The 128,841-nt window shown below is 31.6% G+C and overlaps 10 protein-coding genes across 12 annotated transcripts in view; 3 read left to right on the forward strand and 7 right to left on the reverse strand.

The window, feature by feature from the left end:
- The first annotated feature begins 2,867 nt into the window (after positions 1-2,867).
- LOC130967513 (aspartate carbamoyltransferase 3, chloroplastic-like) lies at positions 2,868-7,558 on the forward strand. 2 transcript variants are annotated; one of them, XM_057892404.1, is made up of 7 exons: positions 2,868-3,092; positions 3,862-4,031; positions 4,991-5,549; positions 5,627-5,766; positions 6,646-6,819; positions 6,922-7,158; positions 7,265-7,558. In XM_057892404.1, exons 3-7 carry the CDS (start codon positions 5,009-5,011, stop codon positions 7,370-7,372), a joined length of 1,200 nt encoding a protein of 399 aa, XP_057748387.1. In that variant the 5' UTR covers positions 2,868-3,092; positions 3,862-4,031; positions 4,991-5,008; the 3' UTR covers positions 7,373-7,558. The 2 variants fall into 2 exon arrangements, with proteins under 2 accessions (XP_057748387.1, XP_057748388.1); XM_057892405.1 differs by having other exon boundaries at positions 2,901-3,132.
- Positions 7,559-11,099: 3,541 nt separating this feature from the next.
- On the forward strand, positions 11,100-23,643 carry LOC130969013 (protein CHROMATIN REMODELING 4). 2 transcript variants are annotated; one of them, XM_057894561.1, is made up of 12 exons: positions 11,100-11,335; positions 12,099-12,172; positions 12,437-12,738; positions 14,443-14,544; positions 14,682-15,443; positions 15,936-16,043; positions 16,164-18,932; positions 19,489-19,646; positions 19,973-20,087; positions 20,239-20,321; positions 20,687-21,350; positions 21,446-23,643. In XM_057894561.1, the coding sequence occupies exons 3-12, from the start codon at positions 12,451-12,453 to the stop codon at positions 23,453-23,455; spliced, it is 7,059 nt and encodes a 2,352-aa protein (XP_057750544.1). In that variant the 5' UTR covers positions 11,100-11,335; positions 12,099-12,172; positions 12,437-12,450; the 3' UTR covers positions 23,456-23,643. The 2 variants fall into 2 exon arrangements, with proteins under 2 accessions (XP_057750544.1, XP_057750545.1); XM_057894562.1 differs by lacking the exon at positions 12,099-12,172 and having other exon boundaries at positions 11,141-11,335.
- A 39,746-nt stretch (positions 23,644-63,389) lies between these two features.
- Positions 63,390-69,983, reverse strand: LOC130969209 (potassium transporter 10-like). Its single transcript, XM_057894850.1, has 9 exons — positions 69,578-69,983; positions 68,953-69,237; positions 68,270-68,495; positions 67,218-67,463; positions 66,077-66,127; positions 65,720-65,980; positions 65,476-65,643; positions 64,939-65,193; positions 63,390-64,505 (listed from the first exon to the last, which is right to left on the reverse strand). Exons 2-9 carry the CDS (start codon positions 69,076-69,078, stop codon positions 63,469-63,471), a joined length of 2,370 nt encoding a protein of 789 aa, XP_057750833.1. The 5' UTR covers positions 69,079-69,237; positions 69,578-69,983; the 3' UTR covers positions 63,390-63,468.
- Positions 69,984-77,402: 7,419 nt separating this feature from the next.
- Positions 77,403-79,929, reverse strand: LOC130969838 (pentatricopeptide repeat-containing protein At2g41080-like). Its single transcript, XM_057895735.1, has one exon. It carries the CDS (start codon positions 79,738-79,740, stop codon positions 77,710-77,712), a length of 2,031 nt encoding a protein of 676 aa, XP_057751718.1. The 5' UTR covers positions 79,741-79,929; the 3' UTR covers positions 77,403-77,709.
- Positions 79,930-82,288: 2,359 nt separating this feature from the next.
- Positions 82,289-85,556, reverse strand: LOC130968432 (ATP-dependent zinc metalloprotease FTSH 2, chloroplastic-like). The gene is made up of 5 exons (XM_057893702.1): positions 85,397-85,556; positions 83,846-85,054; positions 83,456-83,769; positions 83,089-83,329; positions 82,289-82,825 (listed from the first exon to the last, which is right to left on the reverse strand). The coding sequence occupies exons 2-5, from the start codon at positions 85,052-85,054 to the stop codon at positions 82,484-82,486; spliced, it is 2,106 nt and encodes a 701-aa protein (XP_057749685.1). The 5' UTR covers positions 85,397-85,556; the 3' UTR covers positions 82,289-82,483.
- A 5,277-nt stretch (positions 85,557-90,833) lies between these two features.
- On the forward strand, positions 90,834-94,085 carry LOC130969939 (eukaryotic initiation factor 4A-3-like). The gene is made up of 8 exons (XM_057895860.1): positions 90,834-91,226; positions 91,311-91,551; positions 91,661-91,741; positions 92,354-92,461; positions 92,542-92,661; positions 92,771-92,938; positions 93,398-93,484; positions 93,701-94,085. Exons 1-8 carry the CDS (start codon positions 90,907-90,909, stop codon positions 93,812-93,814), a joined length of 1,239 nt encoding a protein of 412 aa, XP_057751843.1. The 5' UTR covers positions 90,834-90,906; the 3' UTR covers positions 93,815-94,085.
- Positions 94,086-94,687: 602 nt separating this feature from the next.
- On the reverse strand, positions 94,688-101,100 carry LOC130967554 (UDP-N-acetylglucosamine diphosphorylase 1-like). Its single transcript, XM_057892463.1, has 15 exons — positions 100,752-101,100; positions 100,485-100,539; positions 100,227-100,378; positions 98,769-98,808; positions 97,882-97,971; positions 97,693-97,805; positions 97,524-97,598; positions 96,991-97,030; positions 96,733-96,815; positions 96,544-96,621; positions 96,268-96,411; positions 95,564-95,631; positions 95,311-95,425; positions 95,050-95,206; positions 94,688-94,951 (listed from the first exon to the last, which is right to left on the reverse strand). The coding sequence occupies exons 1-15, from the start codon at positions 100,920-100,922 to the stop codon at positions 94,854-94,856; spliced, it is 1,479 nt and encodes a 492-aa protein (XP_057748446.1). The 5' UTR covers positions 100,923-101,100; the 3' UTR covers positions 94,688-94,853.
- A 1,066-nt stretch (positions 101,101-102,166) lies between these two features.
- LOC130967555 (SAL1 phosphatase) lies at positions 102,167-105,879 on the reverse strand. Its single transcript, XM_057892464.1, has 8 exons — positions 105,567-105,879; positions 105,190-105,265; positions 104,392-104,465; positions 104,098-104,303; positions 103,271-103,478; positions 103,082-103,180; positions 102,823-102,976; positions 102,167-102,539 (listed from the first exon to the last, which is right to left on the reverse strand). Exons 1-8 carry the CDS (start codon positions 105,843-105,845, stop codon positions 102,376-102,378), a joined length of 1,260 nt encoding a protein of 419 aa, XP_057748447.1. The 5' UTR covers positions 105,846-105,879; the 3' UTR covers positions 102,167-102,375.
- A 7,832-nt stretch (positions 105,880-113,711) lies between these two features.
- LOC130966721 (protein RGF1 INDUCIBLE TRANSCRIPTION FACTOR 1-like) lies at positions 113,712-116,985 on the reverse strand. Its single transcript, XM_057891544.1, has 5 exons — positions 116,758-116,985; positions 116,221-116,295; positions 115,261-115,407; positions 113,842-114,030; positions 113,712-113,799 (listed from the first exon to the last, which is right to left on the reverse strand). Exons 1-5 carry the CDS (start codon positions 116,983-116,985, stop codon positions 113,719-113,721), a joined length of 720 nt encoding a protein of 239 aa, XP_057747527.1. The 3' UTR covers positions 113,712-113,718.
- Positions 116,986-127,475: 10,490 nt separating this feature from the next.
- Positions 127,476-128,841, reverse strand: part of LOC130967453 (60S ribosomal protein L35a-1-like) — a 1,662-nt gene continuing 296 nt past the window's right edge. The window contains exons 2-5 of the mRNA XM_057892310.1: positions 128,359-128,394; positions 128,048-128,276; positions 127,925-127,967; positions 127,476-127,658 (exon numbers count right to left, since the gene is read on the reverse strand). Coding sequence (XP_057748293.1) covers positions 127,926-127,967; positions 128,048-128,276; positions 128,359-128,394 — 307 coding nt within the window. The 3' untranslated portion in view covers positions 127,476-127,658; position 127,925. The remainder of the gene's footprint in view (positions 127,659-127,924; positions 127,968-128,047; positions 128,277-128,358; positions 128,395-128,841) is intronic.

Raw genomic sequence — 128,841 nt, forward strand, 5'->3', positions numbered from 1 at the left:
GCTTGGAATGAATGAAGCATTGGTACTTTATTGTGCCAGCTTTCAAAGTTTAAGAGATCAGAGGGCCAACTCAATACTTAACCTAAAAAAAAATAATTTTACACTATTAGATATAATTTTACATCATTAGAAACACTAATGATAATTAATTAATGGTTATAATCTGTTAATTTTTTAGGATTTTGATTCTCTAAAGTTTGAATTTGATTTTAGAGAGTAAAGTGTGATCTCTCACCATTGATTTCATAGGTAGAACCAAGAATAAATATGAAAGAGAAACTATTCAAAGGTAGAAGATCACACTTTACTATCTAAAGTGAAATTCAAACTTTAGAAGATCCAAATCCTAAAAAATTAACAGATTGTAACCATTAATTAATTATCATTAGTGTTTCTAATGATGTAAAATTATATCTAATAGTGTAAAATTATTCATTATTATGTGGCACATGTTTCGGAAACTATCTTCATATATATACATCGACCACTTGTATCAAGGTCATTTGTTCTGAAAAAAAACTGTTCATTTTTTTTTATTTTCACATACGATTTGTTAAGAAATGGGAAATGTACCGAGGATAGCACATTCTGTTTAGAATATTCGTATTCTAATAGTTTTAGCGGTTGATTTTAATTAAAAAAATATATTTAATATATATTAATTAAAATTAATAGAATATTGATGTTTTAATGTTGTGTTTCGTTTTGAATAAGTATTTTAATTTGGTATTTGCTGACAAAAGAACAGACAAGAGAATTATAACTAACAATGCTATAAAAAAATTTTTGTTACCATTTGCTTTTGTTTAACCAGAAATATACTTGGACACTGTTTAATGGTTAAAGTATTTAAATATGGACCTCGTTGTGCTGAAATCCATTAATATGGATCTAATTTGTGATATTCTCAACTATGACAGCCAAAATAAGAAAACATAAAAAAGGAGGAGGCAAATTGTAATAACACAACACGGAACGGAAGAATTGTAAGTTTTAATTTTTCTTGAATCAATTTGGCAAGGGCAAAAGGTGTGCTGGCCATGGCATATTGTGTTTGATCATAATTATGTAGAGTGAAATAGTGAATACCCAACTCTGAAATTTTTTTTGAAGGATTACGAGACATTCAATTAAAAAAATATTTATTTTGGTTCTTATATTTAATTTTGGGAATAAATACTATTTTGGTTCTTAAAGTTTAGGGTTAAAATCGAATTTGTCTTTAATCTTATTTTTAATTCGAAATCATCCTCAACGTTTCATTCGGTATTAAAATCATCCTTTTGATTTTTTAAGAACAAAAATGTCCTTATGTTTGTTCTGACTCCAAATTTATCGTCCATCGTCACCACCCCCTTATTTCCACTAAATACCAACCATCAAATTCAAGAACACAATATTTAAGAACAATACTTCAGTATTTAATTTAAATGATTATCAATTTCATCCATCACTAATAATATCACATCATTTAAATTCAACAATAACAATATCAAATTCAGTAACAAAAATAAAACACAACATTCTTTTTTTTTAAGAAAAAATTGGGACAGAGAGAGGAGAGAGATGGAATCATGGGGAAGAAGAATAAGAAAAAAGAAAGAAAAAGAGGAGAAGGGTAGCACGGCGCCTGCTGCTTCCGGAGGAGTCATTGCCGCAAAAAACAAGAGAACGAGAGAGGAAAAAAAGACAGAAAAAAACCGTTCGCTTTCTCTTTCTTTTTTTTGGTGGCCTTAGTGATGATGCCGATCGTTTAAAAAGTGTTACCTTTGAACTATACTACAACGGCGGCGACGAAAGCAATTTAGGTCGTCGTAATTTTTGCGCTCCATGACGACATATAGCGCATTTGCCATTATATCCGTCATCGACTTGTACTTCACCGGCAACCCGCTTCTAACCATGCGGGTGAAAGCATCCGATGGATAAAGTTGATGAGTTTATTGGCCAACTGCGCCGATGAGATGGCATGAGTCATGGGGAATTGAATGGTTGAATAAAAAATTGCGGAAAGAAGAGAGAACAATGTGAGTGTTGAAAAGAGAGAAAGAGAGATTAAAATCCTAGTTCCACTACCAATAATAATCGAGAGAGATATTTTTGTCTGAAAAAATATTAAAAGGACAATTTTAATATTAAATAAAATATTGGAGAAGATTTTAAATAAAATTTAAGGTTAGAGACGATTTTAATTTTGATTTTAAGTTTTAGGGAGTAAAACAGTATTTATCCCTTTAATTTTGTGAGATTGGTTAATTTTTCTGTTAATAATCTCTTTTCAATTTATGTGACATATTAATCACTAATGTATTTTCTATTTAATTTCTATAAGTAAAAACAATTTAAAAATGACTAATTTTTTTAATTTTACATAGCAAATTTAATCAATATATTTAAAAAAGGCAACCAAAAAATAAATAACTAAACGGTTATTGATAATTACTTCTAAAAGACAACGAGACTCTTAACAAAAAAAATTTGTCAATCATAGTTAGTTTTTAATAAAAAAATTAACATTTTAACATGTCATCTAGTCTTATTATGTTAATACAAAAAAATATTAACGAAAGAACTAACTAATTTCATATAAATAAAAATTAAAAGCAGAAAAAAATAATTTTTTATTAAAAACTTCGTTATTTTTTAAAATAATGTTCAAAACCATTTAAGTGTTTTTTTTTTTTTTTTCTAACCGTGTATACCGTTCATTTTCACCTAATAAAATCATAAAAAAATATAAATATAAAGGACTAACGACAAACGAGTAACGAAATTGCATTATTCATGATTATTACAGAAAGGAGTATGGGTGGTGGGTGGAATTAAATAGCGTAAAAATGACGAAGGATTAAGCTGGCTTGCGTAATAACCTATAAATATTTGGAAGGATTTCATTATTGTGTAATAGAGATTAGAGAGTGACACTCATGTCATTAGGGTTTTCGTCTCTTTCACCATTTTGGGAATGGCGGTGAAGAAACCGAAATCAACAACAATAGTTCAACAATGCCAGTAGAAAGGCATCGGAATCAAGAATTGTTGCTTCAAGATTCAAGGTTGAAGAAGGAACCTCGAGAGGTGCTGCTGTTGAAGTAAGTTCAGCATGTTCAAATCATGAATATTAAAACAAGGGTAACATTCTTGTTATTTTCTCAAGTTTAGAATTATTTAATCATGAAAAAGTTTGTTGTTACTCTTTTCCTATCAAATGAAAAATCAATTATTTTCACAATATTATTGATTTTGACTTTATACCCAACACATAAAAATAGGTTTATGGAGGCAAGTTAACGGCTAAACTTCTTGCTTATTGTGCCTGCTCCTAAATATATCAGTTTCTGTAATTCTGTGTCTTGGTGTCTTTAAATACTTGAAAGTTTTTTTTTTTGGTGACTTAATACTTGTTAAAGTTATTTACTATAAAAGCTATTTTTTTTTATAAATTTAGCTATTATATTTTAAAATTTAATGTTGTTACTAATAAACATTTTTAAATTTCTATTTTAATAAATATACAATAAATGTATTACAAAATTTTTAATTAATAATTTTAGTTTGTATCTTTAAAACACAGATTAATTAATTTTTTTATTTATACAACAATTTAAAATCTTTAGTGTTTTGAAAAAAAAAAGACATTTAACATCTTAATAAAAATATACACATAAAGTAGAATCCTAAATATATTAATCAATTACATCAATTTATTGATCTAATTCAATTTGTAAATTCACAATTAATTTAATGGTTAGAATATAATTAGTATAATAAAAACATAATATCTTATAATAAATATTTAGATATATTAAATAATATTAATTAATTTAATTGATTCTAATTATTCTCTCTCAATAATCATAGCCATTTTCCTTTAACAAACGTGAGAAAGTGTAAAGCTGCCCAGCGTAGGCGCCACCGAAAACTGGTCTGTGGGTTCATCCACTCTCATCCTCAGTTCTTCCTCAGAAAGATCGTTCCTTTCTCTGCGTTGTTTTCTCTCCCTCCACTACAACATTGCCACTGAACCGGAGGTAAACACACAACTTCTAGTTTTAATGCTTCTTTTGTGCATATAGGTTTTGAAGTTTTGAATTTTCATGGTGGGTATTCTGTTGGAGGTTTGGTTTTTATGTGTTGCATGGATCTGCTTAGCTGGGAGCCTTTGCTTTGTGTTCATTGATGATATTTTTCCCTGCGTGGATTCTTTATTGTTCTATTTTAATTTAGTTTTTTATATTCTATTTCCTGGATTTCAAGCTTTTATGTTTAGTTTTGATACATCATGTGTGCAGGTTTTGCAAACGGAGTATTTGCAAATTTTGTATTCTCTTTGTTTATCATTTTAGCTTTTTTTTTTTTGGTGTGTTATATAACACTACTCTGAGTGATTAGTTTCTTTACGTCTATTCACTCTATTGGTTGATCGTTTTCACTGTATATTTCTGGTTTTAGGAGAATACAACCACCAAGCATGTATGGTGTTCCAATTCAAATAGTTTACTATCTATGATTGTGATATGGCTGGTATTTAAGGTTGGGAATATAGTGGGTTGGTATATAACTATGTTATGAGCTGATATAGTTTGCTAGGGTCATTGTGTGAACAATATTGAATCATGGCTGAATATTTTAAGCATGTTTAGGTATATTTAATGTTTTAAAAGTGGAGGTAAATGAGAGAAAGTCTTTGTGCACATGTGACTATTTGGTAATTTATGTGTGGAAAAAGTTTTGTTGTTGTTACATCATAACTGGAAAGGAATACTGGAGGATTACCAGATAAAAATATATGTGGCAGTGTCAATTTTATGCAGTGGTATCATTCTCTGATTCTGCACTGGTTGGAATTTTGAATACGTCCATTACGCTTCCTTCTCTGCTTGACTTTTAGACAAGAAGTTGCAAAAAACGTCAAGGTTTCAACTTTCAATTGAATGGTATGGTGAACAATATTTTTCATCCAACTAACGATTTTTTAATCCATTTATAGGGGTTGGTTTAATTTGCAATGGCTGCTACTTCTCTTTTCTCCTGCTCAATGCATACAGAAATGCTTGCTCCAAAGACATTAAAAGGCTCAGATGTTTTATGCTGTCATATCAAAAGCTCCTATATGGAACCTGGTTATTTAAAATCAACATGCTGTCCAAAATCGAATTTTTTAAGTATGAAGAAGTCATCAAAATTGGAACAAATGAAAACAATCTTGCAAACGGATGGAATTCATTCCAATGCTTTGAAAGTTGAACGTGCACCTTACTTTTCAGTGGGACAAAAATTTCAACTCGATGATGTTATTGAAGCTCAACAGTTTGATAGAGACATTCTAAATGCCATTTTTGAAGTTGCACAAGAGATGGAGAGTATTGAAAAGAATTCTCCTGGTAGCCAAATTTTAAAAGGTTATCTTATGGCCACCTTATTCTATGAGCCCTCTACCAGAACTAGACTTTCATTTGAGTCTGCCATGAAAAGACTCGGTGGAGAGGTTTTAACAACTGAAAATGCAAGAGAATTTTCATCAGCTGCCAAAGGAGAGACACTCGAAGGTCAGTTATCTTAGTTTCTGTATTCAAGTTTTTGGTTTGCTTTTCCTATGAAGAGTCTCATGGAGATTTGCTTGCAGATACAATACGAACAGTTGAGGGTTACTCTGATATAATTGTGATGCGGCACTTTGAAAGTGGTGCTGCCAGAAGAGCAGCTGTTACAGCTGGCATTCCAATAATCAATGCAGGGGATGGTCCTGGACAGCATCCTACCCAGGTATGCATGAAATTTCTGCAGCAATATTTGTTGCATCAAGTTATGTTTCCATAGAGAATGTCAAACAGACTGAATTTGATAGAATATTCTGCTGAATGAATCTGATTTAGGCTATCATTCTCAAAGCTAGTTAAAATCTCCATACTATTACATATGTTAAGGTGCTTATTTTGTGTCTACAATAAATGTTCTTAAATAGGTATTAAGAATGATAAATAGTGATCTCAATTTGTTGTCTCTTTTAAGAGAAAAAATTAAAAGTATCCAAATTTTCTACTGTTGGGTCATCTTTATGTAATAAAGAATGCTACCAAATGAAAATATTTACAGAGAACACGATATTGGTTTCTGCCATTCTTGGCTTTTTGCTTCTGTCCTCTTTAATATACTATTCAATGATAGTGAAACCACAATGGCTGCAATTCCAGTCACATTTACCATTATTAGATATAGTCGTGTGGGTAACGGTGATATTTCCAGTAACATAATTAGAGGGGCAGGTGCTATTAATTAACTCATCCATTGGGGTGGGAAATATTGGGAAAAAGTCGGTTTGGAGTGTCATATTCTTGGTCCCTGAGGAGAGATGAATATAATGTGCCCTATTTTTAATGTAGAGGTTTAGATATTAGCTCCGACATTTCTGCAGTAGATCTTAACTTTATGTACTTTCCATATACAAGTGCTTTTCCGCACTTTTTTTGTATGGTTGATGGTTCAATAGATTCCCATTTTCCTTCTTTGTTCTATCTTTTTCTTGTTATCTTTGTAAAGCTGGAAAGATTGATGCAAGATCATGTATGTGATAGAATGCGTAATTGAAGTACCACTTTTATACGAAGTTGCATTCATAGCTTTACTACTTCTCAAACTACTCAGGCACTTTTAGATGTCTACACTATTCAAAGAGAGATTGGGAAGCTTGACAGTATAAAAGTTGGGCTTGTGGGAGACCTTGCTAATGGGAGGACAGTTCGTTCATTGGCATACTTGCTTGCCAAGTACAAGGACGTGAAAATCTATTTTGTAGCACCTGATGTGGTTAAAATGAAGGTGACTGCAGCATACTAATTCTTCGCTCATAATGACAAAATACCATGTTTGAGTCTTTTTGAGATTTCGTAATTTGGTCTAACTTTATATTTAACTGTGTAGGATGATATAAAAGAGTATTTGACATCAAAGGGAGTGAAGTGGGAAGAAAGCGCTGATTTAATGGAAGTGGCGTCAGAGTGTGATGTGGTTTATCAAACTCGTATTCAAAAAGAACGATTTGGTGAAAGAGTTGACCTTTATGAAAAGGCTAGAGGCAAGTACATTGTGAATAAGGATGTTCTAAAGGTGATGCAGACTCATGCTGTGGTCATGCACCCTCTTCCTAGGCTTGATGAAGTAAGCATGCATGCTTATATTAAATGTTGTGAGGATGCTCTTTAGGAATTTAAGCAAGCATTGAGTTTATAAAATTTGATTCATGAATCGATTTGGTTTCGTGCAGATCACAGTGGATGTTGATGCTGATCCAAGGGCTGCTTACTTTAGGCAGGCCAAAAATGGTCTATATATTCGGATGGCACTTCTGAAACTCTTGCTTGTTGGTTGGTAAACCTGCATATTCATCCTCAAAGTGCATGGAAGAAAGATACTGAAAGATCATTACTTCTTTTGCTTTTATTTCTATTGTCCTTGCTTAAAACTTTCTCTCTGTTTTTTATATTGTAGTTTCTTATCTCATGAGGTATTGGAATGAGAAAGAGGAGAGCTTCCATTAGGCAAAAGTATTTACATTTCATCTTCTTGACAGCTTACTACTGATTTTACTTTTCATATATCCACTAATCCACTGTATAATTGATTGTCCTCAACTTATTAGTTACTTCAATGATTGCGAAAGAGAAATATTATTTTACAGGATGGTATAAAATCTTCTAATAAGCTATAGTACCACTCTAGTTTGTGGCCAAGAAAAGAGGGAAATGATCAATTATAACACATATATTATAGTTATTATTTTAAAATGTTCCATAGATGTATTTAGTGTTTAAATTGTTTATTTTTCATAATTATGTATTTTTACTCTTCAAGAGCATCATATACAATATGTTCTAAATGTGGTAGGATAATTGATATTGGAAAGACCTATTTTTCTTTTAAGATACCCTGCATATTAGCTTATCTCCCTACTTCACCCATCTAATTTTGAAACCCTGAAATATTTATTGTAAAATAAAAGACAATAAAAGAAAGCACAAGGTAAAATCTCAAGACTCCCTAATGCATAGTCCTTGTCTCAAGGGGTAAGAAGTTGAGCAATTTGCTTATGATGATGGCTATTGACAATTCTTTCTGTCATCCAACATTGACTAAGGAACTAAGATTGAAAAAAGAATAAAGTTGTATCATCTGTGATGAAGTGATGGATCAGTATGAACAGCATGATCCCTGAGCAACCATGTGAAAAATGAGACGGATACTGAAATGGACACAAAGGTGGGGTTTGTGAACAATGAGCTTTTTCCTTACATTTGGTTTTAGAATTAGAAACACATTACATTCCATATTCAATAATCGCCTATCACTCTTATGTTCATCAATCTTCAATCAAACACTTTTATGTAAGCTATTATGTTCATCACTCAGATAGGGTCGCTACCTTAGAAAATAAAAATAATGTATGTAATAAAGTGTTGTTCATGATTTTCGGTTAGTTAGTTTGATGGCATTACTAATAATAATAAAGGCAAAGATGCTCATTTCAGAACAGGACACTTGCTATGGAATCTAGACAGAGATGAGGTTAAGAGAAGAGTGGTTGACTATGAGAGACAAACACACACACCCTATCTAATCTTATTCTTATATTAAAATTCAAGAGTTTTCATATAATGATTTTCATTTTTATTGATGTGTTCTGTTTGCAACTTGATTTTAATTAGTTCTATTTCTAGAACATATAATGTAATGGCTAATCTATCTCATAAGACAATTAAGAATTAACATAGAATGTCGTATTTGGCCAAAAAGATCCTCTGACTAACTCATGCATTTGTTATTAATAACTTAAACTTCATGCAAACCAAATTGTGTTGGTCTAGTAGTTAGTTCACTAATTTGCTTAAGTAAGTGTTGGGTGTTTGAATTCCGTTTTGTGCATGCAGTAACCAATTGGCCAGCGACAAAACCCTTAAATGAAGTTTTGATCCACGACAAATTAGTTATTAGCCTGCCGAGCAAGGGGATACCGCGGGAAAAAAAACTTCATGCATGGCTTGTGCTTCTTCAACAAATTCAAAGACCACACTTTCTTACTTCGCACGACTGATCAAAAGCATGCACATTTTATGCCTCACCATGCCAAATTTGTGATTAAGTCCGTCTAGCACGTTTAATCATTTACATATACTTTTATAAAAAAAAAATTTGGGGCAAAAGAAAAGTTTCAATAATCAATCCAACATGTCTATTCATCAATTTACAATAAGATTTTGCTGTTGATACAATCATTTTGAAAAGTGTTTATTCAAATCATAATGTATATATTCATCAAAAGTATATTAAACTCGATCTAAAATATATCTTATTTAAGGTGGGTTTAAAAAAAATCTATAATCGTATTTTTTCATAGATAAGATAACCATAACGCACTATATTTATATCTATATCTATATCTATATCTGAATGACTATATAGTTGAATACCTGTATCGAAGTTAATGGGAAATCTTATTCTGATGACGTATTTTAAATAGCAGTTAATAACATATTGCAATATTTAATCAAAAGGAGGGATAATTGAGAGCCTTAATTCATTATCCTATTTTTTCAAATTTTAAATAAGTAAAAAATTTGAATATATATGTTGTTTTTAAAAAACAAAAAAAAAAGACAAAAAAATCAATATTTTCTTTATTTAAAAATGAAAAACACAATTAAAAAGATGAAATAAAATTTCAAACACTGTTCAACTGAAAAGAGTAAAACCCAGCATAATTAATAAAAAAAAAATCCTAGTTTTGAAAATCTTAAATGATACAATCAATGAAATAACTATTGATCTCCAATACGCTATTTTCAACAATATAATACCAATTAATAAAATAACTATTTTTCTTCGATAATATTAATCACCCAAATTAAATAAAAAATATCTTATTTAGATAATCTTACAGTATAGCAATTAATAAAATGCAACTTTTGAAATATTTTTCAAATGCCATTAGATAGAAAATAGTTAATTCATGGATTCATAATAAATGATCTTTACAAAAATAAGGCGGAAAATGACAAAAGAAGGAAATTTTGTTTTCCAAAATTTTATGCAAGTCAATTTGTATTTATTCAAAAGTAGTATAGAATTAAACTCTCTGCAAGAAAGAAGTGTTATAAGAAAGAAACTTGATTTGAAATTCACAACTGTATTCATCCAACCAAACTAAAAAGGGGAATTCTATATAAACAAGTGCATAATAGCAATTAACAAAATTGCAGATTTTCTAATAAATATTTACTTTATATGTCATGAAATAATGCTACTCAGTATTTATCAAAAGAAGGTAACTTCTGACTTCCTTTTATGAACTCTGAGAAAATCACAAACATAAATTTTTAGAGGCATGATATTAGTAATAGTAGTAGAATCTATTAGCAGTGGCCAAAAAAATCTAAAAACAAATAAGGCATTGTGATTTATGAAGGGAAAAAAAATATCATCCTTATAGAAGATATAGAACTAGATTGAAAATTAAAGGGGCAAAGTCCAATTTCTAAGAAAAGAAAAAGCTGACAAATGAGAAAAAGTTAAAGGGCATTAACAAACAATTATTATTATTTATTACTTAAAAAATGTAACAAAGCCATTAAAGTAATACACATGCAGAAACCTAAGCTATTGATGTGCGTTGATCATTCTAAAAATTTTCAGATATTCAAAAAATGATTGGAAACCAAAAACACAGAACACTGGTTAGAGAGCATAAATCATTCATCAAACAAAGAGAATAGCGTGTGAGGGAGAATTAGAGAGCGCAAAGAGAAGGAGAAAAAAAGAACAACATTAGGGGGCAATGACTCGTGGTGGTGCCACGTGGCAGTGTGAGAGTGGAAGAGTGGCTTTTTGGGGTTGAACAAACAAGAATAAGAACAGCAACAACATCAACATTCAACAACTCTTTCTCTCTCTCTCTCTAAAAAAATTTAATTTATAAAAAAAGATTCAATTTTTATCTTCTCTCTCTTCTGCCATGTCAGAGGGTAACCCCGTCCTATGACCCCGGCGAATCCGTATTTGTGTGTGTCTTTCTCTCTCTAAAATACACACACCAAAAAACACACACACTCTCTCTCTCTACAAAGACAACATCAACAAACAACAACAACAGCTATCTATCTTTCTCTCTCTATCTATTTATTCATTTGTCTGCCCCCATTCTCTCTCTCTCTTTCTCTCGCCTCGTATCTCTCATCTTCCTTGCTTCCCATGCCCTAATACCCCCTTTTCTGCACACCCACTTCTCTCCTTCAATCTCATGCAAATCGTGTCCCTATTGCTATTTGATCCGTCATCCAGATTGGTACGCTTCTTAATTTCTATTGTTTCTGCTCCTTTTTTTTCTTATTCTGTGGCTTCTTGCTGGGAATTTTGGGTTCTTGGGGTTTTGTGGGTATGTGTTGTTTGCTTGTTCCAATTTGGTGCGGTTTGTATGTGTTGTTCCCTTGATGCTTGGGCCCATTTGGTCTGTGATTGTGATTCTTGCTGCAAAGTTTGTAAATTTCGTGCGTTTTGACACTTGGGTCTTGAACTGGTTTCTGAGCTCACTTGTTTCTTGAATGGGGATTCTGGGTCTTGGTTTGAGCTGAATGTGCATAATGCTTGACTGGTTGGAAGTAGATTGCTGAAATTTGAGTTTGTTCATTGTGATTTTGTGGTATGCTGAAATGTGCTGTGGCTTCTTGTTCTATGTGTATGCTTTGTTAGATTCAGCACAATAATTCTTGTAAATGACACTGTCCTTTTTGGTTGCGCGTTATGGATAATCTGATCTTGCTTAGACTCTCAAATGAATGTGGCTTGTGGTTCTGTATATATGCTTCACGAAATTCAACGCATTCAATGGCTGTATGTAACGGTGTACTATTTGATTGTATATCTATGCTGGTATGGATAATCTGATCCTGCTTTGTCAATCTGTAGTATCCGAACTAATTTACCACCTGTTGTACCTGTTGTTTCCATATTCATTTATTGGGAACATTGTAAGTCTTATTATGTCATATTCTTTGAAGTGTTATTCATTTATCATGCTGTGGCCTAACATTTGAAATTGGATCATGTAGGCAATCAATTCCTTGTTTCTTAAGAGAATGCAACGCTATTATTCATTTTAAACTCTTCTGCAATACTGACCTAGGTAATGCTATTCAAGTTCTTTCTTGAATCAAATTTGTTTGCTTCCATGTTAGGGAGATTTGATGCTTTTGGCTTTAGTATGTTTAACAGATAATGAGGAATACTTAATCTTGGAATAATGGAACCATGTATACTCTGAATAAGTTATGAGAATGCTTCATTAGTTTGGCAAACTTCTATTATTTTCTTGTAATGGTTAGTTAAACTTTACTCACATCTGTTGAGAGAAATATGCTTATGGTCAATGTTTTGATTGTTTATGTAGGAGGCATATGAATAATGAAGGAAAACAATTCATCAGCACCGACAATGATTAACAGTAAATGGGTTTTAAAGCGTAAGCGGAGAAAGCTCCCTTTAGGACAGGATCAATCCTCTGGTAAAGATGAATCCAATGGTAAAGAGCAGCCCAATTGTAAAGAGCAATCCAACGGTAAAGAACAATCAAATGGTAAAGATGACAATTCAGCCACATCTGAATCATCTAGGAGTGCTTCGGTCAAACGCATGCTAAAGACTGAAGTAGCGACTGATCAATCTTCGTCCAAGAAGAAAGGACATGACGGGGTGAGTTACTTTTTTATATATGCCTGATTTGGTGTCAATGAGTTTACTTTAAGTTAGCCCTTCACTAAGATAAGTGCTATGAGTGAGATTATTTATAATAATCAGAATACTTCACTTCTAATGTCAAGTTTTGCAAACCCAACCAGTAAAGAGCAAAGGGGAAGCATGCATATTGTTATGTAAATACATCATGGCCGTCAGGGCCATTTAATTATGTTCACATGTGCAAAATCATTTATATATTTTTTTATAATCGGAAATATGATTGATGAGGATGGAAGAATACAAGAGACAGGGCAAGATATCCTCTGAATGGAGTCAATGGACAACAAAAGGAAAGGGCAACTTGGTGCAAAGCATCCCACATTACATAGGGTCTAAGAAAGGGCTTGGGGTGCAATGTAATCAACCTAATCTGATGCAAGCATCAATGTTTTGAATCTGTGATGTCCTTGAGATCACATAGAGAAAACTCAACCATGCTCCAAGGCTCCCCCCTTTGGACAAAAGAAAAAAAAGGAATAACAAAAGATTTATAAACGAAGGAATAAGGAAAGCATAGATAATTTTTAACCCTTACAGTGTGTCTGCCAATGGAGAACCTACATCCACTTAACTGTTGAAATCACAAGCTTGTCATGAAAACAATGAGTTTGTCCCTAAAACCCCTGGCATCCCTATCCAACAGTAGGACCTGAATGATAGCTAATATATTACCTGGCCAAGGGGTCTTCTTGCCATTTTTCCTCTGAAAATCTCTGAAATGAAATGTGAGGAAGTTCTCCAAACTTCCTTCCTTTTACGGAATACATGCCGTACATTCCTCAATAATATCTAGGAGTCTTTATGCAAATATCTGGAAGCTTGATAGTATAATGAATGCCGTCTCCTTCTGCCAATCGGAAAGGTGAAAACACATAGTTTTGTATTGGGATTTAGATAGTTGGAGGAAACTGATTGTGGGAAGGAAAAATGTACGTGATTAGTGAGGCTATATTCAGCACATCATGTTATTACTTGTTTCCTTTTCTATTTTGGTTTAGGATTGAATGGGATCATGCTAATTTATTGTTGGCATCTTTTACTTTGGGAGCTGGATTTTGCTTATTTACTAGTATAGATACTGACTGACTAGTTATAGGAAGTTGATTATGTTAACTTTAGTATTTTCTAGCATTTCTTTTATTATGTGTTGGCTGTTTGTATCTTTTACTCAAATACAATTGTTGCTAGATTTTTTCTCACTTCCGCTACATTGGTATGGAAATATGATGTGTTATACACTGTCGAAACAATAAATATCATGATAATGGTAACTTAGTGATTAGGCTGCAGCTTAGTTACATATTACCTCGTTCATTGATTGTAATTGCACAAACACAATTGAGCATTCTCTCTGTTTTCTATATGACACCTAACTGGGTGCCTTCCTTTATTACCTATCTTTGCACTATTTCACTGCCGAGTCCATGAAAACCTAGAACTCTTCTTCCATGGTGTCTGTCTCAATTTCCTGCCTTGTTGGCTTTTACTATTTTTGTCACTCTTGAATACTTTTTAATTTTCTGGTTGGTGTTTGCCTACTTTCCCTACCTGCATATTGTATGCGCTGTTTAATGGCTCTGTTTTTTCCTGTTATTTTTTTATTAAATTCTATTTTTTACTCGCTGTTCTAACTGCCATATGATAAAACTTCTGGTCCAGTATTACTATGAATGCGTGGTCTGTGATCTTGGTGGCAACTTGTTGTGCTGTGATAGCTGTCCTCGCACCTATCATTTGCAGTGTCTTAGTCCACCTCTTAAGGTATGCTCATTTGAGCTGGTTTTGTGCTGAGTTCTTTCTAATTTTTTTAATTATTATAATTTGTATTACTAATTATGAATTATCATTCTCATTATTTGACTCTGTATCTGATAATCTGATAATGTTATCTCCTGAAGCGCATCCCCACGGGGAAGTGGCAATGTCCAAGCTGCTTTGAAGAAAATGATCACCTAAAGCCTATGGACCATTTGGAGTCAATTTCAAAACGAGCAAGGACCAAGATAGCTAAGGACAAGCCACAAGTTGGAGTCAACTCACTTTGCCTTGAGAAAGTTTCCCGAATTTTCGGAAATAAACATGTTTCCAAGAAAAGGTCATCAAGCAAGGCAAAGCCTATTTCAAGTTTGGGGGTGAAATTCTTTGATAAGAAACCATTTTCTTCCTTAGTGGATGCAAACAAACCATGTGACCCATCTGTTGGGAGTTCCATAGAAGGAACTTCATCGTGTGCCGATGTTGATGACAAAAAATCAAGTGCTTCCCCAACAGTTTTCCTTGTGGATGAGAGGGCATCTTCACCTGCAACGGAAATTGTTTCTCCTTCTAAAGATACTAATTTAGAGTCAACTGATGAACAGTTGGAAGGAAAGCCTGATTTATCTTGTAATCAAATGCCTGTGAAAAAGACAGTTGTTCTTGCAATTGGTGTTGGTGGAGAGGAGGGGAGAAAAAGGAAGCATAAAGATGTTAATAATAATACTAGTCAAAAGAAGCGTAGGACTGAAAAGGGGAAAACTTTTGTCAATACATCTGTAAAGTGTAAGTCTGCTAATAATAAAACACCAAAGAAGCAGAAATCTGTAACTTATAGCATTTCTGCATCTGGATCAAAAGAGAAATTTGGAAAGAAAGATTCTGAAGTCCAGAAGAAAGATCAGGTAAATCTTGCTGCACTTGTTTTGTCATTAGATTTTACTGTTGGTAGGTAATTATTTTGTAGAAAGTTATTTTTTTTGCAGAGATAACACGTTTATATATTTATTACTTAATATATTTTAATGTTTATGTATTTGTCATAATTTATATTTTGATTAGATATTTATGTATTTTAATATCAAGTTATCAATATTACCACTATTGACTTGTTTATTCATGGAGCTAAAATCTTTATATATTTATTACTGAATTACTGAATATCCTTTCCAATTATATGTATTTTCTTAGTTTCTGCGCATTTGGTTAGATTTAGGAATGCCAAATTCTGTGGTTTATATAAGTACAGAAAATGTATAGTGTATATCATACTTACGATCTGGTCTTGGATTTACATCAATATACTGGCTGAAATCTGGTACATGTTCACCATTGTTGTTGAGATGCTATTGCATGTGTTTATTCTTAGTCTGTGATTGTTGTTTACTTGGATGCAGATGATCTCTCGGCTAATAAAAGACACATCAAATGAGCCGGATATAGCAGGAAGGCATGTGGATGGAACTTTGATGCGTGATGATAGTGCTGTTGTTGAATCTTTGCAGGTAACCATAAGGAAGGGCTTATTATTAGATGGTTTGCATCTATTTGCTAAAGAAATTGCTTTCCTTGGTATGCTCTATGTGAATATCATGGCTTATTTTTTACTCGTATCTGACTTTCAGGTTGATCGGGTTTTAGGGTGTCGAATTCAGGGTGAGAATGCAAACACAATACAACATGGATCTTTGACCATTTCAAATGACTCACCTGGTGATCAGGCAATCTCAGAAAACCAGAATAGACTAGTGGAGGATAATTCCACCGATGATAATGATTTGGATGCTGAAACAGTTGAAAATGTTGTTGATGATCCACAAAATGATATCAAAAGTTCTGGTAAAGAAGAAACATTGACAAACTCCAATAGAGTGGAAACAATTAATGTATACAGAAGATCTACAACAAAGGAAAGTAAGAAGGGAAATTCCGCAGATTCATTGAGTAAACCTACTGATGATTTAGATTCCTGTCCCAGGGATAGTAATGATCAGGATGATTCTACCGTTTCTGCTGAAAATTTGGAAAAAGCAAGTGACAAGATGGAGGTGGAGGAGAGTATCACTGTTGCTTTAAGAAGCAATGATAACAGTGGGCTTCCAGAAAACTGTGAAATGCCGGCCACTCTTGAGACAAAACTGAAAGAAGTGGATATGGAGAAGGGAGTGAGTACCGATGTGATTGAGAATAAAGTTCTGGTTGCTAATGTGGCTGAATCTTCTTGTCTAGATGGAAAGAAAGTCTCCTATGAATTTTTAGTTAAGTGGGTAGGAAAATCTAATATTCATAATAGTTGGATTTCTGAATCCCGGTTGAAAGTTCTTGCCAAGAGAAAACTAGAAAATTACAAGGCGAAGTATGGGGTATCAATAATAAATATTTGTGAGGAGCGTTGGAGACAGCCACAGCGAGTTCTTGCACTCCGCACTTCCAAAAATGGAGCATCTGAAGCATTTGTAAAATGGACTGGACTACCTTATGATGAATGCACTTGGGAAAGTTTAGATGAACCTGTGCTTCAAAAGTCTTCTCATCTGGTTACACTTTTTCATAAGCATGAAGCCCTAACTCTTGAAAGGGATGCATCAAAGGAAAATTCAGCAAGGAAAAGCAATGAACATCGGCATGATATATTTAATCTTACGGAGCAACCTAAGGAGCTGAAAGGAGGTGCCTTGTTTCCTCATCAACTTGAGGCTCTCAACTGGTTACGTAAATGCTGGTATAAGTCCAAAAATGTGATACTTGCAGATGAGATGGGACTTGGGAAAACAGTCTCTGCTTGTGCTTTTATTTCATCATTGTATTTTGAATTCAAAGCTAAACTTCCTTGCTTGGTCTTGGTACCCCTTTCCACAATGCCTAATTGGCTTGCTGAATTTGCGCTGTGGGCTCCGGATGTGAATGTTGTGGAATATCATGGCTGCGCAAAAGCAAGAGCCATGATTCGCCAATATGAATGGCATGCTAATGATCCAAGTGGGTTGAATAAGAAAACAGAAGCCTTTAAATTCAATGTGCTTTTAACTACATATGAAATGATTCTGGCTGATTCTTCTCATTTGCGCGGAGTTCCTTGGGAAGTTCTTGTTGTTGATGAGGGACATCGACTGAAAAATTCTGGAAGTAAGCTTTTCAGTTTGTTGAATACCTTCTCTTTTCAACATCGTGTACTGTTGACAGGTACCCCTCTCCAGAACAACATTGGTGAGATGTACAACTTGCTCAATTTCTTACAACCGGCATCATTTCCTTCTCTGTCTTCATTTGAGGAGAAGTTTAATGATCTTACAACTGCAGAAAAGGTTGATGAATTGAAAAAACTTGTGGCTCCTCATATGCTTCGTAGGCTTAAAAAGGATGCAATGCAGAATATTCCTCCCAAGACAGAAAGAATGGTTCCTGTTGAGTTGTCATCCATCCAAGCTGAATATTACCGTGCAATGCTTACAAAGAATTATCAAATATTGCGGAATATTGGAAAAGGGGTTGCTCAACAATCTATGCTGAACATTGTTATGCAACTGAGGAAGGTCTGCAATCATCCATATCTCATACCAGGAACTGAGCCTGATTCTGGGTCTGTTGAATTTCTTCATGAAATGAGAATAAAGGCTTCAGCTAAGCTTACTCTCCTGCACTCTATGCTAAAGGTTTTACACAAGGAAGGACACAGAGTTCTTATTTTCTCGCAAATGACCAAGCTGCTCGACATCCTTGAGGACTATTTGACCATAGAGTTTGGGCCTAAAACATATGAGAGGGTGGATGGCTCTGTTGCTGTTGCTGATCGTCAGACTGCAATTGCACGCTTTAACCAAGACAAGAGTCGATTTGTTTTCTTGTTATCTACCCGTTCCTGTGGACTTGGGATAAATTTGGCGACTGCTGACACTGTCATCATCTATGACTCCGATTTCAACCCTCATGCTGATATCCAAGCCATGAATCGAGCACACAGAATTGGTCAGTCAAAGAGACTTTTGGTATACCGGCTTGTGGTTCGTGCTAGTGTTGAAGAGCGCATCTTACAACTTGCCAAGAAGAAACTGATGCTTGATCAGCTTTTTGTAAATAAGTCTGGGTCTCAAAAAGAAATAGAAGATATTTTGAAATGGGGAACTGAAGAACTCTTTAATGATTCTCCTGGCCTGAACACAACTGAAAATAACAATAGTAGCAAAGATGAGACGATAATAGATGTAGCACACAAGCAACGGAAGAGGACTGGTGGTCTGGGAGATGTTTACAAAGACAAGTGCACGGATAGCAGCAGCAAGATTGTGTGGGATGAAAATGCAATTTCTAAATTGCTTGATCGATCTGACCTTCAAGATGGTTCAACAGATATTGCTGAAGGGGATACCGAGAATGATATGCTTGGCTCAGTGAAGGTAAAATAATTCACTTGCGTCTGATACAGTCTTCTATCATTTCTTTAAATTCTGGGTAGAATTGTACTGGTAAGTTATATGATGTGTGGTGTGAATACATGAATCTTGTTTTGCATGTATATGTTTGGACGAGGACCCTCTCCCATTCTTCCACTGTAGTTTAAGTTCTTACACGATGATATTTATTTTTCTGTCGAGTAATCTTAAGAGCTTATGCAATGGCTTTACTATACTGTAGTAAATGGTTGTACTTGGTTCTAGAGGAGCTGTTTCAAAGCTTCATTTGTGATTAATGTGTAGAGTATCTAAAGTTCTAAACAGAGTTTGTTGATGCTTATGTTCCCTTTGCGCTAATATTCAGCAAATTAATTCCATTTCATCCTAGTGTGATGGGAAGTTTCTCTCTCCTACAAATGTTTTGTTCTGCATCAATTGACTGGTTAATTTCTCTTTTATTTTGATTTTTTTTCTTTGAAATATTCCACTTTGCTTACATACTGTTAGATATATAAAGACAACGATGCCCCTAATCGTGATTGTAATTTTTTTTATCCAGGCGGTCGAGTGGAATGATGAGCCAACTGAAGAGCATGGAGTGGATGAATCTCCTCCTCACGGAACTGATGATTTGTCTACTCAAAATTCTGAAAAGAAAGATGATATTGTTATGATTGCCAATGAAGAAAATGAATGGGACAGACTACTGCGTGTGAGGCAAGGAGCTTTTACTTGCTTGTATCCTCTATTTCTGTAACATTTTACCTAAATCAAGTTGTGTGAATGTTTACTTATGCACCTAATTACCTATTTAAAAAGAATAGAATTATCATTTTAGCTCTAAACCATATAATGGTAAAGGTGCTACAGTTATGAGATAATGGCTTTTGAAAAATCAGAACCTTTTAAATGAAACCTGGGATAGGTTATATCTCTAGAAATGATGGTTGTACAATTATCATCATCATCATCATTATTATTTGGCAGCACAATTAGCTATCTAGTGTTCTGAATGTTTCTTCTGCGTATAATCTGGTTTGTAGGTGGGAGAAATATCAAAGTGAGGAGGAAGCAGCTCTTGGTCGAGGGAAGCGCCAGAGGAAAGCTGTTTCTTATAGGGAAGCATATGCTCCGCACCCAACTGAAACAATGAGTGAGGTAATTTGGTTTCTTTCTGATTTTAAGTAAACCTACTTTTAAACAAGCTTTAGAAGACAAATGAAAAGGGTTCGCTCCTTTGGTAACATCTCAGTATCCTGAACGTTGTTTTCTTGATGTTAATGTTTTATTGATGTGCTTTTTCTACCAGAGTGGCGGTGAGGAGGAAAAAGAGCCAGAGCCAGAACCCGAACGTGAGTATACACCAGCAGGACGGGCTCTGAAGACGAAATAGTATGTTTTCTGCCTTTGAAATTTCCGAGTTTCTCTGCAGTTACTAAATATGAGTATAAGAGATAAATTTGTCCTTTATGGAGCATTTATAAAGTCCTACTTGCTGTCTGCTAAATTGTTCATGGTAGTTTGAATTCTCATACATTAATTTCAGCTAAACAAACTGGTTATATATGGTATATTGATACCTCCTTCTTGGTACTGTTTAGATTATTTCTATATTGGTCTGAATTATTCACTGTAATACTAATTCTCAAGCTAGTATTTATGTTGTGCACTCGTAATTGGTACTGTTTTCCGGAATGGTATAAGCTTCATAATTAAATGTGCTCTCAATGCTGAAAACACTTTCTATTATTGGACAGTGCTAAGCTCCGTGCTCGGCAGAAGGAGCGAATTGCTCGGAAGAAAGAAGCAGCATCACGTCCTCCTGAGGAAATCCCAGGAGTTGAGCCACTCCCACAATTTCCAACTAATACTAAGGGTGGGGACATAGGAGCTGGAGCAATGCATCCCGTTCAAGAGGTGCCTTCCGTCAACTTAGTGGACAGCAAATCTAATCAACTTGCAGAAGCACAAGTTCAGAACAGCAACAACACAGATACCATTTCAAGGATCGACAGGCTTTCGAAACATAAAATGAGCAACCATTTTGATGCTCATTTGAATAATCCAAGCCGTACTCTACCTGACATTTTTGTCCCAAATCACCATAGTAAGGGCGGACCAAGTACCTCAAACTCTATGCCCCCCAACAATTTGTTGCCTGTCCTGGGACTTTGTGCTCCTAATGCTAACCAGATGGAATCATCAGAAAGTAATGTTCCCAAGTTAAATTGGAGACAAAATAGACATGGAGTCAGACAAGAATTTCCATTCAATCTTGCCTCTTGCTCTGGGACATCCATGGATGCAGAGGTCAGAAGTCAGGAAATGGCACCAAATACCAAAATACCAGATGCCTCGACTGAAAATGTTAAACATAGTTTCAAAAATAGCATCCCTGATAGCAATCTCCCCTTTGTTCCGGTATGCTCACTTAGTATGATGAGTTTGGACTTAATTTTGGGTTGCCATTGGCTTTATGTGTGTGGTTTTAATTCATATCCATTTGCTTTTTGCAGTTCCCACCTTCTGTTAAAGGAAAGGAATCCAATGCATTTGAAAAATCAGGTGCTAGATTCTCTGCTTTCCAGGAGAAGATGGCCCTGCCAAATCTGCCATTTGATGAAAGGTTACTGGCACGATTTCCGCTTACAACGAAGAGCATGGCAAATTCACATCTGGACCTCTTACCTAATTTGTCATTAGGAGGCAGGTTTGAACCTCTGAATGGATCTGGGCAAGACCTTCCAACAATGCCAGCACTACCTACTTTCAAAAATCCCCCTGAAGACTTGTTCAGATATAATCAGCAAGACAGGGATGTTCCTCCCACCTTGGGTTTGGGACAAAGACCAACCCCATTCCCATCTTTCCCAGAAAACCATAGGAAGGTGCTTGAAAACATAATGATGCGAACCGGCTCTGGATCAAGTAGCTCGTTAAAAAAGAAGTCAAAATCAGATGGATGGTCTGAAGATGAGCTCGATTCCCTCTGGATTGGTGTCCGTAGGCATGGAAGGGGTAATTGGGATGTCATGCTCAGAGATCCCAAGTTAAAGTTTTCAAGGTATAAGACGCCTGATGATTTATCAGGGAGGTGGGAAGAGGAACAAGTAAAGGTCTTTCAGGGGCCAGCTTTTCCTGTGCCAAGATCTTCCAAGATGACAAAGTCTACCAAAGCTGCACATTTTCCAATCTCTGATGGAATGATGGAAAGAGCTTTACAAGGGAGCAAATTCATCTTGCCTCCGAAATTTCAAAACCATTTGACCGACATGAAATTAGGGATAGGTGAGTCTGTGTCTGGTCTGCCACATTTTAGGACATTGGATCGACCTAGTTTGCAAAATGATCAGTTTGTGCCAGTACCATCTTGGAGTTCTGACAAACACAGAGCAAAACTACCTGAAGATGGTTCTGCTGAAGCATCTGATAGGCCTGGGACTTCTAATGTTCTTTCTGAGCACCCATTTATGCTCAATTCTTTTGGAGCCAGTTCCTTGGGTTCTTTAGGTTTGAATTGCTCAGGTGGCCTTGATATACGGCAGAAGGAAGATGAACAAGGAAACAGGAAGCGAGGAAAGTTGCCAGAACTTCTGGATGGATCGTCCAACTATTTGCGCGATAATCGTGCAAATGTGGGAAATGGTGAATCAATGGGCTCAGGATTGGCATCTAACGCCATTAGACCTGATCTTTCACACTCAAAAGGAGATGATGTAGCTGGAAGTAGTACTTCAAAAGACAAGCTTCCACACTGGTTGCGAGAAGCCGTGAGTCCCCCTGCCAAGCATCCTGATCCTGAACTGCCACCTACAGTATCAGCAATTGCTCAATCAGTTCGCATGTTATATGGAGAAGATAAGTCAACAATTCCTCCATTTGTGATTCCTGGACCACCTCCATCCTTGCCAAAGGATCCCAGGTGTATCCTCAAGAAGAGGAAGAGGAGAAGGTCGCCTAAGTTTGATCGGGGTCTTGCAGATTTTGCAGGATCCAGCAGGGACTTCCCCAGCAACCGCGATGCTGATAATGGTGCTTCAAGCTCAACTCCATCGGGGCCACCATTTCCTCTACTTTCTCACACAGCAACTCGAGGACAGGTCGAATCCAACCTCAGCTTGCCTCTTCTAAATTTAAAAGATTCAAGTCCATCACTCTCATCCGGACTGTCTCCTTCCCCTGAAGTGCTTCAATTGGTTGCATCTTGTGTTGCTCCTGGGCCTCATCTTCCGCCAGTTTCGGGTGCTTCAAGCTTTCTTGAGGGCAAGCTCCCATTGCCAAGGCCTGTTGCCAGAGCCAAATTCAAGGACTCTGAAGGTGCCTTTGAAAACAAGAAAGCGCATCAGGTTTCACCAAAAACTTGGTGTCCACCTGAAGACGATATAGTAGAACTCCCTGACAGCGGAGATTCCAGCAAGACTCAATCGGATCCTTCCCGGGTCGAACGACCCGATGAGGTTGAGGAGGTATCATCCGAGGGAACAGTCTCGGATCATGTGGTGGGAGATCAGGAAACACAAGTGTAGTTTCTTGAATTATAAATAAAAACCATATTCTTTTCTTGCTGCTTAGAGCCTTCTCACCAAGATGCTAGAATTTTTGTAGGTATGACAATGAGTGAAACTAGCAAATATAGGATTGTTGAGAACATGTGAAGGTTTTTGTCTCCAAGTGAAAATGAAATATAGTATTGCTTGCTGGGTATTTTGTTTTATTCCATGGCATTTTTTCAGTTGGAACAAGATACATAGTGCCATGAAGCATTTGGAAACATTTGTGCTGCAGTAACAGTACATAAACATTACTACTGCAGTGACATGTTCAATTCTATCATTCTGCCTAGGAGAAAGGGTAAAGTTTCATAACTTAATGTTCTGAAGAATTTTGAAATATATTGTATTCTGGATTTTAATGATATATACAAGCTGTTTATGTATATAACTCTTTCAATTGGATGGGACCGAAATTTTTTAATTTTTTGGCTATTTCCTAGGCAAAGTGAAATTGCCCAAAGCCAAATTTAAATAGTGAATAACTACATTTCAAATATATTTTCAAATGCCTGATGGATGTGTTAATTGAAATGTAGACATTTATTTCAATGTCTAAGGAATTATAACTCATAAATCATATATAAAAAGTGAAGATTTTATCTAAATATGGAATTGTCTTATACTTGAATTAACAATTAACATGTGTTATTTGATCCAATTTTATAATTTTATACTTCGCATGTCAATTTGGAGCTATTTAATTTTTCTAAAGTATTTAAAATTGGATTGACTAAATTCCCAAAGTGGTTCTCCAGACTTGGACTGTACACCAATTTGGCTCCTGAGATTCTAATTGCACTATTTTGGACCCCAAGATTGCACTCCGGGCTACATACTGGCCTTTCACGCCAATTCCGACATGAGTCAGCAACTGGTTTGCTGATGTGACACAGTCACTGCCACCTAGGATGAGCATAACGACTAGATGGCACGGATAGGAGTGTACAATTCCCCAATTTAGTCCCTGTTCCTTTATAAACCCTAAAGCTTCTTCTTCCTCCTCTCATTCTGGTTCTCTCCATCCACCTCCTATTATTCATCTTCTGTCAATAGAAATAATCGTCGCCCGTGATAGGCACTGGGAGCCACATTGCAGGAAGCTCGAACCGGTCATTCATCATAATAGTCTCTAAGTTTACTGCTCATTCACCATAATAATCCTTCTCATTTACCATCATGTATCTAAATTAGTCCTAGCATCAAACATTACAATAGTTTTATACCAATCATGTCCAGATTAACGTGAAATGAAGTGAAGTTACAGGAGTACTTTTTGCATATCAGAAATGAAGTTCCATCCATATGTCTTATAGTCACTAAGATCTACATGTAGCAACACTAGGAACCACTTCTAGTTATCCTTATTCTCCACTTCCATAATCGCCCATGCAATAACGTATATATGGTGGTTAGCATCCTGTCCAATAGCCGATAGGATTTATCTTGCTTGACTCAAGTTTTCACTTTCTTACTTACTTATGGATAAAATGGAATATATCTTACCCTACTTCATATGAATAGGAATAGAGGAGAGGGATGTTCTAACTCGACCCATAAGAGGAAGGGTAGAGATAGATTAGGGGAGGAAGCCAGTATAAGTCTTTGTACTTGTATCATTGCCCTCCGAACACAATCTTCAAGAAGGCACCATCAAATCCAATTAGTGGATGACACTCAACCTTAAAATCATTCTTGCATCCACTCAAACAAGCGTACATCTTCTAAAAAATTACCTCACCACTTGGCAAAAGCTTTGTGCATATCTGAATTATGGAACCTGGGTTGGTCTTCAGCAGAGTTTCACCATAATTCCTCGTCAAGGCATATTACGCCTTCGCATTACCATAAACTACATTCCTAGCATAATAAAGTGCCTGTGAGATTGAATTTCTATTAAGTGAAAAATTGTATTTCATCTTATAGAATGTTGTAGCCTTACGATGCCAAATTGAGATATTTTTTCACTTTTTTCACCAACTTACTAGCCACCCAATTTTTATTTGCTGCCCTATTCTTATCCTCTCTTGGACAGGTATGATCATTTAAGAAGGTCTTAACTTGCCAACAACTGTCCTCATGGTCCCTCGAATTATAGACTACCCACTTGCATTCTTTCACTTTACATATTTCCCTAACCCTTTTACTATTATTCTTCTTGAACCTAATATGCCTTCGTTCTTGTATAGTAAACTCCCTTACTGCCTCTTTAAAATTTCACTTAGTGTTGAACTTTATGCCTACTTCCAAGTGCAATTTACCAAACCTAGCACTATGCCTAAACATTGAAAAAACTTCCTCTGATTTGCCTCTTCATCCAGCTCATCCTCTAAATTCGGTAGGATTTTCATCTCCAAAGAATGACATAAATCTGCACTATCGAATTCTAAAACCCGGATCATAGGCATTATAAAGATCAGCCCTGGCACCTCTAACAAATCCAATGTCAACTTCGTCATCTGAAACATCCTCCACAAATGCATCATCGTCAACACAAACCTTCTTCTTCCCTTTTTCCTTTCCACTACCCTACTGAACCTTCTTTCTCAAATTGTATTTTCTTTTTTTATTCTTGGAGGAAGGAATTTCGTCTCCTATGCCAGATTCAGATGAACTATCTTCCAGCAGTACAAACTTATACGGTTTATTGTCAGCACTAGCTGTTATGAGAGTCTGACTCAGAAGAGAGCAATATGGCATCACCTCCATCTAACTTTGATTTTGAAACAGCTTTTTCTAAAGTCGGGGTAAAAGATCTCAAACAGTATCTCCTGATGTTGGTCACTTTCTTTTGTGTAGGTTTCAGAACTGTCTTATGTAACATCTTTACTATCAGAATGTCACACTTCCGGCTGTGCCATTCTAATAACGAGGATATTACGATGACTTCTATATACTTAATAATAAAATAAGAGTCTTTAACTCGAAATTGTATCGCTGTTTTTTTTGAAAAACTAAAAGTTCTTTTTCTTTTTACAAACATGCTTATATAAACATATGAGACTTCGCATACAAGTAACGTACAAATATTATAAACATAAATATTATTACAATTCCTATTTCTCTTTACAAAAATATAATAACTAAGGCGAGGAAAAATTATAACTAATATATAAATATACAACACAATCAGATGCGCAGAAGAAACTCTTTAGCTCCTCATCCGTCCTAAAAAGAAAAATATGTAGGGGGTGAGAATCTAATCATACGGTCTTACTAGAGAAGTTTCAGAATTGTCATAAGAGGATATATAAAAGAAAGTTGTTTTCAACCACAGTGATCATCGTTCGTCTTGTGAATCTTTTCAAAAACTAACACTTATTAAAAACCCAAATTCATATTTCCATTCTAAAATCTTAAAAGTTACTTAAACAGTATGAATGACCAACCTGTTCCAAGCATAAATTCATTAAATCTATGCTGAACCAGTTTGATTTTTCATATTTTACTAAACCTTAAACATAAATCAATCGCGACCTCCAGTCCCATCACATAATTAATCATATGGCCTCTGGCCTAAGCAAAAGCAATCAACACACAACCCACCACAAGTCAATGTGCATGTTAACCTTTACCAACTTACTAAATTACGGCCTTCGGTCCAATTAGTCATGGCCTCCGGTCCAAAATAATTAAATCTCGGTTTTAGGCCCACAACAATATCAACATAAAGAATAAATATGACAAGTAGTACAATTAACAATTAACTAATATGCTAAATAATTATGCACATAGTTATTAGAACTGGACCGAACTGGCCGGTTTGACCGAAAAACCGATTGTCTGATCGGTTCGATTTAGGATGCAGACCGCTTCTGCAATTAACCCGGTCAACGGTGGTCAAATCAGTAGAAAACGGGAACCGATGCAGTTCGGACGCATAAATCGCACATCTCCACGGTGCACTGACGGGCATGCTGAATCACAGTAGAAGCAGTTTGTAAATTAATTCACAAAAACGCATCACCTGGGATTCACAAACCAGGAACCTTGTGCAAAATCTTCAACTCCCTTGCCACTAAGCCAAAGATTTTTCTTTGGTATTTTTAGGCTAATAATGATATATATAATAAGAAAGTTCACATGAGAATGCTTTAAGCTTACAACTATACATTAATTCATATGTCTAAGATTAATTTTATTTATATGTAACTTTTTTTAGATTAGACTCATTAAATTAAAAATTAATAATTTATATAAATTATATATATATCATATTAAAGTAATAAGCTAATAAAATTTGTATATAATTTATTTAAATTTAAATAATATGAAATATTAAACTATAACTTTTATTTTTTAATAAATATTATATTATAATTTTATATATTTTTTTAATTATTATCAGATTAAACGGTTTAATTACTGATCTATCGGTTGAACTACTAATCCAATGACCTAATAATTTCACCGAGTCGATTGCGAGTTCGATTTTGATAACTATGTTACTCAAATCAATACAAACAATTACGTATGCATGGAAGATGCTTAAGCACGAATTTGAAAATCATACCCCTTATGCGAATGCCCTAACTCGCTTCTCTTCTTTCTTCATTATTCCCTCACCCACCCTCATCCTCCATTTCAGTTTTCACCCTTCCACTATCAGCCACCATAACCCACCACCACCGACAAACACCCTCGCTGCCGTCAACCCACCTCCGCAATCCCCTCTCCTTCCTTCTTTTCTTCCCATCCTCACACCACCACAAACGCGAACCACCCCCTGTCCGCGAGCCCAGCACCCTCCTCCATTAACCACCGCCGCGACACCCTCAACGTCGCGGCCAGTATCTTTCTTCCTCTTCCCCATCTGGTGCCATTTTCCATTTCACCTCTCTCTCTCTCTCTCTCTCTCCACGGCAGAACACCAAAACAGAGCAGCCCCCCTGTTTTTCTCTTTCCAGCGCGTCAACTGCTGCCGGCACCACTTCCAGTGGCCGACCACCACTGCTACTGCTCAGTCCAACAACCCTGTACCCCCTACTCTGTCTCTGTTTGCTTTACTTCCAGGTTTTTATATTTTTTATTTTATTTTTTTTCTTTTAATTTCTGTTCATTTTAGTTAATTTTGGTTAGTGAGTTTGATTCGGTTAATTGGTTAGTTAGATTAATTCTCTCTGTTAGTTGATTATAGGTTAGGTTAGGTTACGTTAATTTAGTTAGTTTACTAGTTTCTGATTCTTGGCTCTATGTGTTTGGAATTGTTCTAAGTTGGTGATGTATGGTGGAGATTCACTGTTTTACTACTGTTTTTCTGAGTTTGCTGTTATATTCTGTTGAACCAGTTTGATTGATGTTTTTGTTGGATTAATGGATAATTTGCCGACGAGCTAAATTGGTTACTTGATCTGATTGTCTGAATTCTGTTAATCCATGATATTGATTGCTGGATTCTTTGGTTTTTACTTTATTATTGCTATTTGCCATGCTGTTATGCTATCTTACATGCTGGATATGGTTTAGTGAATATGTATTTATGTGCTGATGAATTGGAACTGCAATTTATTGGTTTGATCATGCCGAATTTCTGAGCTATCTTGTTGCTTTTGTGTTATTAAGGCTGAATTTGATGCATTTGTGTTGCAAAGTTTCCTTATTATTGTTATTTGGTATTGTTTCTGACTTTGCATCCCAATTATTTGCAACATACATCAAAATGCTTTTTATTGAACATTTTGGTCAATTCTTTGACATCATTGCTTATTCTCTTCCTGTTTTACCAATTTGCATTGATGGAGTTTGAATTGGTTTTAAATTGACCAAAATGTTTGCATTTGGTATGTTTGAGGTTCTTTTTGCCTAATTTTACAAGATTGACAAATTTTGGCCTATGTAAATCATTTAATTCATTTCGTTTGTCCTTAATTGGGTTTTGGATTACATTAGGCTTGGAACTTCCCGTTTTTCATATTAATCTTGCGATTTTAGTGTTGGAAAGCATTTTGGTGTTTGAACTTGCTATACTTGCCTTGTTGACCATTATTCTTCTTGATTCATTCATCAATTGCTTATGCTTTATGCCTATATGTCTCATTTATGTTTTGAATTACATGTTGTAGCTACCATGTAATTTGATTCATTATTTCTTGTTTTGGCATTAAGTTGAGAATATTGCTTCTGTGCCCTTTAGTGCTGCTTATGTATACCCCTTGCTTTGTTTGCCGTGTGATTACATTTCACATACACTTTTTTTTTTTATTCTTTTACAGGATGACCGACAGAAAACAAAAGGAAAAGACAAAGGGCATAGAGCCCAGTAAGAGGGGAAGAACCTGACAAATTACTGAATCAGTGGATAAACCACAATTTGAGAGGACGATCAGTAGGAGAGGCCAGATTAATTAGAGAACACCTTCTACTGATCCGTTTAAGTTCTCCAACCTCTACTCAGAGCTCAAGTTTTCCGAATTTCAAAAGAGGAGCCTCCATGTTGAGCGAAAGCTCCAGATCCTTGCTGAGATGAGAAAGTTCACTGATGATTGGATTGATCAGCGGGGATGGGAATGCATCTTGAGTTCGTGAATTCTATACCAACTACTTCATGGGAGCCCTCGATGCAGTTTACCTCATAGACAAGCAGATTTTGGTGACTGACGAAGCCCTCGAGGAGATCCTTCACATCCCGCCTAAGCTTGAAGGCCAGGATGATTATGAGAGGGCGGAGGAGGATTGACTCATTTTGACCTTTGATTGGGACAAGGTCCTGGAGGTGATAGCCCAGTCGGACAGCACATGGATTTATGGTACTCAGAAATGGGGCCCCAAATCTATTGCCATCAAGTACCTGACTATTGAGGCCCGAGTATGGCATCAGATCCTCTCTAACTATTTGATACCAAGTACCTACGAGACCGAGATCACAGCAGATATGGCGGTTTTTATCTGGTGTGTTTTGGAGGGTAAACAGATGTACCTTCCAAGACTCGTCAGGAAGTACATTGGACGAGCTCACATCATGGGCAACCTAGCCTTCCCTTGCTTGAACACTCGGTTAGCTCTGAGGGCCGAGGTTGTCTGGGAGGACGCTGATGAGAGACCTACAGTCGCCGGAAGCAAGAAGATCATACCTGATGGCAACTGGTACAAATCTTAGCTATCCACCAGATGCAGAGGGTGCAGCCAGGCATCCCCTTCAGCACCAGCACCTAAGCAGTCGCAACCAGCAGCAGCACCACCATCACCATCATCACAGCCGATCCATCATCTTGTCCAGAGACTCTTCGAGGAGATAACCCGCTTGGAGCGTCGCAGGAAGTGGCGCTATGGGAATATCAAGCGTCAGAACTGGAATTGGGACCCGATGATCAAGGAATTAGACACCCCCTCAGAGCATTGCGGTGAGAAGGAGCAGAATCCACCAGTTGAAGGTGGAGACGAGTAAAGCTCCAACTTGTTTTGCTTGCACAGAGGACCATGCATATTTTTAAGTGTGGGAAGGTCGAGTGACAAGATCGGCTGTTGGGTGATAATTTTTCCTTCCAAACACTTGTTTTTTTATTTTCATTATACTTTTTGGTTATTTGCTAGTATTTTTATTCTTTGAGTACCTTTTAGTTTATTGCACTTTTTATTTTGATTTGTATATATTTTAAATATCTTTCCGAGTTTTAGCATATTTTACTTCTTGCATATGGTTTGTACATATATATCTTTAGCATTTAGTTATTATTGGATAATGTGATAATTGGATCTAGTTTACTTTTCTATATGCATATGATGATTTGGATCGATAGAGAATAAGAAAAGAACCTAGAATTTTGATTTTTTATCCAATCATACATATATATACATAATAAGTTTAGTCAAAATAATTAATCTTCAAGACATTTATTTAAGGGCATTCCATTGATTTGAGTTAAAAATTTTTATTGAACTTGCTTGAAAAGTATTATGGAACGTAGATGAGTGCTAGAACACACAACCAAGTGATATTTGAGCTTTTATGTGTGGTTGAATTATATTAACTACTATTTTTATTTTTGTGCGTTATTTTCTTTCTATGATTGCAATATTTGACTTGTTTAATTTTTTATGTCAAATATTGTGTATGAATGCATTTACATTATTGAGGCCTTTATTTTATTTAGCTCACTTATCCAAATGGTTTTACCATTTTATCTACCGTTGTTAGTCAATATTGAGCTTATTTAATACCCTTTTGTTTTTAATTTTAGCACAATATTACTCCTAAGTAAAAAACAATAATTGTTCTTAGTTTAGATCTTTGCTTGGATTAGTGAGAGTGTGCATCATCTAAGTGTGGAGAAATTTGAAAATATTGGTTGAGAAAAATGGGTATTTTACATTTTTGTTGAAAATCTTGAAAATTGAATACATACTCATGCATTGAATGTTGAACCATATGCATTAATCTTTTTATATACATTATCTTATTGAAAAAAAGAGAGTTGGAAAAAAAGAAAAAAAAGAAAAAGAAAAAAGGAAAATGAGAAAACAATAAAAAAGGACAAATATTATCCCAAAAAAAGTTTGAGAAATATTTGCATATGTGATGAATTAAAAGAATGCATGAGTGTGAAAAAAAATGAATAATAGGTAGTTAGATTTTGCATTAGAGTTGAATAGGTTGTCATAGGTTAAGTGGGAGTTTAAGTTAATCAAAAATTCAATTTTAAGCCACTTAAGACAAATACAATCTTACCATAACTCTAACCCCATTACAACCATTTAAAAGTACTCATGATATTTGTATGTATGCATTGAATAATTGTTGATTGTTAGATGAAAAATAAGTCTTCGAAAGCAAGATTAGAAAAGAATTGAGTGAATCAATCGTATACACTTGAGCGATTAGAGAGTATACACATCTGGCGAGAGATTTAATTGCTCAATTCTATATTTTTACCTTTTATTATCTATTATCTTGCAAGTTATTATATCTTTTAGAACTTAAATTGATTTATGAGGATTGTATTGATTGCTATATTGAGTTAGCCCTCTATACATATATGTTTTTTTAAAATTGATTTGTTTTGACCAAGTAGATACTAATAGATACAAGTAGATAGATAGATAGACAAATATAGATAGAATAGATATAGATAGCTTGCTTTTAATAAGTGTGAATATCCCTTGATCTTGTCTTTCTTGATGTTTAGCATGAGAACATGTTATTATTTAAGTACAGGGAGGTTGATGAATCCATATTTTATGATGAGTTTTGGGTTGAAAAGAGTAGAATTTATCAACTTATCTTGCATTTATTCATTGAAATTGCATGTTTTTGTGAATTTCTCTTAATTGTGCTTAATTATGAAAAAAAATAATTTATACTTTAAAATTGCTAAATTTAATTCACCTTTATCTTATTTGATGCCTTGATATGTTTGTTTAAGTGATTTAAGGTTTAGAAGGCAAGAATGATTTGAAGAAATGGAAAAAAAACATGTAAAAGTAGAGGAATTATGAAAAATTGAAGTTTTGAAAATCTGTCCAGTTATGCGTATTAGCAGCACATGATTTACTTAAGTAAACACGTGGATCGCGATTTCAGGCCCATTTTTTGTCTAATCCAACTTATTTCTTATGCATATGGAGGCAAGATTCAAGGGGATCAAGCAAGTAGTGTAAGTAGTATAGTAGTAGTTTAGGATGATGTTTTAGGTAGAATTCTAGAGAGAGGCTTCAACTTCTCTCTAGAATTTAGGATTTCTTAGTTTAATTTCTTCCTAGTTTTAGATTTTGATAATTGTTTAGTTAATTTTCTTTATATTTTCATGCTCTAATATTTTAATTCTCTTAGTTTTATTTGTTAGCTTCTCAATTTTGATTAATTTTAGTTATTGAACACTTGTTGAATTTTTGTTTTCTTTAATGTAATTTTGATGTTTTTCATATTATTATAATATTATTGCTTAATTGAGTTATTATTATTACTTTCTTATTTTGGTATTTATAGATTTTATAATTCTTACAATTTACCATATTTTTTTTATTTTTTCCAAGTATTTGTTAAAATTCTTTTCTTAGTTTTAGAGTAAATTTTTATGCCTATTTGACTTTCAACAAGATGCCTTTTAGCATTTAAAATCTGTTTGTTTTTTATTTTCTTGCAATTTAATTTCTTGTCAATTACTTTTAAAACCTCTTTTTCTCATAACCAATGATGTGCACACCTCATTACGATTCTTTTGAGAGACAATTCGAGATTTAAAACTTTCGATTTTTATTGAATTGAATTTGTGACAAACAAACTAAACTCTTGATTTGGATTAGGGGTGGCAATGGGGCGGGTAGGGGCGGATTTTCGCCCTATCCGAACCCGCCCTGCTTCTACCCGTAGGTAGTAAAAAGTTAAATTCTAATCCGCCCTTGCGGGTACCGCCCCGCCCCTACTCGTCCTTATAATTATTAAAATCCAACAAATAAAATAAAATTTTAAAATTTATATAACCATCATTACATACATAATATAAATTAAAGTAAAAATTTAAATACGATACAATATTATTAATCAATTTACTAATTATTTTATATATATTATATATACCGGGGTAGGTCTAACCTAAACCCAACCCCGCCCCGCCCAAGAACCCGCTCCGTTAAAAATCTGTCCCGATGCGGGGCGGGTAGTTACCCTCCTCGAGCGGGTAGGAGTGAGGTGGGTACTCACAGGTTCGGGTAGTGTTGCCACCCCTGGTCATTTGTTAGTTTGAAACTATACTATTAACGAGATTCTTTTTGAAAAATTCTGAACCGACATTTGACCCGTGTCAAACAAGTATGACAAGTAGTACAATTAGTAATTAACAGGATGTCAATTAGGCAAGCCAAATAATTATGCAGACTCAAGCAAATACAAACAAATATAATATGATGCATGCCTGTCTAACCGTGAGCTCACGTGTCAGTTAAATTGTCAGAACTCAACACATCCGGTAACTAACCCGGACATTATCTCTCAATACGAAGGAAATCCTCAACCTTCCAATTAGAGAGAGATTGTGATGTAAAGATAGGAAATCATTAACTTAATTCGTTCATACCACAACCAGAAATTGAATCGGAGGGAATTCTCAACCTTCTCCATTCAATTCCCCGATGTAACAATAAAGAAAATCCTCAACTCCACTTGTCCACTGCAACAAGAGAGAGAATCATCAACCTCAACTTATCTATAGCAGCAAAAAAGAGAATCCTCAACCTCAACTTGCCTATTCGTGAGCGGGACAAAATCACCGTCCTCACAACATCAATCAAATTCTCATTTCAAATCATAATCAATATCAAAGTCAAAACCGCAATTATATATGATCATATTTCAATCAAACCTCATCGTAATCAGAATTCATCATGTTCACATATATAGATGTATAACTAGAGGGAATCTTCAACCTCCCCACCAATTCATTATCAATGTATCATACTTAGATTCATTAACCCCAATTCCTTATTGACTTATCAATTCCATCTTTTCATGAGCATGGTAACACCACCGTCCTCACGGTGAGCGGAAAGAACCACTATTCCCGCAGCAATTTCATCGATTAACCAAGCGTTTATCTGAAAATAATTCGATTTAATTCATTATATTTTTTTCTAGTGTATTCAAAGTTTAATTATTAGTTATTAGACTTCACACAAGGTTAAACATGGGTTTACATGTTGAGAAGATTAAATAGATCAAAAACAGTATTTTGGACAAAATTTAGCTATGCGTACGCATGCCTTGTGCGTACACACGAATTTCAAATCATGTGTATGCATCCATGATGCGTACATGTAAAATCCACCACTTTTTAATTCTATTTTCCATTTCATGCGTATGCATGACCTATGTGAATGTACAAGATTCAGTTATCCTAAAAAATACGACTCTGCATAATTTAGTTTTCACCCCCTTTTTAAATATCAATAATTTTTGCTACAAAATTTTATTTTTATCCATTCTTATATGGTTTTAAAGCTCTCATTATTATCTTTAATTCAAGACAAGTTTCATCAAATTTTAAACTCCAAACGCCAAGTTATTCCCCGTCAAAATTGGTCAAAGGCTCATTTTTACCAAAATCTGCATAATGTCATTTTAACCGAATTCACTAATTTACTTTATTCCAAACTACCACAACCCATCACTAAATACTATCAACACACATTTATCAATACTCAATCACCTTCTAATCATTCAATCTCAATTAACCCAATTCCCTCTCATGTAGCATAAACCATCAAAATGCACATTCACAACAACAATCACAACCAAACTCATTATCTCAACTACAATTAGCCACATGGCACTTATACACTTATCATAACTTACCAAATAAGGAATACTTCACTCTATCACAGTCTTAGTCCCAAACTCTCACATCAATAATCATAATAGACAATTAAATCACATCATTATAATTATGCACACATACATATATATATTCATAGCATAATTCAAGCTACCATCCAATCAATTAATCACTACAACAATCAAATATACCAATTTATGAGACTTACTTAATCACCCAAAAATATAATTTTCATATTGATATCAATTTATAACAATTTTTTGTAATAAAATAGTTTTAAGAAAAACTTCTACTTGTTGACGGTAGTTTCTAACCTTTGAATTTCGTTTACAATCCAACCCAAGTCTCAACTAAAGTTCCACATGCCAAACTAAGTGTTCAAATCCGCACCAAATCAATCTAAGCACTCAAGCAACACTAATTACATCAAATGTATCATTAGAGATACCCTAGCAGCATGAAAATACACAAGCAGAGCATGCGGTGAAACATGGTCAGTCCATCCCCAGGCTCTACCAAGGATGAACTACTCTGATACCATTTGTAACGACCTAACTTCTAGCACGTCATGACTAATGCTAGCCGCCAAGCGTTACTACACGACTTTCCTAAAGACTCTAGACCTTATATTATATATATACATATGAGCCTGTAGAGCTAATCGAGATCGAGTGTCAGAAGGCTCATTTAGTAAAATACTAGAAAATATAGTAATATCATACATGTATGCCCGAAGGCTCATTTAGTACATCATAATTCACACCAAATTACATCGTTGCTTATTCATGAAAATATTTACAGACTCCATATTTATAATAATAGGCCTCGACTCACAAGAGTCACTGTAGTATGGGACCCATTCTAACTTGTTTATATAGGTATTTACAAAAGCACCTAGCCCTCTAAAAGTCTATACAAAGCAAGGGCAAAGACAACTACTACCACTGCTACTATTATAATTAGTGCTGGTCATTGATCCCTGGTAGTTGAAGAAACACGTAAGTGCTATGTGAAAATAAAAGAAGTCGCTCTGACCCTCCGGTAATGCTACTATTACTCGCTAGTCCCAAGACTGAAAACTCAGAAGATCTCGCCGGTTTCCATCTGCGAAATGAAAAAGTAAGGGGTGAGAACCTAAGGTTCCCAGCAGGGTACTTCACAAGAAAACCTTAGGGGTTCTGCAGCCTAAGTCTAAGACTTTGCGCAGTTAGATCGGTAAGTTACACAAACAAGTACAAGCACAAGTATATAGCAGAATAGTAACCAAGCATGGAATACAAGAAGCAGAGACAAAATACAATCACAGGTACAAGTAAGCAATCACAAACATAGAGAATGTAGCCAACAAGTATGATGAATGCTTGGTCCTATGCAGCGCAGGCCATGAGCTCATGTGTCGGTTGACTACCCGCAACCCGACGTTACCTAGGAACTAGTCCTAGATATGGTTTCCCAATTGCGTCCATCCTTGTATACGTGTCGATGAGGTTAAGAATACCACCAGTCCGTGACAACAGGCAATCGTCGCAAAGTTTGACACCATAATATACGCACAAAGGGGAAACATAGTTTCAGCAGTCAGTGGGTATACCCGCCTCCAAACAACCTCTAGCACCTTGGGGTTTACAGTTTTTTTTCGCGGCACATCTCAATAAACTTTATCTCTAAGGTAGCGTTTATTTTCGGAGACAGGACACGGAGACATGGACAGCATATTCTTAAAAAGCGTTTGGAAGCAAAGACATGGACACTGAACATATTGTCTCAGGGACAATTTTTTATACTTTTGTGTCCACTCTTTTACGAAGGACAATGATGGACACATGATTTGGAAGAGGGACACGGACTGTTTTTATGAATTTTTTTCTTTTTTGTCCATGGTGCTATTTTTTATTATTCCACTGTTACCCCTTCTTATTTTTCCTATTTTGCGTTGTTTTCAGAAAGTACTTTTTTTACTCCATGCTCTTTTTCTAATTTCTATCTCTACGTTCTTTTTCTTTATCTTTTTTTCTCAGGTACTCTCTCCTTTTTATAAAAATTTTTATTGGACTGGATAATTTTTTTTTCTTATCATTCTTACTTCAACGTCATTTTAACCTTATATTATATTATTTGATTTGTAATAAAAATAATAACAAAAATAATTAGTCTGGAGACTTTTAAAAGATAAATATTATAAAGGTAAAATTGATATTTTAAAATGCTAAAAAATAATTTATAAATTGTACTTGATTTTATATAATTTAAAGAAAAATTAATTTTTTGAAAAGAAAAATAAAATTTTAGATAAAAAAAATTAATTTTCTAAATAAAAATAGGTTTTTATGTGCAAAAATTAATTTTTTTCCATTTAAAAATGGATTCTTTTTTTAAAATTGATTTTGTATTTAAAATTAATTTGGCTTATTAACCTAAATGAAATTTTTTATTAATCAAACTCAGATTTTTTTTGTTAATATTAACCATATGTATTCCTACATATTAATAATAAATTTAAAAAAAAATAATTACATTTATAAATTTTATTTTAATATAAATACTATTATATAATTTTTTATTAAAATTTTTTACTGCTTCAAATATTTTTTTCAAGTTCCCACTGTCTGTACTCCTATGTACTCTCATTATTTATTAAATTAGTTTATACTAAAAAATTTGGAATCATATGGCTATTTTAGTCATTTTATATAATATTTTAGTCTTGTCCATGTGTATCCAAACATAATACTGGACATTACATTAGTGTCCTATCCATCGTATCCAAACACTATACACAAAACATAATTTTTAATGTCTCTGTCCTATTATCTTTGTCTCAGTGTCCTGTTCTGTCGTGTCTCTACAAACAAACGCTACCTAAGGGACTTCTCTGTCCTTCTTTTTAAATAAAATTTGTGCCCGATCCTTTCTTAAAATTTCTCAGCCTTATTACACATTTTACCATTTTGTTCATGAAATTTTTGTACATTTTCAATTTTACCTTTTTTGTATATAACTTCGTTTTTCTAGTTTTCTTTAAGTTTTTAGTGACGCTTTCACCATTAGGGTTATTACTTGACCATTTTACTCTCATATATATTTTTTTCTAATAGACCTTTTCTCCTTCATTGAGTTAATTAATTATTTTTAATTTGACTTTATGCCTAAAATTACTAATATGCCCCTAAGTACTCTAATTTTACCGTTTAACCATATTTAGCATCAAAATATTATCAAGTTAATCCTAATATTTTTCTATGACCAAATTATTCATATTATTTTTAATTAATATCAATACTACCCTTAGAAACCTAAAAGATTATTTTTTTCTTTATTAATTTATTTATTTATTCTAGTTACCACTTTACCGTTTTTTTAATAACTCATTTTAATTTTTAAAAATTTGAAATTTTACAATTTAGGCTTAAGCTTCAGTTTCGAATTAAAATTGGTAGGCCTTGGTATTATTTCTTTAGCTTGAGGAGTATTAGTCACTGTGGGGTTAGGATCATCAGTTGCTTTGCTCACACTCAACGGAGGAGGCTTCTCAGTAGTAGTTTTGAGAGAAGAATTTTGGATAGTGGTGATATTTGACTTTGTTTACTCTCCAAAATCGCTTATTCGATCATCAAGGTACACTATAACCTCCTGCCCTTTTAATATCTCAGGTGATAAAATTTTATGTTTAATGTACACCAAAAAAATACATCTCCCTCAACTCATTATCAGAGTTTAAACGCCTCAATCCCACTTCCAGACTCCTTTCTGTCACAAGCCACCACACTTTCTTCACTTTATCATAACTTAATTCATTGACGTAATTTCTCATATAGAACACATCTAACATGTCCACATCAACCTCATCCAAAGAGTGCTTGTCAAGAGAATAAGCCAACCTTCCATCATTATTCTTTTCAAAAAATTTTCATGATAAAACATTATATATAAAACTACAGCCATGTGCATCATAACAAAACAAGAAAAAAACTTAAAACACATGCAACTAACAAAAAAAATAAACACACTACACCATCAGAAACAGCTCCTATTTTATTCAACAAAAATAGAGCATTCAAACCCTTTTCGAACATATCAAATTATAAACAACAAAAACTCAACAATATATTATTCCCAACAAATTCTAAATGCAAACGAAAAGAGTAATTAAACAACCCTCAATGGAAGAATGATAAATGAGCCCAAAAAAAAATGACCTTGAAGATAGCTTAAATAGCTTCCCGCTCCAGGAGACTTCCTTCAACTTTCGTGCAAAGAAACGGAAGAAATTGATGACGAAGTAGTGCTGGTCTAATCTATCGCCATTGTCTCTGGCTATGGAGGTGACAAAACGTTGATGTTAGAAAGAACATAAGAAAAAGATGTAATGAATGATCAACCCTTCACCCAAACAACTATTTCATTCCACTAAGACCAAAACGGCGACGTTTTAATTTCAAAACGCTTCAGCCGTAAAATGACGTCGTCCCGCTCATCCTAGGTGGCAGTAAATGTGCCACATCAGCAAGTCAATTGTTAACTCGCACCAAATTAGCATGAAAGGCCAGTATGTAGTCTAGAACATAATTTTGGAGTCTAAAATAGTGTAATTATAATTTTAGAAGCTAAATTAATGTACCGTCTAAATATGAAGAACCATTTTAAAAATTTAATTAAATTTAGTCACTACAATACGAGTGTGACCTCATTGGTTGCAAAAAAAAAAAAAATTGTCAAAACATGGTGGACCATTGGTGCTCCTTAAATACATTTTTTGGTGCGACATAATTTAACCACAAGAAGAAATTGCGCATTATTAGATCATGTAGAACCACATAGTGGTGAACATAAGTACCTATTATTGTTGGTTTATTTTATTTTATACTAGGACGCTTGATATGAACTATAATTATGGCTTTTCCAATGAAAACTCTGTTATAAAGTGAAGGTTTCTTTGGTGGGAAGCGTGCTGATAGATATAGATAGATGGATCTGAATAACTGAGTGACCACGCAGACCCGGTTTTGTGCTTTTAAACCTTTTTGGTCACTTCAACAGTTCAACTATTCTTCCTATTCCTCTTTCAGAATCACACATTTAACCTTATAAAACCATAAAAACAATTTTTGGTGTATCCAAAATCAATTTATCCATTGAAAAATAGTTTTATATTGATGCACATTTTGCGAAATCATCTTCTTATATATATTTTTCAAAGCATGGTTCCCATTATTAATGTAAAAAATAATTATTTTTATTAATATTAGTCACGTTTAACATTTTATGTTATTTTTAAATATTAAAAATAAAAAATATATTTTATTTTTTTCTAAAATAAAATATTAAAAGAAATACCTTGGTTGCAATTTACATATATTTTATAGAATTTATTTTTCATATAGATAGTAAATAAATTTGTATCCTCTAAATTGATGTATTTATCCAATATTAACAATTAAGATATTTTATACATTTGTAGATGAACTAAATACACAGGAAAACATGTAGCATAGCACCCGTAGCGTTTATCATAAGTTGGTCGGAAATGTGAAAGCTCCTAAGCAACACGCGGGAAGTGTGCTACGGCAAAGATCATGTGAAATCGTTCTCATAGTATATGTGTGTTTTTTATTGTATCTTCGTATCTTCTAAGAATTTTTTTTTCGTATAAATATGGCTCGAATAAGTCAGTCACACCCACGATCATACGTCTTACATTTTGCATAAAATGTCTGTGGCTCGAACTCATAAACATTGTAGTCGACCCCTCTAGAGATAGTATAACTTCTAATTACTACGACATTGACTTTCTAGAACTATATTCTATTCTGATCCTTAACTCTCCATCCTCAGGATCAGCAGCACCTACACAAAAAAGAAATAGTCAATCATTGATTCATCCAAAATATAAATTAAGAAAAACGTATTATTCACTACTCACGTACCTATGTTTGTATATTCGAAAAATTCCAGTGCATGCATAGTGTTAAGATCCAAGCTACGCATAAAAGGTGGAACGTTCATCGGTTGGCTGACTGCGGGAGGAAACACTACATTTTCCACCGCTGCCTCACCTCCTATATCGCCATCCTCATCTTCGTTGCTGGCTTCATAAGTAGCTTCGAAGTTCTTTTCGCTATTACTGTTCATTCATTCGTACACTTCAGCTCTATCATCTTCAATATCTGAATCAAGTTGAATCCTATCTTCCTCTATATTTTCAAACTCAACATACAACTCGGTCTTTGGTTGTCACACCTGAGTATGCCGGTTAATATGGAACGTATTCTGCATACTTGCTTTGTCAATGATCAACATAATATCAAACTGTATTAGATCACCAAATACTATAACGGAATTCTGGTACAGAATATTGTTCACTATCCTCAATATATCGTTCTCTATGCTTTGACAGAGATCGTTCTAAAGCTCTATAAACGTTATGGTGCATGAAACCACAAACAAAAACGGATTCTCACATGGAAAGCTCATTCCCTCATGAGTATTTCGTATAATCTCACCTTTGTGATACACCTCCAAATTTGTGGTACCTTCCATTACATCAAAAACATACTCAAACAACTCTCATCTTCGCAATGAAATGGTACCAAACTTTGCCTTATATAGTAAAAGCACTCAACACGCAGACCACGTGTTGCATCACCAACGAATTAGAGTGCAACACATAAGCAGCACGCCTCTCACGTGTTGAGACAACACGCGCCCACATGCTAAGTCAACATGCCTTCCATGTGTTGCAGCTGCCCAAACTGACATGTCCACTGAATTATATACCAAATACCCTCGTTTCTAACAAAAACACCAGTAATATTTTCATATTATCAAAAATAACCTACATCCTACATCTACGAAATAAGGAAATTATATATCTAATAATTAACTTGTTTAGGAAAACATTTACCATAATTATCAATAATACTTTTTTTAAGAATTTTATTCTTTACTTACTCAAAAAAAATGGTTTCAAAAAGTATAAATATTTTAAGTAAAAATAAGACCACGTTTTATCCTATAATAATGTGATAAATTAAAGTAAGTAATTATTTTTAACTATGAAAAATTCAGATACGAATATATAATCCACATCCTCCCAAACATACCTTAACCCACAAACTAAAACAAAATCGAGGACTATGACTAGGAAAAGTGGAAAACTATTTCATGTGCTCCAAAACTAAAATTGGTGAACAAAATAATTAATTTGGATGCTTTTGGATTTTGTTGTCACCTATGTCTGTGTCTGTTAGCATGGAATCATTAGCTAGATATATTCACTCCAAAATTGAATATAGACACAAATTCTTTATGAGCATTATATATATTACCTAATTAATGAAAGCATATGTGTACAATATAATGTTTGGTGTGTTATAATAGAGTTGTTGACCGTTTGTTATAGGACCTATATTATATTACAGAGAAAAGAACTTAACAGCTGTATTATTATACTAGTTAAACCTAAACCATGTGTGTTTGGGGGTTGATTTTGTGAGCATTATTTGCGGAATTTGGTCTCAAAATACAATATATATATATAGGCTTGGAGAAAGGAGTTGACATGCACATGGCTTCTCACTATTCAAGAAGCAGCTTCCTCTATTTCTCACATATACACCCCCTCGGTTTTTAAAAATGTAAAGTAAAAAATTAACTTTAGTCACGTTAATGATATTTCTTTATGTATATACCGCGCACACATTCAACCTAGAATAACGCATCACTATGCTGGACGGTGCTAAGTGCTAACTTTCTCTGTGACCAGATCGATTCATTTTATTTCCATTGCTTCTACCATGTTAATTTAAATAAATTTTAAATTATTAGTTTAATTATTTTTTATTCAAAAAAAAGATAACGCAATACATATCATATTCCACTTTTTATTTTTAATATTGGATTAATAATGGTGTTTTTTTAATTGTGATCAACTGTGATATTTTTTTAAAATGTGGGATGATTTAATATACGGAATACAAATCGGACCGTCCAATTTTTAAAAGATACAGAAATTAGACCATCCGATTTGTGTTGAAAAATTAAAAAAATTTGAAGTACACAAATTAGACGGTCTAATTTGTAGAGGTACAGAAATCGGACCGTCCGATTTGTGTTTAAAAAAAATAAAAAATTTAAGGTACAGAAATCGGGCTCTCAGATTTGTACTTCCATAAATTTAAAAAACACAAAAAATTACAATGTTAAAATATATCACCACTTCTACTTTCATAACAAAAAAAATTAGCCATTCCACTCATATTGTTTAATTATAATACTTTATTCAAAATATTTTTATTTCACCTCAGCATCCACGGTTCATAGATTATTGAATTGAACTCCCAAATACTATACTAAACGTTTAAATACTTAATAATATTAATTAGAGTAAATTTTTAAAGTAATTTTTGAGTATGCGATTATCTAATATAGTATTTGATATCTCAATTTTATTTTTGTAGTCCTCATAGAGTTTCAGATATATCTTAAAACTATAATGGTAAAATTAGGATTTTTAACACCATATTAGATCATTGCATGAATCTCAAGAATCACGGTATATAGAAATTTACTCCATTAATTAACTAAACACCTACATAATTAATAAAGATAAATAATTTTAAAAAGATAATATTTAAAATTATCTTATATAATATAATATTTATAATTATATATATATAATATCTGTAATTATATATTTATTATATATATTTAAAATTATATAATTATTTAATAATAATTAATAAATATTAAATAAAATAATTTTAAATTATTTAACTTATTTTTTGTTGTTTATCAAATATTATTATATATCTAAATGGCACTGGTGACCAACATTATCGTTTGCATGAGTTTATTCCAAACCACCAAAAATAGAATACAGAATTATTAGTTAGTTAACTGAGCCAAGTTTGTTTAAATTAGCGTATGTATCACACGACACGAGGTTCTATGTCTTGGTCGTGCTAGATACTCTATTGTTTTTTGGTTTTGATTATCTGTGGACATTTCAAACACAGTTGAAAAACTGAGGAAGAAGAAATAAATCAACATTTGAAATGGGTTTAGTTAGACTTAGGTTGCTAAAATTTTTATTTTTTCAAAATAGTTTATAAAAGTTAATTTTTAAAAAATAATTATTTAAAAAATGTAATATTTATATTTGATAAATTAAATTAAAAATAATTTTTAATTAACACAAATAGCAATAATTACGTTTGATAAAATAATTTTTAAAATTTAAAAATAGGACAAAACACTATAATAAGCCAAGGAGAAAAAAATTTTACACAAATCAACCAAATAGAAAATTGGTTCGTGAATCCACCAACGCACATTATTATATAGTTGGAATCAATATGTTTCGAACTAGAATTTCATATAAATCGAATTACTCACACATGCAGATACACTATAATTCGAATCAGGTTGATTCGAATTACACTCACACACGCTGCACATAGTAATTCGAATTGGCCAGATTCGAATTACTCATGATTTAATTTTGTCCATTCTTTTATTAAAAAATTAATAATTGATTAAAAAAATTAATAATTAAAAAATTAAAAAATATATATTTTATTTTATGCATTAAAAAAAAGCTAACAAAATATTTAATTACGAGACTTCTTTAAAATATTAATGAGCTATCAATTCGAATTTCATACAATACTCTTTTGCCCATTTTTAATAGCTCATAAAAAAATTTTTAATAAATTTATTTAAATTATACCACAAAAAAATATTTAATTCTATACAAAATAATTTAAAAAATGGCTTAAAAGATGTTAGGAGTACTATAAAAATTTGTAATGTCCTAATGACTTGGGACATTAAAGAAATACTCTACATAGTCAATAATAATTTAAAAATAAAAAAAATACAGTTATAACTAGTATATACCTAAATTACTAGAATATTACAAATTTTTATAGTACTCCTAACATTTTTTAAGCCATTTTTTTAAAATTATTTTGCATAGAATAAAGGGCATTTTAAGCCATTTTAAGTCATTTTTAGCCATTTTATATGTAAAATAATTTAAAAAATGGCTTAAAAAATATTAGGAGTACTATAAAAGTTTGTAATATTCTAGTAATTTAAGTAAATACTGGTTATAACTATATTTTTTTAATTTTTAAATTATTATTAACTATGTAGAGTATTTCTTTAATGTCCCAAGTCATTAGGACATTATAAATTTTTATAGTACTCCTAACATCTTTTAAACCATTTTTTTAAATTATTTTGTATAGAATAAAAAAATTTTTTTGGTATAATTTAAATAAATTTATTAAAAAAATTTTCATGAGCTATTAAAAATGGGCAAAAGAGTAATGTATGAAATTCGAATTGATAGCTCATTAATATTTTAAAGAAGTCTCGTAACTAAATATTATGTTAGCTTTTTTGTAATGCATAAAATAAAATATATATTTTTTATTTTTTAATTATTAATTTTTTAATAAAAAAATGGGCAAAATTAAATTATGAGTAATTCGAATCTGGCCAATTCGAATTACTATGTGCAGCGTGTGTGAGTGTAATTCGAATCAACCTGATTCGAATTACTGTGAGTGTAATTCGAATCAGCTTGATTCGAATTATAGTGTGTCTGTATGTGTGAGTAATTCGAATCATATTGATTCGAATTATATGAAATTCTAGTTCGAAACATATTGATTCGAACTATATAATAATGTGCATTGGTAGATTCATGAACCAATTTTCTATTTGGTTGATTTGTATAAAATTTTCTTCTCCTTGGCTTATTATAGTGTTTTGTCCTTAAAAATACTATAAAATATATAAATTTAAGTATTAAATTAAAAAATTAGTTAATATACGAAGTTACATTAAATTTTTAAATTTTGAAAAGTATAAACCAACTTTAAAAAATTTCACCTAAATTCCTTTCAAAAGTACTCTAACTTTTTAAAAATTATAAATACAAGTATATAATTTTTTTTATTTACCAAACACAAATATTTTTAATTTACTAAACACAAAATAAAAAATTTGTACTTTTAAAAAGTATAAGCCTCTTTTTAAAAAATTTTACCAAACTAAAGTTTGATAAAATTTTTTGAAATAAGTCTACGTGCGTTTTAAAAAGAAAATAAGTAATTTTTTAATTGATAAATTAAAAAAAAATTATGTGTTTGTATTTTTAATTTTAAAAGCTTAGGAGAATTTCAAAAATACACGGAGATCTTTAATTTTTTTTTGTAAATTTTTAAAAGTATAATATAATATTCTTTACTGATAAAGAAAACTGCTATTTAGATGATGTTATTTTAAATTTAGGATTTGTTATTTTTGTTTAGATTATGTTTTGTTTTAAATTTAAATGTAGTTATTTTTAAAAAGACTGATTTTGTTATATGATGTTTCTTGTATTCATTTTTTAAATAAAAATTGACCTCTGCTTAGAAACACAGTATCCATACACAAGTGCAGAGAACAAATTAAGGTTACACCAACTTGCCATTTAATTAATTAATATATGTTAAGCAACATGCTCTTACACATACATTAGATCCCTAAACCTACTTAGTAATACGAAAATCTTTGGATCATACACATATCTCTCATCTCTTTACCGCACTAATCATCATCTCTTTACCGCACTAATCATAATAAAGAGCTGATCCCAACAAACTATAACTCAAATGACATAATATTTTCATTTTCATCTAGAAGCCACAACTTCGAATCTCACTCCTATCTTAAAAAAAAAATAGAGCTGAGTTATTATTTCTCTAACGGGAGTGGATGAGTTGAAGAAATAGTAGTAGCAGTTGTTGTTGATGATGGATTAGCGAGGAAGCGAGAAGAGAAAGCAGAGAACTTGTAACAATCTTGTTCTTCGAAGTTGAGTGAGTAGCTTAATGGATCATAGCGGCATTGGAATGAACTCTGTCTACTTGTTGTTCTTCTTCTGCTCCTGTTAACGCTCTTGACGAGTAGTTTCGTCATGAACTTGGTGACCACACAGCAACAATGGCAGCTGCTGTTCATGGATTTGGTGGGTGTGTTTGCTGAAATGGCGGTGGAAGAAGAAGAATTCATGATGTTTTGATTTGGAGAGGGTAAAGGGCACACTATTATTCTTATTCTTTTGTGTGTCATATATGTATGTAATGTGATGGTGACAGTGATGAGTGATGAGAATTCAGAATATTAATAAGATTCTGGTGTGACTCTGAGATGCACAATTTTGACCACTATATATAAACGCGCCCCCCTCACTCATCATTCATAATTCAATACCCCAAATTTTTGTAATGGTAAAAATATTCGTATAAAATAAAATAAAATCTCTCCCTAGATCTGAGATGAAAGTACAAAAAAAAAAAAGTAATAAAGGAGGGTAAATATAATAATAATAATAATAATAATAATAATAATAAGAAAAAATATAGGTAAATAATAAAAATATTAAATAATGTGAACAATAGATATATTGGATGTTCATTTCACTATATGTACAGATGGTTATTTTAATATTAAAATTTAAGTGGATAATTTAGAGGTATAGTATGTTTTTATTTGATTCGTGATTGTTCATATTGTTTAAAATGGTCATTGTTTATCTAACACTTCCCTAATAATAATCTAATTCTAATATGCTGTTAATGTTTTTAATTATATAATATTATTTTTATTTTTAAAATAGTTATTTTAGTTGATTTGACTAAAATATAATTAATTATTTAAAAAATGTGATTAAACGACAGTAATTATTATTTTTATATGATATATAAATGATATATAAAATTGTATAATATATTAATAGGAATTTAAATTAGTATATTTTATAAGTATGATGTATAACATAAATTATGAGTGTCAATTTATATAATAAAAAAATCGTGATTTATAATTTTATAAATTATAATTCTTTTAAATTAAAATTTTAAAATGATTATTTATGATTTTTAATTATTTTTTATTTAAAATTGTCATTGACGATTATTGATTGCTTTTTTTACTTTTTGTCTTATTTAAAATCATTATTCATAATTTTTTTTATTTTATATATTTTTCATATAATTTTATTACACCAAAATAACATAATATTCACAAAAATCGATTTTTTATATTTTATATTGTAGTACAAGTAGTATTTTTTAATAATTTAAAAATTTAATATATTTTTATTTTATATAAATACTATAAATTTGATGGTCAAATTTGTGATTTTTTTATTTTTTAAAAAAAATTACAAATTTAAAGATCAAATTTATATTCTAACACTAAAAAATCTTTTAAACTTGCAAATTGAATTCGATTTGACTTTTCTAAATTTTTTTTTACCTAAAATCAATCCTATTTTTCTATTTCACCTAAAATTGATCCTCAATTTTTTATGTCTATCTAAATCTGAGACTCATTTTTAATTTTAAAAAAAAATATCTCTTTATCTATAAAAAATATATTAATTCTCTATAATTATGCATAACACACTCTTTCAATCTATTAAAAAAAATTAGCCACAAGCCACAAAAATCATTAATAACATTTCAATATTAAAAAAGGCATTAAAACTATTATGCAAAATATTTTATAACATTAACGTATTAAAATTAAAAAATAATAATATAATATAAGTTGGCTTGATTGAAATGTACAACAGTTAGGCATGTGATGAGTGTAGTAACTGTAGATTAGTATATGATCATGATCACATGAAATTATAATAAGATATGATTTGATAACGAATAATATAATGATGAGGCTGATGTGATGATGGCAGAGCCAGAAGCTTGTCATGTCTAGTGGTTTCTTTTTCATCCAAACGGAAAACTTTTTTCTTTTTCTTTTTTCTTTTCAATACAAATTTACAAGTGTTAAAAATTAGGTTATATTCTGCATTATAGTCTCAGCATTCTTATATGTTCCAACTTGACATTAAATATTATATTAAGCTAAGGTGAGTCCAAATATAAATCCTAATTTTCATATTTTAACACTACAATAATACATGTGTTGTTAGTATCCATCAACTCTTCTATATCATGCGTGCCTTGGACAAAAAAAAGCCAACATTAGGGATAACTAATTTTCAGTTATTTGTTTCTGCATATTTATTTATGAATCATCACTATATCACTACCTACCCTATGGAATAGTACTGTTAAATTAATAGGAATAGGAGTAACCTATGGCTGATTTCTTTTTATATAAAAATTATTGTTGTAAGATTTTTTGTTATATATGGAAAAGTAACGTGTTTTAGTTTAGTATGGATGTAAATCATAAATTAAAGGATTTGATTTGTATTTTAAAAAAATTAAAGTTTATGGATGTAAATCATAAATTAAAAAGTTTGATTTGTATTTTAAAAAATTTAAGTTTATAAATTAAAAGGTCAGATTCATGTAAGTCCATAATTTAAGAGGTTAGTTTTGTGTAAGTTTATAAATTCGAGAGGTAATCATAAATTGAAAAGTTTGATTTGTATTTTAAAAAATTAAAGTTTACAAATCGAAGAATTAGATTTATGCTCTAAAATTTGAATTTTACTTTAGAAGGTAAAGTGTAATCTTCATCATTTATTTTATAGGTAAAACTAAGAGAAAATATAAGAGAAAAATCATTTAAGGGTAAGATATTACATTTTATCCTTTAAAGTAAAAATTCAAAATTTAGAGGATCCAAATTCGATTTCTATAAGTCTACAAATCACGGAGTTGGTTTTGTGTAAGTCTACAAATTAGATGGTTAGTTTTGCATTTTAAAGATTTTAAAAAATTAGTTTACAAATCAAAGAATTAGATTGGTATAAGTTCACAAATTAAAAAGTTGATTTTGTATTTTAAAAATTTTTAAAAATTAAACTTTACAGATTAAAAAATTAGATTTGTAATTTTCATATAAAAAATATCTCAAATTTTACACATTATTAAAAAATATTACTATAAATCTAATATCAAAATTAAAAAGCGATAGCTTATTTCTGTAGCATTAATTTGATTTCCACATATATAACTTGATATTATTCCACCCCTAATTGTGTAAGAGTGGTCTAGTAATTTATTATCTAATCTCTTACTAAAAAAAAGTTAAGTTCAAATCTTATATTAAACATAGAAAGTAATTTGTACCCATTCCATCGAATTACACATAATAAAGATATAGAGACAGGTTGGATTTAAGATAATTAAATTTTACTCGTAAATACATGAATTTAAATCCTAAAAAATTCTGTTAAAGATGAAATATATAATTAACCACTTTAGAAATACTATAAATAAAAAAATAAGAATACTACAGATAAAATTAACTTCTTAAATTTAGTATTTTTATCTAAAATATATATGAGTTATTAAATTAATCATCATAGATTTATATATAATTAATTAATAATTAAGTTTTAATTTATTTTTTAATAATAAGAACAATAATAGAAAGCAAGGGGCTATGTTAAGCAAAGTAAGAAGGAAAGTACGCAAAGGCATAGCATGGTAAGAGGAATATGGGAACCCACTAGGCACAGTAGTCATTGGTCAATGTACAGAAATTATTTGACTGCACTGCACTGCTCTGCCTCGTTTATGCAAAACTAATACTATTTATTCATTATTAACATGCCTGGGTCCCACTCACACTCCTTAACTATCAACTCCAATTTTCTTTTTTCTTATAATATTAAAAAATAATATTATAAATAACAAGTTTTTATCAATTATATACATTAAATATATTGAAGAAATTAATTTTTCCTTTTAATTTTCTTAAACAATATATTCTGAAAACACCTTTTAGCAAAATCCTAATCATATATCTACTAAACTATATGATAGATTTCATTAGCCTAGCTTTTAGGTAGGTCTAACCGTCTAAGATTCAGTATTATTTAAAACTAATATAAAAAATTGGATTGTGGGCCAAGCTTCAGCATTGCCTTTTTCGTGATCAGTATTTTATATATCATTCACCAATGGGCACACAAAAGTTAGTTCGCAAAATATTTATTTCAATTTATTATTTTGTATTTACCAATTTTTAATAAGTTTTTTTATATTTTTAAAATAATCGTACAAATTATAATGAAATTAATTATACTGTAAGCTAAGCAATTATTTATGTACAAATTTATATAAAATAATAATAAAAAATATTAAATAATTTAATATATTTAACTATAATACAATCTCAATTGAAAAATATTGTCAAAGAATTGGCGCAAATTTAAGGATAAATTAAATGAATAAATTGATTGATAATCAATATTATATAGATGTCTTAAATTGAATTGTATTTTATGTTTGTCTCGTTTAGTAGTACTATATATACAAGTTATTTGGGTTTATAAGTCATATAAATTGGACTAAATCACAATTGTTACTCAACGGTTTTCATAGCGTGCTTCACATTCTTTCTCCTCTTCCTTTTCTTTCTTTTTTTCTTTTTTCTTTGTGTTTCTCTTTCTTTTTTTTCGTGTGTTTCATCTCCAATGTTTTTTTATTATTATTGTTATTGTTGCATTTTTTCCCTCTTTCTCTTTTTATTAATTTTGCAACATTATGTATTTTTTTCTTTGTTTGATTTTTTCTCCCAATAAGAATTATAAGAAAACGAAATAAGAAGACTGAGGAAGAAGAAGCGGTAGAAGATGAGGAGGAGGAAGAAGAAGAGTTTTGAATTATGCATAACTTATCAAAATAAAAATATACCCAAATATCTTCGTGCTACACCTAAATTTACTGCAAATACAGAAAAATATTTTCTCAAATGCTGCATATTTCTTCTTCTTTTTTTTATTTCTTTCTTTCTTTTAATTAAAAGAATGTAAGTGCATTCTCTTCCAAATAATTTTTTAGCATTATGTATTTTTTCTTCTTCTTTCTTTGATTTTTTTTTGTTTTTATTCTTGTTAAAAGAGTAAAACAAGAAGAAACTTGAGAATATAAAACAAAAAAGAAAAGATGAATAAGAAAAAAAGAAGAAGAAGATAGTGATGATGATGAAAAGAAAAAAAGAAAAAGCAGTAGAAGATGAGAAAGAGGAAGAGGAAGAGTTTTGAATTATGCGGAACTTATCAGAATAAAAATACACCCAAAAATTCTTAAAATACATCTAAATATCTTCTTCGTGTTACACCCAAATTTACTGCAAATACAGAAAAAATTTTAAATGCAGAACTTTTACATTATATTCAATTCAAACCATAAACGATGAAATATTATTTACCTACAGAATCATAAACTACTAACGAAAATATTAACTAGAAGAAATTCCAATGAAAAAAGAAGGAGGAAGAGGAGGAGGAGGAAGTGGTGGTGTTGATGACGACGATAACGAAAGAAAATAACGTGCAGCAAGAAGAAGAAGAAGAACGTGCAGTGAAGAACGTCTGGTAACGGTTCGAAGCGCGTTAATATAAATGACTTGTAAAGACTTGTATGGGAAAACGCTTGTATGTGGAGAATTATTCATAAAAATTGAATAAATTAAATTCGATTTACACTAAATACATGTAAATCGAATCTAAATATATGTTCTACTAGTGCACTAAATACAAGTAAATCGAATCTAATTGATTCAAATGACTACTCGTGTAATATATAGATGTATATCGAATCTAGTTGATTTAATTTACTATTTGTACATGACTTTTGTTATTTTTAGGTTAATTATATTAACTTTAAAATATAAATGTCAATAAAAAAATACTTTCACTTAGTTTCAAATAAAATATAAAAAATAAAAATGAATAAGAATAGAAATTCAAATTTTATTTTAGTTCAAATTCCAAAAAAATCTACATTTTTACAAATTTATAAATTCAAAAGGAACAATAAACGATTTCTAAAAATCATTAAAAATCATTCATTGACTCATTAACATCTAAAAAATTATTACCAGCACTTTTAATGATAAAAAAATTTAAAGTAAAGGAACTCAACACAACAAGGTAGAGTAAGAAGTACAAAGCAACCAAGAACAAAAAAAAAAGTACAAAGAAACTAAAAAGTAAAAATTAAAATAACTGAATTCATAAGTATTTTTGACATTGTTATCAATAACTATTGGGATCAACTCTAAATATTTTTTGTAGTTCATCAGCGACTGATCAATAACAATCATAACACGTACTTTAGTGTAAATCGAATTTAAAAACAAGACAGACATATAATATAATTCAGTTTATGACATCTTTTCAATCTATTTATCCATGTAATTTATTCCAAATTCAAGGCACATTTTTCTTTTACAGAAAGAAACTAAACGAAAACTAATATTTTAATCAAACAATAGTTAGAAAAGAGAAAAAAAATTAATTGAGTAATTATACTTCGAGAGCTATTGAGACTGAAGCTCAACCAAGTTCTAATTCAACCAAGGAGCATTATATCACGGCTTTGAACACACTCCAACGCTACTGTGTTGGTACTCAAACTTACACAACTTCTTGAGCTAAGACCAAGTCAGCTTAACCCTCAATATTTAGCAAGAAAATTGAAAACACAAGATAACACAATAGAAGGAAAATTTTGGTGAAAATAACACTTTATTACTCAATTATTTGTTACAAATGACTCACACTCAAACTCTAACTCTCACCTCCTGTTTATAGTCATTCACCTTCTTAATGGATGGTTAGGATTAAATCTAATCAACGATCCAGATTAATCATCCAAAACATTCATTACAAATATCTATCCTACTACAACTTTCTAAATACTTCTAGATTATTCCATACTACTCTTCATACTTTTATATACATCAAGACTCTTCTAGAATACTCTATGATCTTCTAGAATCTTTTAGAACTTTTTAAGGCATTTCAGAACCTTCTAGGATATTCTAGAATGTTCTGGAACTATCTAGAACATTCTCAAATACTCCAGAAAACTATACAAATACCGTTAAATCTAACCTTCTAAAATTTACCGTGACATTCTCCCCTACCTAATGTGCAGACATTCTTGTCGCGTTCTGTTTATGATAGTACTCTAGGTGTTCTCGAAATTGCCACAGGTATTCACGAGCTTCCCAGCTAGTTTCGGTTATCGGAAGTCCTTTCCACTTGATCAAGTATTGGATACTTGGTGATACTCTTCTTCGTCGCACGACGCGATTAGTTAAGATCTCTTTGATTTGTTTATCAAAGGATCTAATCACCACAGGCGGAGCATGACTCGAGTCACCTCTACTCAGTTCATCTTGGTCTTCATGATATGGTTTAAGCATACTCACATGGAAGACCGGGTGGATCTTCATTGAGGGAGGGAGTTATACTTTGTATCCCAACACGTCCAATGATCTCAAATGGCCCTTCGTATTTATGGATTAAGACCTTATGAACCTTGCGAAAGGTTTTAAATTGTTGTGAAATAAGTTTAATCATTATATTGTCTCCCACTTGATAGCTTGCATACCTCCTCTTCTTATCTGCTCATTTTTTCATCCTCTTTGCAGCTTTGTCGAGGTAAGAACGAGTGACATTTATTTGTTCTTCCCATGACTTAATCATATGATAAGCTCCAAGGCTCTTCCTTGAGTAAGAGGAAAAAAGAGAGTGTGGTGTAAGCGACTGTTATCTAGTCACAATCTCGAATGGACTCTTCCCTGTGAACTTGCTCTTTTGTAGATTGTATGAAGACTGAGCAAAGTCTAGGAGCTTTGTCCAATTCTTCTTATTAGCACTTACAAAATGCCTCAAGTAACACTCGAGTAAGGCATTCACTCTCTCAGTCTGCCCATCGGTTTAAGGATGGAAGCTTGTTGAAAAATGAAGCTCCGACCCAAGGAGTTTGAGCAGTTCTGTCCATAGTTGTCTTGTAAAGCGTGGATCTCGATCACTAATGATACTCTTAGGTAATCCCCAGTACTTCACCACATTCTTGAAGAATAGTCGTGCTGCTTCCTCTGTAGTGTAGTCAGTAGGGGCAGGTATAAAGGTAGCATATTTCGAAAATCGATCCACTACCACAAGAATATATTCAAACCCCTCGGACTTTGGTAAGGCAGAGATGAAATCTAAAGACACACATTCTCGCGGTCACTCTGGCGGCGACAGAGGTTCCAACAATCCACTTAGTGTCGTGTTTTCAATCTTATATTGTTGGCACACAATACAAGTCTTTGTATAGCTCTCTACTTCATCCCTCATTTGAGGCCAATAATAAGAAGATTTAATAAGTGTCAAGGTCCTTTGTTGGCCTTGATAACCAGCCCATTTGGTGTCGTGTCATTCCTTCACTTGGTGATATCATGACCTCAAATCCAGCTTGTTAAATGCTCGATAGTCGATGCATAGTCTCCACGAATCATCATGCTTCTTTTGGAACAAGACTGGTGCGCCATAAGGTGCCTTCGATGGACGGATGAATCCAGTATCTAACAAATCTTTCAGTTGCTTCTTTAACTCTTCAAGTTCTGGCGGTGCCATCCTATAAGGTGCTGAGGCAGGCGGATTTACTCTTGATTCCAATTCAATTTTGTGGTCCACCTTCCTCCTAAGTGGTAGTTATTTTGGCAACTTGAGAGGCATCACATCCTTATTTTTTTCAAGGACTTCCTTGATTTTGGGAGGAATATCTTCTCTGTCATATGTTGATTCCTCTTGTAATAGAGCCAAATATGTAATCTCTCTCTTCTTGAACCCTTTTTTGAGTTGCATAGCAAAAAGTATCGGTAGTCCTTAAGCTTTAGACACTGTAGGGACCATGCGTGAAGAACCTTTTTTCATGACGCATACTATGTCGTAGTATGGCATAGGTATTATATTTGTCTTCCTTTGCAAATCGAGCCCGCTGACCATTTTAAAATCGTCCATGGGTGCTATTGAGAAATCCACAAGGCCCTTTCAAGAACCAAGAGTCATCTCAACCCCTTTTGCTACTCCTTTAAGGGGTTCACACTCTTGGTATTCACGGGTTTGAACTAGCCATTCTTTTCTGTGATCTTCAACCCAAGCCTCTTTGCTTCATCAAACGTGATGAAGTTGTGTGTAGCACCAGTGTTGATCATAGCCATAACAGATTTTTCATTGATAAAGGCTTTGACATACATCAAGCCTTTCATTTCTGTAGTGCTTGCCTCTTTTCCCTTTACAGCATTCATGAGTTGAATAGATTCAACACACTCAATTACTTGAGATTGAGCCTCTCATTCCTCGGTGATAGATGTCAGAGTCCCTAGTTTAGAACAATCCTTCATTTGGTGTGGTCCCTTGCACAAGAAGCATCCTCTTTTAGGCACGAAAGTCTTCTTCTTTTTCTCGTACTCTTTTTTTGAAGAGTATTTTCCTTCTTTCTTGGTTGAGAAAGTCTTTCCCTTGTCTCCCCCACCTTTAGTAGAACTAGGTTTGGAGGAAGACTTGGGTTTAGAGTCTCCCCTATGATACTCAGTGAGTGATTCGGCTACCACGATGACCTCATTGACATCCTTAACATTCCTTCTTTGTGTTATTGCTTTTCCCAAAGTTGAAATCCATCAATGAAGAATAACAATGCATCCTCTGATGCTAAGTTGGGGATTTGAAGCGTAAGAGTAGTGAACTCCCTTATGTAGTCGCTAATCATACTCTGGTGCTTCAATTCCCTCAACTTCTTCCTTGCTTCATAAATCACATTCTCAAGGAAGAATTATCTTTTCAACTCCCTTTTGAAATCTTTCCATGTGGCTATGTTGCAAGTACATTTTTCCATATCTGCACACTTTTTCCTCCACCACAAAGTAGAATTATCAGAAAGGTAGAGAGCTGTAGGGCGTACCTTTATTGCTTCTTCGACCACCTCTTGGCCTTCAAAGTACCTCTCCATTTGCCATAGGAAGTTTTCCACCTCTCGAGCATCCCTCACGCCCTTAAACTCCTTTGACTTTGGGAGACCAATCTTTGTCGTCTCCTTTATAATGGTTGATCGAGATTTTGCCTCCTCGAACTTTCTCAAATAGCCTCAAGGAATTCTCAAGCTTCTCTTTGATTTGGAGCATGATTTCTTTGAAAGCATCTAGCTCTCCTAACACGTGAGTCTCGAGGGTCTCATTGTCATGTTCTATCCTTTGGAAGCGCTCATCAATAGATGATAGAACATTCTCCAATATAGAAACTCTCTCTTCTAAGAAGTTAGAGTCCTTACCTCGAGGATCACTTGAAAAATGAGCCTTCTTGCCTCCCTATTGAGAAGGAATAACATCCCTTCCCCTTTGAGACTTAACATGCTCCATGGTTACACTAGAAGTCTTACCCACAAACCACTTGTGCTCCCTCTCGAACTTTGCTCTAATACCAAATTATCACGGCCTTGGACACACTTTAACGCTACCGTGCTGGCACTTGGACTTACTTAACCTCTTGACAGTCTAACCCTCAATATTTAGTAAGAAAGTTAAAAAAACAAGAGAACACAAGAGAATGAAAGTTTTGGTGGAAAGAACTCTTTATTACTCAAGTGTTTGTTACAAATGACTCACACACTCAAACTCTAACTCTCACCTCCTATTTATAACTATCTACCTCCTAAATGGATGGTTAGGATTAAATCTAATCAACGGTCTAGATTAATCATCCAGAACTTTCATTACAAATATCTATCCTATCACAACTTTATAAATACTTTTAGATTATTTCATACTACTTTTCATACTTCTATATACATCAAGACTCTTCTAGAATACTTTATGACCTTCTACAGTTTTCTAGAATTTTTTACGGTATTCTGAGACCTTCTAGGACATTTTAGAACATTTTGGAACCATCTAGAATACTCTCAAACACTACAAAAAATTATACAAATATTGTTAAATCTAACCTTCTAAAATTTACCGTGACAATTAGCTTGTAAAGGAGAAAAAAGAAACTAACGACGTTCGATTTCACAGTAGATATGAAGTGTCTATTGTGTAACGGAATTTCGATTTTCAAAATTTCAGTATTCAACTATTTTTTCCTCTGTTTTTTAGAAATATATAAAAAATTAATTATTAAATTATTTATTTTTATAAAATATATATTAAAATATAAAATATATATAAAAAATAAATTAGATAACGTATAAATTTATACACAAATATGTATTAATTTTTTTTATATGTACATAATATATATATATATATATATATATATATATATATATATATATATTTTTTTTTTTTTCTCTCAAAGGATTGCCAAGTTCGATTCCGACAATAAGATCTAGCCGTGGGTATTATTATTATTATTATTATCTAAGTTTTATTATTTATTTTGTGGGTTTAGGATAGTTTAGAGTGTTAATAATTTTTTATAATCTAAAATTATTTTAGAAATATAAAAAAATTATTAAAAATGAATAAATACAATACAATAATAATATACCGACTTGTATTACACGCATATAAAAGTTGACGATGATGGAAGAGATCAATCAGGAAATCTTGAAAAAGCTTTTATTTTATTTATTTATATTTCTTTATTTTCTTTTTATTTATAATTTCGTAACTATAATACCTACCTAAGAATTTTTATTGTTAAAAACATGTATTAATCAAATTAATGTTGACTTGGGTGAATTGAAAGATGTGACTAATAATTGATAGCATGGCTGTAACAAACTGACAATAATCACGACAAGGAAACTGAGCATCCATCCTTGTCTTTTTCCCCGACGTCAAGGTAATTCAATATTAATTAACATTTTTTTAATAGATATTTCATATTTATGAAGATTTTTTTTTAAAAAAAAAATTTAAAAATATCTTAGATCACTTAATAGCAAATCTAAAAATAAATTATAAATATAACAACCCAGCACTTCTCATTTTTTTCAAAGGAAAACATTATGTCAAAAATTTTTTGTTATAAAATCGTTCAATCATATGTTGTTCTAAATAGTAAAAAGAGAAAAACTCTGCGTACAAGCGATTAGGGCTTGTAAGTATTACAAGTCAATTAAACTCTAACCCCCAAAATTCGCTGTAAGTGCTACATCCCTTACACGCGCTACATCCCTTCTTCTTCTCCTTCTTTTTCGATCGTTCTTTTCTCCTCCTTTCTCACTGGTTTGTTCTTCGTCGTTGACGTTAGTTCCTCCACATATTGTTACGGCACGTTTTCATTGCACCTTCTTCTTCTTCTTGCTGCACGTTCTTCTTCCTCTTCCTCTTCTTCTTCTTCTTCTTTTTTTTTGTTTCTTGCCTTCTCTTTCTCCTTCTTCATTTACATGCTTTTCTCTCTGTTTTCTTTTTTTGTTATTCTCGATTTCTATTGTTTTTTGACATCAAGCTCTGAAATCGTTTTTGAAGAAGAAGAAGTAGCAGAAGATGAGGAGGAGAAAGAGAAAGAGTTCTGAATTATGCATGATTTTGGGTGTATTTCTTAAATCCTTTGGGTGTATTTTCTGTAATCTTTTGGGTGTATTTCTATAATCGTTTGGGTGAATTTCTGTAACCGTTTGGGTGTATTTCTGTAATCTCTTGGGTGTATTTTATGTAATCGTTTGGGTGTATTTCTGTAATGCTTGCCATTTTTTCTGAAATGAAAAATACACCCATAGATATCAGTAAGATACACCCATAGATATGAGTCAGATACACCCATAGATATCAGTCAGATATCACTCAAATACACCAAAATGATTATAGAAATACACCCAAAGGATTACAGAAAATACACCCAAACGGTTACAAGAATTCACCCAAACGATTATAGGAATACACCCAAAGGGTTACAGAAAATACACCGAAAGGATTTAAGAAAATACACCCAAAATTCGTTGAAGTACATCTTATGCATAATTCAGAACACTTTCTCTTTCTCCTCCTCATCTTCTGCTGCTTCTTCTTCTTCAAAAACGATTTTACCATGAAAAATCGAAAAAAAAAACGAGAAAACAGAGAGAAAAGACGTAAATGAAGAAGAAGAAGAAGAAGAGGAAAACGAGGAAGAAGAACGTGCAAAAACAAAAGAAAAGGAGAAGAAGAAGAGTAAGAGGAAGAAGAACGTGCAGCAAGAAGAAGAAAAAGAATTTCAAAAACCATGAAAATCGAAAAAAAAAACGAAGAAGAAGAAGAAGAAGAAAAGAAAAGAAGAAGAGAAGAGGAAGAGGAAGAGGAAGAGGAAGAGGAAGAAGAAGAAGAGAAGAAGAAGAAGAAGACGAAGAGGAACCGTTTGAGTGGGGCGCGTGTAGTTACGCTCCATTCAAAATGAGTTAATGCGCGTGTTAATGAAGTTTGGGCTGATAACTTATAAAACTTGTACGGCCTTTTTACTTATATGTGTAGCAGGTCCCTTAAAAAAATTTATTGAATACCAAGTAATAAATATTTAAATAATATCAAATCAGTTATATACACTTGAAAGAAACAAAAAAGAAAAAAAAACCTATTTAATATTCTTTAGGGACATATGCTGTTATCAGATTCAGTTAGTAATTAATTAGGTGAACTATACGGATTTTTTATTTTAATATGAAAGAGTGGAGAGAGTTTTACGTTAATGTTATAAAAAATAGAGTTTTACAGTGTTATGGGGCGCTGCTCTGTGCAAGCACAATACGCAGAATACGTATTGTACTGATAATACGCAGACTGTGTATTTACAATACGCAGACTGTGTATTATAATTTAATATTAAAATAATACAATACGCAGTCTGCGTATTGTAATTTAATATTAAAATAATACAATACGCAGCCTGTGTATTGTCTTTATAAATTAAAAAAACATTAATCTGACAATTCACACTCTGTGAATTTTATAGCCCCCATCATTTTGTAAAACACCATAATTTTCAATATTAAAGAATTACACCAATTTTTATCCAATATCCAAAAAAATTAACCGAACTATATATTACTTTTCAACGTTTTTAGAAAAGAGAATAAAATCATTCATTGAAATAAAAATGTATTATAAAAAAATAATTATCTTATGTATATATTAAAAATTATTATCAATCTATCAGTATATATATAAAAATATATACTCAGTATCTTATAAAAAAATATTTATATTTCTATAAATAAATTTGATCATTAATTTATTATAAATTTAATTATTCTATTATAACAATTTAATTATTTTAGTGACTAATTATTTAATTAAAAATATGTACAATATATATAAATATACATAAAAAAAAGTTTACTTGATTTTTTTTATAATAATTGATCGAAAAGAGCCATTTAGATAAAGACGCTTAAAACATCTTTTTTTAAAGACGTTTTCTAATCATTAAAATTTAACATATATAATCGATTAAATTATATTATTTTTGTTAAAATTAGACCAGACAAATTGATTTGACAAAAGAATCGATAAACCAAACCTTTAACCTATCTAAATTAATATTTTTTTAATAAAAAATGACTATAATACTCTTATTATAAAAAATAATTAAAATATTCTTTTATATATATATATATATATATATATATATATATATATATATATAAGTATTTCAATCATTTTTTATAATAGGGATATTGTAGTCAGGGACGGACATAAGGGGGGGCGAGTGGCGGCCTCGGCCCCCCAACTTTTTTTAATTGTAATAAGTTATTATGTATAATTTAATTTTTTAAAAAAATTATTTAATATTTAGTTTAATATAAATAAAAGTCCAGTCTAATTTAAATATTAATTTTTAATATCTAAAAAGTAAGTAACAATATTAAAGAAATCTGAAAAAGATATTATTACTAATATTTTTTAATTAAATAAAATTTTTCAAATCTCATAAAGTGAATTCTTTTTCTTCTTGTGGCCGTCTTTTTTATTCATTTGATATTAATTCTCTCTGTTTCAACTGCTACAATTAAGAAATCTTTTTCAACTATGAATATTGTGAAAAATAACTTAGAAACAAAATAAAAGATGAATTTCTTGTTAATTATCTTTTAATTATATTGAAAAGAAAATTACTGAAAAATTTGACACAAATTCCATTATCGGTAAATTTTATAATACGAAAAATCGACCACTTCGTTAGTAAAAAGTATACACATATTTTTTTACTTTAAAATATATTCTCTGTCGATATATTTTTGTAATACATCTTATATTATATAATTTTTTACATAATTTTTAATATTATATGCGTTATTGGCCCCCCCACAATATTATTTCTGGATCCGTCCCTGATTGTAGTCATATTTTATTAAAAGAAAAGTATTAATTTAGATTAGTTTAAAATTTGGTTTACCAATTTTTTAGTCAAATCGATTTGTCTGGTCTAATTTTAACAAAATAATACGATTTAATCGATTACATGTATTAAATTTTAATTATTAAAAATTATCTTTAAAAAAAATGTTTTAAGTGTCTTTGTATGAGTGACTTCTTTGATCGAAAGCTCCCTCCAACAACCATTTTGAGCATTTCCGGTGAAGCAACAGCATTGCAAACAATTTATGACCGAATTACTACTTCCTGTAATCATTAATCAACACTATTTTCCATGCAATTAAAAAAAAAAAAGTTTTTAAATTTGACTCTTGTTTATATGGTTCTATTTATAAGTTATAACAATCAGTTAACCCGCTAAACCACCTATGTCATGTATTATGCACGTTAAAAGAACATTTATATATTCTACTAAACCTTTAATTTCTATAGTTTAGATCCAAATATTTAGACAGCATGAAATCAAAGAGAAGCAACCTAAATTCATGAAAAGAAACTAGCCAACTTATTTCAACATGATTGCCAGCCAAAAAAACAAAAAAGTCAGAGTGACTTGCTTTAAAATTGCATCATAGGTTATACCTTGATATGATAGAGTAAGCAATGTTGGGGCTATACATAGAAAATCTGACCCACATTTAAGAGACTTTCATGGGGAACATTGAAGATCACACTATTTTCCCTGCATATCTTCCTAAGGAATGCATATATATAATCAACTGCTATTTTCTTGTAGAACCTTGAATCTCTCCTTGCCCTCACCACAGTGTTCCCTAGTATGTGAACCACCCCAGCATCCCTGTTGTTATTCAAGAACTCGAGTTCATCGACCTCGGTTTGGCTGCTTGTTTGACCGGAGGATTTCACATGCGGTGGAGATTTAGCCGGTTCTATTGAATCTAGTGAGGAAACTGATATATCCATATTGGATGATGCAGTTCTTGTGTTTCCATTGTTACTCAACATGCCATCCATGGACTGCACTGTTTTCTGTCCACATAAGCTGTATTCGTCCGAATCCGAACACCCTTCCATCATAGATTCGAGCCGAACAAACATGAAAAGGTTATCAAAGAGCTTTTTCTCAAAACTCTCATCTTTCTTATGCAGGTCTTTGTATCCATATCGTGCCACACATCGAAACATGCGGAAATTCTTAGGTCCAATCCTCTTGACAAGGAATCTCTCTTCTTCTGGGACTGTGTAGACAGGAAGATACTTGACGCATACGAAAACTACAACTGAATGGATTGCTGGGAGGTTGGTGATGAAATGAGAAAAGATGTGTGGTACTCCACTTGCAAGCTCTGTGTAGACTAGTCCAATTCCCGGGACTCGAACCAGCCCCAAACTAGGGCCAAGGCCTAGAATCCATGCCATTGAGACCTTACTATGCATTTCAAACTCATAGCGCTTCACCGTGCCATAGTGCCATACATACATGATAACAAGAAATGCTCCGGCAATTACCAAGGGAACCCATCCACCTTGATCAATTTTGAACAGTACAGAGGAAAAATATGTGCATTCGACGATTAACGATAAGCCGGTGAAGATGAGAACAAGAATCCAATGGCAGCGCCACACTAATATCATGATCATAATCATAAGGAATGTTGTAACCAGCATGACTATCACCACTGCAGTACCTGCCATGTCAATAATAATTTTACAATTAAATGCACACTGAAAAGAAGGATGAGCTGATATGTGTTAAAAAATCTATAAGAAGGAAAAAAAAACTAGATTAACTCATGCTCAGCTAAAATGACAAAAAAAAAGCATGATCATAATATAGGATGGATTTCTACATGAGAAACTACACAACTCGTGTGCAAACTCTGAAAAATGTGAGTACAAAATGTATTGATTCATGTATGCAAAACTCCGGTAAATATAGATGCAAACTATATGCTTCTTGTGTGCAAAATCCCTGTAAATATGGAAGCAAATTATTACTGGTCATGTAGCATTGCTCTTTTTACATTTCATGTGACATTTTGTTAATATAATTGAGCATCAGAAATGTCTTCCAATGGCATGAAAAATACTCATAATAGTGAACTAAGGGAAAAAACTTACCATATGCATTACCAATCTGGTTTTGATTTTCAAACCCAGCAGTAACAGAAATGCAAAGAATCATAAGGATCCAATTGATGTCCGGAATATATATCTGGCCAAGGAATGTCTTTGATGTATATACAACTTTAACTCTTGGGAAACATCCATGAGCAAGAGCTTGCTTAATAATTGAAAAGGTTGCTGTTATTGTGGCCTGGCTTGCAACTATAGCCGCTGCGGTTGCAACGACAAACACTGGCCAGTATATTCTATCTGCAGAATTAAAGGATAATCATCTTAAGAAACAAACAATTCCAAGTACTAGGAAAAAGCTACTGTGGAAATTTGGCTAATATATGTACCATAGGAATATGTGTAAGTTGATTCAAGTAGGGAGAAAGGAACAAAAAGTTTGGCACCAAAAAATAGAAGAATACACTATAAACTAAAAATTTGGAAATGAAAAAATTGTTTGAGTCAGTACATAGAGATTTATAATTTGGAAGACAAATCATCTTTCAATTTAATATGATTATGCCAGTATAACAAACGAACCTGGAATAGAACGATAGAAAACATCTTGCGAATGATCCAAGTTATTCATAAGGTAAGCAGCTTGACCGGAATAGGCTAAAAGAAGGCAAGGAAACACAATTAATGTAAATGCAAGCTGTACAGCTGAGACTGGAAAATGAGCTAAGTCGGCAAAAAGAGCTTCCGTCCCTGAGAAAAAATCATCACAAATTGTCAAGTCCAAGAGCAACTATTAATAGAATAAGGAAATAAGAGTTTAAATTACCTGTTATACTGAGCATGATACCACCCAGGGAAGTCCAGCCTTCCTGTCCTCCTCTTTTGAAATAGCGATATATATACACCGGCGAGAATGCTTTTAGAACACTGCTTCCATGTTTCCAGATGTTAAATATACCTATGCCTCCAATTAGGAGAAACCAAAGGAGGACAATTGGAGCAAAGAGCCAACTAACTCTATCTGTACCATAATGTTGCATGCTGAAAAACCCGACCAATATTACGACAGCAACCAGGACAACCACACCTGTAACCCAGGCAGAAAGAATGTCTTCAACACTGATGAACTAAAGATTTGAAAACTATAAGCACTTATACATAAGTGGTAGGTGGAGAACCATACCATTACTCATATGTGGCTTATTTACCTTGATGCCACCAGCTGCTGACAAAACTGCAACAGAAGATATGGCAATGAATCTCTCAAAATATATTGGAAATGTATTAAGAATAAGATTCTAAGGGGGAAAACCAGAGAGAAACAAATGTGTGTTGGGGGGAATAGTTGCAGAAAAGTAGATTGATCTTGACAACCTTCGTCACTACAATACATATAAAAGAAAAACTTAGAAAAGAATAGAATTCAACACAAATTCCTAGTGTGTTGGTTTTTTTGTTTGGGTGGGGGTTCTTATAAGGCATTGGCCTTTCTCATTGCCCTTGTATCAGAAGCTTCCACCATGTTTTGGATGCAACTGAGTGGCGCGAGCGTTGATATCAGCATTGTAATATTCACCCAAGATTAGTCAAGGGGCTAGTGCACAATGAGCCCGACGAGGCTGGTGGAAGAGGGTAGAATGTTAAGATCCAATTGTAAGATATGCCATCGCATACAAGATTTCTTCCATTTCTTTTATTTCCAATTCAAGTCAGCCTATGTTAAAATAAATGAAAGTTTACATAACTAGTCCCAAACTCGGATAAAAGGGGAAAGTTGTCTCATGCCATTGAAAGCTAAAATAGAACTTTATCAAATCTTTATGACATGGATCAATAGACAACCTCACCTAGTGGGACAAATCTTGCTGTTGCCATCATCTTTTATTTCCAAATCATTTCATCAACCTTAGTATAACGAAAGAAGTTCATTGATCATTGAACAAACCAGAAAACAATCATTAAAAATCATGCTTAAGATTGGAACGACATCCTGCCAAATGCCCAGCCCACCACTTACTCAAATAGTAATATCAATAGGCTGATTTATCGGTTGTAGCATATTTTTAAGAGAAAACACCATGGCCTTACAAGTTTCAGTTGAATTGCATTCACGACAACCAATCTAATTCTTCTCAAGATCCTTACATAAAACTACACGATGTGAGAAACAAATAAAATATGAATATGGCATGGTTTTCTTCTCCATCATGATGAATGGCACAGGGTATTGTGTGCACCCCACCAAATTATATGGGAGAAATATCAGAAACTGGACCAGGTACATGCTTTAACAGAGATAATCTAGAGAAGAAAATAAGTCATACCGGATATAGCTGGGGTCAGAATCCCATCTCCAATCACCATGCAGGTGCCAACAAGGACAAGAATAAGAATGGCACTCCTCCTAGTTGCCTGTTCCTCTAACCATCTCTTAGTTTTTGCAGCAAATGACTTTTCATGGAAGGTTGACCGACTATACGTTGTAAGCTCTTCATCGGTGCGATGCTGGTTTGGAATGGTTTTAATCTTGGCATGCCGGCAAAGCAAGGAATAAAGCGCAAATGTTCCCCCTGCTCCACAAATGTTAGTTTGGAAAAAACTTCATTGCAGCTCAGCAGTCTAAATCTGGCATACTTACAAATCCTATGTAAAACTAGTGCATTTTACTTACAATTATGAAAGAATCCAATTAGTTAATCTATCAACACTTATTCATGAGATGTCTGACCTTATCCATTCAATAAAAACATACATAGAAAAGACTATACAATAATAAAAAACATGCCTTTCCACTAAGTGGTGTTAATTACATAAATCAAACTTTAGTATTGCATTAGAAACTAACACATACCATTCAATCCTAAATATTTTCTTGATGGTTTCACCCATTGTTTTTCTTAATCTCCATCTACCTCTATGTATTACTATTGAGGTTGTGGACTATTGAAACAAATTTTTCTCTCTCCTCCCTTAACAAGAAACCCTTTCATGACTGATTAGCCTAGCATTTCTTGCCAATTGGCAAATTGATTTTCATGCCACTAGAACTACTCTATAATCTAATATGATAAAGTACGGAACGGAAGACAAAGGCACAAAGCACCTATCCCTATTTATAACAATGTGAAAACCTTAAACCTTAGTCTATCATCTTTTCTACGATAGTTGCTAACCCAACTTTCTCACTTACATTCATTTCTAATCTATCTTGTCTAGTAAATCCACTCATTTAACGTAAATTCTAGATGAATTTTGTTGAAAGATCATTAAAGATTAAGAAAGGGAGGGTCCGCTATCAATCTTTGAAGTTATAATACAGTACTATTTATTTTCTTTATACAGTTTTAAAGCCAAAAATTAACGAAAGAAACTATACCTTGGCCATTGTCATTTGCTCTTAATACAACAAAGACATATTTGAGGAGCGGCACCAAAGTAAGAGAGTAGATAATCAAGGAAAGTGCTCCAATTACATCTTCCGGATCTTTCACTCCATGAGGAAATGTGTTGTAGAAAACATACAAGGGCGAAGTGCCCAAATCACCATATACCACACCAAGACTCTGGAATGCAAGCCGCAGAAGCAGCACTGCAGAAAATTTCTGAACAAATGAAAACTTCATCAAAAACAGAATTATACACATACACCAAATTCCATTAGCTAAGATAGTAACCTATAATTGTATTTGTATAGTGAACGATGAATATCCTATCAGGCTCAGACACTTCAAATAACTTCAAGTAGACATAACCATCTAGATTTCTCAACCAAATTAAAAGATAACAAGCATTCATTTTAATTCCAAAACTACAAATAGTCTCGTGATGAAGTCCGGCCACTATAGACAACTTTCCGAGATAAGTACATTAATTGAACAATTTAATGTTGATTGTTGAAATCATTGTTACAAATATTCATTCCTATAAGAAGAAAAAATGACAAAAGATAGGTTAGGTTTAATATATCGAATTTCCTCAACCCAATAAAAATAAAGAAAGTAATCTAGCAACAAGAGAAATAGAAAGAATGTGAAAACAATTTGCAATGCTGCATCATACTTTTTCTCTGTACATGTTCTTGAGCCTTCCTGCCTCTTCATCCATAGGCTGGTCAAGCTTCTGATCCAAATCCCACATACTACCTTTGTTATCTCCATCTTCATCACTCTCTACCCTCGAAGCCATTTCAGCACAGTTCAATGATTTCACACTAATAACACCTATGCAATCTTGGGTCCCTCTTCCTCAGTAAACACTGGAATTTCCAACAACTTAGCATTCAAATTCGAGCACACTTGGCATTCATGCCCATTCCAACAACGGATCCAAACCAACCTATAGAATCTGGAAAACAAAGCAACACTGCAGATTTTAACAACTGGTTCACGGAAAAACAATGACAACCCAATTTCAATAATCAACATACATAAAATTCGCATCCTTATACTGATCCAGCAATAAAATGAACTACCTACAAAAAAAAATGCTCAGCACAGCCAGAACAAAAATGTTGGAGCTTTTTGCCAGAGATTATGCATGGATAAGCATAACAGAACTTAAATCAAGACGCAATAAAACTAGCATCAACTACCAAAGACCCACCACCAAAAAACAAAAACTTAGAATTGAAATTCTTTCTTCTTTTTTGAAAAAAAAAATGCAAATTTGATAAAAGTAAGCATACCCCACTTAATGGAAAAGCCTTATTTGTAGCTGCAAGCAGCACCAAGCCTCACCGGTAGTTGCACAATCAGCTACTTCTCACTGGGAATGGCCAAACATTCAGCTAAGAAAAAGGTTAACTTTTTCTCCTTCTTCTTCGTTATATCTCAGTGGCACAGGATCAAGAACAAAAACCCATCAAGCTTCACATGTGCAAAGCATAAAAAGACGAGAGGAAGAGGAACAAGTCAAGTTTTTTTTGTTTCCTTTTATGGAGGAATTGAAGGAGTGTAAAGAAGAGGTTTTGTTGTTACTTCTTCTTCTTCTTCTCGTTTTTAGAACGGTTACAGTACAGAGCAACCTCTTGGCTCTTGCCTCTTGCAAGGAACCAGACAAATAATCTTTGGAGAGAGAGAGAGAAAGAAACAGAGAAGCTATTCATAATCTAGAGAGAGAGAGACACTGTATTTGTATGGTGGAGCTCGTGGAAGAGAGAGATTGAGCTATGCAGGTGGGGACCACTCTGTAATTTCTAACTTTTTTTTTTTTTCAAAATAGAAAAATTTTTCACCATCTTCTCTTGCCTAATCAGGATATCTCATCAATTCATCTAGCATTTACAGTTTACCCATATGTGGAACGTGGAATCTGCCATTAAAATTTAGATTTGGAAATTTAATAATCTCTTTCTTATTTTTTGTAATATTAGTCCATAAATAATTTTTTCCATTTTACATAGGTCTGTAAAAAATAATATTATTATTAAAATAGGAGAGATTTTTTTTAGTCACTTTAGAATTTCGTTCATGCTTTTTAAGTATATTTGTTAAATTTACTAAAAAAGAAATAAAAAAGAGTAAATTTTACATTTATTATATGTATTATTAGAAGTTAGAATTTTAATATTTTAGTGCAAGAATTCTAATTTTATAATGTTAAAGAGTATCTTTAAAGAGTATCTAACATAATGCATTTGATGGTATTTTTTTTTTACGGTCAACAAAAATTAATTTTATTAATAAAAGCATGTTTATAAATTTTAATTTTTTACCTATGAATGTGAATATTTATATCTTTTTTTCGTATTTTTTTTCTTTTTTTTTTCTTTATGTGCTTTTTTGTCATTTTTTATTGTTATGTTTTTGTTTTCTTTTTTCGATGATTTTGTAATATTATGTATTTTTTTATTTTTATTCTTATTAAGAGGATAAAATAAGAAGAATAATGAGAATGTAAAACAAAAAAGAAAAGATAAACAAAAATATAAAAAGATGATAATGATAATAATGAGAAGGAAGAATTGAGTTATGCAGAATTTATTAGAAAATAATTTTAAAAATTTTTAATTGTGATACTCTTAATTTTGGTACCAAAATTTTTAAACTCTAACACGAGTTGTTGTTAAGATGGTAAAGTAACAATTATAAGAATGTGAAATAATAATAATAAATTTAATGATGATGAGAAAGGGAAAGAGAAGGATGATGAGTTTTAAATTATGTATAATTTCTTTAATAATGTATTTTTATTATTATTATTATTATTTTTATCTGTTGTTCTTAATTTTTTTTAAGAGCATTACTTTTTATATTAGACTTGAAATAGTTTGTACTATTTGTATTGTAATTAAGTTTTTGTAAAAAAGGTGAAACAAAAAATGATAAAAATGTAAAATGATGATGATAATAATGATTATGCATAATTTATTTAATGGTATATTTTTTTTTCTTCTTATTATTAAATATTCTTCTTTCTTTTTTTTTTTTTTATTATTCTTACTTTTTTTTATGAGTATTACTTTTTATATTAGACTTAAAATAATTTGTACTAAACTATATGATAATTTTATTTAGTTAAACGAATGTAAATTTATATTTATTAGAATAAATTTTTGTCAAAAATAAAAATAATAACAAATTTATTTAAATTAATACCAAAATGCCTCCGCTCTAATATAAAATTTTTCAACTATATTCTTAGTTTGGCTAGTTATTTTGTTTGTTTGTAGAGTTTTTTTTTTTTAATTGCTTAATTCACGTATATAGTAGATGTTATTAATTTCTATTTTGAGATCAATAATGGGGTATAGTGATATTTTTAAATGTATTTTTTTGGCATTTTTATCTTTTTTTCAAAAATGGAAATATTTAGAAAGTTTCTCGCTTACCAAAAAACAGTAAATTATTTAATATATATTATATTAGGAACAAAACAAAGAAGGGTTAACTATTTATGCTTTATTTATGGGAAAACTCCTATTTTAAATGATATTTTATGAAAACAAATTATAGTAGTAGTTTGAATAAAAATTTAAAAACAATTGAAATTGCAAATGTTGTTATTTGCTTATTTGCTATGCCAGGACAATGGAATGAAAACATCAAAAATTTATTTTATATTTTGGGAGCATCCTAATATTCTATTACTCATGGTTTTCATTTTGGTTCAATATTCAATATTCTCATCCGATTTTATTATATTTTTTAAATTGGTGATGCTCATCAACCATTAAAATTTAAAAATAATAATGGATAAACTTGAATGTCATTTTCAATTGAAAACATAAATAAATAGATAAATAAATAAATTTTGAAATGTTTTCAAATTGAATTCTGCATCGACACTGTCATTTAATTTATTTAAACAGTAACCAAAACAATAATGGAATTATGATGGTCTCTGTTTAATTGTTGTTCTACGTAATGTATTTCATTTCATTCCTAAAATAAAAGAAGTACGAATATATAAATGCATAATAATTCTCTTTGCTTTGGTTTTTGGTGATGTTAGTAAGTAATGTTATATATTCTTGCGGTATGTTTGTGTATTATTCTATATTTAAAACAAATTAAACTCACATAGCAAAGCCAATTTCAGGTAATTACTCTTAAAAAAAATCTAAGTGATTATTTAGTTGAGCTGCTTTTTTTTTTTCACTATAGCATCTTTAATATTCGGTTTTAATTTTATTTTATTTTAAATATCACAAAATATCAAATAAATATTTGTGGAATCATAGATATATTATAAAAATTAATTTGATATTCAGTATAAAATTTGTTACTACATCATTTAGTCTTATTTCAATTTATTAATAACATTATAATGTTTATTTAATGGATGGATATATAAATTACTGTATTGTATTGGACTTTTTTTAAAATGGTACTATATTCTTTTATTAATATTAGTATTATTTTAAATATTATATCCAACACAAATTTTAATTTTAAATCAGTTTAGTTACGATAAAAATAAAAAATATTCCTTTCGAGTTGCTCTAATTATTTTCCGAATGTCATGGGTAGTTAGTGTCTAGAATCAATAATGTAAAAAAATAATTAATAAGATGCTACGCATCACAACTGTCACTATCGTAGTATGATAAAGCCCAAGCTATGTTAGATCAAAGTATTTTTCTACCTGTTTTATTGCTGGTTAGTATTCAAAATTTCAAATAGATACTGAAAATGACAATTCTTAAAAGATTTGCTAACAAATTTTTTAAGTGTATTTTTTTATAAATAATAATTATCTTTTTAAAAAAATGACAAATAGTTCATTGACCTTTTGATTCACAAATATTTAAGTCCTTAATTGACATTTTCAAAACCTAGACATACCGATCTCTCATATTTACTTGGGTCTGTCAGACCCAACAAAAAAATCAAACATGACTCTCATTGTACTAACATAATTGATACGGATACACACGTAAGAGTATTTAAAATAGAATAAATTAAAACTAGAGATCGATGTGTCCAAATTTTAAAAAAAGTTAGAAAGTTAAATATATTTTTAAATTTTCAAAAACTTAAATGTTCATAGATTAAAAAGTCAAAGAGCAATTTGTCATTTTCTCATCTTTTTAATATTCTTAACAGATATCTTGACATATTGTTAGTAAAATCCTTGTTGTAAATAAAAAAAAAAAATTGTGTTTCCTACCATCTTTCAATGATGACTTGAGTTTGCAAAAGGAGTAAACTAGATTAAAATAGTCACATACATTCTAGCAATTCAGAAGACGTGTGTATAAAAAGGATTTAACTAAAAAACGTTTTAATGATATTGATTAAGAGAATAAAAGTGAAAAAAAATATTTTTTAATATATTTAATACATATAAAAATAAAAAAGATATATTTGATTTGTAATATTTTATATAAAATTTCTAATTATAGTATTCTTAAAAAGTGCTTTATATGTTTCTTCTAAAAATAATAATAATAATTCGTTTACTTAAATAAAAACAATTTAATTAACAAATATCTTAAAATACTCGTTAACGTATTAAATATAAAAAAAAATTATAATTATAATCTAAAAATTTTAAGTTTTTAATATATTTATTATTAGGTAAGAAATTAAAAAATATAACATATAATATTAATCAATCATTATTATTATATATCTGAATTTTTTTAGCAACCAAATTCAATCAAGTTAATCTAAAATTAACAAAAATAAATTTTATTAGTGAGACCAACTTCTCACTAATTAAAGGTTTGTCTCCCACATTTCTTTTTCTTCTTTGCGTATTTTTTTGCTTATCTTCGATATTTTATTGCTGTATTTTTTTCTTTTCTTCTTCTTCTTGCAATATTATGTGTTTTTTTTGTTTGATTTTTTTTATTCTTGTTAAGAGTATAAAACAAGAAGAATTAGGAAAAAGTAAAATAAGAAGGAGAAGATGAATAAAAAAAGAAGAAGACAATGATGATGACAAAGAAGATGAAGAATTTTAAATTATGCAGAATTTATTAGAAAATATCACTAAAATTTTTTAATCGTGACACATAAATTTCTCAATTTTGACACTGAAATTTTTTATCCGTGGCACAAGTTCTTGTCAAAAAGGTGAAAAAGATGATAATGATGATGATGATGATGATGGTGATGATAATGATGATGATGATGATGATGATGACAAAGAGGAAGAGGAGGGAGAGTTTTAAATTGTGCAGAAAAATAACACCGAAATTTCTTAATAATAACACTGAATTTTTAAATTTTGAGACTGAAATTTTGTTACAAAAATATAGGAATGCCTTTTTTAATGTTGTATTTTTTTGCTTCATATATTTATTTTTCGGTTGCTCTTACTTTATTTTTTAAAAGTATTACTTCTCATATTAAACTTAAATGAATATATTTGTACTGTATTGCAATCTTATTTAGTTGAATGAAAGTAGGTTCACATTTGTTGGGTTGAATTTTTGTCAAAAACAAAAATAGCATCAAAATTTATTTATAAGTGTTATCGAAATTTAAATACAATGATATATAATGTAGAAAGTAAATTGTATACTAAAAGAACGCATTGACTCTATAAAATGAAATAAGATAGCACCGAATTGGTACCAGAAGTTCAATAACACGTACACGACACAAAAAAATATTAAATCTTTCTACAAAACATTACACATTTGATGAATTGAATGCTTATCTCATATATAAAACAACACATAAAAATACTAAAATGTCTTTACTCTAACATTGAAATTTCTAACTATAATATCTATAGCGACGATGACGACGATAACGATAACAATGATAATAATGACGGTAATAATAATAAAGGAGCAGAAAAAAAAAGAAAAAAATAAATTAAATGAAAAAAAAAAGAAAAAAGAATACCAAGAAGTAGTGATAATGGTGGTAACAACCATGAAAATAAATGAAATATAAATATAAAGAAAAGAAAAAAGAAGAGAAAAAGATGCACTAATAATAGTGTATAAGTAAGAAGAAGAAAAAATAATAAAATTGTTTAAAAAAAAACCACACACACAATAAATAACACGTGATATAAAAACAATTATAATAATTTGATTGAATTTAGTTAGATAATTCAATTAATTACATAATTTCTCGGTTAATAATCAATATTCCTTAAAAATACTTGTTAGCAAAATTCATTAAAAGTAAAAAATACTGTAATAAGTGATAACAAAAGTTCAATTACACGTGCTAAACATTTAATGACGCAAGCGAATCATTCTCAAATGATATTAACTACAGTATTAATTGCGGCGATAAAATATACGTAGTATCTGCTCATTTTTGCAACACTAACTTTATACATCAACAATCATAATTTTACATTAGACTACACCTAGCGTATGTCGCATATTAGCGACCATTCAAAACTTATAATTACAATAATGTATTCATCAAAACTTATATTTACTTATTCAAAAATACTATTTAGACATTAAAATTAATCATCAAAATCAGTCATCAATATATTTGCGTATAAATATATGTGTAATTTTTAATTTATTTTTAATATATATTTATATTTCAACATATATTTTATACTAGTGGTTGATTTAGAACTGATTTTGGTATACACGTAACATAACTCTTATTTATTTGTCCTAATTTAACTGTTGACTTACAAACTTCATCCATAGAAACCAATTCACCATGACTCCACCAAGCTCAATAGACAAGGAAACATACTTTTATCATCGTTACCCTAATTTTGATGACACTGCGAAGAGATTATAGATTAGGCTAATAAAGTTCAAAACAAAAATATTTAAAAAACAATAAAAAAATCAACTCAAAATAATTTAAAATTATGTTATTTTGTACTTTTTTTTATTATTATTGGAATAAGTAGATAATATTAAATATAATACGTGTGTATTATACTATTATGGATATTAAATTAAAAAAAAACTTTAAGTTATTATCTTTCTAATATTATTGATCTGAAAAATAATTATGATGTAATTTTCATAATTTGTGAATAAAATATGTCTTATACTCTTAATAAAATTATAAAATAATGAACGATTTAGCTAACATATACTCTAAGGAGATATGATAAACTTATCATTAGTATTAAGTTTTAAATATTTTCATTTAATAAAGACAAAATAAATGCATTGAAAACTTGAATTTCTTTTTATTTTTAATAATTTTTTTTTACTAATAACAGGTTTATCATGTGCTCTTAAGACACATGTTAGCTAAACCCAATAATAAATTAGAAAAGAATACTCACAAGTTCTGTTTTCTATAATAGTATAAGAAAATTATCAGGTGTTCCCGAAAACATCGGTGTTCCAGTTGTTTTAACCGTTGATTTTAATTAATATATATTATATATAATTTTTATAATTCAGATCAACGATTAAAACAACTAGAACACCGGTGTTCCTGGTACACCTGATAACCTTCCAATAGTATAATACTCTTCCCAATTTCAAAGTGTGTGTTTTTTAAGATCTTAACACACGTTAAGAATTCATAAAGGTTAGACTTGAAAGTCCAAACTAAACTATCAAAGAGAATAATAATTGTTACTAAAAAATGTCAATTTTAAGAGAGTAAAGGCTAGTGTGGGGACATAATCACATAACTAGCTCATTTGCCAGTGCCTTTCAATAAATATGTCATTTCTTATTATATGTCAATATTCATATTTTACTATAAAACAGATTTGTTTCGATGAACTCTCATCCTCAGGAATATTAATGATTGCACGGGACAAAGCAGAAGAATTCAATGCTAAAATAAATAATAAATCATATATATTTCTCATCAAAATTTCTATTGGCAGGGGAAGAGAAATTAGCCAGGCCCCAATGCCTTTAATGGCTATGTTTCTTACTGTAACACTATCCAATTTAAGACCAACCTATTCTCTACATTCATAGCTCTCTACTTCACATATATATATAAATTATAAGCCTTTAGCCATGTGTAACTGAAACTCCTCCATTGGTGATGGAAATTGGAATGCAATTATAGCTTTTTAGAGAGAGAGAGAGAGAGAGTCAGAGAGAGTAGAAAACATGGTACAAGAACACAAACATTAAAAGACATGCCTGTTGCTGCTAAAAAGAAAGAGAGAGTCGGTTTAAATCAGTCATGGACCATTTTTCTGTCAAAATTGAAAATTCAAAACCCTACCCAAAGAGATATATAAGGCCTCCTGACAGACCAATCCAAGAGAGAGTTTCAGCCAATGCTCTTGCACCACGTGGCATGAGAATTGAAATATGAATAACGGGTCATTGATCCAATTAGCAATGACACAAAAATGGACAATGGAAACTATTGGCCCAACTAATAATAAACAAGAGTATATACAAGTACTGAAGTACACTTGAATGGTGATCAATGAAAAACTTGTTCATTACCAATAATCTCCACAAGAACATGTACCATCTTTGAAATGGTGAAACCTGGTAGCATCTCGCACTATAATTTCCAAATTTTTTATCTCCGATATGTACTTAATGGCAACATGGCAATCACTACAAACGCGCAAGTTCTTCATCACCCTTATTGGCATTCCCTCTGGACAATTCATCAAAGCAAAAGCAATTGCCATCTTCTCACTGTGGTGTGCCAAGTTGTATTCTTTCTCCTCATTGTCCATGTCATGCATTACAGAGCTAGTATCTGGGACATAGCCGCGCATCTTCATTTCTGAAGTTAGTTCTTCCAGATACCGATTGATCTCCGCAGATTGTGGGTGGGATTTATCATCCAAACAGAACTGGTGAACCTGATTCTTTATTTCTACCCAACTTATGCCTGGTTCTTTCTTCAACATCTTGCCTCTCATGGCCTTCCTCACCTCAGAAACATCCTGCCACCTATTAGCAGAAGCATGAATATTGGCAAGTAGAATATATGATGCTGAATCTTGAGGATTGATCCTAAGAACTTCTTCGGCAACCCGTTTTGCCATTTCTGCATTCTTGTGGATCTTACATGCAGATAAGAGTGTTTTCCATATAATTGCATCTGGTTTCATAGGCATGGAACGTATCACAGCCTCTGCATCGTCCAAACAACCAGACCTACCTAGTAGGTCAACGACACAATTATAGTGTTCTAGTCTAGCCTTGAGCCCATACTTTTGTACCATCAACTCAAAGAAATCAAGCCCTTTGTCCTTCAATCCACAATGACAACATGCATATAACAAGCTCAAAAATGTAACTTCATTTCCTGGCAAATTTTCCTGTTCCATCTCATCAAAGAGTTTTATAGCTTCTTCCCCTCGACCATGAAACCCATAAGCAGAAATCATTGAGCTCCACAATACAATATCTCGCTGTTTGCCTTCTGAAAAAGCTTTCATAGAGTCTTGCAAGGATCCACATCTTGAATACATACTAACTAATGAGCTAACTACATCAACTATAGAACTAGCTCCTGCTTTGATTGCTTCGGCATGTATTTGCTTCCCTTGACCAAGTGTGGCTAACTCTGAACATGAACTGATCACAGTCACAAAAGTAATCTTATCTGGTCTGAAACCTGCCTTTTTCATCATACAGTATTGATCCAAAACTCCTTCAAAACACCCATTTTGAGCTTTCCCAGACATAAGTGTATTCCAAGCAACCACATTATAATTTGGCATCAATCTGATCAATGTCTCTCCATCACTCAAGCTTCCAGCTTTGATGTACATGTGAGCTAAAGAGCATGTGACAACCAAATTAAACTCAAACCCACTTTTCATAACATAAGCATGAATCTGTTGGCCTGCAAACAAAGCTGTGAGGTGTGCACATCCCCTGAGCACACTACCCAGCGAGTACTCATCCGGCATGAAACCCAACTCATTCATCCGTGAAAACAAGAACAAAGACTCCTCATTCATTTCAAACTTGGCCAACCCCGTGACCATTGCATTCCAAGTAGCAACATTCCTCTCAGGCATTTCATCAAACAGTTTCTTGGCACTCTCAAAACTACCCATTTCAAGATGGGCTTTGATCATGATGTTACACGACATGATGTTCCTACTAGGCATTCTATCAAACAGTAAGACTGCAGCTCGGAGCTCCCCAAATTTCGAATACAGGTTGAGGAGATGGTTGGAAACAAACTTGTCGGAGGAACAGCCAGAAGTAATAATCAAAGAATGAAGCTGCTTCCCCAAAGAAACAGACTTTGTGGGAATGCATGCTTGTATGAGATTTGAGAACAAACGGGGTTCAGACCAAATATAAGAAACAAAGCTGTGAAACGCTTCTCTGATACGCCCGTTGGAACACAAGGTTGCAAATTGTTCTTTGGCATCTGAAAAGTTTCCATCTTCCAAGTGGATTTTGAAGGTAACTGTGGACAAGTGAAAGACGGAATTTTGAAAAACGGTAGGCACCGAAAACGAGAAGCACGTACGAGGAAGACGAAACCTGCCCATGCAAGCTACGTGGATTGTGGAGGGGGGAAAAGCACCGCAAAATCGGTTTCAGCCACACAACACTGCTGAATTATCCACCGCCACGGAGTCGTAGACGAGCACCAAAGCAGCATCGACGCCGATGAAAGTAGAGAGGCGCTGGCGAACGAAGCAGCGGCCCATCAGGGTGGCTTCTCCCTTCATTTTCTTTCCTTGTTTCCCGCTTCTCTTTCGATCTTTCCCTTCATTTTGTAATGCCTCCTATGGAAGATGCCAAAAATATTTTTTCACCATGATTTTTATTTAAAAAATATAATTTATTTATTTTGCAATGCTTTAAATGAAAATAATATTTTTTATTTTAAATAAAATTAAATCTTATAATCTATTATTTAATAATTAAAATGATATATTTTTACATAATGAAAATCATTAAATTTTCGTTAGAATAGTTACCTTTTTTAATTTGGCCTTTTCTTTATAAGTTTCTTTTAAATAATAAATAAGAGTTTAGTGAATATATGTTTTACCTAAGATAAATTTATTAATAATAAAAATTTTAAATATTTTTATTTAATAAATATAAAATAAATGTATTAAAAGTTTAAATTTTTTATATTTTAATAAAAAAATTTTATTTTTTAATTTTAACATATACTCCTAAAACACATTATAGATAAATCCTAATAATAAAATAAAGTTTAGGTTAGTTTGACATTAATTATTCTACCAAAATAAAATTATATTCCTAAATTTTTGAAACCCGCGTAAAAATACTTATAATTTTATAAATCACTCATCAAAAGTCAAAATGACCATCACATTAGCCATCAAATTTCACTCTGTATTAATTTATAGCAACAATACTTAGAAAATAAGAGAGAAGATATAAAGAAAAGTATACAAATGGTTGCAAAGTAGTATGGATTATGATTTTTTTCGGCTAAAAAATTTGGATAGGGAAGTACAGGATGAGTGTTCTGTCTTAATGTGGTAATTTTTTATATTTTTTAAAATTATAGGAGGTACACAAATCGAACATTCTGATTTATGTTTAAAAAATTAAAAAAATTTGGAGTACACAAATCGGACGGATCGAACGGTCCGAGTACAAAAATCGAATGGTCCGATTTCTGTACCTTTTAAAAATCGGACGGTCCGATTTATACTTCGTAAATTAAATCATCCCATATTTTAGAAAAATAGTACAATAAATTACAATTTAAAAAAACACCATTATTAACCCGATATTAAAAATAAAAATGTGGAATATTTCTTGCAAAATAGTAACCAACATTTTTTGTCCTGACTTAGATTTATATTTGAACTAACATTAACTAACTTTTCTTCTTTCTCTATTTGAAGTAAATCCCTCGCTTAGAAAAGAGAAAAGAGAATGATGATGTGAATAATTTAGATATTTTTGTTATAATTATTAGTAGTTTTCTCCTTTTTTATTGTCAAATTAGTACAATTTTAATTCAAGTTGGGCATTAGACATTACTGAAAATAGCTACTTCCCAAAAAAATTATTCTCATAACTTACTTAAGATAGATAAATTTTATAAGCTAGCAGCAAATATTTTTTTTGTTGCACACGGTATTTTTTAATTCGACAGGTTAAAGACTAACCTGTCGCGTGATGCGTGCACATCATGATTTGTTTTTATATGTTTTTTCATGTAAAAATTAATTCAAAATGCTTAATTATGGAAGTATTTTGATGCTTAAGTTAGATATTGCTTTGATCCTTTTGATTTGATGAATTTTGTAAAAAATTGATAGAAAAAGAAATAAAAATCACAAAACAATCTAAAAAAAAAAAAGAAATTTTGGACACACTTTAAAAACTCTTAAAGAGACGCTAGCAATGAAACATATGAAGCTGGAGCATGTAAAGTGGCGATGCCACTAATTGAAGCGCCCTCTTAAGGAGGTGCCCCAATCATCAATGAAGCATGCGTGAATAATGAAGCTACATGAAGCAAAGGGCATGCATATTAATTAATGGATACTTTGAAGCATGATGAAGGCGTTTTTAACGCCAATAAAGAAGCAAGCATGTGTTACAAATCAATGAAGCAATTTAATAATGCATGAAACAAATGAATCCAATTAATGAATCAATGAAGAACGTTGCATGCATGAGGCGTTAATTAATGCCAATGAATGAAGAAGAATGATGCATGCGTGAGGAACAAACTATTGTTTGCTTAATCAATTAATTCTCGTAGAATCGCACTTGCCAGTAGTTCTACGAAAATTGAATTGTAAATTCCTTATCACCGCAAATCTGAACTTCATTTAAGCTGGCAGATCTATGCTCTATTTAAGGGTCAACTGGCAGCAAATACTTACAAAGCTCTGATCAAAGCAATCCAAGTTTTGGAGAGAGTATCATAGCTCTTATTCGTATGACATAATGAACTTATTTGACGTGGATTATGGTAGCCCAAGCTACGAAATCGTTCACTTTCTAATTACTAACAAGATTCAAGTCCAAAATCTTTCAACCAGATGCCAGCTGCCAAAGAGGACAGAACTCACCAATGTCCTGTTTCTGTTTAAAAAAAAAAAACAGTTGCTCAGTATTATTTTCATAGATGCAAAAGAAACTATGAATTTTTACACACAACATTTGCTCTTTGGTACATTTTCTGGTACATTTTCTCAGTTGTCAACACTACAAAAACGAAGTAATCTATGAGATTTCTAAGATATACATATTTCACCAATTATATTAGTTTTACATAAGATGGCCTATTCAAACAGTGGCAGGTACTGGAGTTGAAGGAGGGACCCGATTTTCGGCCGGAATTTCCACAAACTCAGAGAGGAGAGCACGGAATTCATCTCCGGATATAGTCTCTTTCTCCAACAGGACTTCCACAATCTTATCGATGGCCTCGCGGTTGTTCCTTATATGGCGCAGTGCAATCTCGTATGCTTCATCTGATAGCCTCTTGACAGCAGCATCGATGTCTTCTGCCAGCTTCTCTGACATCGAGTTCCTTGCCATCATTCTCATGATAACATCCCCACTTTGTGCCGACGCATCCATTAGCGACCAAGGACCGATATCAGACATTCCAAATGTGGTTACCATCTGCAAGTGTGTTCAAACAGCAAAGGAGGACAAGGAAGGAAAGTCAAAAGATATTGTCGGTAAGATGGGACAAAAGAGATTAAAGTTTATACTCTAGAATGTAAATCAACTTTCTTTAAGTAAAGCCATATTTAATTCAAGCTAACAACCTAATTACAATTGTTCTAAAAATATCACCAAATCTAGATTTGATTCCCAGTTAATGGTGCTATAAACCCTACAAAAACAAAACAAGAAATGCGAGTAGTGTGAATTAAGTGTACCTGTTTTGCCAAACCAGTGATTTGCTGCAAATCTCCAGCTGCTCCAGTTGTAACCTCAGGCTCGCCAAAAATAACTTCCTCGGCAGCCCTACCGCCTAATCCTCCAACAATTCTTGCAAAGAGTTGTTGTTTGGAGATCAAGGTTGGGTCGTCGGAAGGAATGAACCATGTAAGGCCTCGAGCTTGACCACGGGGAACTAGTGTTACTTTTTGCACAGCATCATGACCAGGGGTCAAAGTTCTGCAAGAAAGTAGAAATGCATCTTTCAGAACAACATTTGAGAATAGTTTGCTAAAACTGCTTCTAAGATTTGTGTTCATGTGTTACATAAGATGAAATTCATGAAGAAAATTTCTTAGTTCTTACCCACAAATGGCATGCCCGACTTCATGATATGCCACTAAACTTTTGCTCTTCCCATCAGTCATCACCGTTCCTTCCATTCCAGCCACAATCCTATCAATAGAATCATCAATCTCTTTAGATGAGATTGCTGTCTTTCCCCGACGACCAGCCAATATAGCAGCTTCATTCAATAGATTTGCAAGATCAGCTCCGCTAAAACCGGGTGTTCTCATTGCAATTACTTCAAGTGAAACATCAGAATCAAACTTTTTATTGCTACCATGAACCTTTAGGATTTCAGTCCTTCCCTTTACATCTGGAACATCGACTGTTACCTACAAAAGCATTATGCTCAGTAATTTACTCACCATCAAAGCACTGAAAATTTCATTATAATTTATACAAGCATACCTGTCTATCAAATCGGCCCGGCCTTAACAAAGCAGAGTCAAGAATGTCAGCCCTGTTAGTAGCTGCAATTACGATGATGCCTGTATTACCCTCAAACCCATCCATTTCTGTCAAAAGCTGATTGAGTGTCTGTTCTCTTTCATCATTCCCTCCACCAATTCCAGTCCCTCTTTGTCTCCCAACAGCATCAATTTCATCAACAAACACAATGCAAGGGGCATTCTCTTTAGCCTTCTTGAATAAATCTCGGACTCGTGAAGCACCGATACCAACAAACATCTCAACAAACTCAGAACCTGAGATTGAGAAGAACGGAACACCAGCTTCACCAGCGATCGCCTTGGCCAAAAGGGTCTTCCCAGTTCCAGGAGGTCCAACAAGAAGAACACCCTTTGGTATGCGAGCTCCAACAGCAGTGAACCTTTCAGGCTTCTTCAGAAACTCCACCACCTCCATAAAATCCTGCTTAGCTTCATCCACCCCAGCAACATCATCAAACGTCACCCCGGTATTCGGTTCCATTTGAAACTTGGCCTTGGATTGACCAAAAGCAAGAGGAAAGCCAGGCCCACCAGGACCTCCCATCCCTCCAGATCGTCTCGAGAGAAGGAATAATCCACCAATCAAGATCAGAGGGAAGGCCAAATTCCCAATCAGGTTAAACAAAAGAGAACCAGAATCTTCTTGTGCATTGTGAGCAGCAAAGTCAATGTTCTTCTCCCTGAATTTCTGAAGGAGCTCTTGGTTAAGTCCTGGAAGTTGAACTCTCACACGCTGAACCCTATTCCCCAATTCAGGAGAAACAGCCTCAACTATAGCTATGGTTCCATTCTCATAGAGATCCACTCTGCTCACTCTATCCTTGTCCAAATACTCGAGGAACCTCGAGTAAGACATTCTTGAGGAGGAGGAAACCCCTTGTTGTTCATCGGCGTAAGCCTTGCCGCTACCCAACAATGCAGGTAAGCCAGCCCCAACATTTCCAGCCAAGAATTTTAGAAACCCCCTTCGCCCTTCATGGTTCCTTTGGTCCAAGGATGATGATGATGATACCTTTATTGTTGCAGGTTTAGAATTTGGTGCCTTATTCAGTGATGAAATTCTCCAAGATGAGAAGAGGTAGCTTCTATTGAAATTCTTGCTCAGAGTTGTTCTATTACTCCGTGTAGATAAACCATTTCCAATAAGACATGCTGATGATGCCGCCATCTGCATAAAAAACGTTGTAAACATTGAATAATTCAAGTGATTAGCATGAAAATTTAATTTTTTTTTCTTTTAATTGGTACCATTGTGGTTATAACTTATAAGTAAGAAATTATTGCACATCAACACATAAAGTTCGAAATACACAAAGATTCTGCAATTGGAAGAAAGTTTCTTTCAATAATCTAACTCTAAACATGAATCTATTGAGATTAGAAGATCCATGGTTAACAAGTTCAACAAGCAAATTACATGAGAAAAACTAATATAGACATGGAACAATCAAGTTTGAAGTAAGGGCATGAGAAAACGCATGGAAATGAAAATTGAAAAGAAGTAAATTACCTTGGAAGGGAGAATGTGAATGAAAGCTGAAAAAGGGATAGTAGCAAATGGGAACCAGTTTGGGAAGAGTGTGAAATGGAGCGTTTGGTTTTAGAAGCAGTGGCTATGGTTTCGGATTGCCTTACGTGGCCACTTTCTAACGTTTGACTCTCGTTTTTTTTTTTGGACGGAATTTAATTTTCTTATTTCGCTTCATATATATTCTGTTGGAAATTTTCCTACGTCGTTCCACTGGGGTTTCGCCGTTTCGGCAAAAATTTGACCATACATCAAAAATTAAAAAGAAGAAGTATAAGGAGCCAATGAAATATTTGTATAATGTGTATAATAGAGGTTTAGAGATGTCCGATTTAATATTAGAGATATAATTATTAGTGTTATTTTTTTTTATCAGTTTAAGTTTTTGGGATGAGTAGTATCATGACATGATATTAAAATTCTCTAGATCCGAAAGGTCAAGAGTTCGATTTTTGGTAAACCTCAAAATTAATTTAAAGTTTTGAAATGAGTGGTTTTATGACATGAGATGTTTATTATCTCTAGTAATTAAATGGTTATTCTCGTCTTCTAAATAGTATAAATGATGTTTATTTTGTAACTCATATAACCTATTGTATATATTGTATAAATATTTCATTAGTTCTCTAGCAATACTCAATTAAAAAATATTTAAAAATAGGTTTAAGAATGCTGTTTTGTATTTGATTGTCAACTCGTAGTGACACGTATTCAGTTTTTAATAAGCCACTACAGCTACAATAATAATAAGGGAATTTGCATCTTTAATTTTCTTCATTTTTGTCATTCTATTTATCTTATTGTTCTTGATAAGGCCTTGTAATCTGTTAATCAAAATATAACGCACATTTATATATAACTAGCTAAATTCCTATATTTTCAGAAATTGGACCAAGTCTTGGGAGAAGTGGGGTTTAAGGAATGAATTTCTTATGTGAAGTTCAGCAGACTAATATTTATTTTTTAAAAAGCATAAAATAGTAATTGATTTATGGTGGTGGACTTTGTGTTATCGTTTTTGTTAGAAGTACTTTTGATCCTTTTTATAGTATTTAAAATATGTACAGTGCTACTAGTTGGTTATAACATAAGGCATGTCAACTCATCACTCATGTGAGCGTTGAAATGTTTTATAACTTTATAATTATTAAAATAATTTAGATAATTATTGTCAATTAATATATAGCTGTTTATTAAAATAATACAGATATTTGTTTTCAATTCTAAATCCAATTGACTTGTATAAAATTTGTGATGAAGTAAATACAATTGTTGAGAGAAAACAATGTGCATTTGCTTTAAAGGATATAGATTGTTGGTGTATTATAGGAGAAATTACTGTATGCTCTTACAGAATAAGAGAAGAGAAATAAGTATAAATGTGTATGCAGTAGAAGGCAATAGAGATATGATTCTCTGTGTTAATATCTAGTTTATAAATGTAACTTTGTTATAGGATCATGAATAAAGAATAGTATAGTTGTCTTTTAGAAATTTAAAAAGAATAGTATAGTTGTCTTTTAGGATCATGAATAAAGAATAGTATATTTTTTACAGCATATTTTGTAATTCAGTTATGATTTTATTTACAAATTTAAAAGGTGATATATTCTATATATTTAAGAGTGATTGTAACGGATAGAATTAGTAAAATATTATCGAATTATTCAGAGATTATGGCGCGCGCAGATGCACATGATGCGGACATTAATCGATTGAATGCGACATGACACATCACTTAAGCAGCCGATTTCGAGGTTAGTGTTGTTATTTTTTTGTTTATGTTAGAGCATATATGTGTAGCCATACTTATGGTACTTTTATAGAACTAGTATACAATATATGTTAGGTAGATGAATGTATTGTTAGTAAGGGTTAATTGATATGGTATGATTTTAGGTATTAGTGAAATTAATTTGTTAAGTAAATGTTTGAGTTAAGTTTTAAAGTGGTCCCTGAACTTGCACCCAAGCCTCAAAGTGATCCCTAAAATTAATAATTACTCAAATTCGTTCCTTAAATTGTTCTTCGGGACTCATAGTAGTCCCTAAAATAATTATTTCGTCTCCGAAATTGTTCTCTGGGACTCATAGTAGTCCCTAAAATAATTTCCGTCCATCTTTACCATTAGAAAGGACTAAAACAACGTCATTTTATATTAAAAAAAATACACCCATCTTTCCCGGTTCCTTTTTCCTTTCTTCTTCTCCAACCCTTTTTCACCTCTCCTTTCCCTTCTTCTTCTACGCTCCCCTTCCCCATTCCCAGTTTCCTTCTCTTTTTTCTTTTCACACTCCCTTTTCCCTTTCCCAACCCTTTCTCAGTTCTCCTTCCCCTTCCTCTACCCCTTCCACGCTTCCCTTTCCCTTCCCCATTCCCAGTTCTCCTTTCCCTTTTCTTTCCATGGTCCCTTTTTTCTTTCCCAATTTTTTCTCTCTTTTTCTTCTACGCTCCCCTTCTTCTTTCCCAATTCATCCCTAGTTCTTCTTTTCTGTTTTCTTTCTCTTTTCGTAATCACTGTCAATAAAAAATAGTATTTTGTAACTGTTTAAGCAACTCAAAAGAAAGAAAATAATAATTTGTTAATTCACAAAGAGAGAGATAAGGGAAGATGGAAAGAATTACAGAAGGCAAATCTCCTACGGGTGTTACCTCTCTTGCCGTCGTCGCCCCCTTTCATTAATTTGCTTTTGGGCCACCGTGGCGTCTCCTCTCGTGTATGTGTTTCTGCTTTTCTCTGCTCCGATGGCCTGCTTCTTTCTTCTGCTCCGCCGGTCTGCTCTGCCTCTTCTTCCCCCATTTATTCTTTTTTGAATAAAACCCAAAATAGCCCCTGACAATTACCTCGAAAGACAACAAGACCCTTAACAAAAAAAAAAAAAAACCAACCCGGCCCCTGACAATTATCTCGAAAGGACAACGAAACCTCTGTGCCAAAAAAAATTTAAGTTGTTTTTTGGCACAGGGGTTAATCAGTCCCAAAAAAATTATCAGAGGCCAGGTTGGATGTTTTTTTGGGGCCTCGTTATCCTTTCGAAGTAATTGTCAGGGGACGGATGAGGTATTCCCTCTTCTTTTTTTAGCTGCTTATGTTTTAATTTTTCTTGTTGATCGATGTGATGTTGTTGCATATTTATTGTTGCCACTGCTATAATTTATAAAAGTTTTTGTTATTTAAATCAAAGTATTGACTTGAGTATGATTATCAGATGTCTACATAAATTAATATGAATTTGATAGTTTAATTATTGTTTGCAATGATGATGATGATGATGTTGTTGTTACTGTGAATTTGAAGATGAAGAAGAAGAAGAAGAACAGGATGAAAAAGAGAATTGGTGAAGGTAATTGGGGATTATGTTTTTTTTTTATAAATACAAAACGACGTCATGTTGGAGATTAGGATTTATTTTTGGTATAGATACAAAACGACGTCGTTTCAGTCTTTCCGATGGTAAGGATAGATAGAAATTATTTTAGGGACTACTATGAGTTCCGGAGAATAAGTTTGGGGACAAATTTGAGTAATTATTAACTTCAAAGATCACTTTGAGGCTCGAATGCAAGTTCAAGGATCACTTTGAGACTTAACTCCCTCATTTAATTTTGTTTTTATTTAAATTAAATTATTAAGTAGATGTTTATTAATTATTTAAGTAAATATTTTATATTTAAATTAATTTATCAAGTAAATGTTTCTAATTATTTGTTAAATTAGTTTATTTATAAGTTAAATTAATTTGTTATGTAAATGTTAGATTTTTTTGTTAACTTTGATAGATAGCTTGATAGTTTTATAGATTTTTTATTCAAGTTTTTTATTTTTTATCAGAGGCTTTGCCTACTTCTTCCCAGTCGAGTGAGTCACACTCTTACATTACCAGACGTCATTGTTCCCTACTTGATGGAGGCTGGCTTCGGTGACAAATCTCTCAAGACATCCATGTACCACTTGTACACAGCTATGCTTGGACTATAAGCAGCATTTATGAGATAGTTCTTGCCCTCGACAGATTTGAAACAAGACATAAAGTTCATAGCCATGTGCTTGTCACAATAAGCATGGAACGTTCTAGGAGGCTGCCAACTACTATCATCGACTCTCAGTGCAGCCTTAATCGCTTGAGATCTATCAAAAATAGTCAATAGGCCTTCTTGTGGATCAAATGTCATCTCAAATTGGTAAGGAAGAAAGACAAAGATTTTGTGGTCACAGACTCAACAATTATAAAAGCAACAGGAAGGATATTGCTCTTACCGTCTTGTGCTAATGCAATGAGCAACATACTACCATATTTGTCATACAGATGCATGCCATCGACAGAGACAAATGGCTTGCAATTCTTGAATGCCTCCACACAGGCAAAGAAGACCCATAATATCTTATCAAACATGCTACAGTTGTGCATCATAAGGTGCCCATCATAGTACGGTACGACCCTGAACTCACATATTGTTTCGAGAGAATAACTCTGCAGTGCTTGCAGCAACCTCGGCACCTTATTGTATGACTCCTTTCAATCACTATATATCTGAGCAATTGTCTTTTGCTTCGCCATCCAGACCTTTCTGTACGAGGATTTGAATTGATAACTTTGTCTAACTGCACCTTGTAGAACAGGGATACTAAAGGATGGACTGGATTGTATCAATGGCAGGATGATACTGCAGATGAGGCTGCTGTTCAACTATTGATGGTCCTGAGACATGGTGGGTGCTAAACACGTGTGCGTTCCTCCAACCCTACACACCTCCCTAACGAAATAACACATACATGGTTGGAATTTTCACCAAATATAACAATGATAAATGAGAAAATACGCCACAATTAAACTTGATCTCATCAATATCGAGATGTCGGAGGGCAACACACAAACTCCAAGGGCATCCTGCTGCATATTGTCGGCAATATACATGATACTTTAATCGGTCCGACGCCACAACTAGGTATTCAACACTTCTGCGAATGCTGTTGAAAAAGAACTTACTCAATATCAGACTCTTCAACTCGGATAAAGAACTTACTCGTCGAGTGCGCAACAGAATGAAATTATCACACTCAAATATCACTCCAATGTCACTGTTTTTTATATGGCAATTGAAATACATACTTGCCATTACATATCTTATTATGGAAGAGAAGAAGTGAAATATTTATGGAGAATACAAATATTTGTCATAACTTATTATGTATATCGTTGATACTGTAAACGAAATATGCACGTCTCTCATATATTATTATATCTTGTTTACAGTGTAAACGAGATACGTGAATTTTTATTTCCTTAAACAAGATAAGAAATATAATGAATTTTCGTAGAAATGTTATAAATGGTATATTTTAGTAAATAAAACATTTTTTATTTATTTAAAAAAACCCAATTATACTTCCTTATCATGAAACAATATTATTTATTTTATATTTTATCAGCCTTGTTCAGCTTTCGCTTTCTGAGTGTGTGTTGCCCTGTTTCAAACTCGCTTCTTGCGCGATGGCAGAAGCGGTGGGGCCTTCATCGCCGGCGGCAATCGCGGCAAATCGTCGACGCGTGACGAGCGCGCCGGAGAACATCGACTTCGAGACGACGGAGGGCGTAAAGGCTATCGCGAGTTTCGAGGAAATGGGGATCAAGGAGGAGCTCCTCCGCGGGATCTACCAGTACGGCTTCGAGAAGCCCTCGGCCATTCAGCAACGCGCCGTCATGCCAATCATCCAGGGTCGTGACGTTATCGCCCAGGCCCAGTCGGGCACCGGCAAGACCTCCATGATCGCCCTCACCGTCTGCCAGCGCGTCGAGACTTCCATACGCGAGTCCGAACCCTAACCCTAATTCTCCAGTTATTACTATTATTTTCATGTGTTAGATAATTGAGTCTTTGGAACTGTTTTTGATAGGGTTCAGGCGTTGATATTGTCGCCGACGAGGGAGCTGGCGGCGCAGACGGAGAAGGTGATATTGGCGATTGGGGATTTCATAAACATTCAGGCGCACTCGTGCATTGGAGGGAAGAGCGTTGGGGAAGATATAAGGAAGCTGGAGCATGGTGTTCATGTGGTGTCTGGAACTCCTGGGCGGGTCTGTGACATGATCAAAAGGAGGACTTTGCGCACCAGAGATATCAAGATGCTGGTTCTGGTGGGTTTGTGTTTTTTCTGATCTTTTTCTGAGTTTCGTATTTGTTGTTGTGCTGGTCTAACTGACTGATATTTGTGTTTTTTTGTTGTTTTGAATTTGATGATGATAGGATGAATCGGACGAGATGTTAAGCAGAGGGTTTAAGGATCAAATTTATGATGTGTATAGGTATCTGCCACCAGAGCTTCAGGTACTTGTTTGGGATGGAATTTACGGTTTGAAAATCTTATGTACTCTTATGTCACTATCCTTTTCATGTTGATAAGTCAGTATGACTGTTTTTTGGTTGAATCTAAATACAATGATGATTGTGCCCATAATATTAAAATGATTTATTAATATGGAATAATGGAGAAAATATATGTTTAGTTAATGACGCAATGGTATATTTCAGATTTGACCCATTCAACAAACCTCACTTAGTGGTGAAATGCTTTGCTATTTTTGTTGTTTTCTATATAGGCTATATGGCTTCATGTGTGTCAATAAGGACAATGAAGCAAGCAAGCCAGAGTTCTTAGTCAGAATAGTTTTAATGATTTATCTATGCAAACAGCTTGAAGCTTCAACAGTAATATGACCCTTTGTTTTGTCATTTGTGCTTGTTTGTGTATGCATCTGTTTGGGAATTGACTTTGTTGAGTTGGTATCTCCATGCTCCTTATAAAGTCTTTTGATGACGGGAAAATATGACAGGGTTGCCTAACATCTTTTCCAATTCAACGTCAGTTATAAGTTTCCAAAGCCTGTGTGTATCATAAAGTATTTTGCAATCATTGAATCATTTAGTTCTTATGTGTAGGTTGTCTTGATCTCTGCCACTCTCCCTCATGAAATACTGGAGATGACAAGTAAATTCATGACAGATCCTGTAAGGATCCTTGTAAAACGTGATGAATTGACACTGGAGGTAATCAATGGTTATTATGTTATTTAAGTTCCTTTTGAGTCGGTGGATATTGATGCATTCCCCCTCCCTTCTCATGGCAGGGCATCAAGCAATTCTTTGTTGCAGTTGAACGGGAAGAATGGAAGTTTGATACTCTATGTGATCTTTATGATACCCTTACTATCACGCAGGCTGTTATATTTTGTAACACTAAGCGAAAGGTAAACAAAACTTCCAAGGTTTCTTAGTATAAGCATTCCATTAATAAAACTTTCAGGCTGTTATATGATTTTTCAGTATTGTTTTTCATCATTATGTGTTTTGGAACAGGTGGATTGGTTAACTGAAAAAATGCGTAACAATAATTTCACTGTATCGGCAATGCATGGAGACATGCCGCAGAAAGAAAGAGATGCAATTATGGCAGAATTTCGTGCTGGAACTACTCGTGTGCTAATAACAACGGATGTCTGGGCACGTGGCCTTGATGTACAGCAGGCAAGTTTTTATGTGTATTTCCTCTTTTTAGTGGCTTTCATTAATGTGTGCATTTTTAAGTCTAGTTGAATTCATTAGAAGATCTATGATTTATGAGATGCCTTTTTCATCAGATTTTAGACTGTTTCCTGGTTGAAAATTCTGCAAACAATTGCTCAGTTGTTGAAAAGTGGATTAGTATTTGTGTAGCTCTTGGGAATTTAGACTAATGATCCAATTGTCCAGAGGTGTATTGCCTTATTTGGTCCTGTCATTTCAAGTTTTTTGAGATTTAAATATAACTTGGTATTCTAATTCTAACTTTGACTCTACTTTAGGTTGCTCGTTTGACACTTTTGTATATTATATGAAATATGATGTCCTTTAAAATAGCATGAGCACTGCTGCTCTTCTAGCATTTAAGCTGTACATGGGAAGGTTACTCCTGTTATTGATTTGTACCTTTCCTTTGGTTATCAGGTTTCTCTAGTCATCAACTATGACCTCCCAAATAATCGTGAGCTCTACATTCATCGAATAGGCCGCTCTGGGCGTTTTGGACGCAAGGTATTTCTAATACATAAGCCGTGTTTAATAAGTCTGTCTTGAGAAGCCAATGAGCGAGTATGGTTTTCCTTCTTGAACTTTGTCTTTATGTCAGGAAGGGTTTTGAGTTGTTTATACTGTTGATGCATGAAATTTTATCCTGCCATCTGTTGGATTTCCTATTTACAGTTCCTATAAGTTCACTTTAATTGACCTTTTTTTTTTTTTCATATGCAGGGTGTTGCAATAAACTTTGTCAAGAGTGACGATATCAAGATTTTGAGAGATATTGAGCAATATTATAGTACTCAGATTGATGAAATGCCAATGAACGTGGCTGATCTTATATAAAATATTTTCGTCTTGCCCTGTGCTGCATGGAGGTAGGGATAGTGTGTTTGATGTGGTTTCTCTGCGTTGGGCTTTTTTTTGCATGTACAGTGGTTTGACTGTACCAGAGTAGCGTTTCTTTTTGTTGGCGTGGTGAGAATGAGATTTACTTTTTTAACTTGATTTGTTTTGTCTAACGAGTTCTCTCTAACTCGAGGCTGAATAATCTGTAATTTGTTGGTTCTCAAGCTTGTGTGCATATACAACTAATGGAAGATCCTTTACTTTGGAACTTAATTGCGCAACACTGTTAAAATTTTGGATAAGATTGGTTTGGTTCTCTTTGATTTTTTATTTAATTTTACTCCTAACGACTTTCATTAGTTTTATATTTAACATGCATTTTAGTTATATTTAATGTTTCTAAGGGTAAAATTCAAACAAATAAAATATCAGCGGTAATGTTGAAAATAGAAATAAATAGAGGAAATAAAACAGGTTTATCCTTCATTAATTTAAAGTGTTAAATCGTAGAATTACAAAATTATGCATTTAGGTACAATTTCATAATCAATATATGCGAAAATGGAAAAAATATTCTTCCTCGCTTTTGCAATCCTAACCTGCAAAAATATGCCGTAATTTTTTCACTCATTTTTGCATGCGAAGCCATTGCGAATTGCGATACTTGATTTCCTTGATTTAGGGGAAAAGCCATATATTAACGGGCGACTGGTTTCAAAATTGAAAATGAGTATGAACCAGTGCATTCGGTAATTTGAGAAATACGAGGGATAACGAAAACACAGTTTACATGGACAAATAAATGCTCAAGTAAAATTTATGAAGCATGTACATTCCTCTGCAAATCTAAAACAAATCAGTGGCCAAAAATGATCCAAAATCAAAATCCAATGGAAATCAGATTGAAGAAGATACATATATATTGATACAAGTGAATATGGAGCTGCATACACAAATTTAATGTTGCAAGATATATGGAATGAAAACATGGTCATTGTTGTGTAGGTCACAACAAAGCCACTGACACGACGTGGAACTAGAATGTAATCTCACAAGGTGCGTGAAATGTTCTTCCTCGACATATAGGTTCCAGGTTTTCACCAGCATATGAACAGAGCGGTGACACTTCAACACCTGAATGAGAGATGCGATGCAATGAAAGGAAGAACTAGAAAACATAACGTTTCAAATATACTTCTACTCTCGGCGGCAATAAAAGAGGAAAAACTTACCAGTTGCATACAATGGCACCGAGTGTGTCAAGAAGCCACCTGCAGCAACAACCCAACGAGTATGGAGTCGTAGAACAAGGAGTTTTGCACTGTCTGGAGTGTCATAATTGGATCCATTTGCATTTTTCACTGGTGCAAATTCTTCCTCCCGTAGTACCTGCACATGGAGTCATAACATGAAATAAATAATAAGAATAGCATCCTTAATCACCGGGAAAGAAATTGCCATGTCCCATGTGAAAATTAGAGAATTATTATCACCTCAAAAAGTGCAGTTGTAGGAGCATAAGGAAATGCATCAAATATAAACTGTTCAAGTTTTAATCCCGTTGTATATCCATGTATAGAAGGGATTTTCTTCTCTGCAAGATGGTAACTGCACATAAAACCAATGCATGGTCAACATCTACAAAGAACATAGAAGATGGTAAATTCTGATATCGATACCGTTCTGAGGATGAGAAAAAAAAATGGGAGCACAGGGCATGTGAAGGAAAGAAAGCAACAAACATACACGCTGTCTTTTTCAAGGCCATTTGCCACTTGGTTTAGAAAATCCAAGGTAAACATGTGTAAGCAGACCTGAAATCACAAGATTAATAAGAAACCTGGAAGACAATTGATACGCAAACAACAAAATAACAATCAATTGCAATCCCACTTGCATATGATGCAACAACAGTCTTACTATTAGTGGGTAGGCTACATGGATTAATAGAAACCACTGAGTCATTATCATGTGATATTTAATTATTTTATCAATTTACTGTTTTGGTTTACAAAGAAATTTTTGTGATATACACGAGGATGGGAATCAAATCACTGCACACGAGAAGTAGATGATAATTTGCACAAAACCAGATGATAATTTTCATTATTCTAAGATAACCACTGTCTCCTACAGTATGCCTTACGACTATCATATAGTTAAGATTGTATGAAAGCATAAACTCTCCTGGATCACAGTATGTCACTCACTATCAAATATCAAAAGTTGATATAGTGACTTTTACTCAATTAGGAAGTGTAGGGTGTTAATTCAGGAAGTGGTTGTTGATTTGTTCAACCACTTTCAACCCCTGCTTTTTTCCATTCTAGAATTTCTAGAATATCATAGCTAGAATTCAATGGCAGTGATCCTCAATGATATAACAAAGCAAGTGCAGGAAACAGAAAGCAAGATATTATAAATAGAGCATAGAAGGACAAGAGACTAACATTACTCCAACAAAAACGAAGACGGCCAGTTGCTTGGTTGACTGCAGAAGCTAGTGATGGGTCCAACTCGCTGTATTCAACCACAGTAAGAGGTCCACCTTTACCTCGTCGTACAAACACACCAACCTTTTCTTGTGGATATGCCTATTACATTGTGACAAGATTTTATAAAGACAAAATAAAATATAAAGTACAAAATTAACTGAATCATTGATTAAAACATACTTATCATAAATAATTAGGTGCTAGTGAGGAAATAATTAATTGGTACGCTACCTTGCGGACAACTTTTGCAGCAGCAGCCACACCTTTATCAATGAAGTAACCTATAAAAGTTGGATCGGCAACTCGAACCTGTTTCACAAGATCATATCAGTACATCCATAGATAAAAAATGAGAAGTGACACAGAAATCTAGTTAGTTTAAAAGATAAAATCATAAAATAGTAAGCAAAGAACAATCACCAGTGCATTGTCAACTCCATAGCAATCGATATACTTGATTCCTTTTGAAGCCATATCCTCCAATAATTTGGAATATTTAAGAGCTGAACCCAAAAACAGGGAAGATATTAAGATAATATTCAATCTTGTTTGACCATATGTAAAATACTTAATATATTTATATATTACTCTCCATGTCAGTCTTATAGATTGGAATATATAAAAGAGCACATATTCCATAAAAATAAAAAATAAAATTAGAGAGCACACGTAAAGTACCTGAATACACTCCACCATTCCCATCAGGAGACTTTGCCACCTGGTTTCAAAGTATAAATATTATACCTCGAGCTAGAATTCAAAGGAACTATAGTTTTTTTAGAAATAAATAAACAAAAATAAAAAGTAACTCCTAATATTTGGTATTCATTGTTTCATATAAAGTATCTTCGTTCACAAGTTAAAAATGGAAACAAATGAACTCCTTCCCCAGTTGTTTGCATGACACGAGTTTAGTTCAACCAATATTACCAAATGCTCATGTTCTAGAATGGTTAGCAGTATTATTCCTTGAAAATTCAGTCAGTTTTGCAAATTATGACATGATCAAAGACTTATATCATTTATAAGCAACCATATGTTATAATATAAGCTCTTGGACCATTATTTTCTAACCGAGAAAAAAGAAATCTGATTGGCAGTCAAAATAACATGAACAGGAGACAAAGTTATTTCATCAAATTTGAAAGCAAAGAACGGGAGAAAAAGGACACCTAGCATGAATCTCAGTAAAATAGGGAGTGGAGTCATACCCTGTATGGAGTCTCCATAATAAATCTACCATCCTTGGAAACACAGGGGATGGTCCCCTGCTGGAAAAAGGTAACCTATATCAAAGAGGCATGTCCAAAGTAAGCAAGCAACAGTAAAAATGGGTAGAGATAGTACAATCCTGAGATTTAAAGAACTAAGACACCTTACCTGTTCTGCTTCAAGACCAAAATATTTATGACTCTCAAAGAATTTGCGTGTCGCCTCATCAGTGAACGGACTGGTCATGATGTACCAGTGTATTTGTACAGAAGAAGCAGAACCTGCAATACATGGACCGATGAGGATGAGAAATAAAGCAAAACACGAATAAACTAAACCAAGATAAGTGAGACTTACTCTCATTAGCTTGCGCAGCTAATCTCTGTACACACAAAATCTTCTCAGCTTGAAGTTGAAAAAGTGATTTTCCAGAAGGAAGTCCAATATCTAAAATGAAATATGATTATAGATTAAAAAACAGATGAGTTTCATGATTTTACTCTCTAAGCACAATCTCAATAAAATAAAATGAAAATAATAAATTCGTAAATGAAAAGATAAACAGAGCCTTATCCAAATTTCAGAGAAATATAAATTGGAGTTATCCCTTAACGGAAACTTTGGCAAGACAAATTGGTCAGAAGAACTCAAAACAGATTAGAGAAAAAACAGTTAGTATTAAATGTTAGGAAAAATGTTAGTGGTCCTAGAATCAGAAATATTCAGCTGCTTTCTACTTTAACATGCAAATATTATGTTGTGTATAATCATAACCCACCCATGTGCAACATTCAACTAACGTAAACTAAGGAATCTATATTGATTTTAAAGTGAGTTAGTGTTCTCTGCCCAAAGTTTAATAGTCTGGAAGATCCGGATCCCCCATGACTTCTGAACTTCTAGTTTAAAAGATCTTCCCAGGAAACGAAGGGGATAAACATCAACTAATCATGTGGAAATTTTAAGCATTAACTAACCTACAAAAAAGTAAAAGATAAATATTTCAGGGAACATTTTTTTTCCACACATCAAGCGCCGATAAATTGATGAATACAATAGGAGGTGATAACTTTATTGTACTTCATAAAATTAAAATTTTAGACGGGAAGAATGAACTATTCAAACTTTAAGTAACTTTATAGATTTCCCATTCTAATAATATAATAGTAACAAGTGCCGACTGAAGCAACTTGAACTTCAAAAATTTGATTTCAATATCAATTCAGACAATGAGAAGTACTTACTAAAACATCCCTTAGGATCTGCACTTCCAAGCCGGGTCCCCTGCATTTTTTGTTTTGGTATATTCTCAAGTCAGCCACAGAGAGTATGGAAAATTTAGCAGTGAAGAATGAGATTTAATACTACATAAAAAAAACGTGTGCGGGAGTTAGGTTCGAAAATTGAGCATCCAAAAAATAAATAACACTAAAATATTGCATGATACATCCCATTCTTTATCAATCATTTCTCAAAATTTACTGTTGGACGTTGTGTTTCATACTTAAAATTAGAGCTTATAAATGCTCACTTTAGTGAAATAAAAATACCACTGAAATAGTATTCAGATTCAGATATTATATCAGGAAAAGTAAATTACCAAAATAACTTGATTAATGAAAAAGAGAAAGAGGAAAGAGGGGGGAGGGGGGGGGGGGGGGGGGGAAGAGAATTTAGATAAGCGTGGATTAAAATTTAATTACTGGAGCAAATATTGCGGTATGTGCATCTTTATGCTTTTTTGCGGAATCCGACCACATGAGAGAGAGTGCGAATTGGGAAACGAAGGCAAGATAAAGCAACTTTATCGTACTTAATGATTACACTAACTCCGTTAGAACCACCACTTTTTCATCAATTACGTTATTATTATAAGTGAAATACAGAAAAAAAGCTGCATCATATCGGCATATCGTAAAACATCAAAACGTTTACTATTATAGTTTTTTCTTTAAAAAATTTAACCGGGGATGGGAAAGCAGGTTCTTTTACATTTTTAAACATCTTTTCAGCCAATGATGTTGCTTTTAAGAAGAATCAATATGAAAGACCCACGATGATTAACTTGTCTCTAATGGAGAACAACCACAAAGGAGGTGGACATTATAACAAAATAATGCTGATAGAAAACTAAAGAAATCAAATTCCTCCTGATCTTTTTTCGTCACACAATATAAAAGAATGTTATATATTCCATCTCTGTGTATATTTCTCTTATACACTTTTCATTTTTTGTGTTAAAAGTCATCGATAAGAAATGAAAAAAAGATAAATAATCTGTCTCTTTATGCCACACAAAAGAAGGTACAAAAAAAATGTTTTACAAAATAATACCCCTGTTAATGTAGTAAAGTTACACTAAAAAGGTAAACCAAACTCATCATTGCATATTTGCATATTTGTTTAGAATTTAAATACCAATTAGTACTTGGTCGGTGGGATGTAATATCCGGATAATTAGATATACTTTGGATCCTAAAATCATCATCGAAGAAATGAATTTAGTATTCTCCATCATAATTAAGATAACTGCTGCTATAGAGGAGGAGAAGGAGGAGAGAAGAAAGGGGGGAGGTTGGTTATTGAAATACCTGAATATAGCTTAATAATGACCTTTTTACCATTCAAAAATAAATTGCACCAAAGTATGCAATGACGTAAACAATTAGTATTCCAAATTTGCAATATACATTCATTGATACCTGGCCACCGGATAAAAGCAATACAGCTACTTTGCAATCGGAAATGGCCTTCAAGCCCATCTTCCACCATCTCTCCCTCTCCTCCTGCGTTCTATCCTCCACCGTCGACACGCTGCTCTCTGGCACCGGTTCAATGGCAGCCGTCGGCAGCCCTGAATCATCCATCATTAATCCAAGCATGCATGCACGTGAAACTCACGTGGTTGCAAATATCCATACGATTCAAAAAACAATAAAATCAATTATTAAACCAAATACCTTGAGATCGAAGCGAGCATCGTATAATCCGGTCAATCCTCGAAAGATCTAAACTCTGCAACACGCAACAACAGATTAAATCAACAGAAAAAAAAAATCCAACACAATTCGAATTACTCAACTGATCCAGAAAAAGAAAACGAAAACCAGAATATGCAGAGCTTCGATTCGGTGAACTGAAACCGATACAGCAGCAAATCGAATGTGAAAGGAGCACAAAATCTAAGGCCAGGTCCAAAAATAGAAAGAAATAAGAATGAAATTTACCTCGATATCCTTGACAAGAGAGTGGCGCTCGTCAGGAGTGAGCTCATCCCAGAGGGCAAAAGCGTCTTCCTGGCCATAGTCCTTGAGCCTCTCAAGGAGAGGCTGCGGGGGAATAGGAGTAGGGGAAACGACGCCGTTTGCTTCGAATCCCACCGACGACGGTTCCCTCATTTTGTTATTGAGATTTCAGATCTCAACAATAGAGCGTTGAGTGTTAATAAGTGTATGGTTGGGTTTGTTGGTTACGGATACTCCAACACAAAGTAACACTATTTGTTTTAGTGTTTTTAGTAGTAGCCCTCGCCAGGAAGACAAGAATCAAATCACTAACCACCTCTCTTCCCCTCCCAACCCTCTCCACCTGAATTTCCCCATTTGCCCCTCTTTTTCTTCCTTTACGGTAACTCTGTAAGATATGGTTATTCAACACACGTGTCACAACAATAGTATTCGCTATTATTTAATAAAAAATTTATATTTATATATTAATTAATTTTGACTCTTGTTTCATATTCTTTGCTTCAAAAGACACGACTGGTTCATCCCTGAAAAGATTCTTTATCTTTAACTACTGATAGCTCTCGTTGAGCTACACATTAGCGAGTAGCAGCCACCAAACAGTGGCACTAAAAATGACTTTAAGAGTAGCACCTACCAGAAGGATGCATTTTATTTGCCAGAACAAAAGAGTGTTTTGGAAGTATCTTAAGTTGATAATTTTATCTTAGAAGCAATGACATTACAATAATTAACAATATTGGTATTTGCGGGTGAGGCAAAAGCATATGTCAAATATATTATACGGATATGCTCTTTGATTTTATCAAATACTATATAACATGACATGGCCCACTTTATTGAAATTCCAATCACCACCCTTTCCCTATCATTGCACATTTTCCACAAACACTTAACACACGTATGAGTATCACACTTACTTTACACAGTAATAAAATCTTTAAAAAACAGCACAAAGCATTGCATGCCCAACGCTGTCCCGTAGATAAAAGTAAAAATTTACATGCAATTATTTTTTATTTTTATATAAAATTAATATTTAAAATCATTAAATAATTTGATAAATTTAATTAAATTATCATCTAACAATTCTCAACTATCAACTTCACATAAAGACAACTGCATGTAAATCTTCATTCGTATATAACTAAATATAGAATATCAAATTATCAACAATCAACAATTGATTCATACATAAAAGAACCCATGGCGCATCCCTTTCTCATCTGGGATTCATAGGAATTCTCCCCAATCATAATCTTTCAAGGTATATATGAAAGGAAACGGTTGATAATTTCATGCTTCATGGTTCACATTTGCTGGTTCTGTTATTGAAGGTACTAGTTTATTAATGGTATGGTAAAAGATTTGGAGAGAAAAATGAGAACATAGAAGGAGAAACAGAATCTCCATAAACAGATTAAACACCAGGAATATTTCAAGACAATACCAGAAGCAAAAACCAGAATATTAATCGAGTTGAATCATGCATCTAGTTTCTTCAGATCAAGTGTGAAGTATATAGCACAATTGAGGGGAGATCCCATATAGCTGGAAGCAGGAGCTGGCAACCATAGCAAGCTCTATTGTAGAACATAAGTGGAAATCACAAGGATGAGGCTTTCTCATTGAGGGCTTCTTTAACTGCTCTCAGAAGTGATGGCATCAGTTTCTGGTTTGTAACAATAATACCAGAGGCTACATCAAGAAACTTTCCTTTCGAGAAGTCCAAGGGGTTCCCTGCAGCATCTGTGACAATACCTCCGGCTTCTATAGAAGTCGAATTCGTCAAACAAATGTGTACATGGATTTAGTAGAAGAAAACGACATAGACATAATCAATTTGGAAGATTTTGAAAACCATGCAGGAACCTAGATATTGCACTTATAATATGTGAATGGAAGTCAAAATCTTCAGCATATTCAACCACACTTGTGGGTATATATGCTATTAAAATAATAAGTTCAACAAATATATTAACTCATCTTCAGAGTGTAAACCTAGACAATGAAAAATAAAAAAAAAAGATAAAAAAGAAATTAAAACGCGCACCAGTTACAACAATGCTGCCAGCAGCATGATCCCATATTTTCTCACGGTATCCTTTGTGAGGGAAACGCAAATATATGGCCCCATCTCCTCTAGAAAGAGCTCCATATTTTGCTTGACTGTCAATTCTAACTGGAGGAGCTTTGACACCGAGTTTCTGTTTATGGTGACATCATGTTAAACGAAATACTACAGATCTTCTTTTCGAGAAAGCAGATACATAAAAAAGGATAAATGTTTTTGAATAAAGACAGAGCAATACTTCTGCAATGGAGCTAGACAAGTCATGTGATGAATGTGCTGCTTCAAAAGATTCAAAAAATGATGCTTCTTCTGGATTCCCAGTATCAGTGACATGCACCTGGATGTGATAACAATTGTCATAAAGTAAGATAAAAATCGTCGACACCATCAAAAGTGTCAAGTAATATACTATTCAATAAGCACCAACCTTAATATGTGTCGAACCATTCAATGACTGCATGTATGCTCCATCACCTACTTTAGCAAAGAAAAGACAACCAACTTCATTAGAAGAAGACTGCTGATTATTGCCAATGGATGTCAGTGGAAGATTTGGACAAGCCAACACGCCCAATACAACCTTCCCTTCATGAAGTAAACCTAATGCTATGGCATATTGATCTCCTCTTACAAACCTATAGTTTCATTTCACAGGCATTTAGTTACATAATGACCCAGTATTACAATAGCAAAGCCACATTGCAAAGTGAAACAGATGTTGGTTGCAAATTATGAAACTAATGACAAAAGGGAACCATAGAACCAAGGGTTTAATGATGATAGTGGGCAACGGATATAAACACAAGTCTGGGATTATGTTTTATAATTGTAACCACACCATGAGCTTATATCTTAAATCTTTTTTTAACATGGCCAGTGATTTCAATTTTCAGCAATCAATAGTCATCTAAGGAAACTAAATTGTGTATTTCACAAACCTTGCTGTAAACTAAAATTGAAAATGTCTGTCAAAAATAAAACTGTCTTTGTAAAATAAAATGAATCCGAACCTCCTTTCCTTAATTTCTAGTCAAAGTAACATCTTGGATACTTACAGCAAAGTTAATAGCAAAGATAATAACACTTCGTAAAATGTATATATTTAGGATATGGGATATTTCGAACGGGTCCATGCTAAATGAAAAGCCTAATTTTTCAGGAAGTGGAACAAATGAAATTTAGACATGCTGAGACAGCATATACACTATATCAGATTTAGGAAGCAGGGAAGAAAAAAGAAGGGAAAAAACTTACCCTTTAGTGCCATCAATTGGATCCAAAACCCAGTGCCGCCCAACAGAACCACCTTCAGATTTACCATTATCAATGGCCCTAAGCACATCTTCTGTTGTTAAAGCAGTAAACCTATCAGACTCTTCACTGGCAAGAGTATCATTGACAAGTTCCGTAATACGCTTCAGTGTTTCCTGGCCACTTTCTTTACGAAGATCCCCTGAATCCTAGAGTATAAACTGGATTTTACATTCAAGAATAGAAAATAAAGTAGATTCTGTATGTCCGAGAAATCTGTAAAGTTTACAATTTCACCTCCTCAGCTACCAATGAAAATGGTTCAGAAGGAAGCTCTCTCTCAAGTACAAAGCTAACCAAGGCTTGTGAACCTGTAAGCCATACGTAAACAACACAGAGGTAAACCTATCAAATCTGCATTTCAGGTAAACCTAAATGAACAAATTAGAATGGAAAATAGCAGCAAAAGTCATAAATAACTTTCTTCAAGCTGAATCATGTTAGATAGAAGCCGAGAACATATAGCATTCAAAACTGAAGCTTCAAGTAGGGATTCAAATTGCAATTCTATAAGGCTGCGTTTGGAAGGGAGACAGAGACTGAATTAAGTCTCTGTATTGTGCTTGGTGTAAAATATACTAGATTGAGTTACGTTTAGTTTAAGATAAATATTGAGACTGAGGGGTAGATTTGAAAATTAAAAAGTTAAATGAGAATATTTCTAGAAAGAAATGTTATAAAAATTTCAATCCCTAAAAATTTCAATCCCCGGTGTCACTGTACTCAGTCTCTGAAATTTTGTATCCCGGGACTGAAATTTTAGTTTCAGCCTCTCATCACCAAACACAATACTCAATCTCAGTCTCCCGTCTCAGTCCCAGTTCTAAGAAACAGTTGCAGCCTAATGGAATGTCCACTTATCTAAACACATGAATCAGCTTGTTTTGCTTAACATAAAATTTACTGAAATACTTGTGGTTATGCATTGAGTCATACAAGGTACATTTGAAGTCTAGTAATTATAGGCTATCAAAATCAGTGATTGCAGCAAAAATAAGCAATCTTGATCATGCCTTGAGATGTAAAACAACTAACCATAATCAGCCACCGTGACAGGACTTTTGTCAGATTTTGAGTGAACATCGGATTGCAAAAGAGCCTTTTGTACTTTCTGTAACAAACAAACCACACAAGCAGCAATCAGCATCCATTGAAAACAAGATCACTCATTCATTCATAGCAAAGTTCTGTTATAGGGTTTGGACCAACGATGGGCTTGAACACACACTTTATCAATTGACATAGAAAACTGTCCACCCCCAATACAAAGTATAGCAATGCTATTGCACAATAAACAAATCGAAAATTTCAGTAAAACGCACACCCATTTGCAAAGTAAAGATTTTTACAGAAACCCTGAAGACTAAGATGTGAAAAGATTGCAACTTGAGTGGGAAGGAATTGTGGGGTACCTGGCAGAGACGAGCGGCGAGAGTGGCTGCTTTTTTTGCAGCAGCGAGCTCCTTGTCGTAAGGCATTGAAGAAGAAGAAGCAGCTAGAAATGGTGAGGAATAAGAACAAAACACGGAGAAAGGCCTTCTTGTTCCCTGAGGAGTTGCAGAGATGGTGGTGGTGATGATGGGTTGGTTTCTGAAATTGGTGACACAAAAGCAGCTGCAATCACTTGTTCTTCCACTTCCAACTGCAACTGCTCTTGCTCCTAGCCAACGCGTGGGTGTACACATTTTCATTTTTATTTTTTATTTTTAAGAAAAAAAAAAAGTGGTTCCGTTATAGTAGCATTTGCATTTCACTCAAAATTCCCATGCTTTGCTTTCTCTCTGGCCCATCCATTTTGCTCTCCAAATTTCTTTCCTCCTCTATTATCCCTTTGTCAATTCTTAATATTACATTTTTTTTTTTTGTAGAATGGCGGGCCAATGGACCCAAATGAGAAATCAAAAGTAATAGGTATAAGAAAATAGAAGAGCCTGTTCCAAAAAAAAAAAGTTGAGCAATGGGAGTATGAATATGATAAGTTGATAACTAAAGGCCGTGATTGGTTATAAGAAATAAGATAAGATAAAACATCGAGAATAAAATATAAAGAATAAAGACATAATATTTTATATTTTATATTTTATTTAGTGATAAATTAAAATAGATTATAAAAATATAATTTATTATTATTTATTTTTATTCAAAAAGTTTGAAAAAAAAATATAATAATTAATGAAAATAATAAAAAAATAAAAACTAAGTTGTATTTTTTATTAGTGTCTATGTGTTTGATAAATACAAAATACATTAATTTAGTGTTTTTCAATATAATATCTCTGTCCATATCTTAGCATCTCGTGCCTGTAACCAAATGCAGCCTAAGATATCGATAAATGTTATATTAAATAGTTTAATTAAATACGTAAAATAATCTAATAATTTTTAATTATAATCTTTACCTAAAAGATATTTTTATGCGAGTAATTATCAAAAACAATAGTCATTTGAAAATTCGAAAGAGGTGTTTATTCGCGTAATCTTCCGCAGTAAAAAAATTCCTAATTATTGTTGCATTTACCGCCAATAACATTGATAAAATTAAAATGTTGCTAAAAAAAGAGCGAGGGGAGGGGAGTAGAAAGTATGATGGTTTAATTTGTTCTTTAAAATTGATAGAATACTTGGTTTACAATTTTAAAGGTATCAATTTAGTTTTAAAAAGTAGATTCTTTGCTCATTTTAAATTTCGAATAGTTAATATTAATTACTCTTTGCTAATTTGTCTTGTTAAATAACTAAGTAACCAAAAACATTACATGTTATATTATCTATGAACGGCATGGAACTTGAGATATATATGATGCAATTTTTAGTACTAAATTGTACTTTTTAACGATATAATAATAACTAAAATAAAATGCATTGTAATTAAAGAGGGAATTAAACATTTTTTGTGGTATTGAGAAAATTAAATCTTATCCATCAAATATATATAAACCACAAAATCGACCCAATTGGCTAATTAATTTGTGCCAACAGTTGATTTATTTTCGATTATAGCACATGGTGGTCCAAGCTTTCATTATTAATTCATGTCCACACCCACGGAATAAAATGATGAACTTATCTTGGTCTCATTTTTTTGTCTCATTCTTGAACTTTAATAAAAAGCAAAAACCTCTTGCCAAGCAAAATCATTTTTCAGGTTTCAGATTAGTATACGAGTTTTATTGTTGTATATCACTATATTAATAATTTCATTCAACAACATTAACTTTGTATCACTATTCATGTGTTCTACATTAAAGATACATAAAAGTTACGAATACGAGAGACTCCAGTTTTAGCTTGTAACTGTTGACATGTTGATCAGTATACAAAAGGTTGAGTTCAGAAAAATGTTTCCTAGGAAAAATGCATGGTGTGCTTTGAGAATAGGATGCGTCATATGCACTAGTGAGGAAAAAAACAGATGATAATCACCAATATGTGGAATATTGCAAAGCCCATAACATACACTAACTGTTTTTTTTTTTCATATAATGGTTGAATATTTTTGTACAAGTGCAGTATATCGTTGAAATTTTAATATTCTATATAATGAAAAATTGAAATATATGTTTTTCTTATTAAGGTTAAGGACATGATAGATTTGTGCTTTAATTTTTAATCTTTAATCTTTTTTGTTTTAGAATTTTATAAAAAAATATAATAAAATCAGATATGTAATTTTACTTTTTTTTGGTAAAGTATACTTTTTGTTCTTGAAGTTTGACAAAAATTTTAAAAATACCCTTAAGTTTTATTTTGTTTCAATTTTGTCTCAAAAGTTCTCGATTTGCATCAAAAATACCCTCAACGGCTAAATTTTTAAAAAATTTAAAATTAATCTAATAATAATGCATGAAAATTATGCTTAATTTGCTTGTGTTGAGGGTTGTTCTTATAAAATTATTATTGAAATGGTGTTAAATTTTTTTAAAAATTAGCCGTCAGGGTTATATTTGATGTAAATCGAAAACTTTTGAGACAAAATTGAAACAAAATAAAACTTAAAAATATTTTTAAAATTTTTGTCAAACTTTAAGGACAAAAAATATACTTTACCCATTTTTTTTTATAGAATTCTAAAGACAAAAAGTACTACTACAAAATAAAAATAAAAAATATTTTCTTAAACTAATATTTTTTAAATCTTAGTCACAATGTAATTCAATCTAAATATCTAATGATAAGGAAAAAATTAACATGCGAAAAATCTGTTTATGAAAATAACAATAACAATAATATTAGAAAGATAAAAGAAATTAAATTTATTTTATTTAATATTTATTAATTTTAATAATAATTAATAAATATTAAATAAAATAAATTTTAATTATTTTTTATTAATTTTTTTTGTTATCAAATATTGTTCCGTGGATATATTTAGTTACCTAACTCCTACTGAGATCAATAATGAGCAAGATTCTTGCTACATGATACTCATGTCATGTGAACAATGACTGCACTGCATGCATGGCAGTAAAATGGACATTCCACTGAACCCTACTTCTTTGACTAATTGACTCATCCAATAACAAACCGGGCAAAGTCAACATATGATTGATGCTAGCTTTTGATTAGCATATTGTCTATACTCTATACTCTACCCATGGATCTCATCAAATCAATAACTCACTTTTAACCATTGCTCTCAATTACTATCAACTTTGACCTAAATCGCCTAATAACCAATCTTCATTTCCTTTTAAGTCAAGGGATTACAATCAACCAAAGAATATTTTAGAAAGATAAATATAGAAGTCAAATATACAAGATTTTATATTAAATATGATACAAAAAGAGATAATTAGTAAGCCAGCAGAAGTGCAACAACAATTCTTTCAAATAAAATTTATATTTATATACAAATATACTATAATAAATTTAGTATTTGATTTTTTAGGTACAATTAATATTTTTGTATTTATTTTAATATTTATATGCAAGTATCATATGTGTAAGTGGTATATATGTAGGGCAAGGGAAAAAAATAGAAATCATATTACATGTACACTAAAAAATTAACTACAAATTAAATTAATTATTAGTATAAAATATATATTAAATATAGAATATATATTAAAAATAAATTAAATAAAAATATTTATATATAAATATATGATAATTAATTTTTAATGTATCTGTATTATTTTTAAAAAGAATGAATACAACCCTCTCTTAATTATTGTGTTGGTAATCTGTTTATCGGAGCGAAAATACTATACATCAGAAAAAGTAATTAGTATATATCGTTCTTAATATAAGTATTGTTCTTCAATATAATATTATGAATAATAATATATGATAAATAGTTGCATTAGGCAACCATATATTTAATTAGGTGCATGATGACTAATGATTAATATAGTTATACAATATTATTAAAATTAAAATAATAATTTAATTATTTAGTATTTTTTAACGTAAAAAATAAAAATATTATCAAAATATAAAAAATATAACTTTAATTTTAATAATTCACAAAAATTTAAATATTGTTAAAAATTACTGTAATCTCTATGATAATAAGTACCATAAATTCCACGGTTGATCGTATTCGAATTAACTTGTTTAATTCAGCTTCTTCGTCCTTTTGTTTTTTCATTTTGGTAAAGTTAAATTAAGTTGTTATTAATTCGTGGATGTGTAGATGTTGGTCCGTGAAAAGAAAAATGAGCTGCAATCTTCAATCACGGTAGTCCTTTTTTTCTGGATGAAACTTTATGCAGAAAATAGTGCAGACAATTGGCTCTGGATAACTGAGCCCACGTATATTATTTATTTATTTATTTATTTCTGTCTTCAAATATTCATCAAGTTTCTATTTGGCCTAAAGCCTAAGTTGCATAGGAGAAAGCAATTCTCAGAGAGTTTGTTTGAAGTTTCTGCTATCTGCATCATATATCTTTGTTTAGTAATAATTTGCCTTTGTCCGTGTCCTATTCTTTGACTGGCTTTGTTTATAGATATAAAATATTGACATACAAAATCGTATTTGACAGAAAAAATATGGATATAAAAATAATAAATTAATATATTTTGTATTTATTAAAAAGATACGAAGATATTAATAAAAGACATAATTTATTTTTTATTTTTTATTATTTTTATTAATTTTTTATAATTATATTTTTTATTATTATATTTTTTATTTCAAATTTTTTGAATAAAAAAAATAAATTAAATTTTTATAATTTATTTTAGTTGATCACTAAATAAAATATAAAAACACAAAATTTTATGTGTATATCTTTTATGTCTTATTCTTAATGTTTTATTTTATTCTATTTCTAGAAATAAGCATAACTTTTTTTAAGTAAATTATCAAAACGATGCTAGAAAGTTTGTATTGTTGATAAAATAAATTTTAAAAGATAATAAAAATAAATAAACACATGAAGATTTTAATAAAATTATCAAAAGAACTATATATTAAATATATTTTGAAAATCAAAATTTGATGTAAATTTTTACAATCATAATTAAAAAAAAATTTTAAAAATTATTGTGAATGACTACATTTTTCTGAAAAATAAAAAATATAAAGATTAAATTTTGCTCTAAATTTTTTTGGGTACGTTCTAAATATTTATTCAAATATTGCTACAAAATTTTAGATCTAATAGATAAGTCGTTTGATAAATATAAAAATTTTTTGTTACTTATAAAAAAATATAATATTTATTTTTTTTGTCGTCTTTTCAGATCATTTAGTGATTATTTTGCTGATAACACTCTTAGACTATTTTGTCAGCGATTGAATTTTTTGAATATCCAATTGGTTGTTAGAGCTTGTTTGGGTGAGCTTATAAGAAGAAATTTTTTTTCAAGTTATCTTTTTTTAAAAGATCGTATGAAAAAGTAAAAGTAATTTTATGTTTAGATATTTCATGTAAAAAGATCTTTTTATCTATCAATTATGTTTGGATATAACAATATAAAAGTACTTTATTATTTATTTATTACATGAAAAATATCTTTTTTTTTTAAAAAATCTCAAAAAAGGATGTTTTTTATTTATTTTCTAATACTTTTATTTTTATTATTAAAAATTTGCTAAACACATTAAAAAATTAAAAAAATTATCAAAATAATTACGTTCAAACCAATACTTAAACTTTTTTTATTTATATTTTGGGTGTAAGAAAGCTTAGCTTCACTCTCAATAAACATTATTTACAATACGCACTTATAAAAAAATTGGATTCTCTCAATTATTTATCTTATTTGATAGATTAGAGTATAATCTCTTATTATATATTTTATAAATAAAATAAAAAAATAAAAGATAAAAAATTATATTTTATATTCTCAATCGACAAAAAAAAAAAAGTATCCTCCACTTATAACTGTGTATTTGAATTGTTGTTTGTCAAATTGAAATTTGATTGAAAGTAATTTTATAGAATTTATTTTGGATAAAAGTAAGTTTGTGTTATGATTTATGTTTGGTAATTTTATATTAAAATTAATTTTGATAAAATAAATATTATTTGAATAATATTAGTTAAAATCACTATTTAGATAGATAATTACTAAAAAGAATATGACATTAAATTATAATATTTTTTATGTATGTTTAATTTTTTTGATATTTTTCTAATATATTTTTCATATAGTATATTTTTAGTACGCTATAATATTTTATTATTATTATTATTTATGGTTAATTTTTTGTTTAATTTTTTATTTAATGGGATTAATAAATTATATTATAAAAAATAATAATAAATATAATACACAAAAATCACTATTATAAAAATATATCAAATAAAAGTTAATAAAAAAAATAATAAATAATAAAAAAAAGAACTCATAAAAAAATAACAAAAATTTTATAAATAATACAATAATATGTATCAATGACGTAATGACTAAAAATTCATCAATAAAATGCAAAATTTAAAAATTGTTGATTTTTGTAAATGTGATTTTGAATATAAAATCACTTCTACGTTCATGAAAAAAAAATTTAATCAAACGAAAAATTAAAACTTTTAAGGAGTTGAAACGTATTTTTTTTTTCTTCCAACACATGGATCAAACACATCCTAAATAGTTTATCAAAAGAACTTTCAATTACAACGTTTTTAAAATAATCTATCTTGTTATGAATTACATTCAAAAACTTTATTATGTAAATTCTCTTTTTTTTTTTTATAAATCCAGGTGTCACTGCCCTGGTCTAACTAATAATGAGGATGCACATGATGAATAAACCATGTCAGTAGTAACATCATCACTAGCTACCGTTTCCGTTTAACCCTATCCCTCTTCATTTTAAGAGCTTCTACGACGCATCATCATGTAACAACTTCATCCTTCACTTTTGTCTTGCCATTACCTCTCATGCTAATTGCTAATATTCAAATTTCAATGATAATTCGAAACCTATTATCCTCTCTCTCTATATATGTATTGCAGAATTGAAACTAACTTTGAACACCCTCAAACAATGCAATATAAGCAGTTTACTTATTTATTTTTGAGTATTCATCTTATATTGTAAGATGTTATTGCCTTTGAATGTAGTAGGCACATTTAAGAGGATAGATATTAATCACGAACTTTGAAAAGGTTCCAAATTCAATCATAAAGACTGCGATAATATTAGAAAGACAGACAAAAATTATTTTTTTAAACAAACGAGTTTAACACAATAAAGTGGAATGACAGAAGCAAAATACTCGATTTACAAATTTAAAAAACAATCTGAATACAATTCCTACTGTTACTTTTAGCATTGTCATCACCAACAAAATTTAAGTTTAAAGAATATGAAAGTTGATTTGGAAATCAGACCCCTTTTTAGTCTGATTTACAAATGAAAAAAAAAATGGAAATTGAAATTCATAAAGGAATTCAAATAATTCATTTTTAGTTATTCCAAAGCAAGAACCAAAATCAATTTTTGAGTGAATTCTAATTCCTAGCATTTCAAACAAGCTGAAAAGGGATCCACACTACTCTACTCTCTATAACTACTACTCTACTCTCTATAACTGGTCAAGAATTTGTGAAACACCTGTTAAATTTTGACTGTTTTAGCTTTTTTTTGTTAAGAAAAAAAAAATACCCCAAATGTAATTTTTAGTTAGATATTTTAATTTTTAATAAATTTTAATTACCAATCAAGATAGAGATTGATACGTCTAAATTTTTATTAAAATTTGATGCAAGACTAATGTCTAACAATATAAAAAGTTAGAGATTGATTTACTAATTAAAATTTGTTATTAGATTATTGAACTACCCAATTAAAAAATTTTTAAACACTAATTTAGTATATTAAAAAAAAGATGACATTTCTCACTTCACCCCAATACAAGTAATTTGGCAACAATTTTAATATAAGTAAACCGTAAACATGGCCCTAGACACTTTATTTTGCTAAGACTAGTAGATAAGCATGCATATATATAATACTATATGGTTTTTCATACTCACAATTAAAACAAAAACCTAATAGCTAGTAAATATAATATATATAATATAATTAATAATTAAAAGGCAGTGGCAATTAATTAAGTTTAATTAGTTTGAATAAGAAATTAAATTAAAGACATGAAGAAGTAGTAGCTAGCAGAAAGGAGCCCGATGAGGAGCACCTTTTCGCCTGCTACCGAGAGAATGGAAGAAGCCATTGGACTTGGACTTGGTCTTGGTCTTGTTCTTGTTCCTATTGGCTTCACTTGAAATTACGGAATTACTGGCTGTGGCATCTGTGTTGGAGCAAGAGCCATTGGGGGCAAATTGGGTATTATCTTCATCAACTAGCTCCGAACTACTATCCACTCTCAGACCCTCGAACTGCGAAAACGAGAAATCTGATTCATCGAATCGATGCAAAATGCTCGACAACCTTTCACCCTCATACACCATGTGATCAACCTGCATATTTTTTTATTTTTTTTTAAATACATTCATCACTTTCTAAATTTTCTTCTTTCTTATTATTTTAAGTTGCTGTCACATTTGGACTTTGAGAAAAAATTTCTCAACATAGATTGTAAAAAATTAGAACGATGAAAACAAACTATTATAAATTGTAAAAATTATGGAAAGAATTATAATTATTAATTATAAAAAATATATATAATATATTTATTAAAATCAAGTATTAAACTTACCGAAACACTAATATTTCAGTTATATTTAAAAACTTTCCAAAACTATGTTATACAAGAACATTTAGCTAAGGTTGATTAGGTTGATTATACACATGAATTTCAGTTAATATAGATATTATACTATATCTCATGTTGCTATATATCAAGTTTTTATTATGCAAAGATCATGAGAAAAAAAATAGGTGTTGAAAATGACTTGAAACTTGAAATAGGGGTAAAAAGAATTGCTTTATGAGTCTATTTACCAGAAGAAGAAATTTCCTTTTCCATCATTAATTTTCTCATGCCGTGAGAAAGGTGCTTTTTTAATTGATCATCGTTTTCCCAAGCACTTTATGGTTGAGAGACTTGAGAAATTTATAATGATATTAAAAATTGTAGCAGTATTTTTCTTGTTTTTTTCTTCTCACAAGTCATAACCACATAAACAACCATTCAAAGTGAGACAGGTGGTCTTAATTAAGAAACCTAGCTATCATAGGGTAGCATAACGTTAACCGATGTATGCAACAGCACACAACACATGGTACTTTTCAATGTAGAAAAATATAATAAATTCCGTTGGTACTTGTTAGCATTATAAGGGTTTTTTTTTTCCTTTGCTAAAGAATAACTATTTAATTAAAAATAAATAAATAATTTTGCTAGGTTAATATTCAAATGTTTAATTAATAAATAATTTGATCTTTTAAAAAATTAAACATCCCAAATTAATTTTAAAAGAGTGATTGTTGTATTGATTAAAAGATGATATATTTGTGATAAAATGTTTAATTGAAAAAGAAAATTAATTTTAGAAATGATTTTGACTAAATAGTATTACTAATAGTGGCAATGATATAGAAGCATTAAAAACGAAACAGGATAGATGTTGAATTGACCAGTAATTTGTTTTGAGGGAGAGAGAAGAGGCCAAAGGAGAAAAAGAAAGAAAGAAAGAGAGAGAGAGAGAGAGAGAGACATGGAAATGAGACAAAAGAAAGGTTCGGACCTTGCATGAGAGAGAACAGAAGTGGAAGGGGTCCTGAAGAATCCTGTCACAAGAGCAGCAAGAGTTGCCAGTGCCACCTCTGCATGATGACCTTGACTGTGCCCTCTCATTCAAGAATATCACTTTCGCCCCATTAATCGTGTATGGCTGCAATTTCATTAGTAGTTTTTCTTTATGTTAATCTCATCACCCTCTTCATAAATCAAATTTCTGGTTTTCATTTCTTCTATACTTCATATTAAATGTATTCAACAATAACTCATGTTAGCTAGTAAATGAGTTTACTTAATTTAACAATGTTAAAGAAGAATTATTGAAATTTTAATTTTTTTTTATATTTTTAATACCCATTGAGTATATTTAAACATTAAAAGCATACACATTTAATATTCTCTCTTTTTCATATGAGGTATCTCTTTTTAACTTAAATACTTAATAGAAATATTAAAACAATCATTCAATTTTATTAAAAATATAAAATTATTCAGAATACTATTTTCTCTTTCCATTAATTATTTATTTAGCCTATGTTTGCTTTCTATTTAATAATAAATGACATAAACAGCACTTAATTTATAATTAAAATAATAATAAAGAGACAATTACTATAAGATGAAGAGAGTATTATCTAGTGCTCTTAACTATAAGAGAGTATATCAACAAATCAAATATGTTACATATTAACCAAAAGATTACGAGTCATCCAATTTTTCTCATAAAAAAATAGGCAAAACTTAATTAGTTATTATTTCTAAAATATTTTAATATAGTATTGGATATTATATTTTTGTAATTGAATCTAACTAGTATACAATGATAATCTCAAACCCAAATTAAATATTTTTAAAAGTTAAAGAAGTAAATTAAATCTTTACTAACTTACACAGCTCTAAAAAATAACGTATATTCTTATAATTTTTATTAACTTAACAAATATGAAATATCCCTTATTAGAACTACCTGAATATTGGAGCAATCAATTAGCTTTTCAAGATCACCCAATCGAACCACGTCATGGTAGACATACCTTCTCACCTGAGGAACACACATGCACTTCAATTATTGTGAAACACATTATTAATTAATTGGTCAATGCTCATTCTTCTCATTCATGCAGCTTATAGAGCAAAGGGAATACCTCAAATGTTTTTTCTTTTTATTATGATTATTATTACAGAACTTCTGGGAAGAGAATTGGTCATCTAGTAGAGTAATATATATTCCAACTTACTTTAATTAGTAATAGAAATTTACGAGATCACAAGAAAGAGAATTCAATTGAGGAATAATAATAATAATAATAATAATTAAATAAGAGGAGTAAGAATTGAGTCAAAGTTTCGCTTTCAAATGAAAGTAACAGGTGAGGAAGCATCGCAGGGGGGAAATGGATAAAAAAAGAGATTTTCTTGTTCCATTAACGGGAAAGAAACCAAAATCTATAAAAAGGGGGGGAAGTTAGGGCAATTGAAAGAGAAAACCCTAAATTGAGAAAACCTGGAGGAGAGGGTGGTGGTGTGGGTGGAGAGGGAGGCAGTGAGGGCAGAGGGAGAGGCAGCAGCGGAGGCAAAGGACGTTCTTGTCGTTCTTTCGGAGGTTCTGGTGGGCCCCACACTCTCCGAAGAATCTCTCTCCCATAAGCTTCGATAGCCATGCAGGCACAGCTTCCTCTTCTTGCTCTTGCTCCATCATCATCATCATCCTCTTCTCATCATCCCTCACCATAATTAATAATAATATTATAATTAAAGAAGGGAGTGTGAGTGTGTGTGTGTTTTTATTTATAGAGAAGCAGAGTGTCGATGAGGTTCCAGAATGTGTGTTGTCGTTTCTTGAAAAGAGCGGGAATTGAAGGACAGCACAGCAATGCGTACTAGCAATTCTTTTTCTACGCTCATCACCTCCACTCCACTCCGCACCACCACTACTACCATATCAATCAATATATCATCCGCGCACACCTCCTTCTTATGTTGCAATCTTTTCTACTCCCAACAAATACTATTATTCTAGCCGAAGATTTTTATACAGAATTACATATGTTTGTTTTCCGTGAAATTAATATTTAAGAATTATTAGATATTAATTTAGTTAAATTTATTAAATTATTTAATAATTTTTAAATATTAATTTTATTTAAAAACAATTGTATATGAGTTTTTATCATTGTGAATCCTATACTCTATATACTGTTTATTATTTCCGTTTTGCTAAACACTCAACTACTATTTTTAAATTAATATAAATTTAATAAAATCAAAAATAAATAAAATTTTAGGATTTGGATTAGAATTTAATTTTGATTTATTGATAATGTAAAATATTTTATATAGTCGTACAATTATATCTATTTTTTTAGATGACTCACACGATCAATGAAAATAATAATTACTTTTGATGATGTGATATTACGTAATTGAATTCACGTGTAAAATTATGTTATACTCAATAGTATATTAAAATTAAATTTTTTAAATTATTAGAATTTGATACCTGATTTATTTTACAATAAACTAATTGTCTCACAATAACATCTGTTAATGCTTTATTTATCTAACATGCCCATTAAAATTTGATTAAAAGTAATAAAAAAAGAATTAATTTATTTGACAAAAATTTTTAGGAGAGAATAGAACTTTATTGATGATCAAAGTGTTTTGTATGAAATTTGTTGGAAAAGAATTGATGTTTACTCAAAATTAAATTAATAAAAAATGATTAATTAAATATATAATTAATCATTTTTTAAATTATATATTTAATTAAAATATGTACTATTAATTACTACAAACTTTTTTATATAATGTATTAAATTACCCTTTATTGAATTGCATTAAATAAAATATTCATCTTTTACATTCGCTGCTTTAAATAAAGGGCTTATTAGTTAGCAAAAAGAAATCTATAAACATACTAGTGTTTAGATTCTGGTTGATTTATTTCTCTGATCATTGCAGTGCTTATAGATTTCTTTGTACTAATAACCAATCTAAAGAAATCTATTAATAATTTCACATATAACTGAAAAACATGCTTGAATAAATACTAGCATTTATTTGTTACGTTATTAGTAAATACTATAATCTATTATTATTTTAATATAAAATACTGAAATAATTCTTAAGGAAATGACGGCAGATAACTGGATTATGGATTATTTTCTAAGCTCCTCAAAATTCTTTTTAGCGAGGGCTCATAAATGACTCGGCATATTTGATCAACAACAACCAACTCAATATATATTGGTATAGAAGTGTATTTGGCTTAGCGTTTGAAGTATTAAATTTACGTTTAGTTTTTTTTTAAGTTTTACTTTTTAAATTTGGCAACTCAAGTTTAGTCAAAATTAAAAATTATAACCAAAACTAAAAATGATAACTTTTGTATTTATATTTTCACGTTAGATTGAAATTTATTTTCTATTTATTAATTTTGTCATCTATTATTTATATGATTAATTTTATTATTTTTTTATAATATTTTTTTTCTATTATTCTCTCATGGATATTATTATTCTTTATAGAATTTTTATTATTTTTTGTTTATATAAATTTTTTACCTGTTATTTTTTTGTGTGGAATAATAATAGTAAAATTATAACGTATTAAAAAATAATACTAAAAGTACTAAAAATATCTATATAAAAATATTATTAAAAACTTTTAGATTTATTTTTATCACTATCAAGATAAATATTTAATTTTATTATTTTTAGTACTCTCTTTTATAATTGTAATTTTCGTGTACTATGTTTTAGTGTAATTTTTTTATAATATAAATTATGATCTCTTTAAAAAAGACAGATTAAATAAAAAATTAATGATAGGTAATAATAAAATAATTAAAATCATAAATGTTAGATTCTAAAATAATATTAAGAATAAGATTATTAGAGTACTAGAATAAGAGTACAATGTAAAAGAATACTAAATTAATATTTTGATGTTAATACTTAAAATTTAAGAAAAATATAATATATATATATGTATATATCTAAAATTTATATTTTTTAATTTTAATTAAAAATATATTTTACTAATTTTGATATGTTATTTTTATTTTAGTAAATAAATATTAATTATACTATATAATTAATTAATAAAATCTATTCAAATATCTACATTAAAATAATAGAATGATATAAAAAAATTATTTAAGACGATGTCTATCTTAGTAATTTTTTATTTAGAAGTAATTTTGAGTAGTGTAATCCAAACAACAATTATTTTATTATAATCGATTTTGATATAAAGATTGTCAAACATGAATCACTTTAACACAGATTTATTTTTCATCAAAATTAAATTTATAAAATTAATTTTATACAAACTTCTATTTACAAATTGTATCTAAATACACACTATATATTTTCTTTCAAACATAAAAGATAACTGAAACTGAATTAAAACTAACCGAAAGGACAATTTTTCACTTAGTAAGAGTTAATTGCACTCCAATTCTTGTCCCAAAGATTTAATAAGGCAATGGTAAAACATCTTCTAAAATTAAAGTCATATTATGCTCCAATTCTTTTTTATTTTGGTGAGATAATTAACATATTTTTTTAGATATTTTAGATTTATTGCAGTTTGGTAAACCTATGTTGAATTTAAAAATTTGTTAAAAAATAACTGACACAAAAATGAACCATTAAATAAAAATTATTTCAAAATTTATAGAGACAGCCAAGCATTGGAACAAAAATGTATTTAAGAATTTGTTGAAAAGAAAAACTCGACTATTTATAAGAATGTATGTCGTTGTTGCTTTTCTTTGGTTTGAGGTAAATTCTTTCCTACATAATTTGCAATCCTCTTCTTGAAAGGAACTAAGGACAATGCTTATTCAGGAAAAAATTCAATGGAGCAGTGCTCAAAGTGTAAATGGATAATTATGGAGACAAAAATACTTTCTATTTCTATAGCATTGCAAATTTTAAAAGAAGGAATAAAGTGACTATGTTAAAAAATAATGAAGGAGTATAAATAGATAATTCTCAATAACTTAAAGAGCTTGGCGCACAACACTTTCACAATTTATATATAAAAGATATGTCTTACCAAAAGTTGGAGGTTCTTGGCTTGTTTCCTTCGCCAATGAGCATAAAAGTCGATTAAATAGTATGATTACTGATGAAGAGATTTATTCGTCCCTCTTTACTATGGATGCTTGGAAAGCTCCGAAACCCGATGGCCTACCTTTGATGTTCTACCAAAGTAATTGTGACTCGATTAAATGGTCATTAGTAGAGTAGCTGAAAAAAATTTTCGTTAATTATGAGAAAATTAAGATAGTCAACAGTACATTCGTCTCCCTTATTCCAAAAAGGGACAATCCAAAATTTTTCAATCATTTTAGACTGATTATGTTATGCAATGTCATGTATAAGCTAATCACCAAAATCATTTTTCACAGGGTCAAAGCAGTTATACCAAAACTTATTAGTCCATTTCAATATAGTTTTGTTTCGAAGAGAAAAAGTGTAGATAATATTTAATTTGCTCAGAAAGTAATTCACACGATGAGGACAAAAAAAGGACATGTTGGATATATGACAATCAAAATTGATTTAGAGAAGACATACGATAGATTAAATTGAAAATTTATATAAGATACTTTCATCGAAGCTGGTTTGCTAAAAAACTTGATTAATTTGATTTGCAATGCTATTCTTTAGTAGAAATGAAAGTTCTATGGAATGGTACTCTGTCTAGTCCCTTTCTTTCGACCAGAAGTATCAGATAAGGAGATCCCATGTTCTCCTACCTATATGTATATATTATGCATGAAGATATTATCTCAAATCATCTCAGTGGCAGTAAATCATAAATTTTGGGAACAAATTGCCCTAAACATAGATGGTGTATAACTATCCTACCTTTACTTTACAGATGATATATTATTATCGTCCCTAGATCATGTTGAAATAGTGAGAGGTATTTTGGACTTATTTAGACGGTGTCCAGGTCAAAAGGTAAGTTATAAGAAATCAAGTGTCTTCTTCTTTATCAATGTATGTTTGGCAAGAGAGGTAGAATTTGATCAAGCTTGCAAAAATTAAATATGGGGAGAATGCCATGCCAATCATCAAGAAGTTCAATCTTGTTCGAATACTTGGAAGGGTATCACGCAAGTATGGCCCAAATTTAAAAAGAATCTAGTGTGACGAACCAGTGATGGTAATAGCACTCGGTTTTGAAAAGATCATTGGATTCTGGATGTTAATAAACTTGAAGACTTTGCTCAACTAGATATATCAAAAGATATGCTAAACGACATGGTCAATGAATATACAGCAAGTAGCAATTGGAATTTAGGTAAAATTGAGGAGGTTTTAGGAGAGGATTAGGTCACTGTTTTCTCATCCTTGAAGGCTCTAGGAACAAGTTTGGGGATGATAAGTAGCGTGGCTTCTTAATCCCAATGGTAAATTTAGCATAAAGTAAGCATGCTCCTTTTACTCAAATCCACCTGAGGACTCAAATGTTGATTTATTTTTGAGATTTTGAAAAGTTGAAGACTTCTAAAGGTTGCGCACCTTTTTTTTGGCTAGTTGTTAATAAAGTCCTTTTGCCAAATAAGGTTCGAACCTGCAGGCACATGATCTATGAGAATATTTTTTCGATTTGTCGTTTTTCTTCATTGACTTTGCTCCACGTCCTTCGCGAATGCAGAATTGTAAATAATATGTGAAAGAGCATGGACACTTCATTGAGTTCCGGTATATTCTTTAACTAACCTATCTCTTTTCTGGTTGTTAAAGAACTTATCATCTCAATCCCAGTACCAAATCATTTCTTGACCCTTGTTGTTTACTTACATTCTATGCTCTCTTTGGTATCATTATAACAAGCACATTTTTGAGAGAGACAATGCAGTAGATGAAGATAAGATCCATGATTTGACAGTGTACTTAGCTAAAGAGTATAACTCAACCCATGAACAGATAGCTCGGATAAGAAAAAGAGTTGGGTGCTTTACTGAAAAATAAATTTGTTGGATCCCCCAAATCCTCTTTTCATTTAGCTAAATTCTGATGATTCTGGTACAAAAGACGATCAGGTGGCTTATGATGGTATATTAAGAAATCATGAAGGAAAGTTTTTGGCTTGCTACCGTGTGAATCTAGGGAGCTATACGATGACTGTAGTAGAGTTCTGAGGTATTCTGTTGAGTTTGGACTTAGCTTTAAACTTTAGCTACATGAATATTTGTATGGAAATGGATTTTAAAGTAACAGTTAGCCTCTACCTTCAAGAAACCATAGAGTTGCACTCTACAACAGCGTTAGTTTTGAATATTAAAGAGCATTGCAGTAGGTTAAGTAATTGAAACATCCATTATGAGTTTTGAAAAGCAAATGTTTATGTAGATAGATTGACCTGATAAGGATATAAAGGGGTGTGCATGTCTCGGTCCGATCTGAAGACCTGGTCCAGTCCCAAACACTTTAGGGACTAATTTGGTGTGATTTCACTGGGTCTAGGGTCGGGTAAGAGTCTCAAAAATATATCCGATCATTATTTCGGGTCGGGTTCGGTTTATGTCTCGGGTCACCCTAAATCGGCCCGGTCATTATACACAATTAATATTTTGTGTTATTAGTGATGGATGATGACTATTCTTATGTGGAGTTTAAGTATTGTAAACCTTAATATTTTGTGTTATTAGTTATTATAAGACTATAAGTTAATGTTTTATGTTTAAAATGCATAAGATTTTAGACTGATGCATAATATTATTTTATTTGTATTGATTTAAATATTTGGTGTTATTAGACAATATTAGTATTGATTATGGTTATACTTTAATTTTAGAGAAGAGTTGGTTCTTGTTATATTTTTCAAAATGAATTTTATCATGTTAAATAATGGTTGGAGTCTTGAAAATTTGGATATTTTCACATGCTAACTTATAAGAAGGTATAAAAGTAGTGTAATGTTAACGACCCGATTTTTACCCGATATAATTATGGTCCGAAAGTGTATAAATTTTATCGGGTCTAGGATCGAGTTCGGATCTAATAAATAAACCGGTATATATTTTGAGTTGGATTTGAGTCACATCAAATCCGATTTCACCCGACACATACACACCCTAATATCAACTTCAACCGAAATATCATTTTATCTTTTTTATTCCTTCGTGTATTTCTTTAAGTTTTTATGCAGCCTTTATTAAAATTGCATTTTCTAGCATAATTTCTATTTATTTATTTATTTTTTGGATTTTATGCCCCGTTGTCTATAAATAAAAAATTCTTCTAATTCAAAGGGTTTCGAGTTACAAAAATACTTCTTTGAAATTTTAATGTAGAAAATTACTATTTAAAATTAAACTATTTAAGTTTCAGTATATTCATTAGGTAAAAGATTAATTTTTTTTATTTTAAAATAATTATCAATTTAAATAGAGTGATGCATCAATAAAGTTGGTGTATCTTTTCTACAAGTATATTAATATTTTTATTGTGCTCCTTCTGTTTCAAATTAATTGTCTTTTTTAGTTGTTCATAATTATTTAAACAATTATTAAATTTTATTAGAAATTATGAACAATCAAAAGCGATGAGAGACAAAAATTTATCCGATCTTATTTTTTCTCTCCAGTACTTACCAATATTCTATTTAGTCTCTAACATTTGTATTAAGTTTTTTTTTTTTAACGTTTGAAATGTTTTATTTTTATTTTAATCGTCTTATTTTATTTTATTTTAGTCTTGTGATCAAAATTTTTTTTACTCTAAAAATACTCTTTTTTTCATTATGATTTTTTTTTTGTTAATAACAACAAAAATTATAATTATATTGATTAAAGCGGTTGTTATAGTGATTTGAGAGTAAAAATAACAAAAGAATAAAAGAGAAGATAATGATAAAAAAACTAAAAAATAATAATAAAAAAACGGTTTGATTTTGGCCAAATAACAAAAATAAAAAATAAAATGTTTGAGGTAAAAAAATAAAATATTTTAAACGTTAGAAAAGAAAATAAAAGTTAACGGAAATATATATTAGCAACTAAAATAGTAATTTATCATTTTTTAATATGCTCTTTCTATTTTATAGTGGAGAATACAATAGAAAAACAATAATTGATGACCTCTCGAAGTTAAAATGTGACACTTAACAATATGATTTAGATGTGAGGCAAATGTTAAAGTTAATGATTAAAAAAAGTTTTGTATAAAAAAGATATAAAGTGTAAATTTCCAATAAATTTATTAAAATAAAAATGTTAAAATATTTTAATGAAAATAATGTTAACATGTATTCGACACATCTTAGCTAAATCTTTAATCATAAAAAAATGAAAAGAAACACTTCAATTAAAATAAAAAGGAAAATATTTTATTTAATAGAAATTGCTAACCTCAAAAGCTTCATACTAAAGCTAGCATACAACATAGTTTTTTTTGCATAGAAGACTCCTTTCTTTATTTCTTAACTTTTAGATTTATATCTTTTGCAAAAAACCTTCATTCCTAATAAAATAATATAAATTAACTAAAAACTAAAAAATAAATGGTCAAATTAGTCTCTAAAAGATTATTTATTCATTTTTCAAATTGGTCATCGAAAGATTTTTTTTAATCAAATTCATTTTTTAAAGATTTTAAATTAGTCCCATTAGTCCTTCTATCACTTTGTTTGTTGATGGTGTCAAAATTTGCTAATGTAAAATATTAAGTAACATCCCAACATACATCTAGGAGTCTTAATTGACTATTAACGTGATTAGTTTATGAAATTAGATCAAATCAAAACTTAATTGAGGAGAGAACTTGAGGCATTGTAAATTTGTAATCTCTTAATTTGGGGTTGATTTGATCTAATGTCATAAACTAATCATGTTAATAGTCAATTAAGACTCTTAGGTATATGTTGAAATGTCACTTAACATGTTACATTGTCAAATTTTGACATTATCAATAAATAAAATGACGAAAAGACTAACATGACTAATTAAAAATTTTTGAAAGAGGAATTTAATTAAAAAAATATTTCGTTGACCAATTTGAAAAACGAATAATTTTTTAGAGACTAATTTGACCATTTACTCAAAAACTAAAAGTTCAATGTTGTTATTAATTTGTTAAAGGAGAGTGAATGGAAACTTATTTGAGGTATTGTTAATAACAGAAATTGAAAGAGCTAAAACTATATAATCAATGTTCCTAAAATAGAATTATAAAATTGTGCAACTTTATGAAAAAAGAAAGCAAGTCTTTTCTCCAAAACATAACGCATTACTTGTTGACCTCTGCATAACAATGGTCTTATTTACTTTAGCATATTTTTTTGGTGCCTAAAATGAAAGAAGAACAAACAAATTTAGCATTTATTTATTCTGAAAAAGTAGTAGTATATATATATCATAAACAATCTCAACAAAACCTAATATCAAAATATGTGGTAAAAAAAGAAAAAAATTATTTAAACAAGAATTTGAAAAGAAAAAAAAAATTCTTAACCGACATTACCTGCTACTCTGTTTTGGTAGGTCTAGTAGTTTATTTTCTTTAAACTCATTGAAACTCTAAACCAAGTTAGTATTGAATAACACAATACACCAAGTTGTGGTTTTGCTGTCTAATAATTTTGGAAGGTGTGTCTTAAAACATTTTCCAATTCCATGTTCGTCCTAACATTGCTGGCATCTTGTTAAAATCTCATATGGTAGTGAACTAGTGATTCAAGTAGACAACATTCTATAAACTAATTTAATAGATTTGAAGATTGTTAATATACATTACCCACGCCACTCACACAAGATTGTGACAAAGTAAAACAAGTAAGTGATGGGCAAAGAGTCCAATGCTCATGAGAATATTGGCTTTTTTTATTTAAATAAAATAAATCGATTTTTAAAATTTTACCGATTTAAATATTTAATTATAATTTTATTGGTATAAAAAGCGAAAATATAAATTATGATGAGATTGAATTTGTAACTGATGGACAAAAAATCCAATATTCAGCAAATCCTAAATCCTAAATCCTAAATTTAAAATGGTGTCAAATTTTTTTTCTGAATTTCGCTTTTGTTGACAGCAAAAACCAAGAAGAAAAAATGCATCAGTTTGCGCTTTTACTGCAAGCGAAAAACGGGATAATAGCAGCTATAAATAGCAGGCCTTTTGCCAATGTTCCGTTCCAAACTAAATCATTTGCAAATTTTCATTTCTGTGAGAGGGAGAGAAGAGCAGCATTAAAGACTTAGTAGCGTTTGTTTTAAGGTTTGTTGGTTAGAAACTGGTATTAAAATTTCAGTATTATAGAAAACTAAAATTTTTAAACAAAAATACTGAAACTTTAATAACATTTTATATTTAAAATACCTTCATTCCAATAAATTAATTTCAACTTTATCTTTGTACAAATTAAATTAGAATTTTATTTTTATTTTAATTTCTGTCTCCTATTTTACATCAAATACAATACTAAAACTTATTTTAATTTATATCTTTCAGTCTCAGTCAAGACGCTACCTTAGAAAAGTGGAAGAGATGAGAAGAAAAGTGGGAGAAAATGCCGTGTAGTAATAGACTAAAATGAGGACATATATATTGCGAGCATGGTACACGAATTTAAAGAGAAGTTCCATTTTCGCTGTCATGGTACACGAATTTAGATGAAAATTTCTCCTTAATTTCACTGGCTACAGTGGCAAAAATGCTGTTTTGGATCTAGCATTTAAAAAAAAAAGGACTTGTGTAAAAATCAAACAAATAAAAAAAACTCAACGTTAAAACTGAAAAAAATAATGATCCATACTATATCAGTTCCGGAAATAAATCTTCTCAATTTTTTTTCAATTTAGAAAATGAAATACAATTTTTAACCTTTAATACTTTCTCTCTCGCATTTTTGTTTAATTCTATTTATAAAATTAATATTAAAAAATTACAGTTTATCCCCTAAAATGAAAAAAAAAAAGAAAAAGAGAAAATCCATTCTCATCAGTTACCATGGCACAAAGAACTAAATGACTAACATACCATTATATACACACCATTGTTACCATTAATTCTCAGAGTAGAGTGAATTTAATTAGTGCATCTTAAAACTGGATCTCTTTAGTCCTCAACTTGCTACTATCATTTGGTGCGTAACTTTTGCACTCCTACTTTCGCACATCTCTACAAACCTGTCTCTTAAATTCGCAAACTGTGGAACTTTAAGAACATATGAAAAAACCAAGCCAACACTCACTAATCAAGAATATAATCTTCATAGAAAATAGCCCACATAAAATATCGAATATCATTTGGTCCTAACACCGTCTCAACCAAAATTCTGCTCAGAAGTTACAAATACAAACGATAATAATAAAACTCTTATCAAAGAAACAAAAATCAGCTGTGAAGAAATCTACCGGGATCTGATATTCAGAACCTGCAAATACAAGGATTGTACACAATAAGAACAAGGTAAATACACCTAGTACAATTAATTAAAGCAATTATAAAAAAGAACTTTTCGAGTATACAACACAGCATATATACACAATCACTGAATGTTAGGTGAGAAGAAAAGCAACTAGCAACCATTAGAACAGCAATATGTAATCTAACATGGGAGCATTTACCATGGAAGGAATAGAAAAGGAAAAAGGGAAATCAGATCAAGGGGGAAAATATATATCATCATAGGCAGTTTACCTTAGATGTTGCTTGGATACATAAATACTCTTACACGTGCTCCCTGCATTAGAACAAAACTCATTCAGTATACTGCCAAAATAGAACATATGTAAAATAGAACTAAATATGGCATGCAATTACCATGGATTTCGGTGGAAGATTTGACTTGAATTTTGCACGAACAATACCACTGTTACCGTGAGGCCTTGTAACCTTGCCCCAAATACAGCGGTAATGAGTTCCATTCTTCTTCACCTTAGCCTTGTAGATGTAAGCCATTTTCTTACCAGCATACCATGCTACCTCTTCCTTGGTATTCACTCCCTCAATTTGGATAAGAGATGTGTTTGGGTACTGGTTTGACTTGGATCTGAATGAAACACACCAAATGTATAAATAGATGGATAAATTTGGCAGAGAACTAACAATACCAGTGGCAATAAACTTTTTACCTTTTGTATCCAAGGATTGTACCCCTCACGTAGAGTCTAAAAACAAGACAAAAAAGTGAATTATAAGCTTAATATACATAAAAAATAATCATTAAATTAATTTGAACAACGGACCAATACCATTAATGAATGGAATTAACAACAATATTATGTATTCACTATTCAGTCAATAACCTAGTGTTGTGGAGAAAATTCATCCACGATGGAAAAAAAAAATTTAACAGGTTTCATAACCGGAAGATTAATACTCCACCAATAAGCATAGTTCTTCCTAGTTGATTCAAACAAACATTCCTAAATCTTCCACGAAATCCTCACACTTAAATCATATATTCGCATTCAAATTAGTAGCACGAAGATGATTAATACAGGAAATACCACAGTTCAATCTACTACTTCATGTGCATTCATACACATAGGAATTCATTTCGGTGATCCTGTAATTCAGTAATCTCTAACGACCGATAAAATTTTCCAAAAATG

Source organism: Arachis stenosperma, chromosome 3 (assembly GCF_014773155.1).
Source record: "Arachis stenosperma cultivar V10309 chromosome 3, arast.V10309.gnm1.PFL2, whole genome shotgun sequence".
Taxonomy (NCBI): Eukaryota; Viridiplantae; Streptophyta; class Magnoliopsida; order Fabales; family Fabaceae; genus Arachis; species Arachis stenosperma.

Coding starts and splice junctions, on each gene's coding strand:
- LOC130968432 (XM_057893702.1), bottom strand. CDS start 85,054: ATGGCGGCATCATCAGCATGTCTTATTGGAAATGGTTTATCTACACGG. Junction 83,770..83,845: donor CGGGCCGATTTGATAGACAG/GTATGCTTGTAT, acceptor ATGCTTTTGTAG/GTAACAGTCGATGTTCCAGA. Junction 82,826..83,088: donor TCACTGGTTTGGCAAAACAG/GTACACTTAATT, acceptor ACACACTTGCAG/ATGGTAACCACATTTGGAAT.
- LOC130969939 (XM_057895860.1), top strand. CDS start 90,907: ATGGCAGAAGCGGTGGGGCCTTCATCGCCGGCGGCAATCGCGGCAAAT. Junction 91,227..91,310: donor GTCGAGACTTCCATACGCGA/GTCCGAACCCTA, acceptor TGTTTTTGATAG/GGTTCAGGCGTTGATATTGT. Junction 91,742..92,353: donor ATCTGCCACCAGAGCTTCAG/GTACTTGTTTGG, acceptor TCTTATGTGTAG/GTTGTCTTGATCTCTGCCAC.
- LOC130967555 (XM_057892464.1), bottom strand. CDS start 105,845: ATGAAAATGTGTACACCCACGCGTTGGCTAGGAGCAAGAGCAGTTGCA. Junction 104,466..105,189: donor TGTCACGGTGGCTGATTATG/GTTAGTTGTTTT, acceptor TATGGCTTACAG/GTTCACAAGCCTTGGTTAGC. Junction 102,977..103,081: donor TGTCTAGCTCCATTGCAGAA/GTATTGCTCTGT, acceptor CACCATAAACAG/AAACTCGGTGTCAAAGCTCC.
- LOC130969013 (XM_057894561.1), top strand. CDS start 12,451: ATGAAGGAAAACAATTCATCAGCACCGACAATGATTAACAGTAAATGG. Junction 16,044..16,163: donor CTGTTGTTGAATCTTTGCAG/GTAACCATAAGG, acceptor TCTGACTTTCAG/GTTGATCGGGTTTTAGGGTG. Junction 21,351..21,445: donor GCAATCTCCCCTTTGTTCCG/GTATGCTCACTT, acceptor TGCTTTTTGCAG/TTCCCACCTTCTGTTAAAGG.
- LOC130967554 (XM_057892463.1), bottom strand. CDS start 100,922: ATGAGGGAACCGTCGTCGGTGGGATTCGAAGCAAACGGCGTCGTTTCC. Junction 96,816..96,990: donor GAATGGTGGAGTGTATTCAG/GTACTTTACGTG, acceptor TTTTGGGTTCAG/CTCTTAAATATTCCAAATTA. Junction 95,426..95,563: donor GGCCTTGAAAAAGACAGCGT/GTATGTTTGTTG, acceptor TTTTATGTGCAG/TTACCATCTTGCAGAGAAGA.
- LOC130969209 (XM_057894850.1), bottom strand. CDS start 69,078: ATGGCTTCGAGGGTAGAGAGTGATGAAGATGGAGATAACAAAGGTAGT. Junction 65,644..65,719: donor TATCATGCTCAGTATAACAG/GTAATTTAAACT, acceptor ATTTTTTCTCAG/GGACGGAAGCTCTTTTTGCC. Junction 65,194..65,475: donor TTTCTATCGTTCTATTCCAG/GTTCGTTTGTTA, acceptor TTAATTCTGCAG/ATAGAATATACTGGCCAGTG.
- LOC130966721 (XM_057891544.1), bottom strand. CDS start 116,985: ATGGTGAGGGATGATGAGAAGAGGATGATGATGATGATGGAGCAAGAG. Junction 116,296..116,757: donor ACCACCACCCTCTCCTCCAG/GTTTTCTCAATT, acceptor TGTGTTCCTCAG/GTGAGAAGGTATGTCTACCA. Junction 113,800..113,841: donor ATGCCACAGCCAGTAATTCC/GTAATTTCAAGT, acceptor AACAAGACCAAG/ACCAAGTCCAAGTCCAATGG.
- LOC130967513 (XM_057892404.1), top strand. CDS start 5,009: ATGGCTGCTACTTCTCTTTTCTCCTGCTCAATGCATACAGAAATGCTT. Junction 5,550..5,626: donor CAAAGGAGAGACACTCGAAG/GTCAGTTATCTT, acceptor ATTTGCTTGCAG/ATACAATACGAACAGTTGAG. Junction 5,767..6,645: donor CTGGACAGCATCCTACCCAG/GTATGCATGAAA, acceptor CAAACTACTCAG/GCACTTTTAGATGTCTACAC.
- LOC130969838 (XM_057895735.1), bottom strand. CDS start 79,740: ATGGGCAGGTTTCGTCTTCCTCGTACGTGCTTCTCGTTTTCGGTGCCT.